At 41.0% G+C, this 144,179-nt stretch overlaps 1 protein-coding gene across 1 annotated transcript; it reads left to right on the top strand.

Annotated features, from left to right (window-relative positions):
• The first annotated feature begins 40,585 nt into the window (after positions 1 to 40,585).
• On the top strand, positions 40,586 to 112,100 carry cdh22 (cadherin 22). Its single transcript, XM_084034979.1, has 12 exons — positions 40,586 to 40,851; positions 49,555 to 49,849; positions 65,307 to 65,426; positions 68,212 to 68,379; positions 70,106 to 70,287; positions 73,717 to 73,973; positions 76,453 to 76,589; positions 86,380 to 86,501; positions 100,498 to 100,615; positions 103,906 to 104,055; positions 104,357 to 104,458; positions 110,356 to 112,100. The coding sequence occupies exons 1-12, from the start codon at positions 40,612 to 40,614 to the stop codon at positions 110,892 to 110,894; spliced, it is 2,430 nt and encodes an 809-aa protein (XP_083891105.1). The 5' UTR covers positions 40,586 to 40,611; the 3' UTR covers positions 110,895 to 112,100.
• The last annotated feature ends 32,079 nt before the right edge of the window (positions 112,101 to 144,179 follow it).

Here is a 144,179-nt window from a genome sequence, read left to right as displayed (position 1 = left end):
CAGTTTGCAGAGTTGGGAAATGTTGGTTTTTAAGGGACGAGGCAGAGATTGGAAGGGGGAGGGAGTTGGGAACTGGCTCCGGATCAGCCATTAGCAAAGCTCAATCAGTTGCAGCCGCTATGCATATTTGCAACACAATATGTTGGATTAAATACTTCGCACGGAAATGTCCAGACAAATAAATACTATGACTAAATACCCAGTGTACATTGGTTTTCAGCTGACAAAAAAATGAAAAAAATTGGGGGGTTGATTTACTCTAGTAAACATTCTCAATCAGCTCTCTATCGGATAAACCAATTTAACAGGATTGCACTTCAGTCTGGCTCCACACTCAGATAAGAATATTGCAGTATCGCAGAGCAGCTAAGAGAACCTTTTCCTTCCCTTGACCACGTTATCATAAAGGCATATTCTCTCACTTCCGCAGGAAGGCTGTCATGTTTCAGAGCCCATGTTTTATTTCGCTGCTCTGCACAGGAAAGCCTCGTGCCAACCGAAAAAAGGCAAGAAAAATTGCCCCCTCTCTGCCTCTGTCTGTTTGACTCACTGTAGAGCGCTCCTATTCCCTTTTCCAGTAGTAAATAATGCTTTTTCATTGCGTGCATACTTAAGCTCAACAGTGTGTTGAAAACATTTCATGAAAATCAGGAGTTGTTTGAAGTTAAAGCTTCTTTCCCCGTTCAATATCTTGGCCCTCTACACCAGCCCCTCCCCCTTTTCCCTCATTCTCTTTGATATGCAGGCAGTGTACACAGAGCTGATTGAATTTGGATTCATTTTTTTCCCTCAATCTTTTTTCTTCTTTGAGACCTAATTTCATCAAATGCATTGGTATTACTGAACTTCGTGTGGTTGATAGGCATCCCTGCAATCATTTATCCCTGATTTCTTTTGGTGAAGATTGCTAGATGAGAGAGATGAAGAAAAGGTGGCTGATTGACTTGGATGTTTTGTTTTTGCTTTTTTAAAACCCGCTATTTCAAATGGTATACACATGAGAGGGCGAATGCTTCTGAACCCTTGTGAGTCTCTCAAATCTAATGCGCTCTTCAAAATTCCACTTGCCCCAACCACACTCACTTGTGAACCCCTTCCCCTTCCATCACACTTAGCTCCTACTCACATTTTCTCACATAAACACACACAAAGTCACACACAGTGCTCTCTCATAGACATTTAATCCACAAACAAAATACCTCAGTAAAGATTCTGTCAGGCTTGTCAGATTTGACAGCCCGTCTGTCGTTAGCATAGTTTTGCCTAACAAATCAATACATCTCTGGCCTTTTGTGGCACTTGTTGTCGGCTATACTGTTTGAAAGGGGGAGTGAGCCCATTGCAACCATTCCTTGTCAAGAAGGCATTCCAGGCACATGGTCTGTGTATATTTAAATGTGGATAATACAAACAGTGCACACCGGGAAACAGACTGTCACACATGCCCTCTTTCTCCTACATATACACACACATGCACACACACGTACACACACTCACTGAGTCATAACTCAATGTGTTTTTAGCCATAGGGAAGTCCTTTATCCACATAACTAGATTAATTCACAGTGAGCGCTGATCAGCTTAATTTGAATACAGCCGTCTTACCCCTCACTGGTCTTCCTGTCAGTTTGTCTGCAGCTCATCTGTCATTCTGTCTACTTGAATGGCAAGATGTTTGCCTCTATGCATGTGTCACTTCATTTAACCATCTCTCTCTGTGTTTAGTCTTTCACTAGGATTACCACCAGCAAGTCCCCCCCCCCCCCCAAATCTGCCAACTCAGAGCACAGTTATTTTCTTGTGTCCTGAATAACAATATTCTTATAATGAAAAGATAAAATATAGCTTTTGTTTATTCTGAAATCCTTCTTTTTTTTTAACTCCATGTAATGAACTCATTCTGTCTGCATGTCTTGGCAGGGTAAATAAATGCAATATATTGACTGCAGTAGTCTCTCAGTGTCTTTGAATTGTAAAATCTCTAGGATGCCCACAGGGACCGGCTGACAATACAATAACAGAGAGCACGGCGGAAACCGTCAATTTTTCTGCATCCAAAACGTCAACATTTGTACAAACAGAAAATCTGATGTCACATCCTCTTCTGACAATTCACAGGGCGTGATGTTAGTTGTGTATTATTTTCTGACATCAATAATTTAGTTGTCTCTGAAAGATTCTTGTTGTAGTACACTGTTTCAGATTCAGTCACCCTTGATGTACAATGATGGCTCCATTCAAAGCAACTTTATCGCCCAAGTGAGAATGTCACCTCAGAGTGGACCTGGGTTTTACTCGGGATAGTTTTTGTTGCTTTTTGCAGCGCAAATTCCACCACTTCATATTCGGTGTGAACACAGTAAACATCACACGACGGAATCACATTATAAATCACTCATCAACCTAAATATATATTTACTCATCTCAATTTAATTTAACCACCTCAGCAACACAATTTGTTCTGATGTGTGTTCACTCAACTCATTAAATTTAATTTCCAAATAAACATGATCTGGTATGCGCATACTTCCCAGCATGCAATGTTTCAAGAGTTAAGACACAGTTTTGTAGTTCGAAGAAAACTATCAGTTTCTTTTACATGTTCGAAACTCATAAGACGAGACAAGTTAAATAGATGAATGCTACATTTGTTATTTATTACAATGCTTTAATTGTGTCACTGAACTAATGACATATTTATACTCAAGCTGGTGACATCTGTAATGTAGTGGACATCGTGAACTCATTTCCCTGATGATCAACTAGTCACTTAATTCTTGGTGGATGAGGAATCGTGAGAGCATGGCCATCTGGGACAGAAATTCTGTTAAACAAGTGGCCATGGCTCCTTACACTATGACTGCCAAAGATGGGCCGCACGCTTCATTCAATGCTGAAGTCTAGTGAAAGATGAGGCTCAAAGATGGAGAAAGGGATGGACACAAAAGGGGAGGGGAGCAGGGTAAGGAGGCGTAGAAAGGAGAATTATATGGAGGGCCAGAGGGAAGGAGGGGACAGATAGTAGGGCAGAAAGCATGCGATGCTGAGGAAAAGAAGGGGGATAAAAATAATGAGGGATGGAAGGAAAGTGGGGATAAGCGTAGAATGGAGGAAAAGGAGGGGGCAGCAAAGAGAGAGCTGAGTGGAGCTGAGGAGGCACTGGGCCTGGGGGATTGCTGTGCGTTTATCCTCCTCTGCAGCAGGCTTCTGAAGCACTACCTAAGGAAAAGACTTTAAAGTAGGGTGGCTGCTGCTCTGCACTGATCTGTTAATACCCACAGATACACGAGGCTCCGCCATAGTACTCTGGGGGTGGAGTGGAGCAGGGCAGTGTGTATAAGTCTACATGTGAGTTTGTGTGTGTGTGTGTTTTTATGTGTTCAAGAATCATATCATATCTCAGCAGACGATATCCTATCCCCACCCCTAGCTTGCCCCAACCGGAGACATGAAGTTACCGGAGCGATTAAAAGATTAGATTGGACTCTCATGCGGTTTGTGGGCATGGGTGTTATGACGACCCTTTTTTAGGATCCTGTATAAATAGATCCCTTCCTCCTGGGAATTGGTGTAAAACTCCCTCGGAGCCACAGTATGCAGCAAAAAAAGTACCGGGAGGTGGAGAGGCATCATGGGATTTGTGCTCGCTGCTTCACAGAGGACCATGTCATGTACTCTCAAGGGGGGGCTTGCATGATTAATTCAACGAAAGTATAAGAAGCAAGGGGGTGGGTAACGATGATGTGAAGGATCACTTTCTTTGTGTTCGGGCACTCCCATTTTATTAGCAAGCTTTTATCGATTCATGTGAAATAACAATCCTCACATAACCAAGTTTTTGAAATTCTATTCATGTGAATAACGAAAGATGCCACATTCGGAAAAGTGAAGGGCAGATTTTTTTTTAGATGTGTAAAACTACAATCAAAACTACGTCTTAAGAATCAATTTGTGGGGTTTTTCTCACTTGCCCAATTTTTGTTTTTAACACACAATCCCCTCAGAACAGAGTACTTTCTTATTTTCCAAATGTATTTGGGGAAAGACTGCGACAATTAACTGTAACATTTCTGCACAAAATGCTGTCCCTTTTAACTCCTCTTTAAATGTATTTTAGTAAAGAACAAGATGTAGCTGACAATGATTTACTGTAATTTAATGTCACAAGGTTCTCCCACCTGACTTGTCCCTTGGGTATTTCTTAATATCTTTTAGCAATTTTTGTTTTCCAGTTCCACTCAACTAGCAGCAGAAGATAAGAAACTAGACAAGAAAACATAATACTGCTTTTCACAGAAACAACATACCAATCGGAAACATCTTATTCTATTTGTATTATATCACATAACATATATTCTATCATTAGGGATGGGATTCTAGAATTTTATCAGGATAAAAAATGGGGATCATTTTAAATATGCTCATGAGTGATTTGAAAAAGGTGTCTTATGTCAGAGAAGTGAAAATTGGAGTCTGAGTTAAAAGGATATAAATACATATTCTTTTAAAAATGTATTCATCCTTTATTCATGCAGTGATGAGATCTTTTAACTTATGATGATCTTACTTCAGATTATTTGATCGTTTTTCATCAGAAATATGCTATTTAAGAGTGTTTAGCATATTTTTATGAGTGCTAATATTGTGAATCGCAATGATAGTGACATGAAATGTTCATATCGTACCTGCCTTGTCCTCACAAATGACAAAGAAGAGTTTAATTTACTGAATTAATTGTCCTTAAAAAATACGATTTTTTTTAAATTCCATTACATTTTAATTAAAATAAAAACGATGAATAAAAGACAAAAATCCCCACCAGTATGAAATAATATTAAAACTATCACATTTACATAGTGACTGCTGTGCTATTTGTTTGAATGTGTGGCCAAAATGATTGCAAATTGCCACTGTGGGGACACAGGAATCAGACGTTGAAATGAGATGAGACGATGAAAGGCCTCAGCATCACAGCAACAAGCAAAAAGCGATGAGAGAAAATAAAAGATTGCGGGGAAAGAGGAAAAAAAACTAAACAATGAAATCATTGCAGGCCCAGTGAGGAATCCACACCATGTTGCTGTTTGATCAAGATAAGCTCAGAGCTTCAGCACTTCCTCAAGGCCCTGTGCATCCGTTCAGCAATAATCCCCAGAAGCTTCCTTTTGTTTTCCACTACAAACAGTTTGACTTTTCATCACGCTTAAATGACTAAACGCGCTGCCCTACGCACGCCCTGCTCACACGTTTAAACATGTCATGCATCAGTTCATTTTTTAGATTGTGAGCCAAGATGAAAAAACAAAACCAATCTACTCCTATGAGACATCATTTTCATTTGTAAATTAATTTCCCAACAGATGTTAAAAGTGACAGGATCTTACAATTTGTATCATCTACAATTTAGTCATTGCAGTTCTTTTTAAAAGTGTTGCAGTCTTTAATGGACAACCAAATACAGAAGTAAATCCATTCTCTATTTGGTATGGTGTCTTTTCACAAATAACTTGATAATGTCATTGTAAGTGGTCTGTATCACTCTGTGTAAGTTAAATGTTGTCTGTTGGTGGTTGAAAGCAGTTTCTTATTGACGAAGGCCTATCCACTTGATCAACAACACCCGTGCTCTTAGAAAACATGACAGGCTATTAGAAGGACGGGGTTAACCAGGCGTGCAATGCTGCCTGCAGTGGTCTTTAATGATGGTGTAAACAGCAGTGGTACTGAGGGGTACATGCACTGAATCACTGTTTGTATATAAGTGTATTTTTGCTCCTCACAACTGTATATGATCTGATAAGTGAAATAACCTCACACACAAAACCCCCAAAAACACAGATTAGAAACAACATATCTCTGACATAGCCTCAATACAAATATTGCAATATAATATTATTATTGTGAGACTTATCATATTAGGCAAGTCTGAGCTTCAGTAGATTTTACTAGCGTACGTTATAATACGTTAGCCTTATGTGATTAAACAAAGATTCAAGTTCCCTTGTGCATACAAATGTTGACAACAATTTTGACGAATTTCAGAAACCTCACAGCACACTTCAACTTTAATGGATTGTTTAATGACTAGACAAAAACATTGGGAACTAGAAGGGCACTCGTAGAGTGCAGACCTCCGCCAAGGCCGTTTCCGTAAGTGAAAAATAATGTGTGTACCCACCCCGTGATGTGGAATTGCTCCAAAATGTAGCGGGTTCTTCCTTGGCCCATGCTACACCCTTCCGACAACTTTCATGAAAATCGGGCCAGTCGTATATCTGTAATCCTGCTGACAAAGAGGCAAAAAAAAAAAAGCAAACATTCATTGAAGTCTACATCGACACATGTTACAGCTGCAACATTGAGAGCACAGAATGGATGTCTGTGCCTTGGAGAGGTGTCAAAAATTATGTTTGCTTGCATTTTATTCAGCCAAACATCTACCCGTTTCGAATGACCTCCATTGCAGCCAGTCGAGAGAGATTGTAAATAATGTTCCAGTGAATTAAGAGGCCTAAATCCTGGAGCTTCATCTTGCTGACAGAGCCGGTAGCTTGTAATCTGGATGCACGGTTACATGGCAACTGGGTTCCAGGAGATAGCTTTTTTGTAATGCCACCGTCAGGACAAAGTTTGCATGATTAGACTCAAGCTAGACTTTAATTAACATAGTTAAATAGCTGCAGTGCCGTCTCCATGGACCTCTGCATGTTCCACTCGTGGTCGGGGAAGAGGAGGGCAGTGGGAGAGGAGGTGGATGGGCGATGTAAAGCAGGTAATTAAATGAAGATTGTAGGCTATTGAATGATCTCTTGGGCAAATAAAGTGCCTCCTCTTCTCCCTCCCTCCTCTCCCTCCCTCTCCCAATACTCCCTCTCCAGCCTTGCACCTGAGATAAAGATGACAGTTAATGATGGTGTTTTTTAGAACCACTTTACCTCCTGCCCTATAGCTCACTCTCGCTCTCTCCAGACAGACCCAGGATATTTATTTTTTGCCTCTTTTTTCTTCCATTACTAAGACAGATCCACACCATTTTTCCTATGTTCCATTAGCAAATTGCCTCCCCCCCTCTTTCTCTCCCCGCCCGCCCCCCTAACCCTCCTATTAGAAATCTAACTGGGGAATGTATTCATTTAATTTGGGGTGAAAAAACAATGAAGTTCACTCCAGGGTCTGTTTCTTTTTTTTCTTTTTTTTTTAGAAGTCGGAGCAGGGCCACAGAGGTGGAGAGACTAATGTGGGATGGCATGGTAAAGACAACCTGAAGGACCTGAAAGCCATCATTCGCACAGAGTGGCAGCAAGGTCATCTGGCTAAAGGATGGTGAGTCTGTTATTTGCATATGCCGTGGGCTACAAGGTAATAAGGTCTGCTTAGCTTCTCCATTAGAATCATTTAAAATAGTGCTAAGACAGCAATTAGTAAACTGACCGGCAGATTTTTTTTTTTTTTATGTACCTTGCTATTATCTACTTTCATGCATAGCCTGGATAAAATAATCCTACACTTTCTGTATAAAAAGGGACAAAAGCTATATCATTTTCTTTTTCAACCTGCTTGATTAATGCTCTTAACAGTCATAAGCTTAGTCATAACTTTTATTCTAATATTTAACACAATAAATGGTGGGGATGTTGTAAAATGGTAGGTCTGGACTGAGAAAGTTCGGCCCAATAAAGAAAATAATTCCTGTGTAAGGCACAGAAGATGTGCACTATTAACACCATGGGCACGTCTGAGTAGCATATAATCACAATAAAATCTCTCGCTGAATAAATACATAAATGTAATCCATTATTACTAATCAATCTATTATATCCACAACAAATCTGTATGCACAACGCAACAGCTGCATTCCATTTGGGGTAATCACCACTTAATTACCATAATAAAATAAGTCAGTTAGTTAATGCAGAGTCGATTTAATAGAGAGGGAGATAGGGAGATTTACAGTGTTTCCAATCCATGTGTGATTCGCTCAATATTCTGTCCTCATTTGTGTTTCACCACGGTATGTGTATTCCCAACGCTCCGGATTAGCCCACATCGGAAAACTGCTGAGTCAGTCATCTTGGAGCCCTCGCAGCCCGCTCCTTGTCTTAATATGTCTAGTCCTGTGTCAGGTCTTTGGATATCGGGGTTAATATCTAACCGAAGGATCCAATCTTTGAGATTATGTGTTTGATTTTGTTTACACCATCTGCCATGAGATGTAATTGAATGTACTGCATGGCATAATCTGATACATCCAGGGTTGATGCTGTTGTGCAATGTGTGTGTGTGTGTGTGTGTGTGGGTAGTGTCCAATAGCCCATAGATGCCCCACAGAATCCAAAATAGCCTTTAGATGTCCTGCGGGATTTACTCCCAGCTTTATGGGCAAATCATGCTCTCACAGCTAAAGTCTTAACTCATTAGGGTAGTATCCTCTGCATTTGATTAAAGTGTTGAGAGACGCAACACATCGTAATGCAAGTACTTTCTGTTGGTATTCATCAGTGTATGCAAGATAGGTGACAACATGACCAAAATCCCAGAGCACTGATTTTAGAATGGATTATCTTTATGCTTCTTAATGAGTATAGTTCCATTGGTAATCACTCTATTTGACCTAACTATATATTTCTTTATGTGTTTATTATATATGTCTTATGTTCAATGCAGGGCCTCTTAAGGTCGCAATAGGTTATCGCTGGGACCATTTAACACCACGGTCCTCATTTACCACAACCTGAAGCATTTGATACTTACACTTGACATTCACATTAACATTTTAGACTGATGCTGCCATGGGGAGTGATGAGTGAGCAGGTGCAGTTGGGGTTCAGTGTCAGGCTCAAGGACACTTTGACAGGGCACAAGGCTGCTGCTGGGACACATCGACACTAGAGGTGATTAAATTGTCCCTATTTCAAACCAGTGGCCCCATGCGGCTGCTATAGAACGAGAAGGTAGTATCAAGTGTTTTAGTGGCTGCATTTAAACTACAGGAAACGATTTACACAATTAAACACGAGTAAGGTGCTCTTAATATACTCTTAAAAGGAGCAGTTCTAGATTTTTGGAGAATGTGTGTAATCGCAAAGAGACAAAACAAATGAGATACAGAGATTTACATTCTAAACATTGATGTTCTCAATCACTAGTTTCAAGGCTTGTTCAATACAGCATGAGGTTAATTTAGTAAAATATGGTCCCATTTAGAGTAAAATAGACAATAAAACAGAGTACCTCGCTACCTTGCAACAGGTCCCTGCGATTGTATTGTCCAATCTGGGTGTTGTCATGTTTTCAACCGACAAATGTTAGTTTATTGTAACCTTTGTGGTCACCTTAAAATGTCTTATTCTTATTTGTCTTAGCATTCTGTTGTACTACTCTATCCTAACAAAAAAAGCCAACATGATAACGACCAACATGCCAAGTTTACCAACCAGTGGGTGACATCACAGTGTCTATGTCCACCTCTTATATAAAGTCTATGCAGGAAAACAACAGTTACAGTCGACATCAAAGCTGTATCCCCCCCAAAAAATACAAAAAAGAGGATGTTTCATGTGATGTTTCTTTTCCACCCCACAGAGGGATGTGCAGTTCAAAGAGCTAGACTAGTGAAAAGTATGTCACTGGTAGCAAGCCAGGATAAGGTATTACACGCTTTAAATCCGTCAGCACTGATCAAAACAAGACTTACTGCACACACACACGCACACACACACGCACACACACACACACACACACACACACACACACACACACACACACACACACACAGACACACACAGACACACACACACACACACACAGACAAATATAAATGCTTTGACAATAACTAGAACAAAAGCACCAACAACTGTGACCTTTATGATCCGGTTCACAGGCCAGATACCAGTCAGTAGTAGATCATACCATGTGGCCGGGGATGCTGTTGTACTGTAGTCGTTCTCTTTTATCACACAGTGTAACACACTATGTTTATTGTTTGTCTATTTTTAACAACTGCAGTATAATAAATAATGCATCAACAAACAAGGCCAAAGCATTGCCCCAGCTCTATTGTTCTTACAGATAGGGTTTTTATACTGTACTTGTGAATGACTTGGACCATTTGGACTACTGTAACATGATGTGTTGTTTTTCATTGTGCCCTTCTTTTTAATTTAAATCACTTACTGTTGAGTAATACCCTAATATTCAAATTTAACACGTAATGAAGTATTTTGCTTTGGGGAACAGGAATGATGGGAGATGGATAATACTCTTTAGAGTATGCTCCAGCCCCAGAGGTTTAACAAGCAAAGATTTGGATTAACTTCTTCAAATGAAAATATGACTGTTAAGTCTGCGTGTCTGAGTTGGAGGGTTTTTAGAGGCTTTTCCAAATCTCAAATTCTCACAGTTTAGTCCAGTAAAAAAAAAAAAAATTGTAACGTGCAAGCTTTTAAACTCCTGTGTGAATAGTTACAGTGCGCCTGCATGTGAGTGTGTCCGTCCATATTGGTTTCCTCCACCAGTGTGTTTACCCTGCATATGCTGTATCTGTAATTGACTGTGTTAGACTTGCTGAGTTCGTTTGCTCATGCTCGCGTACTCACATGCCTCCATATGTCCCATAATCCAGGAGACTGGCACACATCATAGCGGTGGGAGCCTGGGAATTCAGAGCCGTTCTGCCACATTCATCAGTCAAAAGAAACAGACAGCGAGAACTTATGTGGCAGTGTTTAGCATATTACACAAAATAAAGAAAGATTCTGACTGTGTGCACGGAACAGCTGCCTCAATAAATACGGAATCTGCTGTGGAGAAGATTCAAAGGGAGCAATTTTACACTAGCTTATGAGCACGGGAGTGAATAGAGGGACGCACACTGCCTTGAGACCGCCAGATATTACTCAAGGGAATCCATCTACAGCAAGACTGACCAAGGGTGCAATGATTCTAAATTGGCTCTGAAAAATTGGGTCCTCACCATACAAACAGATGAAGGGAATATTCAGGGAACAGAGTGTCTCTTGAAAAAAAAATGGTTGCCAGTTTAATTCTGTCCTTTCAAAAGCTCTATCTTCCTCTTGTTATCCATCCATCGCCTACCGCTTATCCTGTGTTCCGGGTCACGGGGGGGATGGAGCCGATGCCAGCTGATATTGGACGAAGGCAGGGTACACCCTGGACAGGTCGCCAGTCCATCAAAGAGCCGACATGTAGAGACAGACAACCATTCACTCTCACATTCACACCGCAATTTAGGGTCGTCAATTAACCTATCCCATCCTGCATGTCTTTGGACTGTGGGAGGAAGCCAGAAAACGCTCACACGGGGAGAACATGCAAACTCCACACAGAAGGAACACGAAACCTACCCGGTAATCGAAGCTGGGACCCTCTCGCTGTGAGGCGACAGTGCTACCCACTTCACCACCGTGTAGCCATGCCTCTTGTTAGTTAAAATGATATCTGAGGGTTTTCATCACATTTGTCGGGACGTAAAACCCACCCAATTGTCAAGGAGTGACTATTGTGGATCCCAATTCAGAAGGATTTTTTAATATTGTAATATTTGTTTGCTATTTTTCCCGTCAAGTGCTGCACTTCAAAATAATTTCGAGATGTTCTCTTTATTAAAATAATAAGGCAGGTATAAGATTGCAGACACTTGGGCTCTTTCTAGTTTAGTGACTATACCATTCAGGTGTCTTGAGTGTCTATTTCAAGCAGAGAACTGGATTAGTTGGTCTCTTCAACCATGTTTAACCAAAGACGTAACATTCTCCAAATATCACATACAGCACTAAAACATATATAATATGAAGGTCACACGTTAAAGCATGTGCAGGTAAATACCATGTCCCATCTGTCTTTTGTAAAGGCTGGCTGGCCGTTTTCAAAGCGTGGTTGAAATTAAACACAGATTAAGTTACGGAGATATAGACAAAAAAGCAGAACCGTCGACGTAACATGGTTACTACCGTAGATATCAATGGTGAAACATTTTTGTTGCTCCCATTGTGCACAAAAACGAGATGAATTCATACTGTAATTCAAACAGCTACTGCCTCAGATGACTAATCCGATAAACACAATAAAAACACACCCAGTATAAGACTGCTGTTTGTTCAAACCCTGTTATCCTTCCCTTAGAGATGCTTTCATTTCATGGCAGATGGGGAGAGGTGCGAGGCAACATCATAGTGCACACTTATCATTACATTGGGCTGTGTGTGTGTGTGTTTGCGCGTTTGTGTGTTTCCTCCAGATTGAAGCAACCTACTGGTCTAATCATTCAGTGTGTTAGCTATGGCAGGTGGCTGGCAGTCAGGCATGTTGAATCCAGCTCCTGTTGTGTTCATTGATCTCTTATCTTTTAAGAAGTAACAGACAGGGCGTCTGCAAGCGGCGACGGCAGTTGTAGGTTGTGGAGTCGATTCATTGTGACTGATTGCGGCGCTGTGCGTATATGGCAGAGATATGAAAAAGTTGCCCTTCAAACTACAAACGTTTCTTCTTCAACCGTCCATATAAAAGCGATTGGTCCAGACTGCTCCCATAAACAGCACTTCTTCTGAGTTTGCCTCGCAGTGCATGTTGTCTCCTCTCTTATTACTGTATTATTGTAATTATGCGCTTCTATGCGATAAACAGCCACGCTACTGTGATTCCTACATTCAAATTAATAAGTTCCCATAAGTCATTTCTTTCTGTCTCAAAAGGTTTTCCTCACATTCTGCATGCTTTCAGTCCTTCCTTGACTTCCTCCTCTATCTTGCACCAGCTGAAAAAAAGAAGATATGAAAAAAAAGAGAAATGCCACAGACATGAAACCGGAATGGAAATTCTCCCAGGCACTGCAACCTCCTTAGATGCAATACTGAACTATGCAAGGGGGATCTTTGAGGAAGCAAAGGGACTCTTAATGAACAGACCCTTTATTGATCTGTAGACAAAACAGTCATTAATTATGTGCACGTGGGCATATAATTGAGGGAGTGAAACAAGGTTCCTGTCTGCTAAACTAATGCGTGGTCAAGAATGAGGAGGATTTGATTGAGTCCCGTGCCATTGGGGTAGGATGAGACACAAGCGATCACTTAGCCAAAGCCTCTGGACCTTCCTTCCTCCCTGTTTTTTCCCTTTTGTCTCTTTCCTCCTCTCCCTCCTTTGTCACTCAGTAACTGACACCTGCCATGTTAGTCCCGCTCACTTTGTTTCTGAATCTGGAAGCAATGACTCCTCTGTGGGACCTCTGTGCTCTTTTGTCTCCTCTTCAGTCCAGTCTGCCTCGGGCAGCTTTGATTTTCTGACTTCTGTAAATGGCAGCGGTGAAGAAGTGTCTGGAGCAATAGAGAATCTCGAAAATGAGCATGGACTCACTAGGCTGTCTCTCTGTGTGCGTGTGTGTGTGTGTGTGTGTGTGTGTGTGTGTGTGTGTGTGTGTGTGTGTGCAGTGGTTAGTGCAGTCTTGGGTATATCTTTGTAGTTGTCAGTCATCATCAGGGAACCAACAGTGTTATGACTTTGCTCAGGGAGTCTTATTATGTGAAAGCACAAGTCTCTTATCGCTGTTGACTGTCTGTTATACTGTCTCTGTGAACCCCTTTGAAACTCATGGTCATTTAGTAGGTTCTCGGCAGTAGTTTTAGTCAATGATTCTGCTGTGTCAAACGTTATCATGTCCTCTCCCAAGAGTTGAGAAATGAAGCAAAAGAGACGGATGAGTAAGAGATGACAGAAACAATAGCTTACAACAAATACACGAGTCTAAGAGTGAAGATATGACTTTAAGTTTTGAGATAAAGGCATAATCATTTTTGGATCACACACATTTATGACCTAAAAATAGCAATACAACACAGTATATAAGTCTGTTTGGGTAGCATGCATCGGGCAGGCCGACCCGGCTCATCAGTCAGTGTGTAACGTTAGCAACAATGCTACCGCTGTCACTCACATCACAGGCACATCTGGAGACGAATGGCAGCGTTTAACTAAAGAGCCAAACAAGGTGTAATCCCTACAGGGGATGAGTTGCGAGGCATGAGTGTATAAGCTCAGCGTGAGTTAGATTCTCATTAAAAGAGGCTTATTTATCTCAACACCTCCTAAAGAATCAAGGCTGGCGTCTTCAAGTCTTTTGGCTGGCAGCAATTACCATACCTATCAAGTAGCTTTTAGAACGCCTGTTCTGTGTCATGAGCAATATGTGCCAAGCCATTACTCAAGCTGCCGGCACTTTCCACAAGGTGTAAGCGCTGAATACGCTTTTAAAATGGATTTATGTAAAGGGATCAGTTTCTGTGCGTGCAAAAAAAAAAAAAAACCAACAAAACAAAAAAACATCCATTTTAGAAGTTAAAAATATAGCTATGTCATCTTTGCCTGTCTGGAGAAAAAAGGAGCAGTGACTCATTTAAATCTCGTACTAAACAACAAGCAGTTGCTTTACATGATACAGTTACATAACACAGATTACAGAAAATAATAACACTAATTGTGTTACTCATTTAATATAATTTGTATTCATCTTTTGTTATAACCAAATCAATCAAGTTATTTACTGCAGCTGTGAAATGAGAAAAATAGACAATAAGAAAATGAACAATAAGAAGTAATTTTCAAATGAAGTGAACAATCTAACATTACTGTAGTGAAACAGATAATCAGGAACATTTAACATGTCAGCAGTTTGACTTCTGATGCCATGTTCAAATCCTGTGGATGTAAAGTTCCTTTTATTACACATAAATAATGCACTATTGTATTATATTGTGTATAAAAAAGATAAATGAGTGTACAGTAGATACTTTGACTTGCATCGACTCGGTACAACCAAACCCCAATTTAGTGCAAGTTAAACCAAACGCTGCTAGGTGTCAAACTATTCTAATTGTGATGTCGTTTGAACTTTTTTAGTCCATGCTGAAAGTATTTGTAAGAGGCGTCATCGATAGTACAGTCATACTGGTATTTCTGTGTCTAGTTTAAATTTCAGTGCAGTTTCCTGGAGAAATAAAAACCAGCTCTGATCTCCCATATGATGAAACACAAAGCAACTTCTTGCACTCAAGGTATCCAATGTAAATTCAGCATATGAAAGGATAAACCCATTCATAAGGCCAGGTTGAGCGATACTTTTTTAATAATGCAAACATCCCTCCAAATGTTCGCCAAGTGTCGGGCTCTGGTTGTAGAAAATTCCTCTGTTGATAGTTTTGTGTGACTAGCCATAATATCCTACTGCTGCTCGGAGGGCTATTACTGTCATAGGAACCCAATGGGGTGTCATTATATGGCTAGCAGCTGGGATTATTTGTTTATTTCCTATGGTAGCACCGCCTCACAACTGTGTATGTGTCTTTGTATGAGCACGGACAGGAAGGTGTACATGCCTGTGTGTGTGTGTGTGTGTGTGTGTGTGTGTGTGTGTGTGTGTGTGTGTGTGTGTGTGTGTAATCTAAAATTCTCTTTTCTCCCAGAGTCAATGACCTCCCGTTGCTCTATGATAAATGTGTGGTACTGTTGTGCATGTGTGGCCTTAAAATGAAACGGGCAGCTTGCTACTGTGTTCAGACACATCATTACCCCTATGGATATATTGATTGTTTGTTGGTGTTTTTTTTCCCCCCACATGTTTGTTGTTGTTCTTTTTTTCCATTTTAATTAGTTCCACTTTCACACACATTTAACACACACACACACACACATGCTCAATGATTTGCCTGGCCGGAGTACAGTTTGACACAGGGTCTTTATAGGTCATTAGAGACCACTCACTGGAAAAGCAATAGCGGTGATCAACTCAAATGCTAACAGAATCAGCTTTACATTTTTCTAACAGGCAGCCTGTGTAGATGTGTAAAGACTGTTACTATATATCATAGTTCTGAAAAAGTATTGAGAATGAGGTTCAGCTGAATGAATGGACATACAAAGTGCCTGACTTGCCAATGCATTTTTAATTCATCTAAACTTGATGACACCTTAATCGTAGAAACAGCAACAGCAACATTTCCTTCGGCATAGATTAGCAAACGACCTATTTTGTTCAGGTATGAGGAACTTTATGTGGCTATGGATCCCATTTCTTCCTATTCCACCTTTGTGTCTTCTATTCACACTTTCTCTGTTCCCTCTGTCACATAGTTAATTCGGTTATAGTACATTTTTTTCTCATTAGAAGCAAACACACTTTATTTAAGTTTGGCTGCATGCATACAGTATACATGCCATTTAATAGATGCAGTAAGCACTACTCATAAAGCTGTTGTGATGTGAAAATAGCCAGGAGGTGGTGACATGACATATTTTAAGCTATGTTGGTTATAATGATGTCTTTTTATTTATTTATTTTTGCTGTTATATTATCAGGAAAGAAATTGCTTTGGCCATAGGTGAAAATGTGCCCTTGAAGGACAAGCATTAGTTTGCACTAATGGTGTGTAATGGATTTTACCTGAGTGGTCATCAATTACCGTTTCTCATAATCAACATGAATTGATCACAGAAATTATGTCCGCTTTAAATCATTAGTGTGACATGAATGTGTTTGTGTGTGATGTGTGCAAGTGATTAAGCCACATCCATTTACTTTACTCGTCTCTCTGTGATTCATCATTAGATAGAGTGTGGCCTGTATATTACTTGTGGTCAGATGCAGCCTCGTGCAGGAAGGTGAAACCGAACTAGACGAATATTTTGACTGAACTTTGACGACATCACAGCTGGACACTGTTTGGAACCGATGAATAAATTCATTTGTCTCCATCAATTATTTTGCAAAACACACCTTTTTTCTCCTTATAGCATGGATATGAACGTTTGGCAATTTCTTTCATTGCAATGAAAATACAGGACTAATTTCTCTTTGATGCAAAACCAATCCATCTGCACCAAATTCAGTCACACACTCCCTCCCTCTCTCCATCCCGTGAAAAACTCCTGAAACCTGTCCAGAGATTTTCAATTTCCAGCAGCGATCTCCGCTAACAACCCTGGCCTAGCCGGATCTATAAGGCCATTACCATTCATAGGAACAACAAGAAACAAGGCAGAGCACATGTCCCCATAAGAATAACAGCAAATGCACGGTCTCGTCTCCTCGTATCAAATCAACATCACGCCCCCGTTTAAAAATGTGTTGTCTTAAAGCTTTGCTCCCACTGCTTGTATCTGTGGAATGTGTTTTCTCTGAAGTAGGATCAGACGAGCCCTAATGCTTTATTTTGGCAAGGCGGCACGGCAAACTTAGAGGACACTGATTGCTTGTGTCCTCCACTCTAATGCTCCCGTTAATTCTCCAATAAAGCTGATTGCCACATTCAGATGTGCGGAAGGGGTTAGAGAGGAAAACTGTAAGCGGTGCAGCGACGAGGTCCTGCGGCAGCCTGCCATCAATTCAGCCGCCGAGTTGTTTCACCTCGGCTCTCCCTCTAGCTCGCACCCCCCTCGCCCTGTCTCTCTCCCTTATTTCTGTCCCTCAACCGCTTCACACAACGCTCTAGGAATTAAATTAGAGCTCGCAAAATCTTCAGACATGCTTATTACCGGGCTGGCATTGTTGTAATGTGTCTGACCTTGACCTGTTAGGGATTAATCCGAGCAGACAGCGCTGAGCAGGCACCCTGGCTGATTCCCATGCAGAGCACAGACACCAGTTGTGTTTACCAATCTGAGATAGAGGAGGAGAACAAACAACAAGCACCAGCTTCTCACTCAGGGAGAGCAGTTTGGACCGGACTCACTGTGTCACATCAGGTGGCAGAACGGGAGAGATGTGACAGTGTGTGCATGTGTGTGTGTGTGTGTGTGTGTGTGTGTGTGTTCTCACACATCAGTGTGTTTATCTACAATGGTTAAAACTGAGAGAACACCAAGCCAAGATGTCCAGGGTAGGGCAATCAATATGGGCTCCATGTGGTCTGCCAGGGTGGAAGTGGAGTTGGAATCAAAGTGGGTGCCACATAAGCAACAATCCTCAATGTTGTGGCCCAAGGCACTCCACCAAAAGACTGTATGGAAATGATTGTATTATTTTTTCATTCTTTTTATTTCATGCCTAGCCGATCCCTCTCATTATTTAAACATAGTAAGCAAACATTGACTGCATTCACTGAAGAAGTTTTCTTGCTGAACTACTCATTGGTAGTACTGATCCACCATTTGTCAAATAAAACAAGCTTAGAACAATGCAAACATCAGCTTTAGAAAAGGGCAATATCTGTTACGGCATAGGCATTGAAAGAAAGAGATAATTGGAAGAATCTGTATAATATAAAAGCATATTCAAGGCAATGCAATTGTTGTTTTTTTATATTCAGACAAAACCACTAGAATAAAGCAAGAAAGAGAAATAGTCAAGAAAACAGTGATGCTCAAACCCACAGATTTTCCCCCTCCAAGAGTAATAATTCATGCTGGTATATCTTCGCACACAATCTGCACGCTGCTTCACCGTGATCAGAATCATATTTAGAAACAAGCTTGACCCGGGAAGTGAAGTAGGCTGATAACGTCAAATGCCAAAAACAGATTTTAGGTCCTTAAAACATAAAAACAGGCTGGATCCAGTGCAGAGGGACACTTTGTTCCCGTAAAGAAACAGTACATAATGTTTGAATTGTTATATTGCACATTGTAATATATGATTCCATAGTGAGGGAGGTTTGGGTGTCTATGGTATCAGTTTGTCAAACCGAACAAAAAAAGAAAAACATGCAAAGTGAATTCTTAAGTTGAAGGGTTATGCTTTTCCAAAATAGGACAATATACTCTGCTTGTATGTAGGTCATTAGTTCTCAAAATCCTCTTCTCTCCACATTGCTAATCGGTTACCTAAATTTAGTAATCCTGTTGGCACTGAGATTCTCGGAGTTTGGCTTCTCCCACACTTCTGAGGAGCCTGCAGGAATGTTGTCTCGCTAGTTACGTCTGCAAACGAACAGCTCAATGGGTTATGTGATTATTTTTGCTGTTTTGTTGTCAATGAGCCATAATTGAAAACTCTTTCACAATACAAATTGTGGTTTAATGCATTGTCATGTTTGGGAAGCATTTTAGAAGATATGTTAGTTCACGAGGGTGAAAAAAACAATACGTGAAACACCTAACACTATCATGCTAAAACACTGGTGCTGGATTCAATTAGACTGTACTCGCCAATGTGCTGAAGTTTGTGGGTTTAAATGTCACTTATCAACATGAGGCACTCCATTACAGCTTTACAACGGAACATTTGTTTTAACAGCTAACAGCTATTTTTTGTGTGTGCTTTAATTGTATTCATATTTTCCAAACATTCAAACAGTATACATCTGTGTTGTCTTAGGTTACTCGCATGCATATTTAACATAGAAGAGAATATTCGTAAATTGTAGCCTCACTATTTAGCATCCCTTCACATGTGTGTACATCTTCTCAAACATCTTCAAACAATATCTCACGTGAATGAAGTGACATGTTGTTTTCCAAAAACTAGGAGGTAATACCCATCATGTCTGCGGTTAATGCGACCCATGGCCACATGGTCTCAGGCTGCAATGAGAATATTCCATGCATTTATAGCACGATTAGTCTTATCTCCCACAGAAATATGGAAAAGGTATGAAGTAATCTCCCTTCTTAGTGATTTCCATAGCAGCAAACCTGAGACCCTGACCCCTCGCTTGACCGTATAGTCCCTATTAGCCATTAAATATCTCACTCTTCTCTGCATCTCTTCTTCTCTATCCATTTTGAATCTTTTTATAACTGTAACTGCAGTGATTTATCCCTTTCTGTCTCACTGTTTCTCCGGTATTTTGAACACGTTTTTAGCGTCCCTATGTCTCCCTCTCTCTCTCCCACTTTCCGTTTATCTTCCTCTCTCCCTGTCTTTGTCTCTATTCCCCCTTTTTCTCCCTCAGCAATGTTTTGTGATTGGCAGTTGAAGCTTGACTGCGGTAGAGTTAATAGAGAATAGAGAGGAATACCTAGAGGATTTACAGCTGAGTGGAGACGCACAAATAAGATAATGACTTGGGAATAACAATTTCGCCGCACCGTTTGGGAAGGCAGTGGAGAGAGAGAAAGATACCGCGGGAGGAAGGAGAGAGAGGCGACAGACAAAGAAAGCCTTAAAGACAGTGAGGGAGAGGCGGCGAAAGAGAGGCAGACGTAAGTGAACAGATTCCAGGGGCGGCTGACTTAACACCATTCTTCTAAATTGGAGAAAATAGTCTGAATCCCCGTGGGTTTTTCCGGAAAGATAAAGCTTTATATTTTTAGACAAGTTGCACTGATGAACTAAAACAGTTATTTTCCTTCCTGATGCATTTGTTTTGATATGAGTCCAGATGATTGCTGACCATATCTGTTGTTTCCTGATGGGATACAAAGAGAAATATACGCCATTCGGAGCATTAAAGAAGCAGCAAAAATGATTTGCTATCTGAAGATAAAAGGGGAGCAGAGTCCACTTGAGCCCTGAATGAAGTCGCTCTGCCTCTGAGTGTTTTTTTCATCAAAGCTTCTCATTGTTTTGTTGACGTAGCCGCGCATGCTTTCAGTGCACGTTAAGGTATGTGAGGGCGACCCACTGGCTAGCACCTACCTATTAGCGTTGTTAGCAAGGTTAGCTATGAACCGCTGCCTCATGTTGAGAGCCAATCAAAATTCTCTCAATTTCATATCTTGCACCTTTTTTAATAAAGGTGTATTCAAAAGTGATCACTTATGTGTGTGTGTGTGTGTGTGTGTGTGTGTAATATCTTGCTTGTTTGCGCATCCCTCATCTGAAACAATGGCTAAGCACCAATATATAAACGTTTTCCCGCCCGACGTCAGAGGCTGCCTGGTGAGGGGAGATAACCCGCTCAAATTCATAATGCTCAAGCATTCCTTTAAACTTGGGTCACCCATCAAAACCATAATCTACAGTCATTTGGTTGTCAGAGTTGTTGGTTGAGTTATAGAGGCTGGCACTCAGAAGGCCTTCTTAAGGGACCTAATCTCCGACTAAAGACAAGGGCTCTTGGTGATATTGTTTCCCTCCCCTCGCTCCAGTGCTCCGTCCCTCCATCATCGCCTTGACATCACTCACTGCTCAACAAAGTAGCTAATGAAGCAGAAGAAGAGAGAATATTTGCCCAGTAATTAAGAAAAATGAAAGGAAGTGGAGTTTGAAAGCTGACACGGGTGCACACTGTAATTGTCTTCTCCTTGACGTAGTGTGGCGCAGGCTATACTTTTCCAGTACACTCTTCTCGATTCTTGTCTCATCTGCTTCTCACTTTGCGGCCCTAAAATGTATCTGTCTGTCTATCTGTCTGTCTGTCTGTCTGTCTCACAGTTCCTTCTTTACTCCGGGTTCACCTCCCCAATCAAATTATCAAGTTATCTATTACATTTGCCGAGATATTTAGTCTCTGACATTTAAAAACGAATGCAGCTAATGCGTCAGTGCTGTTGAATGTGTTTATTTCAGAGAGTCACACACGTTCTAATCAGTGCACAACAGACCTAATTGTGTCTTAAAGGTCATTGTTTCAGATTTCTCTATAAATCCTTAATAGTACTAAACAGGGAGCAGAGTGCAAAGCATTCTCTTTAAATCTCCTAAATCATGCTCTCGAAAATCCACATATCCAGAAACTCTGCATATGCTTGCTAATGATCTGAGGTCAGTGTGCTCAGCTGCTTGTACATAGTAGAGGAAATGTCACGCTTGTCGAGAACACAGCTGGAAGTCTTGAAAATTCAGAAACGTAGCATTACTAAGCCGTCCACAGGTACCAATTTGTCACAGTGTTCCCTGACAATTTTGGATGCATTTTATATGTGAAGTGAAGTGATCCATTAGAAATCAGAGGCTTTTCAAAAGGTGCAATATGTAAGATGTGGCCAGAATTTAAAATAGTAACATAAAGACAGAAGACGGTTGATTATATAACATGTGAAGATGTCTATTGTAAACTGCGGCACACGTGATTGTAAGAGAGTTATTTTAGAGCGTCTCTGGTTTCAGCAGTTTGGTTGAATTGGACTATTCTGGCACTTCTGTGGATTGATTGGACCCGGTAACAGAATTTAGATAGTATGGACCTAGTAGTAGGGTCAATAGCACTTTAATTATTATTCATCATGCTCCATCAAGCTCAAACAGACTTCTAAACATTTATCCATTTTGTAGTTATTACTTGTTAAAATTTAAATTGTTGCCTCTCATGTTCGTTGTTCTTCATACATACTGTCAACATTTACCAGTTAACGGGAATCCTTGTTCTGGGATTTAGATGGGATGTTACAGAGAAATAGCTATCATTGGTGGTTGGGTAATCATAGACATTAAAAGTTAAGTAAAATCCTAAGCACATTATTATATCCCAAAGGGAAACATTGGTAAGCTCCATTTAAAGGAGGTTTTAAATGGATGACTAATTCAGTGCCAAGTGTAGAATTTGACCTTTTAGTTTTTACATTGATTTACAATATTTTCACATCTTATTTAAGTAACATTTTGCTCATTTCATGGTATTATTGTGCAAACGTGCATGCTTATTATTTAATACATTTCTATTATTTTAAAATTATTTATTCAGCAACCATGCATCAATTCGTTATGTCTGTTCATGTTGCAACTTTTACTGCAGTCTGGTATTTCATAAAACATTAACTGTATACCAAAACTCTGTATGACTGGTTGTCCAGATATCTCAAGGGTGCAGACTAAAATGTGCACATTTCAAGCAATCCTTTTTTTTTTTACAGCTACTTTAAATTATAAAGAAAACAGAATTGCCCCCTCTGCAATCTATGGAGCAATGTTCCGTCTGCATCATATTGCACACACAAGCAACATGAGGTATTTTTACGTTACAGAGAGCAGGAAGTCAAGCTAACCTATCTAAATTTAACCCCACCCCCTTTACCAAATGAGCCACTGTCTTCCTGCCGGTCCACTACTGGCCACATGCCGTGACTCTGATTGTCTTCTTATGGACATTATTATCTTTATGGTGGCAGTAATAACTTGAATACAGGCCTAATGATAGTGATCATGTGAACTCGCTCTCCCAATAGCTGGTTGATAGCCGCGCGGCAGCCTCAGTGGGGGGTTTATGTGAGATGACTTCAAAGGTGTGATTTACCTCACAGTGGAGTGTGGGGCATTGCAGTGCCCGTGGGCGGGTGTCATTTTCTTGTTGAACTTCTTTTTTTTGATCCTGTAGTTCAATTTCAGGTATTCACTGGCCAGGTACTTGAGGACTGAGAGAAAGGCACTGAAGGTCTAAAGTGATTTTCTCTCTTTGTTTATAAGAGCCCATACTTTCAGCTCCACGTATATATAGTTCATCCATTTTTTAATATCACCATTATTCCGATCTTGGCCATGCAGCGTAGTGCCAGTTTGGATTAGACGGGCAAAAGGAAAGTTACACGGAGCTCATCTTGACATTAATATTGATCAGTTCGCCAGTAAACGCCACTTCTTTGCTCCGCCGCAAATTGAACCCGAACAATCATCCACTCCCCTCGCCTCTCCTCGGAATCCTTCCTGCACAGGCCAGGTCATTTTCATGCAAAAGATTGCCTTTTCTGCCTCGAGGAGAATGCAATGAATAGATTGATTAGGCAATATCGTAATGGGGATAGGGTAATGAGCCTGTCAGTCATACATCGGACAGTGTCTGACAGAGAAAATACGCCCAGGCAGTAGAATGACTTTCGTAGATGGGGCGGCACAAAACTGGTTTTAGGATGAGTCAAAGAAAACTGCTGAAATCAAATCTCTCGGGGCAAAAGATGGACTTTTCTCTTTTTCCAACAGAAGAGAGACTAACTATCTACAGAGTGGAAGCCACATATGGCAGTTGAGGGTTTTATTCTTTTCATCTGTTATTTGTTGATGATGTACAAAAGTAATGCTCAATTTTCTCAGAACCTACATAACTATATGCCTATATAACACCAACACATATGGCATGCAACACTTAGTGGAAATATGACAACTTGTCTGGATATGTCATGTTTTGCAGTGTTTACCACGCCTGTTATGAATCACAGTAAGTAATATCTTAAGACATTGTTTTTGATTTTTGATTTGTTATGATAAGTCGTGTCATAGTCATGATCATTTGAAAGATTGTTTTGTTCTCAAACACATCTTGATGTTTCTCATGTCAGAGTTCTTTTCGTTGGAGCGAGACTGGTTTAACTGTCAGGAGTCATTGTTTCTTTTTTTCCCCCTGAAACACAATGTGTTATTATTAATAAATCTGTTTGAAGCCGATACACATACATACTGTTAAATTGTCTTCACCTATAGCCTACTGTTCATACTGTTAACATTGAAAGTGGATTTATTTTTTATTATTAAAATAGGACATTGTCAGCCATTTTTTAAATAAAAAGAACAAGATTAAATATTAAATATTGCACCATTATCTTACCTTTGAATCACCCATGTTATCTGCCAAGTGACTTGTTACTTGAAAGGCACAAAGCAACAATCATTAAAAATTTGAAGTTCAAATACCGAATATACCAAATAAATCCTGGTATTGAGAAATGAGTTTCTCTCTGTAACATTATATTTTAAAATTACATTTATCCCTGCACCTGGAGTGCCAATCTTCCCCTATTAACATTTCTACAATGAGTGTAATATACTACGAGATGTTGAGTTTGTGTGTATATTTACACACACCCAAACTGCACATGAAAGCATGAAGTTGGTGAAGTTGTACTAAAATCAGGAACTCTTCAATCTTCTTGTCAAAAGAAAAGGCCTCCAGGTGTGAACAGTTTCCTCTTTATTAACTGGCAATAAACTAACAAGTAGCGGAATCAGAATGAGTTCACTTCTCAACCTGTATGTTCCTCTGTTCTTTTATGTCTGGGATGTGAACTTATCCAGAGGGTCAAGGGTCAATGCCAATGGTAGCATATCATGAAATGTGAAATGTCATAATATGAATGCCATTCGCAGAGTCATTTCCAGTGTGAACGAGGGCATTATACACCTCACAGGAAAGAAACCTTCTCCTTGCCATCTGATTTGTTTCGCTGCTGGGCACGGAGAGCGAATTTGCTTGTATCCGAAGCAGAGGCAATTTGTTTTATTTGACTTCTTGCCCCATAAACTGTCAACCCTGGTTCCCCCCGAACCCAGAAGAGGCTTGCCACAGAAAACAAATGGGCGCCATAATGACCCTCTCCAACAGAGTTCAGTGTTGGGGTATGAACTATGTATTTATCCGAGAACGCTCGCTTTGTTTATCTACAACTTGCGAGTTTTCTCCCTGTGCGCCTCAATGCTTTTCCTTATATCTTTTCATGGATCTCGTCATGTCCTCAGAGGGCTGTTAGAAATTGGAGAACATCTTAAAATATTTATAGGGTTTCAGAAAAGCTGTTATTAAATTCAGGACGCTTTTAAAGATGTGTTTTTCCACAAACACACCTTTAACACACCTTCGAGCCTAGTATTGGTGCCTATGTTTGTCTCTTTGTGTATACTTTGTGTCTGCAGAGAGACCAAACAGAGAGAGAGACAGGTTTGTGTTCATGTGTGTGAAACCATGAAGAAGTGGATGTTCAGCCAACTATTGATTTTGGAAGAGGCTCTAACTGAGATGATGAGGAGGTGTGTCCTGCAAAGTGGCTCTTATGTGAAATCAGTTGCCTGATTTTCTCTGCTCTATATTCATTGCTTCCAGTTCTCTAAAACGGCCGGAGCTGCATCTGTTTAGGATGCAGGCCGTTGCATTCAAATCCTCTGGTTTAAAGACCACAAAAGTGCCTAAACCTGGTTCTCCATGTGCATCTACGGAGATTGTTTCAGCCACAAGCAGAACTTAATTAATTGTCATGTTTTTTTTTGTTTTTTTTTTGCTGCAAGATTTCAAGTGAGATTTGTGTGGGAATCTACGAAATCACTAATACTAATTAATTCAAATGTCAAATTATTTAAAGAAAGCTGTTGAAATGTTTACTATTAACCGCTTTGATAAGTGGCAGGAAGCTTTTTCTGTCTCTGAATATGATCCTGGATATAGGATTCCAGGGTTTAATACACAAGCTTGTAGTTGATTTAATAACAACATAATAACCAGTGTTGGAAATTACTCCTCTCAGTAACAGTCTCAGCTACAGCATTATATCTTGATTTCGTTCTAATGCTTGGCAGATATGATGGGCGCCAGTTATACACACACGGGGAGAAATATGACTTTCTCCAATGCTCACAAAGAAGCTTGAATAAGCAAGGATATATGAAGACGTGTCACTTTAAGTTTAGAGTAGTGTATTGGAAATCACCTGTCCACAGCAGCAAACGTAACAAAGCAGCCACATGAAACTGATGGCACAAGAACCTCATTTTTTTACAGATACCGGCGAGAGTGATTCAACCTCTGCCAAGCTGGAATACATTTCCTACAAGGTAAATGCAGAGATGTGAAGTGGAGGAAATGCTGCTCAATACAGTCTTTCAGAGACGTACTGAACACGATAAGTAAGGCAGGTACCGATGTGGCTTTTTAGGAAGCGAATAATGTGACGAACCTTCCTCGACGCTCGCATTTACACGTAGAACATTGATGATGAGGATGATGCAGTCAGTTTGCGACCCGGCTGCTGACATTTGACATGACGTTCCCTTCCATGTCTGAGCCGCTACATAATAATTATTGTAGTTATACAACCTGTCCTCGGGCTTGGAGGCTTGACCTTTCTGCAAATAACATGTTCTTTTCCCCTAATGTAAAACAAGGATGTCATTTCCTATTGTGTACTCTGAACTCAGCAGGGATGTCATCTTGCATGAACTGTGATCTTTTGTGAGTGTGTGTGTTTTTGTCGTTTTTAAATTTTTAATGGGAGGAGGAAACTGTAACTGGATACAGTTACAGAAATAACGGCATCGTATTCACCGTCGCATGCCCACATTTTTTCACTGCTGGGTTGATTTATTCTTTTCTAACTCAAACTCTAATGATCATCCATGCTTGGCACACACACACACACACACACACACACACACACACACACACACACACACACACACACACACACAGAGTTGTGGATGGTGAGAAGAAACACACAGTCAGCTTTGGTCCTTTCTAACCACAATCTGGCCTAATGGGAATCTTATGGCTGAGTGCACCTCACAGCACAGAGTCAGGATGTATTGCCACCTAGTGAAAACATTCCAGCAGGAGGAATGAACTACGGTGTGAAGAAAAGTAGGGCCATATAATCTCATGACGGGAGGACAGAAAGATGGGGGGGGGTGATAAAGTCAATAATGTGTCTCCTCTTTGAGACACAAGCGTTTGGGGTCTCTGATTGACTTTTTAGACATATTTTTTAATATATGTGAAGAATTATGGCTGGAGTCGACTGGCATATGCACATACTTAGTTTTAGTCACACTGGAAGAATATGCCTCAGTACACAACTGCAGGGAGCTGTGTACACTGTTGGCATCACTTCTGTTGTTGTTTATTTTCTTCTTTTTACCGTCTAGTTACATATTTGCTTCTTGCTTTGAGGTTTGAGATCGGCTACCCTGGATACGGGGTATTGCTTTTCTGGATTCACACAGTGATACAGAGGGAAGTAAAAAAAAAAAGAAAAAGACTGTGTGTGAAGCCCTCTTAGAATGTTTATCCCTCTGAAAATATTAAAGGATTAGAGATTGCATGTTACATGATTATGAACAAAGCAGCTGAAGTGTGATCGAAGTGAGGGATGGTGGTACACACACACACACACACACACACACACACACACACAGAGTGGAAAAGGTGAGGGATAAATAGAAAGGATGAACCAGATAAAGAGATTACTCCAGAACGTAAAAACAAAACATTAGTGAAAGAAAAACAAAGTCTGGAAAAACATATGAGAGCTCTGATTTATAAATATATATTGGGCTTTCACTGATATTGTTTTCCTCTTGCAGGTTCAGTACACAGTGCAAGCAATCATTTACGTGTCAAAACATGATATGTCTGGCAAGCCATAATTAAGTGTCATTTCTTCTCCAGAATGTTTTCTTCTCGACATGAATTCATGGTTTATTTACGGCTGTGTAAGAGATACAGATGAGGTTCAAATGCCGAGGCAACGTAGAGACATTTGCTGAGCCAAAAAATGGCCAGAATGATATACGGATGACCTGGGCTCAGCATTTGTAAAAAATAAAATCGCTTTTTTGTTATATAAAACATAATTGCTATTCAGTCAAGAGTAGACGAGATACACTTAAAGCGATTTGGACAAAGAGATTTCAATGTGCATTTCCTGTGCTGTAATCTTTGAGCTACATTCACTCTGCCGGTTTTTCTGCTTACTGCTTGCTTTTGCATTAATTAGATAAAATACATAATCCTGCAGTTCAAGTAAAGTCTATTCTCTCTGTTTGTTGCCAAAGGGCTCAAGTGCATTCAAGTTTAAAGCGGTATAATTTCCTCTGTGAGTGGTGTAATATTACAGATTAAGTCTGTTCAGCTTGGTTGATCGCCAGCACCACAAATTACCATTCTTTTTTTTTTTTTTTCTCCACTGATCCAGCCAACATAACACCAGTTACAAGAGAGGGGTGTTGTCAGGTAGCAGGACAGCAGGGAGGAGGGTGAAGCTCTAGGAACTAGACAATCACTGTAGTCACTGGATGACTCCCTTCATAGTCAAGTGCTTTGATCTATTTACCAATGGTAGGGTGCTTTTCATCAACCTTAACGTAAAGAGATTGGTTCTCTAAAGGCCTTCTTCCAAATCAGACTCCATGTCAGTCATTGAAAAAAAAAAAAGTAACAACATCCCTAAAGCCCTCATCCTCTCCCCGGTTCGCCTGCTCCGAGCCCATTGGTGAATATATCATGTGCAGGTGACAAACGTGGTGAATCATGATATTGCTTAGAGAGGGGATGAGGGATGACAAACTGGGGAAAACGAGCAAATTGGATGACACGATGTGCAACGCTGAATTTGCCCTCTATACCTACATGTCTATTTTTATGTTTTTAAATGAGGAACAAATATAGTTAAAAATACTTGCTGAGAAAATTGCCTCTCCATGTTGTTGCAGAGTCTTTTCCTGTATTAACAGCTTTACACGCCAGAAAACAGGTTGCATGGGAAACCGATGCCCATGGCACAGTACACCCATTCATTTGAAGATGTTATCAGGACTCCATGCCAAGTGAACCTAAGGCTAGTGTGCAGTCGTGTAGGATTCTATTGCTCTAAAATGCTCACTGTATGAAGTGTATTCCTCCTCATCCAGACGAGTCCACCGATCCGCGATGCATCAAGCCTCCTTTCATAGAAAGAGCAAAGAAAACCTGTCACGCTCGCGCTGTAAACTTGTTGGCATCGTCCAACCTGCTCGTTTTTTGGGGGGGTTTTTTCCACATTTGAATCGGCCGGAGGCGGCTCTGACCGGCACCGGTGGTCTCCACTTGTCCTGAGGGGGTCCCGAGTACAGTCGGCCCCCGAAGGGAAGGGCCGAGTCGGGGCCGTGTGTTGACAGACACCAGCGCTCGTCTACCATCCAGAGCCCATGTGCACTGACAGCTGTCAGCTGCCTTGGCCGTCACCTGTCTTTCACCGTGACACACACACACACACACACACACAAGCCTACTGTACATGGATGCATGAACGCACACACACCGACACGCAGAATGTTTCCTTTGCACACATGCGTGCACACAGGCATAAGTAGAAACACACACGGAGTCACAGAGGAGCAAGCCTTTGACTCGGGCTCTTAGTCCAGTCTACCCCTCCAGATCCCACTGCCCTTTCCGTTGTTTGTTTCATTCATCTCTCTCTGTCTCTCTCTCTCTCTCTCTCTCTCTCTCACACACACACACACACACACACTCTCTCCCCCTCTCTTTTCCAGCCAAATCTGGGGATACAGAGCGCCAGCCACCCGTGAGATGAGCGATTTAGTAATTGTGCAGCTGGCAGCCCCGGCATGGGGGCCTGTGCAGCAGTAGTGGACCCTAGCTTGTATGGTCACAAGGCTATTCCAGTGGGGCCAGGAAAGAGAAAGACAGGCAGAGAGACAGACAGGCGGATAGGATTGATAACTGGGGTAGTTTGTGTAAAATAAAAAATGTAAAGAGAAAGCGAGAGAGTGGGTGCAGGCTCATCTTGGTATGTGGGTGGAAGCTTTTGAGTTTTGAATAGTAGCAGCAGTATTGGCATGGGAGATAGGGAGCGAGGGAACAAGGGTGGATGAGAGAGAGAGAGGGAGCTGGATGGAGGGTGGGGGGTTGAAGAGAAAGGGAGGGACGGGGGTGGAAAAGCAGCAATTAGTGTAATTAGGAGACCAGCTTTAGCAAGGCACTGACAATATGTCACCTCTCATTATAACCCATAAGCAAACACAGCAGCCTAATGCAAGGCAGCACCCATTCTCTAGACAGGTCCCTGTGTCGATGCAGATTTTGTTCTCCCCAGTCACGCTCGGCTGCATATCATTGACTTGCCAATACGACATGGGCTTTTGGATTCAGAATATAGAGTCCGGTTGGGGAGAGAGAGAGACCCGAACAATAGCCATGTCCAACTAGCATGCTGCCGGAGTACGGGATGTTTGGCAGCCAAACAGAAAGGAAGCCTGGATCCTTGTTAAACTACATAGGGACTGATTAATTCAGATGGATGAAATGTGTTAGATGTTTGTGCAGAGGTGGTTTGAGTGTAGGATTTGATGTTGCGGCCTGTTTGGCATTGATGTTTGGACATTTATGGCACGAGAACCTGAATTGTGCTTTGAAGCTGTGGGCTGATTTTATAGACTTTGAACATAATATTGCTTTATCTATGTTTTTAAAAACAAGTACTGACATTTTGTGCAGTATATAGATACAACAGCTAACTTTGAAGTTGCATTTAAGTTGGAGATATGTTTTTTTCCCACTATTATTATTATTATTATTATTATTATTGAATATTGCAAGTACACCTGTTTGCATGGCAACCCTTCTCCACTCCAAAGCAAACTTATTATCTATTTTTGTTCTGTCAGTCTCACGGCAACCAACCCATTAAAGCTTTACCATTGCTAGATAAACACGACATAGACAGATATGTTTTCTGTTGTGCCTGATTTTTTTTTTTTTTCACTCCTCTGTGACATGGCACACAGGGCTGCTGAGCCAAGTGACTGTGACAAATTGGGATTGGAAATGACAAAATAGGCTATTTAATAAGCACGGCAGAGGGGATTGGACTCTGGTGTCGGGTTCACTCGAATAAGCAGACTGTCTGAACTCCTCCTGGGCCCGGCTTTGATGGCAGCTTTCATCCATCTGATGTGGAGACTCTGGCAAGGGAAGATGGAGCCGGGTCTCTCTCACTATCCACACTCTGCATGTGTGTGTGTGTGTGTGTGTGTGTGTTTGTGTGTGTGTTAAGCTTTAGATGCTTGTGTGTACGTACAGGGAAGTTTTTAAGTACAGGCAAACTCGGTGCACACATCAATCCGAGGCGGAGATACACTCACTGGTGGGCTTCGGAGGGGGATATGGCCATGTGTTAACCTCAGGCTGTTAACTTCCAAATATAAACTGTCAGTCAGATAGTTATCACTGCAGTATTTGTCTCTTTCTTTTTTTTTTATTCCCGCGGGATGAGAAATTATTATTAGGGAGAGATGCGGCGCTATTCCCTAATGATACCAACTGAGTTGCCACATATGTTTGGGCATGTGATGATGTGGAGAGACAGTGTATCCATATACAGTGCTATGCATAAGTTTAGGCACCCCATGCTAAAGTTGAGTAAAAAGAGGAATAAAAATCATCTTTTGGGAATTGATCTTAATACCTTTATTAAACAAATGAGGAAAAAATCCTACCTTTTAGGACACCAATTTTCTTTGTGAATGAATAATGTATCATAAAGAAATAAATGTTATTAATGTCATAATGTCATAATAATGTCATTAAAATACAGATACAGAAAAATACAGAAAATCATGGAGCTTTTCAGTTAGCCTATAAGCTGGTTTGATTTGCATTGAGAAATCATTAGGCTAACTAGCATGCTATAGGCTATCTGAAAAGCACCATGCCAGTCTCTAGGTATGTGAAGGGTATGTGAGGATTTTTATTTGATTTTAACTCCAAAGGCCAAGGTGACTTTATCAGAATGCATAGCATCCTGGATCCATATAATAACTGGCCTTTAAAAATGAAAATCTGCCTGTATCTATGGGAGTTTAACATAGGGGTGCCCATAATCATGCACCCTGTATTTTAATAAGGAAGGAAACATCATACAGAAGTGACCAGAGATAATGTGTTTTAACGTAATACAGGGTGAAAAAAAACCCAACAACAACTAGGAATGCATTTCTAACGTCATTTAGAAAAAACAGGACAAACATATAGACCTGCAGATGGAGTCTACCTGAGGTAACCTGCTGAGACTGTTAAACAGACGACGGGCAAAAAAAAAAAAAAGGGCAATAAAAGAACAAATAAAAATGGCAGCGGAGGGCGAAGGAGAAATGAGTGAGAACGATGTATGGATGGGCACACAGCATAGGGGATGATAGAAAGGTTTAAGGGCAGGGTGACATGGGGAGAAGATGGAGCAGAAACAAAAACAAACTACCAAACAAAGTGACACAGTGAAAGATTTGAAGGCTGAACAGCAATAGGTTTGAGAACTTGTTGACAATGAGTTTGACACAGCGGCAAAGACGCAGAAGGCGAAGAGCTGCATGGAATATAGAATAAAAGAATTGTCTGTGAATGTTTGTGTGGGGGGAAAAATGTTTGTGCATGTGTTTGTGTGTGTGTCTGCATGTATTTAGTTTCTGGATTCTATCGGTCTCCCAGAGAGGAAAGAAAAAAGAGAAATTTCAGCTCAGCAGGAAAACACTGCATTTTTGGCCCGCTCCAACACACCAACGTCTGTGAAAACATGAATTATAAATTAAAGCATGACATTTTCTGCTAATGCATGATTCAATCCTGTGAGGAATTTAATATTTCCCTGCCTTAAAATGTGGATCTCACTGCTGCAGTGCACCTCTTGGATATGTCGAGCTAAACGGTAAGCAACTATCACGTTTGAGACCTGTAGCTTCTAATGGGGAGAGCTGACAATAGATTATAGCTTTTATTGCAGTCATTTTGGAATTGTTCAGTAGAGACCATGAATCACACTGTGCCTACAGTAGGTTAGCTATGTTTTCCTCAGTGACTATAGCATAGGTTGGACATGATGATGCTAGTATGCTGATACTCTCGACTCATCTGTGTGCCAGTAAATGACTGGATCTGAGGATGTGTTGTCAGCTACCTTGCTTTGCCAGCTTTTGTCACATCCATGGAGTGTTTGTTATTTGTCAGTACCTAAGAAATGAGCCAGCTTGATTTGATTTACTTTGAAAATCACTAACAAACGGTCAAAATCGTTGCAAAGACCGATTCATCATTTTCAAGTCAAACAGTGTTTCAGTAACTCGCAGTACTCAAACACAAGTCCCGGGAAGTGGCGTCTGATCTGATTGGTCAGGGACACAATGGAGAGGGGGGCGTGCAAATGGCAGGCAAAGATAACAAGCTTGTCGCAGTTTGGGGGACAAAAAGTAAGAATACAAACTTGTTTTGGAGACTAACTCAAATAAGCCACTGACCAATCGGCTGGTGTGTGAGTATAAAGATAAAGTAACAACTTAGTTGAGATCATGTGTCATCAAAGACATCATGGAGTGCCATTCATGTCTTTTTGATTTATTTAACAAATTATTGTTTACTTAATTTCTTTTTTTTTTGGTCACAGCCAAAAGTCAAAGAGGGCAAAAAAAATACAACTATGTTCAGTTTTACTTTGCATGTCCCTGGTCAAATGCATTGTAACTACACACACACACACACACACACACACACACACACACACACACACACACACATTATGAGAGATTGTGTCAGAGAGACAGAGAGGGCTGTCTGCCGGCCATTGGCTCCATGCCTACCAGTTTGCAGTGATCAGTCTTGCCTGGCTGTCGTCTGTCCACTGCCAGCTGTCAAAGGCTGCGCTCTGGGCATGCCCACTGATGAGACGCCGCAGCCATGCTCTAGAATCAATCCAGCACTCTAATAGGTCACGTATGGCTGCACAGCACTTGCCAATAGCCTTTGGATCGGAGTATGAGCAGAGGAGGTGGAAAAGACATAGAGGAAAGAAAGAGAGATGCACTCGGAGAGACAGTTATGTCAGCCATATTTTCATCATCAACAACAAGTTTTGCTGGCCGCTGTGGAAAACGAAAGGGCAGTAATTGACACCGCTAATTTGCAAAAGAAGGCGCCTGACTCCTCGGTTGCGATGGTCAAGTTTTGAGTGAACACGCCGATATGAATCTCTTTTTCTCCGTCTCCTCCCCCCTGACTCATTAGAGATGCCGACGTTTAGACGTACATGTAATTATGGGTAAATGTGTACACGCTCAACGCAATTTCCCAAGTGTGGAAAGTAGAGCAGACGGAGAAGCAGATCCATTGGAGGAGGGTGGATTTTGTTTTTATACCGAACAGTTGGTGCTCAGCAAATGTTTCAGTTTGCAAGGCAACTTCTGGGAGGTTGGCGCACGCAGAAAAATACATTTGATACAAATGCTCTCTAATTAAACATATTCAAACTGCCTGCCGCACTGTTAAGTCATCTACTGTAAGGGAACAGGGAAAGTGTAGATAGGCAAAAACAAATTAATTTTTATCCTTCCAATGCTGTTTGCCTTTGAGGCACAGAGGAATAAACATGCTTTTTTTCTTTTTTCTTTGAAGTTATCACTTCACAGCTCAAAAATATCTAATTGGAAACTCGAAAAAGAAATATTTTGATCAATTTAAGTCAAGCAAGGGACTTAAGATGCGTTTTCTTTTTGATTGACTATCATTCAAAGTTCACCAAGAGATTTGTTCCTTTTTTATCTCAGTAACGGTATACGTGAGGACTTTTTTAGATCACTCCTTGTGTTGTGGATGACTCCTACTGGATGTGAAAGTTATGGTTCCTTCAGGACTGCCAATTCTGATTCATTGTTTTCAAAATGGGTGCAATATTGTACTAGCTTACTTGTTTATTATTAAGGTGCAGTCCTGGAATAGCATTGTCTTAATAACCCGTGTGAAGCTGCATTTGTGTGCCGTTGTTGCTTCAGATATTGGCAACATGAAATGAAATGCAATGAGATCCAGGAAGTCCACTTTCCAGAATTCCTGTCAAAACAGTGTGAGGCAAGATCTTACATCTCTCGAAAGTAACCGTGGCAACGGTAGTTTTACTAATCCATCTCGATGCAAGGGGAACCGTAGAATCAGCATGATGTTATATTGTTCACACATAGTGCATGATAGGGCTTCTAACTCTCGAAGCTGAAATAGCATTTCAAGAGCGTGCAGGAGTGCTACCATCAGTAGCCTTCCGGCCAAAAAAGATGGTGCTGGAGTCATTTGTGCAAGAGATTAGTGACACTGGGGTTCTCTTCAGGGGCAAGTGGTGGATCTCAGAGATGGACATCAGTGCAGTTACAGGAGCCCGATCACGTTTGTTTCCGCCGCTGTGAAAGCAAAACTGAAGAGTGGAGAAAATAGCACTATCGGTGGCAACAAGCACACTCCTACTGTTAGTGGACGCAGGCAGCGGCATGTTCAGCGTGAAGGCCCTTCTGCTGTTGGTGGACCATGCCAAGCAGTCTAGAGCACAGTGGGGATAGTGTGTTTGTGTGCAGAGACAAGGTTGTCCATGACCACAGCCTCTCTGGAGTTAAGTGTTTGTCATGTGTATTTTACTTTTTATGAAAATGCGAGACAAAAGGCAATGCACTAATAGAAAAACAAGCGAGAGCAAGGTGAAGTTGTATATGAGTGTGCAAGCATGTGTGTGTGTGTGTGTGTGTGTGTGTGTGTGTTCTGAACAATCGCAGTTCCAGTCTATTGAGCCAGCATGCACAATACCACCTAAATGGAACAAGGCCATGCATAATTCATATTATTAGATTCATCTGTGTGTTACCCTGCATTGACGTGTCAAAAAGGCTGCAGTGAATCGGAGGGGGCTCGATTGCTTAAAAACAGCTCACTGAAAACATCTCGCCACCAGGACTTGTCATTGGTGATAGCCAAAGTGTGAGGACGTGTTGGGCCAATGATGGATCTCATCACTTGTGCAGTTTGGGTCTGGTGTCATTGTCAAATATATGCAGGAGCCATTTATTCCTGCGATAAGGGTTTTGGCAGTAGGCAAGTCTTTGGTCACCGTCTTGTTAAGTCTTGCAGGGTCAGGAACCCAGTGATGCGAGCCTCTTTCCCACAGTAGGAACTGCCGTTGGTGCTTTAGGCCTTCCTTTGTCTCCTCTCTGAAGATGTTGTTATTCAAGACAGCTTTGCTGCTTGCACTAAGTCAGCTGTAGAGATTGTAGTAGACTACCCTCAGATCAGATCCCCCAAATTTCCATTCACAATTCATTTTATTCAACACTGAAACTCACACCAATAGTTTTTGGGATAATTTCTGCACTATTTGTGAATGGTGTAAAATTGTGAATGACAGCAAAACCAATGTTGGCAATATCAAAGGAAAATAACCCACTTACACACTTCATACACTACATCCACACCATCAAATTCTGGTCTCAAATGTAAAACTTTTAGGTCCCTTTAAATATTCAGCATCTACTTTTCCAAATATTTATTAGTCACTTTGCAAAATCCACATGAATGACTCTTCACATCGGCATCGGTTAGATCCACCGCACAGCACATATTTAGAAAGAAAATATGTCACTTTTAGTGCTGGGTGTTGACTGGTTGTTGAGAAAATAAAACGCTGTTTTTTTCTCTCTCCAAACAGTCTGATGTAGTGCTCCTTCCACATAAAATGCACCACGGCTACTACATTACATCACTTTCAGCAAACTTTACAGAGAACGACGGGGGCAAAATCACAATCACTGATCTGTTTAAACTGAATATTCTCTGCAGGTTAGAGTGTCATTCATTGCTGAGCCTGTTTGTACACTGTGCTGACGTTATCTTCACTTCAGCTGTCTGTCCTCTGTTTTGCTGTGTGTGTGTGTGTGGAGAAGCTGCCCTGTACAGCAGAGGGTATTAATGCTTGCATGACATTTTAGCATTGGCCTCACACATATAGGGGAAATACTGGCCATACTTTAGATCACATTGTTTTTCTTCAGATTTTGCCTTCTCATGTTTTCTCACTCTCAGACAATGGCCCAATTGTGCTCCTGTAAAGCACCAGCAAGTTCTTTGATACCAGGTACGACCGTCATCAGTGAAAAGTTAATGGTGATCAAGTGTGGCATTAAGGTGGTTATAGGTGCCGTTAATAGTTGGCGTGGAACAATACCCAAATTCGTATAGAATCCTTCCGTACAGGACGTTTGGTTCGTTAGGCGACATATCTGGTGTTCGGGTCCACTGGACCCAGGGGCAAAAAATGTAGGTGTTGTGTACCTTATACTCTGTCCTGCACCCTATCTGGGTCAGTGTGTGTCTGTGAGTGTGTGTGTGTGTGTGTGTGTGTGTGTGTGTGTGTGTGTGTGTGTGTGTGTGTGTTTGTATGGCCAGGAGGTCAGGAGTGTGTGTGTAGGTGGTTGGGCATGGGTGAATGAGTGTGTGTGTTTCTGCAGGAGTATGTGCAGGTGTGTGTGTGTGTAATAAAAGCTTTACATGTATGGCTCCTTATCACAATCGATCAAGATGGCCAAAAGAATATATCCACAAAGGCCGTTGGAAATTGTTTTAGAAGAGAGAGAAGATTGGGAAGATAGTGAAGAGTGCTATTCATTTAGATTTTTCATAATTTCAGTATCACATTTCTCACTATTCAGAGAGTGAAAACAAAACAAACCCGTCAGCAGGTAGCCACAGTACGACAGGATGACATAGTACATGCATCAAATGCAACACACACAGTAAAACTCTGCCCCTCATGTGTTGTATAACCTGGCATATGTTCAATGGGACTGCATGAAATATATTCAATCTGTTAATCTGTACACTACATTTGTTCACTAAACATCAGTAGTGATGAAAAACCTTGTTTCATTTATATTTGTTCAAGATAAACATAGTTTATTTCAAAAAACGATTGGCACTTTTATTCATAAATGTGATATAACGGGTAAATGTCAAATATAGCTATATTGGTTGTAAATGAGATAAAGTTATCTTTTAAAAGTTAAGTTAAAGTTAAAGTATTTTTACTTATTTTTTCATGGCTGTATTGATTTTAAGAGCTACTACAGTGGGTCCACCAGACCCGTGAACATTGGCTGTGTATATATATATATATATATATATATATATATATATATATATATATATATATATATTTCTTTGTTTTTCCTATTGTACCAAAATGTATTGAACCATGACCAAAAAAAGTTGAGGTACCGAGTATACATTACACAACTTGTAAATAGGTCACAGATGTTATTATCACATTCAACTTATGATCATATTGCAAATAATGCCACAGATGTATACATTTTTGTTTGGTTTTGGGGAGTCCTACAAAGCCTGTGAAAAGCAATTCTATAATGTATTTACAGCAAAACGCATGCTAGTTAAGTCATCAAGGTTTAGGATCATTTTTCCCAATCGTTCCTCCAACACCAACTGTACGAAGTCTAAGCTGTTACATTGCTCATGAACTGTTTGCTCTGGAGATTGGACACCCCCAGAGCAGTTGGTTTCCAATACCACGGACATTGCCTTGGCCAACAGTCTGAGAAGGAATTATTTCCAGAAGCTCCAAGCACGCCACTGGGCAGGAGGAGAGTGAGATTAGAAGTCCTCTTCCTGCCAGCAGAAATACAATAGGTTAAACCACCTACTGGCCCGAGGAGGATTTCTTCAACTGGGTGTTGCAATCTTTCTTTCTTGCGGTCGTAGGGCCACAGACATGCTAAATGTTATTGTTTCTCCTTTTCCCTGTCATCTTCCTTTTGTTCTGAATGTTTCAAAGACACCATTAATCACAGCCACCCACAGCACAGTCTGCCTCATTCTCTCTTTTAATCTTTCATTCATTATTCAATTTTTCAGTTCTCTTTCATTCTCCTCGTGTCTTGCATGTTTTCATTTACCCTCCCTCTCCCTCTCTCTCCCTCCCTCTGCTCCATCAGCTCCGTCTAACCTCTGTGCATGTTTCACAACAGCCGAGGACCGTGTCTGCTCCACCCCACCACTCTCAAATGTTTGTCTGAAGTATTAGGCGGTTGTTGCCTTATTGGATGGAATTAATTGATTAATACTTTTATCCAATTAGTGCTCCCTCATGCAATTAATCAGCTGGCTGATGTTCGGGCTGCTCATTCAGTCGAACGAAAGGCAGGCAGATGCTTTGGGTCCGGTGTGTGATGAAGAACGTCCTCTCTCTCTTGTCCTCTCTGTCTCTCTCTCTCTCTCCTATTTTACACACACCTGGTGTCCTGTGCTGGTTCCAATGTTCTGCCATCGTTCTTCACAAGACTTGCTGGTGGAAAACAGTTTCCTTCCGGAAATGCTAATGACAAATATTATGGGTTTTATGGCTCAGAACAGAGGGGAAAAAAACAAACTTAATTCATAGAATCTAAATTGCAACACATGTTGTGCCAATCATTCTATAGGTAATAAAAAACCAACAACATGTCGTTCTATACCCTGACTATTTTTTGAGGCTCTGAAGAAAGCTGCAATAATAACACCAATTTTCTTTTCTGTATTGCAGGTTTTCTATCCTTGCCTTTTATCACTATTGGAGTTGTCATGATGGCCAAAGAAATACTGTAGGACCTTTTCGAAGAATGGACTTTCCAAACCATTGGGTTGTTCTGCAAAAGCCATCGAAGATCAAACAAAATCACAGACAGTAAAATTAGTTGGCCTTTTCTCGGTTGAAGGATTTTGTTTCGGGATGCAAAAATATTCATGAGTCAAGGAACTGGACTACAGAAGACTTTGAACAAGAACTTCCATATAGTCTTTTTTAGATAGCCTGAAAAAAGCACCAACCATTGGAAGCGACATGGCTAGAAGTGAAATGGGCTGCACTGAAGCAGCAACAATGACAAATTCAAGACTGGCTGGACACCATCACTCTTCAGGGGCATGTTCCTCACTGCCTTTGTGTCCCTGTTCCCCACTAGTTTCCTGAATGCCCAGTGAAACGATCCATTCAAATCTGTTTTGTTCTGCGTCAAAAGAAATCAGCTTGAAAGAGGAAAATCTGTTTCTTTCATTACTTTAGGTCATCATTTGAAAAAAGTCTTATAAAAGGTGAGGCAGATACGTGAAAAGAGTGAGAACGACAGACCATGTTACAACACAAACAGGTGCTCTGCAGGTGTTAGGAATCCAATATGCTCCATGAAATGCCCTATATTCAGCAGATAACCTCAGATTTATTTGTGATCTCATGGATTAACAATCAAGTTCTTACACAAAGACCTTTTTAACTTTGCCTTTGTGGAGTTTCATTTGGCATAATACCACAAGACTGAGAAAACTTCCTCGTCTACATATATATATTATATTACATGTAGACCCAGGCTGAATTTCTTTCTTTTTTCTATTTTTATTTTTCCTCAAAATGACTCATTCTTGGACGGTGGGAGCTTGGACACTTTTGACAGCATTGTGCTTTCTAAGCTGCTGTAGTTTTGTTTGGGCTGAGGCCTCAAGGATTAGTGAATCGACCTCAGGAGGGAGTAGACAGGGACCGAGCAGCCAAGGACCCTCGTCATTGGAACGAGTGAAGAGAGGATGGGTGTGGAACCAGTTTTTTGTGGTGGAGGAGTACACAGGAACGGAGCCGCTGTATGTCGGAAAGGTAAGAACATGATATCATGAAAATATTGTGATAACAACTTTGTGAATACTTTTTTTTTAACGATGCAGATGTCGACTTTAGTCTCACTAATCGCGGACATCCCTCTGTTCAATTACTCTTCAATAAAAAACAAACAAATTGACAAAATTTTAATAAACAAAATAAATACCTTGTTCATCCAACCCAGAACACACACACACCACCATTGCAATGCCACAATCTAATTTTGATTTCGTAAAAAAAATACACACGTTAGTGGTGTTAACTTTGAAAAGGTCAACTGTGCGCGTAATCTACTCATTTCCATAAACGCCGCTAAGTGCATTTGTGTTGTTGTCAAGACACAGTTGCAAATTGTTGCCAAAACAGACCGCATGACATCAAGGTAGGTATAACCATGAATGCAGCTGAACCACTCAACCATCCTCAGCAGGAAAAGGCTCATCAGGAGCCATTAGATTAGTGCTACGAACAGACACTAGCACACAACGTGCATCAGTCATTGGTTTATAACAAGAGGGGATAAAGAACAAGTCCCAGGGGTTTTTACACAAAAACTCTAAAAGTGTAAGTAAAACTTTGTGCAACTTCAAAGTCATTCACCATTAAGAATCTAGAGCTCCGACCACACATCATCAATAATGTCCCTTTTTTTCTACCTGTTTTTGGTTTACCAGCCCTGGCATGCCACAACTGCAACGTCATGTAATTGAAGAGAAGCAGACAACTTTTTGAAGAGCGTCTACCTTCAGCTGTCATTTGTTGTGTCGCTGCTGTGCAATGGAGACGTTGACGCGTTTTTGAGTTTTGTTTCACTCCTACGTTGTTCTTCTCGTTGTTATCCACCGATAGGAACCTCATTGTTCTCTGATCCACTCCGCTTTGTTGCGCTTGTCGAATCTCTGCAAGCTGTAAAAAGTCCGCCGTCTTCTCGTAATGCAAACTGACGGCCTCCTGTCGATGCTTCATGTGAAAAGCTTTCCGAGGGTGGAACGGTTTCCTGTGAAGCAACTACGCTACATTTTAACTTTCAGATGATCCATACTTCAAAAGGAAATTATGCGCACAGCCTGAATACTATCATCTATAATATATATTTGGACATCGTTTGGAATCAGCAAACATACATGAAGACAAATGAATGGAGGAAAAAAGAGAGGTGATAATCACTTAACGTGAACATTAAACCTTTGTCTTGTCACCAATGTACCGTTTCCATTACACATGGGAAACAATAGCAGTGGGCCTAATCACAAGTCCTAATCATTAAAAAAAACACACACAATTTAACTAATTTACCTCCAGAGCTGTACCTACCTTTCCACCAGAGGAGTCAGAGGCTAGATTAAGATCCTTTGCCCTCTTCAAGCAGGTACCTTCTGGCTAAGACCTGCAGATTTCACAGTTCACTGATCAAGCACGATGTACGACTTCATTCACACAGTAAGCAACACGAGAGTGAACAAGGCAAACCAGACACTTGCTTATTGTTCCACTGCGGTTGCTTGCTAATGCAGATATATAACGCACCATGAACATTCAACATGCAGATCATAGCATTGGAGTGTCTGATCGCATCTGATCATTATATTCAAGGCATCTCGTTTTGTTGAAAACTGTCATTTTTTTAAAACATTCCATCATTAGACTAATCTGTCCAATCTTCACAAAAGCAGTTCCTTTGTTTCTGCAACTACTTTATTTGGTCAAACAGCGGCATTGCTCAGCGATGACAGCCTCAGCGATGCCCTTCTCTTTGATGTTGAGGATAATGTCTTGGCACCAGGAATGTGATTATTGAGCGTGATTATTCTAATGTAATCAGAGAGAATGAGCAGAAGTCAAATCAAATATGTTTGCTTTCATCTTGGTCGCCATGTGTACATTTGGGAATCTTTTTTTTTTTCCCCCTTTCTTTTCTCCCCCTCTTCCCGTTCACTTCCCATTCATCAGCTGCTCCTCAAATGAACCCCAGCGAGTCGATGAGAGTGGACGGCGTGTACGGTTCGATTGCCTCGCGTAGGACATGATACGGAGAGACGGGATATTAATGCAGACAGCACGAGACTCGGCCATGAGTCACATGCATCAATCATGCCATCCCCTTGTTTCTAATCATCCAGACATGGCAATTGAATAGCTAATATTGCATCTGCATATATTGATCTCACCGTCCCTTACAAGTGAATGGGGATGTTTTTACCCGCAGCGGGGTCACACGTTGCAGAATAATTATCCTTTGGCCATTATCTGTCTGTGGATTTACTGCAAGAGCAACAACAAGGCCAACGAGCACATCTGTCTTCTGGGGGGGGGGGGACGAACAAAGAAGCTCTACAAGAGGAAAGTAACGAGGGAAGAGGGGAGGGTGCAAGGAAGAGACTTCATACGCTGACTTGTGATTCATTAAAGGACGTGGCGCCAGGCGAGGCAGCGAAGTGATATAAAAGGCTGAGGAGAGCTCGAGGGAGTGACACAGCAGGAGGCGAAGTGAGATGATTTTATTAATAAAATTATCTGAAGTTATTGGACTTCATGCGACTCGGGCATCGGCTAGTGCTAGCGATATTAATGGTTTGTGTGAGTGTGTAACTCTTGCGCACGCACAGATGGACTCCTCTGGATTTTTGGTATCAACACTTTAATTTGAGCAGTAGAGGATCAAAGGCAAGGAGTGTGACTGTACTGGATAATTACAACAAGTTTTCCCCCCCGTTTTCTTTTTTATTATTTCATATTAGTTCACCCCAACTCAGCAAACTTGCCAAGCTTCACTCTGCCTCGCACTTTGGCTGCCACAACTCTGCTAATGAAATCAGATTTACCAATAAAATGTTCACTCACTTGGCATTAAACCGGCAGCTTTTGGCAGCATGTTTAGATAATTAATCAAGTGTATTTTGTAGTGGGGCTTTCCTCGAACCGAAGGAGTTCTTAGTCAGCTAACACCCAGTATGATTGTGCTGATAAATCGATTACTTTTAAGATCTGTAAAACTGAGTCTCTCCCCAAGCAGGGGCACCAAATCTTGCCAAAGATGCGCTCATAAATTTCTTGGAAATAAGTTATTCCAGGTTAAACAAAATGACTCAACTAAAGAACTATTTGAGGTGAAGGAAGGAAGCGTGTAGAGAGGGAGTGGGGGACACAGAGGAAGTGCACTTTTATAAGAGTTGTTGTCGAGCCCAGATAATCCTAAATGACTGTTGTAAAAGGAAGTAAAGGAGGAAAAAAACACACATTTTCTTCTCCTCTGTCATGATTCGCTCTCACCTACTTTGGGAAAAAGCTGTCAGAAATAAATATTTTGAGGTTGAGAGAGGGAGGGTGGGAGAGAGAGATAGTTTGAGTATGCCTGTATGTCTTTTCAACATCAACAATAGGATAGTTCAAGGGTTTTGTGTACAGGTTCAATGAGGTTGTTTTTGTACCCACCCAAGCCTCTGATCTGAATGGCTGTATCTGGCATTCATTTCTTTATCCTGTCTCAGAATTAACAGATCAAATACAATGTTCTTGTCAATGTCCAATGTGCTCCTTTGTACCTCTTTTTTTTTTTTTTTTTTTATTGTACTCTCGGCATTCAACTTGAAGCTAAATTAAGCAGAAGGCCTCAACCTGTTTTGATCCCCAATCATCTACATTCTTTTGAAGAAACTCGGTTAGATTCGTGCATATCATATCATGTGGGTCTGGTTCGGGCTACAGACTCTGTGTACTTGGATAAAGAGGCACCGATGCTGACATTGAATAGCTGGATCCAGTATTGGCCAGCCTATCATTTTTTCACAAATAACCATCTGTCTCGCAATGGTTATATTGCAGAATTTAGGAAAGCAACATTTAAGTCAAGCCTGATGTTGCCTTCACTTCCACACAGTAAATCACACAGCTGATCCATTAAACACTGATACTTGGTATCGTGATATATATTTGGTATAACCAAAGCCCAGATATCGCCATCGGGACTGAGACAGTCGGATCCCTAGTTTGGGATATGAATTGTAGCTTAATATTCAACATATGCCTCTTGTATGTTGTTTTCTAGTTGCTGTTCTGCTTCCTTAACTGTGACAGCTGGTTGTCAGATGAAATAAGTGATGAGAAAGTGGTTGTATATTGTACATCTGTTTTGATATATTTCTCATCCGATACAGAATGTGTTTGTGATTCCAGAGTAGTTTTGGCTGGCATCATTTGACTGTGTGTTTTAGAGGGGAGGGGGGAAATGTTTACCCATGGATAAAGTCAGACAGGAGAAGGCATGCACTCGCCATAATAGCCAAGCTATAATTAGTCAAATCTAGGTCCAGATTTCACAAGACTGTCGTCAGAGAGGAACAAAACAGTCTAAGGGAGGAATAAAAAAATAAAAAAATACACAAACAATTATTCTCATCATCTTGGGAAATTATTTTTTGAATATAGTTTTAAATATAGTTACTATCATATCATGTGGCTCTTTCCCCCCTATTCCCCGGCTTCCAAAGACTCCCATTACACTTCGTCGCAGTAACACCCCCCTCATTTTAATTCCTCTTCGCCCTCTGACTTTCTTCTCTTTCTTTCTGCCTCTCCACTATGCTACCATTTACTCTCCCCTCTCATATCTGGCTCCGTCTCCCATGGTCTGTACCCTTCCCCTGCCTCCACCTACGCTGTCTCTGATACAGTCACCTTGTTAACACTTTGAAGCTGTTAAGATCAGAGAGCTTGACAAGCTGCAGTGAAATGTGGCAGGCCTACTCCTGATTACACAGACTTAAATATAAGACAGCCAATTTGATCCCGCTTTGAAACCCTCAATAAACCCAAGATTCACTGCGGCCCACGTCCTGATATCTCCTGCGGAAGTGTAAAATCGCACTCCACTAATGTCTCACCATGCTTTTCTATTCTTTCCTTCTGCCACGGGGTTTTGTTATAGAAACTGTACTTGTGCTCAGAAGCCTGTACACGTAATTTACCAGCTTGTCAATAGAACATGTGCACTTTGTAGTTCCTGCAGATGTTTTAAGTTTCCAAAATAAAAGGTATTTTAAAAACCAAAGCATCATTAACAACTGTCTCGGCATGGGGCGATATGAACATTTCATGTCACAATTATCCTGGCCAAAATTGTGATTCACAATATGATCCAGCTGATCATCAAAATGTGCTTAAAATGGCACAAAGCCATACTGGAATCGCTTTACATGAATATCAATCAAATAAATAGATGTGATAAAGTATTTTTGCATCTTGTATTTTTTTTAAATCAGGTTCTACTTATCACTTCTCCTTTTTTTCACCATGATCAACTTCCTGTGTGAACTCAAACATTGATCGGTCCCATGCCACTGTCATAGTATGTGCCATTCTTTTGTACAAACTCAAAAGCGCTGACACCCCAATAAGAAGGAAACTTTCTATCCCTGTATGTGAGTCATATGTCACTCCCTTCAGCAGGTTAGCCTACAGTGACAGCTAGACGCATTGTTATGACCCAGAGGTGAACCTGACAGAGCATCAACAACCTCATTCTCCCCTGAGTCACCCCACAGCCCTCCACCGGAAGGCTTAAGGCGTTGTTAACTATTACTCGCATTCAGTTTAACTTAAAGCCAGATGCTTAATCATATAATTATGAGAAAAATGTCTTCAAAGCCTAAAGCAAGTCCAGTCACCTATGATGAAGCTTTCACAAATATTCTTGTTATATGTATTGTATTATTTAATGATTCATGAATAATTGTGTTAATGTACACATTATGTGTATGAGTAATGTCTCCATTATTTGTAAACCACCAAAAAAATATTAAACATTCAGATTCAGTCAGTTTTTGTGGGTCAAAACTTTTTTCAGTATTTATTTCTTTAAAGCTGTATAAATGCTGCATTAGTACAGTATTAGCTCCTGTTTTTCTGTTATGGATTAAATCACTTTAATTTATTAATGTTAACTACTCAGATTATGTCCCTTTCAACCAAACCCTGCAACAATTTCCACCATAATTAACCCAAGAGGTTAGCAGACCCAAAACATCCTTCTCAGTTCAACTCTTCATAGAATTGAAGTAACCACAGTGATAACATTATAGTATGCAACTAATAAAGCAATTTCATATATTTCGCAAAATGAAAAAAACACCCTCTACTGATCAATTCTGAATGCATACTTTGCGTATTTGTAAAAAAATATTCATGGTCCTGCCTTGAAATGTAATTAAGTCCGCAGGTGTGACAAAAAAAAACTCTTCGTGTTACTTTGAAATGTGGTTATGAATGTCTGTAATTTCCAGAAGTGGTCAGCTTGACTTCAGCCTGTAAAAATGGATTTTGGTCGCAACCCATTTTCACTTAATAATAAAAAAATAAAAAAAACTACTGTAATGCCCATAAAGAATATTCAGACGGTGAACTCTAAATGTCCTGCAGCATAATCCATTTTTCTGATGTGCGTTCCTGTGGTCAATGTGTCAAACACTCATAGCTGCATTAGTTGTGTCCTTACTGACTGTTTGATCCCCAAAAGCACATAAGCAACGACCCATAAGCACATAACCACAATTACAAGCACACAGACAATTTAGTACCTCCATGACATAACCACTACTCCAGATACTCATGTGGTGACAACATTTTGAACACAAGAGCTCAGAAAGATGCAAAGATTTGACCAATGAAGCAGTTATGATTCAGTTTAGTAAGGAGGCGATTTGCACTCCTAGTTATTATTATTATTTATTTTATTTGTTTTTGCTCAAAGAGTGGCGTCCTTAATTTGACCTTTAGTTTGCTTAGAACAACTTAGCTAAGCGTAGTGTGTGTGTGTGTGTGTGTGTGTGTGTGTGTGTGTGTGTGTGTGTGTGTGTGTGTGTGTGTGTGCGTTTTCCAAGCTGCCAACTTGAATCAATCCAGTGAGGATAGACTGACAGACGGATGGGTATATCCAGCCTGAGGGGAGAGAAATAGCATCATCCCAGCAAAATGATGAACTCACGCTGTATTTATGTGTGTGCGTGTGTGTGTGTTTCTGCGTATGTGAGCACGCAGTAGGTAAGTATGCGTATCTGGCTGGGTGAGCACATGTACAGTAGGACCTTAGACAACCCTGCACCAGCACTTGTGCAATTGAATTAGCAGACGATGACAACATTTCACACACATTCTTGTCTCCGGAATCTAATTTAGCAATACAGAGAGACGGTAACAGAGAGTGTCTTGGGGAAACATATCCAGTGGCGCACGACGACGCACACTTTTATTGGATAACTCTCTGAGTTTGGACCAATGAAACTCTTTTTTATTATAAACTGAAATATTGATACTGCCAAAGTATCTCAGCAGTATATATCCTTTTGACTGCTTTGTCTTCGGTATGATTCAAAATGGTGAGAAAAAAGGCAAAAAAAAAATGGATGGACAAAAATAGGGAGGAGAAAATGGATGAGGGAAGCAATATCAAGGCGCAGGCTTGCATTATTCCGCAGTTTTACGACAAATACTTAATGAAAACCCCCGCGAGGGTGATAGAGGCCTGTATTTAATTAAACCTTTATAAAATATTAACCAGGGAGGCCAGGGCAATTCCCCCTCTCCTGGTCTGCTCACTAGATTGAACCACAGTTACACTGCTCTGAATTATAATTTCAGATGGAAGGTGTGTGAGGGAGAAAGAGCGGTCTAGTGCTCGCTAAAGAGCCAACGGGGAGGTTGGGATGGGGGGCCAATGCTGCTCCTATTGCTGCCTGGAATGTCTTCTAATCACATTAGGGGGGAACTATAGCTCTGATTTATAAGGGCTCTTTTAAGTTCACTTTTGCGCCCTGGCACCTATATGTCTCTACCTTTAACAATCTTTGAAATGACTTTGATCTCCTAATTTGGGCGTCACATCCTGTGAAGGGCACGGTGAGCAGAAAAGAGGTAAATCATCACTAGAACTATGGTGTCGTTTCGTTTTCCCCCCACAATGATGATGCCGAGTCTATAGGGAGCCATAAGAAGGCCTTAAGCTCCAAAACGCTGTTGGGGAATACGATATGGAAACGGGTGGAAGGAATGGACTCATTTCTCTTGGTCACGGCTGAGGACCAAATGTCATTTTCTGACTATCAATTACGCCAACCATCAGTATTCACAGCGGTTGAAACAAAATAGTAAAATTCCATTGAAAATGACGTAATGACCTCAACTCAATGGTCCACATACCATTTTTTATTAGCGGAAGATCGTGTCCCCCGATCGCTCCCCGGCCGTCGACTGGCTCCTGGTTGATGACTTTGACCCCAGTCGATGTTTTATCAGTCGTGGTTTTGAATTGACAGACGGTTTTATGCTGTCTGCTTCAAATTGTTCACACAATCCAATACAGTTTGAAAATCTCATCTTTTTGGTCATACTTCTTAGCCTTCAAATGTACTCCCACTGTATGCACTTGAACGCACTTTAATCAAAAAATTAATTCCAGTAGCTATCAGGGCTTTCATGACTGCTGAGATATTGTTAAAAGTCATGAACTGCTCATGACCTGCAGGATCTGTGACCTATATCTCAATAATGCAATTGGACAAATATGACTTTCACCAACAACTGCCTGCAGCACCTCCAGCTGCATTCCTATGATAGCTGTGCTGTATCTTGCATTACTGTATATTTCTAATAGAATGCATTTTCTGTTGCTGAGTAGTATAGTAACGTGATTTTTATATCACGTTACAGATCCACACAGACTCCGACGAAGGCGAGGGCAACATCAAGTACACTATCTCTGGAGAAGGGGCGGGGACCATCTTCATCATCGATGAGCTGACCGGAGACATCCACGCCACAGAGAGACTGGATCGCGAAGAGAAGGCTTTCTACACACTTAGGGCCCGGGCCCGGGACCTGCTTTCCAGTGACCTTCTGGAACCAGAGTCCGAGTTTGTCATCAAGGTCCAGGACATCAACGACAGTGAGCCCAAGTTCCTGGAGGGTCCCTACATCGGCAGCGTGGCAGAGCTGTCACCCATAGGTGAGTGCGAGAAACACTGCAGTCGGGCTAGGGACCATCTGGATAGCTGATTCAAGTCTTGAGCTTAGGATGGCCCAGAGGTGTTCATACTGTGCAGAATTACCCGTTTACAGCTATTTTCATGATGCATAAGTAAGGCCTGTGACATAATGCTTTGTCCACCTTGGCTCAGGGAAAGCTAGAAAATGCCAAAAAAAACAGTCTGCTGAAATTCGCCCATTGTGAAGATGGTGAGAAAAGAGCAGACAGGAGACGTTAGATGAAAATAGATTTGGAGTCAGTGAATTCAGTTTGGTTGAGAAGGAAGTAGAATGGGGACATTGGCATTTGAGGAGGATCCTCACATGGACTGTGTCAGAGCTATGCCCCGTAGCTAGGAATAATGTGGAAAATGACGGAGACGGCTCGTGCGTAGAAGGAAAGGGGGGGAGGCGAATTGCATTACTCCCAGATGAGCTTTGTGCCTGTGTTCTCTGACAGACTGTTATGAGGAAAATCATGACGGGGGGAATAGGGAGGCAAGAGGAAGCAGCGCTCCACAAGAGGAGATAACAGCGGAAGTGCACCTTTTTTTTTTTCCGTCATAGAGGCTTTTGACATTGAAACCACAATGCTTTTAATCTCGACAAACACGTTTTTCATTGTGAGCAATGGTATAAGCCGCTCCCCCTGTAGCTGCTTAAAGTTCTCGGCGAAATGGATAAGACAGGTGAACGAGGGTGTCGGGGGCTTCATTAGCATGGTATTAATGTCACAAACAGTGTTGATGTTTAATAAACAGCATTCTGTTTGGCCGCCGAGGGATTTCACAGTACCGCGTGTGCTCAGAAGGTTTTGTGTGAATGTGTGCAATTGTGTGCATCTGCGTGTTTGTGTGTGTGTGATCATGCATATGCAGTAGACGCGGGGGGTGCTTCTTGGGTGAGTGACTCCAGGAGTGGTGCAGAATAGAATGGCTCTTCCCTGCTCAAGCCTGATTGGAATTAATTCCTGCTTCCTCAGCATGATCCAAACCATGGGCATTTCTGCCTACAGTGCTCTCTAAAACTGAATAGGTTGTGTATATGTGTGTGTGTGTGTGTGTGTGTGTGTGTGTGTGTGTGTGTGTGTGTGTGTGTGTGTGAGTCAGAGAGAGTGAGGGACAGAGCAACTGAAGGGTGGCACAAAATAGCAGCGAGATAAACAGGATTGAAATAACGCCGAGTTTAAGGAGAAGATGCAAAAAGCTTGGGAAGCGAGAGAGCCATTATCTCCTCTAGAAGGAGATAAATGGAGTCACGGAGGCCACGCTTAGTTAATGTTAGTTAATGTAATCTTAATGATCACGACCCCTCCACTTTGGCTGCTCCCCCCTTGTTCGACCCTGTCGCACCTCAGTCAAATTACGCACTAAATGAGTGTGCGGTTCATGTTTTAAACATCGTTGTGGAGCACTAGCCCTAATGAGGTAACAGCTCCTGCTTAGTCAGGCGTTCTCCTGCCCCTGTCCCCGTTTCCTTTCTTCCTGCTGCTCCCCTGTTGCACATCAGCTAAGGACAGCAGTATTTTTGTTGACATTTCAGTGATAGGGCTACAAGAAAAAAAATGGCAATAAATCAAGGAATAAAAAGAATGTAAAGATTATAAAAAGCCAGACCAGACTGCCACATGTCACTCACCAGCTCATGGGCAGGTGCTGCACATTGTCCTCCTACCGCCGTGTTTGAAGCATAGATCCGATAGGTGGAGAAGGAGATTGTCAACAAATCCGAATCAGCGAGGCCACCTTACTAACAAGTATTGCCTCTGTCTGATAAAGCGTTATTTGTCTTTGCTGTAGATGTCTAGTGTCGTCCCCAAACTAATACATCAGAGAGCCATGCTGTTACCCTGGGTGGTTCCGATGAGCATGGGCACTGCAGTTTATTTTAAATCAATTCCAACACACACAAGCACACACACGCACACACACTGAGTGAAGACTCTCAGCACCAAATGTGTATAACCCACAGGTAAAATGAATCCCCAACATATGCACTGTTTAAAAAGTTTGCTTAAAACCTTAGCGTCCAGCTGTTTGAGGAAAGAATTTAGCCTTTTTTGAAAATCAAACCATATTTTGTAACCTCATTTTTGAAAGATTTACATAATTACAAAAATGTTTGGGGACTGCAAAAGAGGAGCTAAGTCTAAATGCATTTTTGATTTTAGTCTTTTGATTATGTATTAAGACATAATCAAGCCATTTATTTGCATTTGCAAAATGTCCTTTTTTTTTCCAATGAATTTTCATAATAATGATGATGTGGCCCAGTAATGCTGAGCCACATCATCTTTAATAGTGTGGAGTTGATTTGTCCTTTTTCCTGTGTGAATGCACTACATACTCAAAAACCTGGTTAGAATCCATGCTTTTATGCAATTTGGACACAGCTCCTGTGATCTGAGGCAGGATTACTTTTTTATGCCGTAATGGAAGCAGGTTGCAAGCATCAGCCGCACCAGCGATATGCTCGCTGTGCGGTTTTACGGCCAACCATACAGCAAACTGCTGTGGAAAACGTGAGGCCATAATAGTAGGAAAAGTAATCAGTAGTCAGCTGCTTGAGGCATATTCATTTTTACTTATCACTCCTGTCATGTCTCCCAGTGCACATCTTTGTCATAGCTTTACCGCCTCCACCCCTCCCTCTTTTTACAAAGGCTTCCTGTCTGTCCGTCCGTCTGTCTGCGTGCTTGCTCAGCATCGAGCAGCGACCTAAAATAATACTCGTGCACACTGTCTGTTGTTAAGGGTGATCTCTGCAAAGGAAACCGGGAGGGCAAATAGAATAGGAGCAGCAAAGACGTTGATGAAATGCGATGGCCCGAGCTCCGTGTTGTCCTTTGGAAGATTTGCGGCTAATGAAATTGCAGTCTTAAATCAAATTTGTAGCGCATGGGTGATTGAATGTTGCTTTGAGGACCGTGTATGTCTTTATGCTGGGACAGAAGAGGGAACATGGATGGAGTCGCTCTGCAGAACGCTAGCTGTGTCCTCTGACTCACGATGATAAAGACTGTGAGAAATTGATTTAATACAGTGTCTCGGTAGAGGGCATCCTGGACTGAACACAGCCACAAAGAAACCAGACTAAAAGATGGGGCTCGTGTTAATTACAGTTCAAATAAATATCTTATATCTTGTACAGATTCAAAATATGCAATATATAGTTTAGTTGGAGTAGCTGGAGTTGCAGTGGCTGTTTGCTAACTCATTTATCCCCACCAATAGCAGGATGTATTTTTAAAAAGGTATGAAACACATGGATGACATGAGGAAATCATGAATTAGCAAACCAACCTGCTATAGGACAAAGTCTCGGTGTAAAGCACGATCGCAGGACCTGCTGGGCCTTATACCAAATATTCTCTGCAGTGTACGTATTCCCCCAGTAGCCATTTTGTGATCGCCTAGCTACAAGCTCAGGGTGTTTCCCAGATTGAGGGAAAAACAGATATGGCTGCCGTCTGGTCAAAGAAACACATTCACCCATGATGAAAAGATGCATTTATGTTTTGGAGCACAGAATCTCTGCCTTTTTGCTTTCCACCCTTTGCAAGGGCGTAGGTGTGGTTTCACCGTTGGCGTGGATGCATATTAACCAGGAGGTTTAGGGTCCTCCACCAGATTTTGAAAGTCAAATTTTTAATGTCCTGCATTCTGGCAATGTTTTTATAGGCAGTTTATAGTAAAAATGTCTTTAATAAAGGAAAACAAAATTCAGCCTGCCAAAAATTGTAAATATAATGGTGTATGATGAAGTAAGGCACTCAAACATTCTGTATTGCTCTCAGATATTTATTCTACTGTAGATTCCATTTTCTGATTCAATATTACCTCTGCTGAGTAAACACACATGTAGGCATGATTTACTCTTTATTCCTCTTTTGTGTGTTTTGTTTAATGAAGTGACTAACTATATATTTACCTGTATAATATTTCCGTTCATTTTAATTAAATTATAAACCCCTGGAGTTCAATAGTTCATGTTTTTTCAGCATGATTTCTGTTCTTCACATATAAAACACTTCCCACATATCTGTGTTTTCAAGAATGATGGTGCAATTGAATAAAAATAAAGTTATGATATTTTAAGAAAAAAAATCAGACAAAGATCTCAGCATAGACTTTTTTTATTACCCATGCAAACGTTAAATCCATCACCTCTGTTAAAGTGCAGGCGAGATCATAAACGCTCATACCGGCAGTATTATTTGTGCTTGCGCTAGTGGGCCATATCTGTTCCATAAGCACCTTTCCAATTGTAAAAGATATGAGCCAACTCAACTCTGGAATGAAATTCTGCTCTATATTTCATCAGTGCTGTCTCACCATCACCACGGACTGTATGCTGCTGACACTTGTGGTCAACTGTGAAGCGTGGCACAGCTGATGAAATGATCAGTTGTTATCAAATGTCGAAATCAAATATTAATTAAGAATGACAGAGAGCACCATAATTAGTATTCAATAATGTCTTCTCACACACACAAAGCCTCCATTTATAATGTATTGCAATGCATTAACCAGCTAGGATCTAGTTACAATGTAAGTTACCTCAGAATCTATGAGTGAAGGAGTGGCCCTCATTATTGGGTTCACCCCTTCAGTTATGCGCAGTTCTGAAGATTTTTTTTCCATGTGCAATATAGCTGTTTTAACTGGTTTATGGGCAAAGCTGATGAAGTGCCGATTGGACACCAAGGTCCACAAACAGACAACATACACCAGTTCACTATATGCAGGTGCCACGTGTAATAAAACAGGGAGGCCCCGACTGCGACATGGTTAAAACCATATCAGCCCTGCGTGGAGAAAAAAAAACCCCAAACATTTACATTCTCCTCACACAGCACTGCAGAAGACAAAGCGTTCACTGGGTAGTGTCACTTCTTCTGCCTCATTCTGATGAGGCTCAAGGGAGAGAAAAAAAAAACCTTCCAGATAAATGATTCTCGACCAAAAGGAGTTTATTAAGACATTAGATGTTAATGAGGGATTTGTCTAGGACATTGCTGCTCTGCCATCCTCTCTAATGAGAAGGCAGGGCGGTGAGACCGACAGCACGAGAACACTCTTTGCTGATGTCAGGGCTGGGAGGAACACTGTCCTGGTAAATACCATCTTGAGAGAAAGTTGGGCTATTGGCTCAAAAGCCGGATAAGAGTGTGCAGCACCAGCGGTAAATCCCACTGTGGTGCTTGAGGTTGCCGTCAGAGTTCCGTTATCTGACAACCTTCAAAATAGGTGGGCGAAAAACAATCACTCTCCATAGCCTCCGTGGCAGGACAGAATGGTGGACTTGTTATCCACCAAAGTTTGAAAGTATGTAACACGGAGGCATGGGACATGACTTGAGATCTGATTCTCTCTCCACACCGTTGCTGAAAAGCGGACCATCTACCCATGGATCACGCTGTAGCAGAAAGAACTCTAGCACCCTCAATAATGCACACCACTGCAGGGGGTTGCCCTACTAAATCCAGGTGCTCCCGTTCAGTGGCCAAAATATCTCTGGGCGGTAAAGGATTATTGCACCATCCAGCTGTGTCATTGCATCTTTGTACCTTCGGAGCTGCAACCGTTTCCTTCACGGTCTGCAACCATGATGCATTTGTACATTCTGGTACCACCAGAATGACTGTGAGAATATCCTGCTGATTGCAGCTAAAAAGCGAGCGATCAAAAGAAATGGGGGACATAAGTAATGGAGAGCTCTGGGACATGGTCGGTGAGAGAACAAGGGTTGTCCCGTGTGGCCATAGAGAACCACAGTGTGTATTGTTCATTCTCTAGTGAGGTAAACAGATCCATCTTCAATTCCCAAACCATCTGTGTCGAGCGTGGGACGGACCCCCGTGAGTCTGTCTTGTGGAGTGTGACTGCGGGATGTACACCACTCTGATGGAGAGTAGGTGCTTGGTGGTCCACAGTAAGAAGGTTCCTGATGGTCAATATATGCTGCCGTCATGTTGTCTGTTCTCATTATGACGTGTCATTAGCAAAGTGTCTGAAACACTTTGCTAATTGCCCTTTCAGTTTTTGTTAAGGGATGGGGGATTCATGTTCTACCTAGACTGGAACATCACACGCCATCCAGAGAGGGATGTCTCCGTCTACACTGATATGTGTGATGTTGCTCTTCCGAGGGGAACCAACCCCAGAGTACTGGGATTTTTCCAGTATGCCAGGTCTGACTGCACAGATGGTCAGCATTTGCCATTTGTGCTGAACTGGATTTGACCTGGGGGGACCACTATTTGGCTTGCGGACATCGTAACTAATAGACACATACCTGACAGGGCCGTCGCCGCTCTGTGGGGCAAGAAATTCCACAACAGATATTTCAACACAAGTCTGGCTGAAGATGAATTTGCTCTCATGGTGGCTGAATTCATAACCACGCCCGGCAAGTTAACAACTGGGTGGGGAACGGAGAGCCCGTCTGCCAGTTTATGGCTAGATCTGCTGCTGTTTTTTTATGATGCCTGACAGGTCCTGAAAAAGTGCCTTAGAAACAGTTAAATGATGCAGAGGAGGAGAAAGAAGCTGCTGCGGACTTCCGGCCATGGTGGGGATTCATAGCCCCAAAAGTGGGGCTTTGAATCCCTGATCCTTCAATAAACCGTGAAGTGTTACCAGGGAAACTGGCTTACGCATCTCATTGTATTAGAATGCACAACTGTATGTGATGGTATATGACAATGGCCATGGTATGAGTGGGATAATGCCCTTCTAAGGAGTTCATGATCATGAATTAATGGTCTCTGCAGAGGCAGCTGTCAGATGCATAAATTCCTGATAATAGATATCTTGTAGGGCATTAGCCTATCCTTCGCATATAGGCAATATATATATATATATATATATATATATATATATATATATATATATATATATATATATATATTTATTTATTTTTTATGGGAAGTTGCAATCTTTGGCCATTTCTTTCTTTCAGTGACTTCTTGGGGAATTCCTGGCGTCACTCATTACATTTCAGAATGGGCAAAGTGGTATTTGATATGAGTTATTTAATGGCATCTTCTTATAACAATGAAAGGTTTTGTAAAAAAAAAAGCAATATATAAATAAATGCTCATTTTATGTTGAAGGCTGTGGTGTGGTTAACTTCTATGTCCGTATTACTTCCCTCGGTATAAGGGAATGGTAAATACATAAAATCAGGGTCCATGAGTGATCGTCAGCAGGATTGTGGCGATATTGATAATATTGACATATTGACATGACGTCAAGGAATGTTTGTGGAGTTCTGTTTCAATTTGAAAGTTGTTCTGTCAAAAAGTAGAGCTGTATAAGACAAGAAATGTTTGTCAAGGGGAGCCACAAGGTCCTGGTGATAGTAAGCTAAGTATTGAGTGCAGTCTAGAATGTGGTGCTTTTAGTGATTTGGGTATATTGGCTTGTTCTTCCGAGAGAGGTATCAGACGAATATAGCTAAGTCTTTGGAGATGGTGTGGATTTTGCTGCAGAATGTCTATTTCTATTATTGTAATTGATTATTTTTTTCATTTAAGTTGATTTTCCATTTATGTTTTCAGATTTGTTATTGTTAGGAATTTGTTTCTAATTGCTTTTAGTTGAAGTGTGTTAATTTGTTTCTTCGTGAATTTTTAGAATTATTTATAATATATACCAAATCAGCTCTCTTGTTTATCAAGTATGGGATTACTTTTCCTTTAACTACTTAGCTTTTCCCCCAAAGGGATATTGAACTTAACTTATTTGCTTGCAGCAAAACTTACAGATGCTTGAGAAGTGATTGGGAGATTTTCGATTTGTCTTTAAAATCCGCTCTCAACACTGCAAAATCCACTTAGCTGAAAATATCATATCTGTATAATGCTAATTATGATACAATGTATTATGAGCTTTTTTTTTTACCTCAGTCCTCGGTTTACCTCGGTCATAGCTTGGCAGCTCCACAGTAGGATGCAGCAAAAAGATTCAGGCACAGAGAGAGTAGAGAGTCCACGGCAGGATGAAGCGTGTCTTAGGCTGCATTCATTCAAAATCCGGCACCTTCCCACAGTTTGTGGGCAGGTGTTTATTTGTGCTTGAGGTTGTAACCGCTGACAACAAGAGAATAAGTTATTCTTGTGATTGGTTTCTTCTCACTAAGACCAGTCCCTGTCCTCATTTGATCTCTAGCTCACTTGATTACTGCTGCTCCCTCTCTCTCCTGCTTGCCCTCTCTCACTAAGCTGGAGAGGAGAATTTTTAATGCTTTGTTTCCAAACAGCAACCGACAATGTGACTACATCTTATGCCTTGAAGCATTGAATAGATTGGGTTTTAAGACACATGGCTTTGGTAACATACAGCCCAGATGTTATTGGCAGTGACAGCCCGAGCTAATGCTTATGCTTCAAATGCCCAGCTATTGAAGTCATAAAAAGCCGGCCTTTTCCAATTTGAAAGTGATATTACACCCTGTTCCAACATGCATGAGGCATTAGTCGCTCTGTTTTTTTTTTTTTTTTTTCAGTCTTTATGTGAGCTGACTGACATATCGGCACAGTTTGTTGAGTTTGAAGCCATTTAGTCACCGAGGCAGACGTCTTTTCCGACCACTCCTAGGTCGGGTGACAGCGAGGGATTCTGGTGGAAATGTGGCTCAGAGGGGGCAGCTTTTCATGGAGAATCACAACAGGGTGAAACACTTCCACAGACCTAATTCTTTGATTGATGTGGTTCCATTAGAGAGGACCCGAGGACCTCTGAGTGGCCAAGATGCGGCGTGACACCACATCCGTTCTGTAGCCTCTAACCTCAGGTAATACTGACTGACAAGTCACAGTGTCCAGAGAACGGGCAGGCAAATAGCAGTATCCTCAGCTATTATCTAATCATGATACAAGCTGATGTAGTGTAGAACTAGCAAAGACAAAGAACAAAAGACACACCGACAGCCTTGGACTGACATTTATCCTTTAATTTTACACAGCTAATATATAAACCCAGGTTGGAGAACTTGGCAAATAGCAAAGACCGTTAAACAACAGAGATATGTTTTAAGACGATGCCCTGCACTTTTATCTATTACAAAAAAGCACCCCAGGCTTTCTTGAATTCCTCCATACCTCAAGAGCTGTTATCTCCGGAAAGACCCCGTGCAATCCTTAGGATCATTGTAATTTGCTTTCTTTGTTGCCAAATGTTTATTTCAACAATAAATACTATGGTTTAAAGTATCAAGCACACTTGAGGACATCATGAGCAAGGTTTCTATAATATAATTAAATATTCTGCAGTATCTCTATAGAATGAAATGCTACTGGAAAATACGTGTACTTATTGACTGGCGTTTCATAAAATAAATACGTAAAAAGAGTTCAACAAGACTAAAATCCCCCGCGACCCTGAATACAGGATAAGCGGTAGACAATGGATTGGTGGAAGACTAAAATCCAAGAGAGCAGCATCCTTGTTGAATGTATGTTTTACTTGTCTATATGAAGGCCATTGCCCCATCTATCACTTTTGAAAAGTATATAAAATACACACAACAACTCACAATTGAAGGATGTTTGTTGTGACTGACACAGAGAATAGAACTAGGCAGAATAAAGTTGTGAAAAGAAAGCTGTGGGAGTAATGGTTTGACAAGTAGCCAATATTTTACCATCTTTTTGTGATACCCCATATTACTATTCCCAGTATTGTTTTGGTAAGTGACCTGTACACATGCAGGAAAAAATTGCTGCAAAACAAGAACTAAGAGGCCTTCGCATGTAGCGTTACCTATGTGAACAAGCAATATCTTGTATTCCTTTGATTTCTCTTTTCCTGTTCCTTTGACATTAATATCTCTATCTATCGCTCTCACTCCAACCCGGAGCATAGTCAGCATGACAGATAAGTCCCCCCACTCCTTTTGTATGTAATGTGAGTACACTGCAAGGGGATTAAAGTAATGATCACCCTTCCTGTTGCTGTGGTCCAGAGACGTTGCCCTGGAGGCTGCAAATTGCTGCAGTCTACAGCCGGGGCCTGTCATGCTAACAGAAGATGAGACATTTGGAGCAGCAGAATCACAGGAGAGAGCAATGCGACAAGGCAGGAGCAACTTACAATCAATATTCTCTGCCAACCTGCTTTATGTATATGACCAGTAACATCCACCATGTTCTCAACCACTGTGCTTGACATAATTGATTTGGTCTGGTGTGTGTGTGTGTGTGTGTGCTCATGTGTATGCAGCAGTGTGTCGTGGCAGAGGGAGGGATGGAGAGAGATTCAGCGGGCGAGGAGTCATAGAGGACGTACACGACAAAAGCAGCACGATGGATTGGCAATTGTGAAATAGATTAAGGCTATCACTTTTTCATGTAGTCGTGGTTTTACTTATTGTTCATAATACATTTTGACATTGTGCGTGCAATAACCTGTGTCTAAAACAATAATACCTGACCTGCAGATACAGGGTGGTTGAAAGGTCTCTGGAACTCAATGCCTGCGCTCCTTTTTGTCATTGTCTGGAGACAAATGCTTAAAACTTGACGTGCCACGCTGGAACCACAATGTTGTCTGCGCAACAACTTACGGTTCAATCTATTAAAAGACACATGTTCAAAGGCTAACAAAGAATAGATTTACAACGTCTGTCAGGAGAGATGAAAAATATCCCCAAATCCTTGTAGAGATATGGAAGAGGATCAATGTAAGCAGGCCATTGGCTTTTATGACATGGCAGATTTTTCTCCCCTTTATACTTCATTCCCTCGCACCCTCCTTGTCCCCCCACTTCTCTCCCTCTCTCCCCCCCCTCTCTTGAGGCATTTATGTGGATGAGAGAGGAATGAATTACAGTGGAAGTAGTGAAGAAATAACTTTTCATGTGAAAACACCTCAGCTTTTATGGCTTTACTAAATGATCCATAATGCGGGCGGGGAGCACTCAGTCCTGCAGATTAAGGCGGGTCGTAGCGGGAAAGAGGCTCAGTGCTGCAGCCGTTAGACCCCTCCACTGATGCTCGCACCAGTACAGCACCAGCTGAGATGGGCACAAATCTCTTTTACGAGGCTGCCTCTTAAATAGCTGTCAGTCTAGTGTCTCACACGTGGCGCACTCCTCCAGCTCCCCTCACAGTAATTGAACCGTCTCTCCCAGAGTGCCGGAATGGTGTGGGAAGCCATTCCGACAGCCTGTGTTTATACCATTAAACCAAACTTGTGCATAAATCTAACGATATAGCCATCGTCACCCGCCATCCGTGGAATGCTCCACGCCCCAAAAACAACCCTACTCCTTACTCCATTTCACCAGATATGCCCCCAGTGTTAGTTTGCATCTGAATATTATACATTTATTATGGTTGGAGGGATCCTGTACACTGTTTAGATATCATTTGCAACACACAATGCACGTTATTACTTTGGAATGACTGTTGCTTCTTCCACGTTTTTCCCACCATGACCAAGTTATAGTGTTGTCACAGGTATTGTGGGTACCAGTAAGAAACTTTTAATTCTTTGGTTATTTATGTTACTTAATTAGCTGTTAATGTTGCATACCTGGTGGGATTGTTAGTGTGTTAAAGAGGAGTCATATTATAACACAAGTGTTATAGAAATATAAACAATTAAGTGGTAAATAATATTAAATAAACAGTTGGCATTCAACCCCAATTATGTCTGAGGCACTTTGCTCTGCTAGAGGGTTAAATGAATAACAAAGCCGTATCCTCGTTAAAGTTGCACAGTTATGGAAAAACTTGATAAACAGTGTTGCTCTCGTGAACGCTTTGGTGAGTGCTAAGGAAACGGAAACATTGAAATTCCCTGTTATATCAGCTAATTATCATACTGAAATAGACTTGTGTTACATTTGAAAATTTGCATTTGAAAATTAGCACGTTCCTGATTTTCCTATTTTAATATTGTTTTTTATGTAAATATCTGCAGGCTCTGAAAATGTGAGTAAGTGAGATGACTAAATATGAATTTGTTCAGCAAATGTCATAAGTTGGTTCGGATTTATGGTTGCATATGTTTAAAGTTCTACATAACACCAAGTTATAAAGTATTGTTTCACTGACCTCTTCTGGTTGACTGTTGCACTATTAACCTCCCCTGATGGCTGAGGAGGTCACCAAACAGTCAGTTTATGTTGTACTATAGTAAACACACAGGAGTGGTAACACAATTTAAAGTGTAAAGCTTCTGTTTGAATGAAGAAAAAAAAAAGCTGACGCAATAACGCAATGTATAATTGAGTTGGCGGTTTCATGGATTTGTTGAGCATAAGAAAGTTTTGTTGAAGAACCAAAACAAGCAAACTCAGCCCAAACAAATGTCCCCATCAGGGGGAATAAATAGAAACAAACCTGTATATTTTGGTAATTAAAATTTTTATTGCTACACTGCATGCTGTCTCATCTGAGAGCAATTTGTGATTGAAGTTTTACATGTGAGAAAATAACTCTTTAGCTAATGAATATCTTGAGTTTCTCTCTATGAGACATACTTCTCCTATTGCAATATGCAATACATTTGAATCTGAGAGTCAATCATTTGTATTGAATTCCCTCAAGTCCATCAACAGTAGAATATGCTTAAGTGAGACGCCAACCACGCTAACAGATAGTACAACTAATGACTTCTCCCACTGAAAACACAGATGCAAGCCAGAGCTTTAATAAGAACCCGAGTGCCAAACTCACTGCCTCACTTCTCTTTTTAATATAAACACAATAAAGAAGCATTTGCATTTATATGGTTCTTCCAAGCCATCTGACGTTGCTGCGAGCCAATAGACAGAAACAGCTGAGCATCAAACTGATTGTTACCTGGGGAAAATTAAGATAAGAGTGTAATCCCATGGATGGAAATGACTTTGTTGGACCCACAGCAGTCGGGCCAACCAGGTAGGCAGAATTAGTACCCGCCTGCTGCCAGTAATGAAAATAACTTTACAGCCTCGTGTTTTGAATACGATGAGAATGATATATCGCTCAAATCTGGATATTCTAAGGAGGGCAGTGTGCACTCTGGTCCCTTTGGGTGGGGGGAAATGACTGATATGACTCAGAGTATTAATTAAAATATCATTCCAACCTATATGCGCCGCTTTGAATCGACTGGGAGCCGCAATATGTCTGGATTTACCAGTAACCGAGACCCACACAAGGCTGTTGACGGAGTCAGAAGACGTGATTCTTTGGCATTGCACATGCTGGAGGAACACCCATCCATCCATCCATCCATCCATCCATCCATCCATCCATCCATCCATCCATCCATCTTGTGTCCTAGTTCTGTGCAATTTTACCTTTGGAGCTCATTTGTCACATTGCCACATAGCTCAGAATATCTGCAAAATACCACACCCTCGATTGTTTTATTGGTATCATAGGCGAGGTAGTGTGCTGCATCACGTGCTAGCTATATGCAAACCGATCAGTTCCTATATACATACAGGGAGAACAAAAGAGTATATCCATGATAGCAACGGGATAGTGATCCGAGCTGTCTCATTGAATGGCCAGCGGACTTTAATAGTAATCCACTGGCATCTCCCTCCCTCCTTGACTCTTTAAGAGCTCATCTGGATGACAGGAAACAAACAGGGCTCTGACACCTCCTGCTAATTAGCATCATTAGCATACGGCCATTATGTGGCTGGACAGTAGCATGACAGGGCTCCGAGAAAGGCTACAGCCGTGACCTTTGGTGGACAACACCAGCTGTCAGTAATTACCCATAGCACCAGCCAGAGGATTGAAGACAAAGACCTACTTCTTGTCCTTGAGGACTTATGGCACCCAGTAATGTCTCCCCTTTCTCTTTTTTCTTTTTTTTCCTTGTAAGTGAAATTATTTATAGAAAGGAAATAAACTGCTAACTCGATAAAAGGGTTGTTTCTCAACCTAGAAATTAAGTTTTATAGGCTTTAGGCCAAGCTTTAATATATTAATATATTTATGCAAACTGTTTACAAATAAACTGTGCTGTAATAATGACTTTAACACTTTTGCTCCACAAATCCAAATTTTGAGGATTCATGTGGAAATGACACTGTTCTCCGAGGACGTGCTGTAATCAGAAGTAATTGTTTGGTCTATTGAAGATGTTAATGTTGACTTTATGACTCCATCCTTTCATATCTGAGTGCATCTTCTATGCCAATAAGAGACAAACAACTGATCATTGTAGTGAAAACGGTAATTTGATACATCAGAAAAAATCTGTGTAGAAATGGAGATGCAATAGCTACCTGGTGCAGTGCTAACCAATCTGCCTCTCCCAAGTCTAATCACAGTATGCATGAACGCACACAAAGGTGTGTGCACAAACTCACACTGCATTACTGTTGTTATGCCTGTGAGTTCATAGTTCATAGTGATATGCAGCATTTCCCAGCCCTCAACCTAGATTATCGCAACTGTGTTATTGACCCCCAACCCTTACCCATACACTACCTCTCTTGACCTTGACCTCAACCACAATTTGATTTGAACCTTAAAAACAAGGTGCAGCCCAAACCACTGTTAGAAAGAGCAAGGGCAGGCAATACTGTGCACTAATGTCCCCACTCCCAAGGTCTAAAAAAACATGGTCCCCACAAATATATGTGTGCTGCCCTCGTTATATGTGCGGAGGATACAACTTGGCAGTCAGGTAAACTCTTTCTCCACATCAAGACTCTGAAGACATCCTTCCTTGGTCCACAGGTTTATTGACCTACAGAAAGGTGAAACTAAACATACTAGAAATATGACTGTGTATTAATATCAACTAAAATACACAGTGAGCCATGGAAATATGCATTAAAATCATACGTTTTCAGTGTTCCTATTTTAACGTATTTATAACATTCAAATGAGTTGCATCAAATATTTTCAAATATAAAATGAATTATTTAAGTACTTATTTACTTGTATTTATACTTATATTTATCACATATAACCTGAGACAGTCCCCGAACAGTTTAAATTAACGACACACAAAATATCTAGCGTCAAACTCCATAAACGCAAGAATCACACCCAAATAAACAACAGAGAATGCAGAGTGCATTAAATTAATCGTACATACCGAAGATGCAACCAAAAGGCTAAGGATGTATGCAGATGGAGCTGGATTCATTTAGCATCTATCAGGTCTGAAACACATGTCTTTCTAATCACGGTCGCTTCAGATTCAGACACTTCCTGGATCTCTTAAAGGGGCAACGTAAATAGAAATACATTTTGTTACATTAACTGTAACAAAACAATATGAGTACCAGAAACTCACAGACACAGGCGAAGAAAAACCCACATTCCCACATCAGCCCTTCCGTTTACAGTGTGCAATTGTAGCACTTGTGTAAAGGTTCCCCAGTGGCCTCTTGGGGCCACTGGTTCAGAAGCTTTTATTCTCTTGTTTTTTTGTTTTTTGTTTTGACATAGCGTTGTCTCTTTTCAACAGGAACATCCGTTATGAAGGTTACCGCATCCGATGCCGACGACCCGACGTACGGCAGCAGTGCCAGAGTGGTGTACAGCGTCCTGGATGGAGAAAAGATTTTCACTGTTGACAGACACACAGGTAAGAATGATAACCGCAACACTTTCAGCCCTCAACCCACTTTCTTTCTTGTGCTCCTTCGTTTTTTTGTTTTTGTTTTTTTTGTTACAAAACCTTAAGCAATTTGAAGCTTAGAAACTGCAATTCCCAGATCCATCAAAATGTGTGGCCAAAAACCTAAAATCAATTGGCCAAAAGCAAGCAACTTATAGAGTTTTAGCCAATCACTTCTGGATCCTTTCAGCAAACACTCAAAACACCATATGGCATAAATTACTCAAAATGGCTCCACACACTGTTTAGTGCAACCGTCGAGGTTTAAACTTAATAGGTAAGCATAAACATTGCAGGTATTACCTGTGTGGACCAACTGTGCTGTCTGTTCAACTCAGTAAAAGTGTTCATTTTTTGCCCCATTAATGCATAGGATGAAATACTTTATTTGTCTACCATTATATAAAAATTGTGGGTTGTATTTTCATATCGAGCCATGGGGGATTCCAGGGTCCCCCTACTGGCCTGGGACTCGTTTTAATGATTTCCTTTTTGGGTCTCTACCACGTTGATTCGGTCAGCCTTGGCGTGTGGATGATAAATGGCTGCACCTTAGTGGGACTAGTCAGGAGACGGGATGGTTCATTCTAGCTTCTGTCTCAGGAACCCCCCCTCTCCTTCCACCCTTTCCCCCCATTTGTGTCGGCAGACGGGCCGGCCTAATAGCGGCGAGTCAGTGAGGTCAAAATGAGACAAAACAGCTGTGAAATCTGCCTCATTCCTATCACTCTCTTACAAAGGTACAATAAACGGAAAAGCAAGTCATTGTTTTCTGTGGCATGCTGGAGTATTTGAGTCAAAGGGGCGATTTTACAAGAGCACATACATATAAGAACATATTGTTACACAGAAAACTAGAAAAAAGAAAACTATTCTGAAAGGAAGTACCTTTGAAACCACATTTAAATAGATTTCCACTCTGCTTTTGCTGATCTATTAATTTCTTCTATTGCTGTTATAATTTAACAATAGATAAAAAAAAAAGACACCTGCATCTGTTATGCAGGAATACAATATATTTCTTCTCAATCCTTATAGTAGCCAAGGCCCAAACAGCAGAACAAGTGCTTTTGCAGATACAGAGTAGAATTAGATTCCCATCGCGCAGCGAGATGAAAACAGAAATGCAATTGATGCGAGTAAAAACATATTGGAACATCATAATTTATTTCATATTAATGTAATGCATTACCATACTGAGGCCGCTCACTTTCACAGTCGGTGTGCACGGACCTATTACTCAGTTAAATTGGTTAATGTTAAGGCTGCGTGATATGCATTGCAATGTGGGCCGCATAGACTAGACTGCTCCACTGCAGTTCGGGCAGTCTCATCTCCACATCTCTGCCGTGATGTGGGAGCAACACCGCCGTGCACTAGCTTGCGGATTGTGGCTGTGCTTGTGACAGCCCTAATTTAGATGCATCCCCCTCTGGCCTTCGGCGGATGAAAGAGGAGCATGTCATCTGTCTCCCTCCTTAACTCCAGTGCTGCATGTACTGTATTTTGGCGACTCATAGAACGTGGCCCTGGGCTAAATGTGAATCAGTGAGTTGTGTACCCAACACAATGCAAACCTTTGGGAGTGAGACAGCGCACCAAGCCCAGGAAATGCATCAATAGATTCTGATGTGGAAAATCCCAAAGGGGTAAAGTGGAATTATATTACTACTGCACAGTAAAGGAGCCGGCTACTGATGCTGCTGCTGCTACCTCTGCTGCTGGGCCAACAAGGAAAATGTCTCTTTTAAACCGAGAAGGACTGTGTGTTAGTTTGTGAGACAGATATAGAAGAAAAATTGAGACCATATGACTGGCCCCTTGTGTGACTACATTTTTTTTTAAGGAAACTTCACAAAGCAATGTACAAATCCTCTCACTTTAGCAACGTCAAGACATTCCACAGTCACATCTGACATATAATCTCAGAACCCAACGTACAGTCTGACAAAGCCTTGGTGAGCAAACATATCCACATAACGGATATACGGACCAAGACTTGCTCTTTCCTGCCGCAGTCTTTGCCTACAATCCGATCTCGAGAAGGAGAATGCAGTTGTAGTCGAGAGACGATGTTCAAGTAGCCAGTTAACAAGCTGATTTCAAGCCAATAAAAAGCTATATCATTCCCCTTTAGCATTATGGCTTAGTCCTTTGCGCAGTGGCCGGGGTTCGATTCCAGCCCAGGGCCCTTTGCTGCATGTCTTCCCTCCTCTCTTTCCTGTCTGTTTCTCTCACTGTCAAATAAAGCCGATATGCAAACTATAGTCCTGGTTGAACTATAGCCAATCCGTTCTGAGATCGGCTGAGATTGTCTCTTTTGCTCTTCACATGGAGTGCTCACTTGCATGCAACCAAATCTGTGACTGGTCAATACTTAACACATCAAACATACTAGAAACCAAAATGCTTCCAGTACCAACATCGTGTATAGGTGCCAACAAATTCTGCATCCATTTGCAGATATCTGTAGAGAATTCACCTAACATTTAAGTAGCATTGGTCAGGCTGTCAGCGTAGTTAGCTGATCAGATTTGTCAGTTCAGAATCAGAAAGGAGTTCAAGTAGGTTTCAACATACAAGGAATTTGTCTTGGTGTTCAGCGTGCAGTTCTTTCTGTTCCGTTAATGTTTGGTTGAATGTGGTGTGTTGCACTTTTATCTCACCCTCTCTCTCTCTCTCTCTCTCTCTCTCTCTCTCTCTCTCTCTCTCTCTCTCTCCTTCAATCTCATCTACTTTCCTCAATCACCAGGGATCATCATGACAGCCGTGGCAGATTTGGACCGTGAGACGCAGGATCGGTACGAGCTGGTCGTCAAGGCAACAGACATGGCAGGACAAATGGGCGGTCTCTCCGGCTCCACCACGGTGACCATAGTGATCACAGACGTTAATGACAACCCGCCGCGCTTCCCACAGAGTGAGTGTCTCCAGCACATGATCGCACTCTAGGCAAAGAGAGAGAGAGAGGTGGAGAGGCATGGGGAGGGAATGGACAGAGAGAGACTATAGTCCTACATTTCTGAGAGTGATAGAAGTGAGAGTTAAGAGATGGGAGGAGGGGGGGGTAATGAGCAAAGTGAAAGAGAAGATAATAAAAAGACACACAATACAGTTGCAGGCCGCTGACATCAGCGAGTGATGCTGAACGGCCTGCAAATCTAACCAACTTAAATTCATGGACCAATCAAATCCGCAGCCCATAACAAAGCAGTCTATGAAATGTGGAGCACTGTTACGACCCAGCGCACATTTGATCAGTCCTTCTAAGTGGGGCTCAAGAGAGGAGGGAATCAATACAGTTGTTTGTTCCCCCTCGTTGTAACGTCATGGGTTGATGATGGTGAGGCTGCTTTTGAAAATGAATGGCTTTCATCTTTCAGTGCACACACACACACACACACACATGCGCAATAGGTACGAGTTAAAACATGCAGCTCGCCACACAAAGACGCCATTCAGTTCACAGAAAGCTTTCGTGCGAGAAAGCAGCTCAAAGAATACCAAATGTACATGCAGAATAAAAAAGTAAGTCGCGTGATCACATGCTACTCCTGGCTGAATGATCATTAGTATTAATATTAGTATTAATAGCCTACAATAGAAGGCTACTCTCCCCTTCTTGCTTTCAGTCCAACACCTTCTTCAGACCTTCTTTTTTGTTTGTTTGAGTTAAACCAGAACACTATTACTTTTGTTGCAGCTGGGGGAACAGCATCTGACAGTCAGGTTGATTGTATTTGATACGTCTCCCCACACCTTTTCTTATTTCTGTGTGAATCCTGTTTTTCATCTCAGTAAATCATATTTACCCAGTCAGAGGGATAAACCCTGCAGGATTATAGTATCTTCACGGTGCGGTGCGGGGAATAGAGAGAGTTTGGATAGCAGCTTCATAAATAAGATGCAAAGGAAGGTGACGTGCCGTATATGTTTCGACTTTGATGATTTCCCTCTCGGGGACACTAATGTTTTATATCCTCACTCTTATATTTTCTTCTTCGCAATAAATTCTGACAGATAATATACATTTCCTTATGTCTGCTCCGTAATGTTAAATAGAACCTCAGATTTGGGATAGACGATGAGTCAGAACAAAATACAAGTCATCTTCTACTTGATGATACAGATCGCTTGCTAAATATATCATTTTTATCATTGTTGTTTTCTCAAAAAAACGAATAATATTCTGTACACTACTTTTAGCGTGAATGCAATAACCTCACTGACAGCAGCCACCTGAAGTCCACCTGTTGCTGTTGTTTCATTATAATATCATCACAGCTTCATTTTTTTCATGACCTGTCGCTTCCTCTCTTTAGATTCTTCATCTTGGTTACTCTCCCATCTCTTCCTCCTCCTGCTTTGCCATGTTTGCTCCCGATCCATCTCAACTACCAGTGTCTTCACCCCCCCATCAACAGCCGTGCATCTATCCTTCCTCATCTTCCCTCCACTGGTGTTGTTTTTCCTATACTTCTCAGTGTTACTTTTGTCTCTCATCCTTCTTCTCTCGTTACTTTCTTACACCCACACTTTTTTTTTTTGTCGCATCATCCCTCCGTTGCATTGCTAAACCTCACTCTCCTTTTCTTTTGTATCCTTCAATGCGATTTCCACCTCCGGCCACCTCCTCCATGTACCAGAGATGTACCAGTTCTCTGTATCGGAGGGGGCTGCCGTGGGGACGGCGGTGGGACGAGTCATTGCCACAGATGCGGACATGGGAGAGAACACGGACATGAGCTATCTGATCAAAGAGGAAGGGGAGCTCTTCAAGGTCACGACAGATCTAGAGACACAGGAAGCTGTTGTCTCCATCAAGAAGGTACAGTTTTCTTAAAAGGAAATGTTGCACTGCTGTTATTATCTGTCCAGTCATTATTGATTTTTGCCAGAAGAAAGGCAAAAAACCCCCAAACAAATACTCTAACCTTTCATTGTGCACACAATGCTCGGTGATTTAGTCTCTTTCCTCCACAGCATGGGAAGACTGTGGCCAAACCTCCCGTCCACATGCTGAATGCCTTGGGCAAGACACTGATGGCTGTGCCATCGGTGTGAGAATGATTGGATTAGAATCTGATGTGCAGGTGGCACCTTGTATCGTAGCGTCTGCTGTCAGTGTGTTTGTTTACCATGATATCAACTGCCAGCTAAGAGCTATTTTCTCCTTCTGCTACACATGTATGTACACAATTCTGTGTCCACTCTTATTCTAAACCACAAACAAGAGATGGTTTTATTTCTGCTGGAAAAAGGGGGGCTCAAAAGTCATTAGCAGGTTGTGATAATGGGAAATGGAATATACGGGCCTTTCTAGTCCTCCGACCACTCAACATGCTTTACACTACACCTCAGCATTTACCTCACACACACACACACACACACACACACACACCCACACACCCACACAAGCACCACAGCATCCGTGCACACTCACACACGCCAATGGCATAGCCTCCGGGAGCAATCTGGGGTTCAGTGTTCTATTCTACATGGATGACTCCCCATTCTATCTCTAAACTAATCTGCCCTATGATATAGTTTGTGTTTGTTTTACTAACTTAAACTTTTAAATACTATCTCAAGCTTCCTCGTCACACAGCAGTCCTTACCGTCTCTGGCATAATCTAATGAAAGTGATCTGGATTATTTTGACTACAAATCCACAAGTGACTGGGCCTCTGCTGGTTCGCATTCGACAAAAAAACGATTAAGTGTTCTTTTGCTCAGCTAAATCTATGTAGTCAATACGCTGAACAGCTCTTATTCCCTGTTCAGACAGAAAAAAAAAACTCAATGGGCATCTGAGGAGATGGAAAAAGAGAAATGATTGGTCTTTGAGGATTGATGATCATTGGTTTCACACTGGGGCTTGACAGGTACTGTCATAGCCGAGTTTCTTCACAAGTTGAACTGTTTTTAACTTCTTCTTTTTTTCACCCTGAAATAATAAATGCAGAATGCTAGCAGTGTTATCCTTTCATTGAAATACACAGAGGACAAAAGTGACACAGCTCTGTTTTGAATGGAGCCTAATGGCAGAATGAACACTCAATGAACTGTCGACGATGTCTTATCATTCTAGCTACCACAGACACAACGGTAGCTTAAAAGAAACCATAAACTCATGCAGTAAGGGATACATGTACGCTGAGGCATTGTCTGGGTGGAATCAATATTTCAAGTCATTGGTACACTGTTAGAAATTTTCCTGTAAAAAAACAGTAAAGAACTGGCAGCTGGGTTGCCATTATGTTACTGTAAAATTAACATATTTTTGCTGTCACTGAAAATTACAGCTTTAAACTGTAAATAAAAAAAACCAGTGTGAACTGTAAAAAAACAGTAATGAACTGGCAGCTGGGTTGCCATTATGTTTCTGTAAAATCTACATATTTTTACTGTTACTCAATTTACAGTTTTGTCTTGTAAATGAAAAACACAGTGTAAACTGATATTTAAAATTACTTTCACTGTGTTTTACAATTAAATGACTAGTTAGTTTGTATTATTTATACATTTCAATACTCTATTAAAAAAATATGATTGCACACAGTTAAAGGCACTTTTGTTAAGAAAAACATGTTACATGTGACTGACTTTAGGTTTCACTAAATCTCTGTTTGAACCTGGCCACAAGCACGGAAGGCAAACCATAATAAATTAACCTACTGATATTTCAATCCTGTGATTAAAATGTAAGAGAAAAAGCAGCTTCTTATTGCACTTTACTTTTATTTGAATGTAAAGATTACATGTAAAAACTTCACATGCTGAACAAATTGCATGTTTAACAGTATTACATGTTAAAATGACATGTTAAAAACAGTGTTACGAACATTTATATCTTAACAGTATTACAAACATATACAGTACTGTTAGTGTGGAAGTCCAAGAACATCGGCAGGAGAGTTACGGCTCACTCGAAGACACCAGGTTTCTCAATCCAGCCTGCAAGTAGCCGTGTGTGTGTGTGCGTGTGTGTGTGTGTGTGTGTGTGTGAGAGAGAGAGGGGGGGGGGGGGGGAGAGAGATCAGCTCTAAAATAACTTATATTCGCAACAACTTACACTTATATTGCATACAAAATTAACATTTCTGCCCCTCATTCCCCCCATCCTGATAAAAAAAATGTCCCAAGCCATGAACTAACACCTCAGCAAACCATAACATTCCAACCTTAAACATCCTCCTGGTACCTTTAATAGAACCTTTTGTTGCTTGCATATGCAGTGGTGTAAACATACCAAGTAGTATCAGACGAGGAGTTTCAGGTATGTTGATGGTCCTCTCAATGTCAGCTGTAGTGGCAGATCCCTAGGACATAGAAAGTGAATTACAAACTGTGTTGTTATAAGATGAGTCATTGTATGACATAGTATATGTACCGGTATATATAAAAAGAAAACGTACATCTGCAAGTAGGATCAGATCTGTAATGTTCTCGGAAAAGTGAGCCATCAGAAGCTGGAGGACACAATATGACAGCTCAACATCTTCACAGAGAGAGAACTTCCTCATTACAAATTACAAGAGGTCCCCAGGTAATACTTATCTCGTGCGAATAGAGTAAATTACATAGACGGTAAAATGTTTACACAAACTATCATAAAGTTTCATTATTTCACTGACAAAATGCAGCGGTCAACAAACGTTAACTTTGTAGAAATTAAAATGTGCTCCTTGTGATGTTTGACTATCAGCTTTGAAAATTTAGCTAGCTGCTAACCAAACTCATTCTAGCATGTGCATATGCTGTAATCATCAATGCTAACAAAACCAAATCAAAACTAATCAAATCAAACAATAATATAATATGTAATATAAAACAATCAAATAAAGTTGGTACTCACCAAATAATTAGTAAGATGGAGATGGATCAGGAATGGCAGGTAACTAGCTTCACATGTGCAGCTCAGGCAATGCTCTTCCCAGAATGCCAAAAATAATGCATGATACTGTTATCTAATACACTTTAACGGTAAAGTATTGTATAATAGGAATACATTAGAGTTCCGTTAAAAAAACAGTAAATGAGCTGTAATTTCACTAATTTTCTGTAATATTAACAGTAAAGCACTGTTTATTAAAAACACCTTACTACTGTTGAAATTCCGCCGTAATTTTTCAGAAATTATTTACAGTGTACAGTTGCAATACAGCATCTGGCCATCAGTGTCAGTACTACACACTCTTAAAGGCTTATGTGGAATGAAACGGGTCTTGAATGAGAATTTTGGTTTTCCTTTCAGCCGCTGGACTTCGAGAGCAAACGCACACACAATGTCGTGGTGGAGGCAGTGAATAAGCACGTGGACCCTCGCTTCGTGGACCTGGGCTCCTTCCGAGACCAGACCATCGTCCGCGTCAGCGTGTCGGACATCGACGAGCCACCCATCTTTCAACCGGCTGAGGGAACTATCATTGAGGTGCAGGAGGATGCCAAAGTGGGATCACTGGTTGGCGTTATCACTGCCAGGGATCCAGACGTGAAGAATAAACCTGTCAGGTATGTCAAAATGCAGTATACTGTTAAAATGGTAGAATATGTATCAGAGTTGAGAATCTCTAAAGTATTTGGCTAACTTTTCTTAATGTGTGTTACAAGTTAACACAATCATAATGACCTACTAAAACTCAAAATATAACACACAGAGAAGGCTGGAGCTTTAAAAAGGAGAGAATTGTTTCTGACCCAATATTACCAAGGTTGCACAGGTGTAGATGTGAGATTTTATTTGGTAATAATATTACATTTTGCTTTTAATGAAAACCATTTGGCCGTGAAAGAATGAAAACTAGCAGCAGTAGTTAGCCTGATAAAGTATATCAACCAAAACATTGGCAATTAACTGTTGCTGTGGAAAGATGACTGCGAAGAGAATAACAAAAGTTTAGCATGACAGTGAACGCCATTTGACGTGGATGGGACACTGCAGCACATCCCGCATGGAGATTTCTCCAGTCCATACTGATCAAACAAAATCTGTCCTATGAAAAAAGTAACTTTAAAACAATTATAAGACTTGTATTATGGAATAAGCTGCACTGTACGTCTATTTCTTTGCTCTCAGATCACTGTGCGTGATAAAAAACAATATCGTCCGGTAATCTCTTGTACCAAGGTCTGTGGTTTCGCATTTCCTCAGATGAACAATTGCAGTGTGAGAGGGGAATGTAGATAAGGCCTGAGACAGTTTCACTGACAGAGTATACACTGACACACGCAGCGCCTCTGCAAATTACCTCGATTAAAAATGCATGAGGCTCAGACTTCCAGGTGTAATAAAGTACAACACAATGGCAGAGCTGTCGTTCACCAGTGTCTCGGCAGCCTGGAGCTGAAGTTGTGCGTGCGATACGTGTGCAAGCATATATGAGCGCGTGTGTGTGTGTTCATGTGATTGAGTGAGGGAGTGGATGACTGAGGAGGCGGGAAGGAGAGAGGTTTGCTTGGAGCCACCTACGGCTTAGATGCACCTGTCAAAAGGAGGTCTTTGATACAAAACAAACGAGATGAAGCAATTACTCTCTAGTTTAACTCTCCTTATCCAAGCAATGTCTGAATAAGCCTAGTTTCTTATTTGTGATGGAGGAAGCTCGCGTTGGTTGAGAAAGAGTTTTATCCCGGCGGCGCGAGGCTCGGTGTTTGCATGCAAATTGCTTGGTTAGAGAGTAAAAACATGACGATGAAGTCCCTCAACCCCGTCATGTGCTGGAAACCAAGGAAATGTTTTGTTTAGTTGACTCTGAGTAACGGTGATGGCGTACATGTGGGGAAACGAGGACGGCCAAAATCAATTAAAAGTTGTTTTTTAGAGGGTTGAAAGAAAAACAAAGATAAAAGGCGTCGTGCACCACAACTCGGTAAAAGGAGAGAGAAAATCTAATGTCATTGTTTATGGAGACAAGTGTCAATGGCAGAACGTATTCCAGCCTCATTAAATCGCCGCCCTAACGTGGTAATTCCAGGTGTAACGGGGCTGAACAGACGGACAGCATGCATATATGCGCAAATACGTTGGCTGTTAGTCTGCGTGGAAGTGCCCTCTGTTCAGTAACAATGAGCACATGCAAGAGGTAATTTACATGTAAACATCTCACATAAGTGATGTTGAGGTCATGATATGCAACGCTAGTTACCAAGTAATAGTGAAAGAAATACTTGCGCTCCCGGAGTTAATAATTGTAAATGTAATTCTACGACCACGCTCACTTTTGAATAAATGCGTGATCGGGAAACAGTTTGATCCATTTGCTGTTCTCTGTACGACATCGGGTTTAGCATATGGTTGTCTTGTTTTATACACAAAGTAAACACGACGTGTGACCATCGTTCTCATGAGAACAGGAGAATGCTGACTGGCACATTTGTCAGAGGAGCCTTTAGGCCTTATAATGCTGCCCGTGGTACTTAATTATGGTTTATATGGGCGTGTGTATGCCAACCAGCTGTGTGTGTGTTGTGTGTGTGTGTGTGTGTGTGTGTGTGTGTGTGTGTGTGTGCGTGCTCGTGGTGGGTAGAACTAAGAACAAAGAAACCTTTCAGCAGATTTTTTTAGACTCACTGATCTTTACCGAGGTTCAAGTACCCCACGAAGGAAAGCTGCATTTCTGTTGTTTTTTTTAAAGTGCACACTGAAAATTTAATGATTATTTTCTTACTCTGGACGGGCAAAGATGGCGTTGTATCTGCTCGCAGAGACACATTGCTAGTATTGGGGTCACAGAATTGGTGACAAGTCCCCAGTAAATGCCTCTAAAATATAATTACTTTAACCCCTGGTCGCTTCTGTATGAGCTGTTATTATTTAGTGCAGCCCAGAGTCAACTCTCCAAGTCCTTGATAAGCTCTTCAGGAAATGGAAAAAACTTGAATAACTTCATTAAATTACACAGAAATGGAGATTTTTCTAAAATGATGCACTCTCTCCTTCCTCTAACTTCCCGCTTCTCTTTCTCAACTTCTCGTGTGTTTGTTGTTGCAGGTTCTCCATTGATCGGACCACGGACCAGGAGATGATCTTCCATATTGATCCTGATTCGGGTGCCATCACACTGGGAAAGATTTTGGACCGAGAGACCGCAGGCTGGCACAATATCACTGTGAGGGCTGTGGAAGCAGGTACATTGCTTCTCATTTCAAACGATTTTACATCTCTGTGCTGCTGGGAAGAGTGCGATATTATTTATCATCTAGTGACATTTTTACCTTGCCAAAAAGCCTCTGAAAGTTGGTGAAACTATCTGTTGAAATCCAGTACAACAAGAATGTATAATTATCTCCACTAAGTAGATTCCACGCTAAAACAAATTGTTTTAGTCTTGACATTTCCGTGGGGAGACTTGCGGATGTTAACATTTCCAAACAAAGCTTTGAAGAAATTGAGATAACGGCAGCATTGAAATTAACAAATTTCAGAAAGGATAATCTAATAAAGAACACAAGTCATGGCCCAGTTATTAAAACAAGAATGTTAGAATTGCTTAAATTGGCACGCTTCGCCTCCACACGGTGCTTGCTAGTGATGAAGAATGTGCAAGTTAAATTAGCTCTTCCAACATTTGCGACTCCCACCAAGGTGATAAGAGGTGACAGACATCCTCAATCTGCTGTGATCATTAGCAACCGAAGCTGTTGGCCCCTTTTATAGCAGAAGAATGTTGTGCCTTTTGGCTTTAAAGGTGAAAGGGAATGGAAACGTAATGCAGAAGTAGAACAGCAGGCGTAAATATTTTGTTGAAATCTAAATTAATCATTGGAGAAAAAACATAGTACGTGTCATAAGGCCAACAAGCATTAATTGCGCATTGAATGCCAACATCATTAACTCTGCATTTAATGGAATTTGTGTGTGTAAGATGCAGTTTTACAATCGATAACGTCCTTGTCAATGTACCGTAGGCAAACACAATCATTGGAACATATGAACTTTTTAAATTTCCAATTAATATGTATTTTTGGATCACAATGTAATAACTGTAACTGTGCGTCATGTAGTTATCAACACATATTAGAAGGTAACCATGACATAACAGTTTTGTGCATAATGTAATGATTTATTTCATAATAATGTAATGAGTCATTACATTATGGGGAAATCATTACATTAATAACTCATTATTTGTCTGATATTTGCATGAAATGTTCTCCAAATGGCACCCGACACCACAAACACAGCGTTGAGATCAAGTGCACTTGAATTAGCGGAGGTGACACCTAGCCGACGGCATCAACATGTCCCTCAAAGCGGTCGTGCCCCCTAATTATATATCATTTAATGCTGTAATATAATTAAAACGGGTGAGTTTTATAACAATTCACCTCGGTATAGTTGTCATTAACGGGGATATTATGGCTTAAACTGGCGACCTGTCCAGGGTGAACCCTGCCTTCGCCCAATGACAGCTGGGATCGGCTCCAGCCCCCCCCCCAAGACCCTGAATACAGGATAAGCGGTAGACGATGGATGGATAGGGGGAGGGGAGGAGAGGCAGTCGGGGGCCCAGGTGAACTCTGAACAAGTGAGTCTTGAGTCTCTTGCGGAGGCTGGGAGCTCGTTCCACCATTGCGGTGCCAAAACAGATACATTTTAACGTGGGACTCGTTTGAAAAACCTGCATTTGTTGGCACATCGGCGTTGCTGCCTGATTTGTAATCATCGAAAGGATAGAAGTCATCTAGTGGCCAACGTTAGAGACAGTTTTGTAGATTGTTATCTCATAAGATTTGCTGCTTGGATCAGCTAACATTTAAAAGAAGTGGGAATAATTATGTATGGGACATTATTTCACAGGCTAATGCGAATCACCCAGTATATTAAATTCTGCATCAGCTCTAGGTCACATGGAGTCCCGAGCTTTTTCACACATGCAAAGGCTTCATCATTTTGGTACGGATTGATAAAGAATCCAGTTGCTTTAAATTAAGAATTCCGCTTGTGCCATATCAAAATAGAAGGGAGAGTACTGTTCTTTTTATATGTTTTTTAATGATTACAATTGGCACTAAATATGTTGCTCTTATATAATTCAACATTTATTTTGTTGGTAAAGTTATCATTTTTCTCAGAATTAAAGATATGGTATATTATATTATATTGTTAAGCACAAAACTGGTTCTGTGTTCATGGTTTTCTTACATGTGGTGATTATTATATTATGTTATTGTATTGCATTGGGATTATTACAGTATGCACAGGTATACCAGGTATACCATATACATATACAGAAAAACAATATTGATGGCTACCAGTGAGGGTTATTGCCTCACTGGTAGCCATCAATATTGTTTTTCTGATACCATGGAAACAACAGTCATCATGTGTTGCTCGTGTTAGAGCTGACAAACACTGAAAATGCAGTTAATGCTTACATTTTGTTCATCTCATCGAGTCCTTTTGTCACAGCAAAAAAAATAATAAAAATAAATAAAAAATCAGAATGTAATAACTTGAGGGAGAAGGGAAGATATTACTATACTATTAGAAGTAAACTTGCGGGAAAGGCAGAGGCTTGGTATTCTGCACTTTTTCCAATCTCATCCAGATGAAGTTATTTTGGGATTGTAGTGAACACAGAGGCGATTGCATTCAGCATTTAACTGGTATTCACTACCTCACACAACAGGGGAAAAACAATGCACATAAACAAAGCTCATATTAAAATAGAGCTTCAGATTGTGATTACTCCAATAATCAATACAGCCTAAACTGAAGCGTAAGCAGTCCCACCCAATACAAACATGAAGACAAAATTAGACTTTGGGAGTCCTTTTTTTTTTTTTTTTTTTGTATGCACTGTAATCCCCAGAGCAATTTAAACACTTTTGTCCTCTGCTTCTTTGTGCTTATCAATATGTCATAGGCACAATTTAATGTTAATTGAACGTTTAATGGCCCTAACCCTTCCAATATCAGACACAAACACATGGCTGCTACTTGATAGATAAAGCCTCTCATATTGCCTTCCAAGGAAACATCCTGACAGGCGGAGTCAGTGGTCAATGGCATCAGAATTCCCATCCAGAATGTCTCTTTATCTCCAGTTAGCTTATGGAGTCCTGCGAGCTGTAGACGCACTAACAGGAGACAGAGAAGAAGAAGAAGAAAAAAGGAGGGACGTAGAAAGCCACAAGAGAGACGGGCATAGAGGGGGGGGGGGGGGGGGGGGTCTTGTGAAGCAGCTAGCGAGTATTTTAAGGAAAAAGACTTCATTTTCTCTATAATGATTTTGTTCTCTTTTTTTTTTTGGTTCCCTCTGCTCATTAAGGCCGGAGAGCCACAAGGTCAACTCGTCTGAGGGCATTGTTAAAACTAAAGTTTCATGGCACAACCCTTAATTATTCCCCCAGTCCATTACTGACCTTTGAACTGTTGCACTGCCGCTGTATCGGTATCGGACAAGTGACAACAGCTAGGAGTCTAATGTCCTAGGATAGACTTCGGCTACAAAAACTGCAAGAAAGGCACTAAATGTGTTGTTCCTGTCAATTAGAGCACAAGTAAAGGTGTTCCAGTTCAACTGCACTGTGATGACATCAAACACAAATATACACACTCAGCATGTCTCCAAATTTGCCCCAATTAAATATAGCATCTCTTTGAAGACATTGTCACTATAAAAGAGGAAACAACCTCTCATCTGGGTAGTACTTGTCTCCCGCTGAACACAGAACCCCCTGAGTACAGGAGGAGCATTTAAATGTTACTAGCTGGGGTACTCACACCCCCTGACAGTCTTCTCCATAGAAACATATCAAGTTAAGTTTGAGTGACATATAATTTTCGAGAACCGATAGCAAGTATGATATCACCTTGCAAAACTGTTTTTTTTTTTTTACCCAGGCAGGTAGGTGGAGAAAAAAAGAGTATCAGCCTGAGGGTAAAAAGATACCGAGCTGGAAAGTCTTTATCTCTTACGCTGTTGCAGGGAAGAGACAGTTTCTATGGCATAACTTTTCTCACCGAGTGTCTGGCAAACAAATGCCCGACATTTGATTGTTTTTTTTAAACCGTTTAAACATTCTCTCAAACTGCAAATGAATCACGCACTTGTTGCACCGTTATAAAGGGAGATAAGTGACTCTTTTCAATCACAGTTGGAAAATGCAAAAGAAAATGGATCTAAAGAGGGAGGATGACAAAAAAAAAAGGAAATTCTATTTGAGGAGTCAAAAACATGGTTCACATTGAACTGGGAGTCAAAATGAGATGAAATATTACAAAACAGAAGATTTATTTTTTTCACAATTTATGCACAACGGAGTGTTTAGAGTGCCCTGCTTGGATGAATATATCAGTTGCTATTGGAATGCAGAGCGCATCCGTCAACAAGGGTGGGGAGAAAAAAAATGTGTAATCAGAGGCTGGAGGCTGTGACCCTGGTTGATGTGTTCTGTTAGTCTGTCCTGTTATATAATTACTTACATGTCCTTACTGTCAGTGGCGCTTAGGAGGAGATCCTGCAAGCAGTCGTATGATGCGTTTTGCTTTCTTACAAGTGGGTTGACAACATGTATGTGTTAGTGGCCATGCATAGTGTATACCGAGTGCTTGTGGGGACGTTCTTGCATCCAAGGTCACAGAGTTGCTCATTCGCACCACTTTCGTCTCAGAATATTGTAAAGATGAATGGCTACATAGACGCGACAGTCATCAGGGTTATGAAAATGTTGCCGTTTGCTGTGTAACACCGTGCTTTATAGAGTAGCGGGGAGCTTTCACTGGGATGAATATAACGTGAACTTGGTTTTGGTTGCTTTATCGGATGATTCAAACTCCATTCGGGAAAATTCTTATGAGACTTGATGCATCCACCCGCTGGATGCTGCAGCGTGTTAATAAATCACGTCATTGCACCAATTACTTTTCCACACTTATTTGTCTCTTTTGAAAACAGCATGTGATTCTGGGGGGATATGAAATATCTTCACATTGAAGATTTTTACAAGTTTTAATGCTAAGACTAAAAAAAAGATTAGTATCTCTGTTTTGAGACATACACAGTATATAGAAGATGTTCCTTTCAGGAAAGGGCAACTCCGATAGCTTTGCCCACCTGTGTGAGTGATATTGACAGAACCTTTTTGTATTACATCATGAGATTTCTCTTGACATCAGTGAACTAAAAGGCACCTCACTCATGACTTATTGACACTGTGTGGTTACTTCAGAAGGAGAGCAAATAGATCCTGAGTGTTGCTGCCAAAAATGCACCGTAGCTGTCCTTGTAATAAGCTCATTCATGAGGTCATCGTTTTGGGAATGTTTTGATGACTTTTAAGTCCAGCATTGACCCAAAATGTAACCACGTCTTATTGTTTGAACACAGCAAAGCCCCGCAATCTCAACGCGATTTTATATCCTTTATAAATGTTTTTCTCATGAAAATGAAGTGTGTATAATATTTTTCACATAGCGTTAACAGTGAGCATGTCTCTGTTTAGATGGAAAGCCCAATTGGGAATTTATGTATTAGTTTGGTGCTGTAGGTTTAGCGAGATTATTGTTTACATTCATTGTGTCCATGAGGGGGGTTTTGTTATGGAAATGAATGAAAAGCAGCCGGCGCCGAGAAACGCTTTGCATTAGAAGCGTGTTTTGATTCTCCTTGGTGTATCAGACACGAATGTATTCTGTCTTAATCTTGATAGCGGTGGAAATGATGTTCCCTGTTTGTTGGCTGAATATTGTAATGGAAATGAGTGGCTTTCACCAGAACCAGCTTTTGTGTGGTTTATTGATCATTTTAGTGAATAATTCCTATTGTACAATATGTTCAGGGGGTCCTGAAATGTTCTGAATCGTTAACTTATTTACAGCGATTAGTTCTTAAATTCACAAAAACTCAAACTGTTGTTAAAAAGATTTTGTTTTGGTCTAATATTGAAACGAAATAACCATAATATGTGGTAGCCTCTGTGCCTCCATGGCCCTCTGGCTCAGTAAAAACAGCAGAAGCAGACGTTTTGGAGTACATTTGCATTCTGAATTCCCCCTCCTGACAAAAGTGACATTTTTAACCAAAGTGTTTCCTCCAGCAAAGAAGATGAGCCATTTGGTCACAAGGAGCATGCGACTGACACACACCCACACACACATGCAAGCATGCACATGTATGCAAACACACACACACACATCCTCCATCTGTCTTCCCTGAAGTTATGTCAGTGTCACGCGGTGCCTGAGAGATCTACCATACAGTCGTCCTGAAAGATTCGCAACAGCTGTGGAGTGCCGCACAGACGCAGAGCATGCCAATAATCTGTTGAAATCCTTTTATTCTTCTTCTGTATTTGAAGACAGATTTAGAACGGCACCACTTGGTCCAGATGAATGAACCTGTCTCACTGAATAACGCCTTTTTTTTCCTCTTCTTTCTCCGTGGAGGGAGGGCGAGCTGGGGGGAGGCGGGGCCGTCTCATATTGTTTCATCTGTTTTCAATTCTGGGAATTGAAATGTAAAAATGAGTAACATCTGATGATTGCCGTTTTTTTTCTCTCTTTTTTTTTTTTATTCTGGCACAGCCGGGACAAGCGGCATAATGTGAAGACGGAATTAGAAGAAGAGGATGAACAGAGGCAGATATCTAGCGCTGGTGGAGCTCTCCGTGCATTTATGTTCTTGCTGCTCTGGCAAAAATGCAGTCAATTAAAAACCCGCATTGATGTGAGGATTATGCTATTAGTTGGGACTCGCATTCTCATTCGCTGCTGCGCCCGCTGTCGGACAGAGCTGAGTGGTGAGATAGAGAGCTTGAATTTGTCCTGAAAAGTCTTTTGATTATCAGTCTGTCTGGCTGTTCTAGTGTCCTGTCTTCTTCTTCTTTCTGACCCGTGGCCCACTTATATGTTAGCTGTTGCCATTCATGCTATCTGTCCTGCTCATGGAGGTAAGAAAAGCATAGGCTCGCTGCTTTCAGAGGTTTCTGTTTTTGAAGTATTGCCCTTGACATCATCTTGTGACAAGTTGGCGGAGCAAGAAAATCCAACTGTGGGCAACAGAGGAAAGTGGGCGGAGCCGAGTCGAGGCAAGAAAACAGTGATTATCACGACTGAGTGCCGAGGCGATTTATCAATTAAAAGCCTGCAAACATGTCACCCTGTGAGCTTTAGTATCTTATTTATGGAACACTAATTTTAGAAAATTGCCGTTAGACACAAATTAGAGGAGTGATTATTGAAACCCAAACGATTGAGAGACTGAGAGAAGTTGATGGTCTTTCCAAGGACATCAGTCCGGTCGCCACGGGCAGTTATCGGGACGAACTGCATTAATCATGAGTAAAATTTGCTGTCTTAACAAGTGACCTTGCAGTGACCAAGCAGCGATGCGAAACAATACATGACATTTTTGGAGTGTTGGTTGCTTATTGAAATGATATGGTGATTGTGATCAAGAAACACTCAATATACCTTTTTCGTATGTGAGAACTCGTAGCATTTTGGTTGGATATTTATCTTAGTCTTGAAGGTTTAAATGTTAGCAGAAAATGCACACGGGGGATAGGTTTGCCTAGTTTCTTATTTTATCACTGAGCAATTTAGATTTGTAAATTGAATTACTGGATTCCATTGAATAAAAACTTAAATCTCCTCCAACATGGGCCTCTGTGGCACTTACATCCAATTTGATAACTTCAACTATTTCCATCCTAAATAACTCTTATCAGTTTAAATCTGCAAGGCCTGAGCCCCAGCTGTTGAAAACTGATGAAAACCACCTAAAGAATGTATCGTTCCCATTCAGGAAAGAGTTTAACTTCAACCACGCAGCATTGTGTCCGATTACTTGTTCCCTCAATCCCAAACTGATGCTGGCTATCTCTCAAACACGGAAGGGGTTGGTATATTATGTAGTGACCTCTTTGTAAAAGGCGTATTTTTTATTTGAAACCCTGCAGAAAGATAACACCATTTTTTTTTTTTTTTACGGTAGTTTACATTTACATTTACATTTAGGTCATTTAGTAGACGCTTTTGTCCAAAGCGACTTACAATAAGTACATTTGTCAAAAGAAGGAAACAAAGAAACCACAACGTATCATTGCCGATAAAGTAAGAGCTAAAAATAGAACAAGTGTTAGGTCCTCATCTGAGTAAAGTAGTACTTCAAGAGCAACAGTGCTACGATCAGAGTGCTATAGGTAAGGTTTTTTTTTTTTTTTTTTTTTTTGGGGGGGGGGAACGTTTTCCATCCTTATGACGGATGCAAATGCAATAGGTGCTAAAAACATACCTTATTGTGCAAAGTCAGAAAATGCATTCACACATGTAAATCTAATGTGTGATAATTTAATAGATTTAAGTCATTGCCAACTCACAATAATTTGTCTAACTTGTTTTTTCACCACATTTATCTTATGGTAATAGTTAGTTACTACTAATAACTGTAATAACCGTTAAAATAGCACTTTAAGCTTTCACAAGAACATGCATCAGTCGTTTGACTCATTCTTAAGAGTTCACTTAATTGCACTAAACCATCTGCGATATTAACATAATTACAACAATTTAAAGTGTATTCACCGGAGCTTTCTTGGCTGCGAGGATTTATGAATGTTCATCCATTATTGGATAAAAGTCGGTAGCTGCATGTCATTACATGTTCTGTAGGGTGCATGAACTGGGTGCTGATAGTCGTGTGTACGAATGTGTTTATAGGCTCTGTGCTATTATTAACCAGGATCTCCAGACCAACACCTAAAGTGACCACACACACACAGACATCATGTTTCCCTCCCTCTCACATTCATGCACACATGCTGGGGGCCTCGGGCTCCCTTATGTACTCTACACAGTGTTTTATGAGTAAAACTCCATCAGATATTATCATATGATTACGAACGGGAATTAAGATTCAGCGAGAAGTCAAGATAATTAGAAGCTGGGTTTTGCTTGTACTAATTATATAAATCTTCTCCACCCCCACATTTACATGCTGGCACATTAAGAAAAGTGTCTTGAGGATGCATTCTTGAGTTATTCCTTGTGTTTTATCTTTTCGGGAATGTCATGAGAAATAAAAAATTACAGCGCCACATTTATTTGTCGTTATCGTCACGCTGAGGTGGGCCCCCTGCACTCAGACTATTAAACAGCTGTATACTGTAGTGTCATTATCAGATAGTGAGGACTCGGAGACAAAAATGGAATCGGCGGTGCCATTTTCATGCCACTTGTCTGTGCCAGAAAAAGTGTTATTCAGGTAATGGCCGCAATCGGAGGAGGCATTAGATGAAAAAACCCTTCAGCACTTAGCCGCAGTGCCTAACTAACTGTCCGATTTCTTTTTGGGAAATTGCATCAATCTGATTCTTGCCTCACTTATACTGACGGCAGACAAGAAGAGCATTAAGGGTCTTGCCCGCAGGCTCTTACAACCTACGCTAGGCCTCTAATGTCAAAATCAGAACGCCAGCGGCGTGTTGTGAGCAGCTGCCGTCCTCTGTCAATCTAAAATGGATCTTTTATTTTATTTTTTTTGTGCCAAAAGGACTGCTCATGTGGCCAGTTGCACTTTGGCAGTGCTCTCGACCCGATACGCCAAGCCTGTCGTTAAGCATGGAAGGCAGAGGAGAGAAAATGTGCATGAAGAACAACTGAAACGTGGGTTATTATGCAGCCTGTGTAGCTTTATTGATTCAAGCAAAATAATTTGTGTCATTGGATGCGGAGAAGATGGACAACGCCTCAGGTATAGACAGCCTGTTTCCTGAGAAACACGTTAACCAGGATCAGAACCTCAGGCGCTGGTGTGGTGTGGTGGTCTTACCTGTACTTTATCAACTGCTATACTCTATACTGTTGCAAATGCAGCTAGAATGTCGTGGAAAGACACATCTGCCACAGCACTATCAGCTAAAATGTTTTTTGTCAGATGTCATTGATTCCTTTTATTTCTGTCTCCTGTAGACAACCACACCATGGCGTCCCACTCGGCAGTGAGTATTAGGATCCTGGATGTAAATGACAATCCTCCGGAACTGGCCACGCCGTACGAAGCCTCAATATGTGAAGACGCCAAACCAGGCCAGGTAATTTTTTTTCCCATTCCACATTAAAATCACCGGTCCTATTCTGTTGCAGCGAACTTGCATAATGTCGATGACCAGAGGACCTTTCGTGGTTGCTGTGACTCAAACTTTCTCAAAACAACTTTCACTGCCTGTTTTATACTGCAATTGACTGCCTGTTGACTCCTCACTCACGACTCTTAAATCGCCCACCAACCAGTAGGGGCCACTAGCGATAACACAGCTGTTGACATCGTCGACCCCCACTTTGAAGCTAGTCAAACTGCCTTCCTCACATTTTTACATTGGTGTCTAGTGTGGGGGAGCCAACAGTGGAGAGGAGCTTAAGATTTGTTTTCATAAGACATACTTTTTAACTTGCTCTCATTCCTACAATTTTCCCTCTTCATACATGATTTATTTTAATGTAATGTCAGCCATCAGACACTCATTGTGTCACCTCTTCAAAATAAAAGCATAAAGAATAACTATTTTATTCATGTTTTTTAATAATAATAACAAAAAACTGTCACAACATGTTCATATTAATGGACAATGTAACTAGGGATGGACCCATTTGGCTTAAAATGTTCCACATCCTTTATACACTCTTTGTATCATGGTATCACTTTTCAATGAAAACTTGTACTTATTAAACCCATTCAACTACTTCTACTGCTTTTCTAGTTAAGATTATTATAGATCAATAATGGGAGAAAGGTATACACTGGCTAACACAACAAACTGACGGAGGCAAACTGACCTTGATGGCTTTCAGTGAGCAAAGACATATATTTTTATTGGCTAACACAACTCATCCAATAGCATTGGTACCAAAGACTAATTACAGTCCTTCATGTATGTATGCAAGACATATGATATCCCTCTTTGTTAGAATCTGACTGAATGGTAAACATGGTAGACTTTTTATAGAACTACCTGCACACACACCACACACACACACACACACACACACACACACACACACACACACACACACACACACACACACACACACACACCGTTAAATGGACAGACAGCCTGATGAGTTCTTTGTCAAGAACGTATGACGTCTCTTATACAACGGCTTAATGACACAGGCCTTCGGTGTTGAGAGAGACGGAGGGTCAGCTAACAGTGAGATCCGCACTCTACTGAATGCACCCTTTGTAGTTTTGTATGTATTATCTCAGAAATAATTGAATCTGTATGTTTATGGGCTCTAAATGAGATGGGTAAAGATGAATGTTGTGCTGATCAGGTTGCGGTAGCCTTACAGATGGACCATCCACTTCATTACTGTTGATGGTAATGAAGGAAGGAGTTAGGGCACTTAAAAAAACGGTGCACTAATGAATTGCCTGTTTGAAAGGCAGAACCAAAAAAACAATACACAGCCTACACAATACTGAGGACACCACAATTTGTTAGTGTACAAAACTCAAAGCTAGTTATTGATTTGAAGAGAGCTGTAATGTACACAGCCACAGCTAGAATATTAGAACATCAGGGATTGATTTCAGTTGTGTAATACACATTAATCACAATAGTACTGTAGGAAGAAGCAACTCGCAAAATGAACATACAAATATGTAAGTTACATAGCTGCATTCAAATCAATTCAAACCCAAACATCATGGAGACAAAAATTATACTTAATTTTCACCGGTCTGTTTTCCAAAAAGCTATTTTGTTAATGCTGAGTTGAGCGAGTCAGCCAGGAAGAACAAAAAGTGAAGACAATGTCCTCAATTCGGACCTCCAATCTTCGCTGAAAATATTAATAGACGGAACAGAACAATGAAGGTGTCTGGTACCGAGAGCCAGTATGCTTTGTTCTTGGAACTCATTTGATTTAGATTAAATTGGTGAGTCACAGATAGCAGCGTGGTCACATGCTTGTCTTTATATTGCTTGCATTTTCAGCTTCGCACATAGCTAGTATGGTTTTTATCAATAACAGAGGGACGTAGAATGTGAAAGCGCCTTCCTTTCATCTGCATTAGTCTCGATTTAGACATCAGGCATCAAGTTTCCCCAGTTACAGCCATTCTATTATGTGCAATGATGTATTGCAATAGACTCATCTTCAATAATAGATAGCATGTGGAAGGAAATATTAAACACTGAATAGTAAAATGGAAGTTTTCAACAATGTGTGACAAACGAAACAATGAAATTGAGTCGGAGTCTATTTTACACGCTAATAAATACATGTTTACTGTCGTTAACATGCAGAAATCCATAAAGGGAAGTATAGATCTGTACATCAGTATCACAAGTTAACATTGTGATATCTGTGCCATTGTATGCATTCTACAAATCCAAAGAACAAATCATGATGTATGAGTGTGTCTTGAGAGTGATAGAATATTCTAAATTAAAGATTTCCACCATAAAGATTTCCACCATAACCGCAGGCGTCTCGGCATTCAGAGGCATCTCAGGTATCATGTGATAAGTTTGGTCAAGGCCAAGCAGTGAACCTTGAGTTGGATATTGTGGATATGTTGACGACTCACACTTTCTCTTTTCTTTTCACAACCGCCTATTTTTTTCATACTTTTGGTTTGTATCATTTTCCATTGCACAATAGGATCTATCTGACACGCAATACTGAAGGCAATTTACAACGCAGCTTTAGGGCAAAGGCACAATTCACCAATGCATGTCAGAAAGAGAGCCAGAAACAAACGGCTTTGCAAAGATTACTTTTATTTTCTCTGATGTTTTTATTTTATTTATGCTGGACAAAGATTAAAAATTCAGTAGGTTTGAGTTGTCAGAAGAATTGAAAGGCACCTTATAAATGCAGGTTAATTTAGTATTATTAGTTCACCTTGGATGTCAGCACTGTGGTTGTTGAAACTAAAAAGAATGAACTTTGAATGAATACAGCGTTTCTGAAAAAACAACATTATTTCCTTTTCTTATTTCCTACAAAAGTTAAACAACCCCCTAAATGGCAAACCGGTGACCAAATTAAATATTGCACCATTACCCAGCACCGATCAATCAATGGGAGTCTGTTTGGAAATAAGACAAAAAACAGGTAATGCCATGGTTGTTTCCAATCCGACGTCGGCATTAAAAATGGACAGAGTCATTAGGATGTTTTATTCTCCTTACACAGTCAACAGGCCTTGGGCTGAGTTAAACCCAATTATCATGTGCAGAGCAAAGGAATAATTAAAAAAAGCAAGGCTTTAAAGTGGGGCCTCCATGCTGGAAGCTACATTTACATGTGTAATGAGACTCAGGCCTCCCCTCCTCCTGATCCACACACCCTTAACCACTTATAGCCCTCCTGTGCCACCGCAACGCCGCCCGCCTTCCTCCAACATCGTCTGGCCCGGTCTATCTCACTCCCGACTCACTCTCACACCGGCGAGAGCCCGCATTAACCTTCAGCTCCTAATCACACAGAGATGATTAGTCTTCCAGCAAAAAAAGATCATTGCTGGCTCCCAGCAATGTAAAATAAAAGGTGTTTAAAGCTCTCATTAGAGAGAAATGCAGGGAAATACTTCACACTGTAATTACAAACCAAATAAAGGGATTCCAAAGACATACAGGAGAAAATTGCATTCTGTCTGTCTGCCTTAGTTTGTTCTGTATTTATGACTGTCTATCTAACGGGTCATCAAATGACAGGAGCATCACTCAATTTTCATTCATCCATTTTTCGATCCCGGTTTGTTTTGTCCTTTCTCTGTAGAGTTTCTTTTTCTATGTTATTGTGGAGAGCCGGGATTGAATGGAAATGTGTTGGCATTTGGTCAAAGGCTTTCTAATGCAGATTTTTTTCCTTTTTTTTTTGCCCTCAGGGGTAACTACTGGGGGGGTAGGGAAAAACATTTTTCTCCTTCGTGTTATTTTCAGAATAATATATATGAAAAAAATACCCATAGTTGTCAGTCACTGCATCTTTACCTTGAAAAAAATGCAGTGAGTGTCATGAAGAAAAATGTTTTGGGTCAGCGGTTAAGTTGCGTCTTCGCTGGTGCAGAGAACCGGCGTGTGTGGCATTTCTTCTCTGATCAATGGAAAAGGAGAGAGCTTTTACTCAGAGAGGAAAATAAATGAGCAAATCGCTTGAACAAATGGGTCATCTATATATATTTATATATATAGATAGATAGATATACACACATACTTTCATTGAAGCGAGACCAATAAAATGACAGTACTGAACTGAAAGATTGCCTTGCAAACAGAAGTCAGTTTAATGCTACGGAAGGTGTCCGTGTCAATAAGTGATATTTCACAGTACTCGAAGAAAACCCACGGTGCTGGCACTCTTCCCCCGTCTAAAAAACCCCTTTGATCTCGAGAAGTAAATCCAGTTGTTTGGCAACTGTCCGATCGGAGCAATTTGGCCACATCCGATATCCAAGCTTGCACAGGTCTGGGTGATTTGGAGCAAACACGATGATGTCACACAGCCTTTATGGAACTCTCTCATTGATAAATCGATGCCTGCTTCCCATTCCACATTCTGCCTCTGACAGAGTGGAGCGATGTGCCACTTTCTGAAAAATCAGCCACACACACACTCTCACGCACACACACACAGTGACAGCACTGTATAAGGTTATTAGCGATTGTATGATATAACACAATTATGAGGACTTTCTGTGTCTTTATAACTGGCTAAATTTTGGTAGTTTTGTAACCCAGAATTCTTCTTTCAAACACTTGGGCATGGACGTATAAAGCGCTATGAATGCTGAACTTATAATACATTATGTCCACCACTTATAATACTTAATATACCTTGTTATAAGGTGTCATGCATGATTATAAACATGTATAACAACTTTTAAAAAGCCTTATAAACACATTATAATATGTTATAAATGTGCTTATGATGCATTATATACATGACTTTCATAGAAAGTGTTACCTTCTTTAAAGTTCTTTTAAATGGTAATAGTGAAGAAATGGTTTGCTTTGATATCCATTCATTGTCCTGCAGTGGGTGTACAGAATCACATATAGGAACAGATCTGGGGGTTATGACAAGTTGTCGATTGTGGAACCTTGTATTATTGTAGATATTTATGACTGCTTATTGGGAAATAACTCAATATAACTATGAAATCATTTCAATTCATTTTGAGGTAAATATTGGGGTCATTTGTGATATGGAAATTTTGTACTTCTTGATGAGAGATATCTGAACTGAAGACTTACACATGAGAAGGTTTGGTGTGAATGTAAATGTGTCCTGTGACCTGTGACCTGTGGCCTGTGGCCATTTGTGTGTGTTTTGCAACCCATGTGTGCCTTGCGACATAGTTGTGGTTTATGACCCAGGTGGGGTTTGTGACCCATGCAAGGTTTAGTTAAACATTTGAGTTTACGACTTCCATCCCTGTGAACTGAGTGAAAACACACCCACAGAAGATGGATAAATACCATGTTTGTCTCAAAGCACGATGAGTCTTCACCTTGTAACAGACCAGCATGTTGCTCTGTGAATTCTCCTCTTGATCAAGATTAAATCCCTGTTTGGACCTTGAGCTGACTCTGATCTCCTTCCTCCAGTTCAAAACCATCGGGTAATTATTTTAACAATTTGGCGGTAATGTCACAGAAATTAGATGTGCGTAGATGTAAAACACCAAAGTTCTTCTTACCTTTCAACAGTAAAGTCAAATCGCAGGCTTCCAGTGAAGAAAAGAGTGGTTGCCTGATATGTTGAAACACTTTGATATATCCTGCTTCCCAGGATGCACTTATTTATTCAGCAAAATAAGCCGCCAAAGAGGGAGACCAGGGATACGAGCATCAGCCAACGCAGTTTGCTTGTAAAATGAGCTTCAATTTTGTTTCAACTCCCCAGAATATTGTTAATCAATTTAAAAAAATTTGACGGAGCAACAGCTCTTGGAAATAAGGATAATTGAGAGCATTTTTCTTTCTCTGGAACAGATGTCATACACTGGCGAGCTGACTGATGTTTCTGCCTCTGGACCCAGAGCCCTTTTGCTCGCTTCATCTGGCCTCTGTGAAGAGGGAGTCTGAAGTTAGTTTGGGTTATTGTTGCTTTGTTCGGTGTCTAGCCTGTTTCACATTCCTCATAGGTCTGCTACACCGTCAGAATAAACACAGCACCTGTTATTTTTCAGCTGAATCACCTGTCAAACTGCTCGGCTTCAGATTTTACATTGCATTTACATTGCAAATTAGCTAAAACCCACTCACGGGGGCACTATGATTGAAAGCAGGACTTGATTGTCGCTAATTATAAGTAAACAGTCATTTATATTATACCTAAATCCATCAATCAAACCGTCGGTGGAACAAGTGTCTTTTCCTTTTTTCGTTTTTATTTACCTGTGACACATCTGTCAAAACACAACAAGTTGTGTATGTTCTCTTTGTGTTCCTGTGTGTATATGGTGTTGCTGTTTTCACAGTGACGTTAAGGGGACTCGCCTCCCATCTGGGGATCTCTCCCCACGTAACACATCCATCTTCTTTGTCTTGTTTCCTGTCAGCCTTTCCATCCACGTCAGCAAAAACTGCTTGTTCTTTTATGTTTTTCCCACAAATTAAATCACAAACACAATCATACACGCCTGTCCCTACACAGACGCATGGCACAAGGAAATAAATTCATGCATGCATATACCCACACACGTGCTCGTCTCCACTGCCACACTCTTAATACGTCAGATCAACCCCCCGGTTTACCGAGCTAATGAGGAGCGCTCCATTGTCTCCGGGTTGCGTGCCTTGTTATCGCCCAGTCTTGTTCACGGAGTGTCAGCTCCTTGGCTCAGGTCGGGCTTTCGGTGGAACCACAGAGAAAATCAGATTAACCTAAGCCATTTAACTGCGGTTGGATTTGATCCCATTTGAGAGTTGGCAACACAACCTATTTTATTTGTGTTTAGAAGCAGAATGCATGTGGAGGGAGGAGGGAAGGTTGGCAGGGGAGTGAATAAAAAAAAAAATGGGTGACACAGGCAAAGCAGCTTTTGCTTGGGGACACAGTTCAAGTCAGGGCCATGACACAGAGTGTTAAGTAGCTTCTCACCTTTTATTGAGTCTTCAGGTCATGTTCAAAGATGGAAAGGAACACGTAGAAGTGACTTTACAGTAAGAGAATTAGGGGGAGATAGATGCAGGAAAAAGGTGCAGGGTAAATACAGATTGGGTCTTATCATAGTGTCACCTAGAACACGTCCACAACGTACCAACAATACATTCCTAATCAATTTCTAGAGTAAAAGGTTACAGGTTCAGCTGCACAGTAAACACATTTCTATCATCCTCTTTTTACGTGGTGGACTTGCTCGAAATTCAAAATAAAGGCAAAATGGTTCCAATATCTTTAGATTGTTGTAATTTACCTTGTAAAAAAGACCGTGTCTCATTCACGATGACTGCAAAGGCTGAAGAAGCAGCCTTCAGTTATTTTGCCTTGGAGCTTCAAAAAATCTCTCAAAGCCCTGTTTGTAACACACACACACACACACACACACACACACACAAACACACACATGTACAGACACACACAGTAACATTTGAAGTGCTGTGTGCTCATTGACGTAACATATTCCTTCGGCGATTACCTTAACTCTCACAGCCAACCCAGCTCTTCCCCTAACCTTTCATTAACCAGAAGAAAGAATTCTACTGGCCCCAAAGCCAAAGTGTTAATCCTCAGACAACCCTTTTAGAAAGTGAGGATTGACCACGTCACGGTCCAGACGTCTTCTCACTTTGAAGCTCTCAGAAGATAAATTGGGATGAATCACAATGAGCATTGCAAGTTTAAACGTTTTAGGACCACATCGAGTGTGCTCTTCATGACGTAGGCCTACAATTATTCCTTCAAACGTATGTTTAACTGTTTTGAAGCTTTGAAGAAAACAAATGTACCATATCCTGTTACTCTGGTTAACAATGCGGTGTAACTCCATAAAATGCAAATATAAATGTTTGTTATTACAAGTTAATCTACATAAAATGAAGCCAAGATTGAAGCAATTTGGTGCCGTACAGCTTGCTCGGCTCAAAACACCCAATTTCGAAATTAGTGTTTTTAAAATGTGATGCAGTTACGGTTAGTGGATCAGCCAAAAAATAATTAAAAAAACAACTAAATATAGTTATCAAGACTTAGTCCCACCTGGATTTGTCAATTTTCTCAATCTCCCACACCTTACTGAATGACACATGAGCACAATATTCACCTCCCGTCCCACCCCGCGCCCACCTCGTGGTATTTAACTGACTGAATGCAGACCGACAGATATCATATAGTGTCATGTGTGCAGAAAAAAAGGCTGGGTGCAAAGCTAAATACTAAGTAGGGCCTGGGGTATGAGAGTCCTGTCAGCTCCGCTGAGCCGTCTCACGGCTGGCTGACTGGGTCGCTACCGCAGATCACCTCAGTTTGGCCACGTCACCGCAAACCTCCATCCCCTGGGAGAGTGGGTTGGAAATAGCTAAATGTTAAGCCTGTCTGAGGGACACACACATGGGCACACTTACTCTCTGCATGCGCATGCAGAGAGGATACTAAAACAAATAGCGACGAGAAAAAACGCCAGACAGTATTTTATAGGACGCTGAGTGAGTCATCTGTTCTACTCACCAAAATGCCTCTTCCTCATATCTCTCAAATGTTAATGTTGAATCAGACGAACCAGAGAGACTGAAATATTCACCGTTTCCTGCAATATCTGTACAGATTTACCCCGTTCTGTCGATGTAAAGGGCAAATAGGTATATAGGTGCATTACTTGGATCTTTTGACGTGTGCCATTTGTTGCAGCCCCTTTGCTGTTCCAGTGGTTCTCTGCAGGTGGAAATTCTTCAAGTCTAAATGATGTTTGTCAGTGTAATCCAAAAGGTTACACAGCGAGATTTTCTGGATCAGAAAACAAATTGGGAAAAACAACTCTTTGCCTGTACCGGCAGACTGTTTCCTTAATATGATGTCTTTTTTTCTGGTGAGTCACTGTCACCACAAAAAGTATGTATCTATCCATCTCACTGGCTAGACATTACCTCTTGCATATGCTATTGATGAAACAATTGCATGTATGTATATATATATATACATACAATAACATTCTTTCATCCTGAAATTGAATCAAGTTCAGAACAATGCATTCAGATAATGGACTTGACCACTGGAAACCATGACGATGCTTTTTACCACTAAAAATAATGGATGTGTTTGAAAACACACCTCTGATGCGTTCCAGTCTACAGAGACTTCCTCTTAGCCCAAATGTCGTAGTAGTCTGCTTATGTATCTATTTATTTACCTCCCTGCTCCTCTTGTGAAATGATTGATTTCTGCTGCAAATGTGTAAGCCGCCTCCCTCTCACAACCTTGACCTTTAACACACCTCCAGTGCATATGATATGGGATGTAGTTTTGGGAAAGTCTTCCGTCTAGCTTTCCAGAGATGCGAGAGATTTAAGGGGGTCAGGAAAGGCGACTGTTAGATAGAAATCTAATTAGGTGATTGTGCTAGAGGGAGCTCCGCTAGCTGCTCGATAAACTCCCACACACTCGCTCTGCTCCTCTCTCTCTCTCTCTCTCTCTCTCTCTCTCTCCCCGGCCCCTGAAGGCACAGTCGCAGAACGCAAATCATGGCTCACTTACTATATTGTCACTATTTCTGTAAAGAAATGAGGAATCATCCCTCAGCTGATCATCATAATAATTATAATTATAATAATAATAAACTATTTAGGACACAATGAAAGGCCCATAGTACAGTAAAAAAAAATAGAACAATATATGCAAAAATATAGCAATTCATATAAAAAAAACCTTTTGCTTTAAAACTCTTCTCCTCTTCATTGTTTTCCCTGCCTTCAGATTAAAATAAACCGCAACAAGCTCCAAAGAATGATAAGATAACACCAGGCCTGCTTTGGTTAACACACCCGATTACTGTGGATTGACTGGATCCTACAAATGTGATTCATGTGAAAGTACTCACTTATCCCACTAGTCCGTTAGAACTGAGGCAAGTCTAAAATAAGTCCAATCCAGCCTCGTATGGAACTACTGTGCATTAACAGCTTGTGCTTGTGAGTCAAAGCAGGGAGTTGTGTTCGGTTCTTCTAACCCCTACCATGATGAGGAAAACAACAATAAATAGGAAAAAAATGTGCTGCTGCACCTCACAGGTGCTCCGTTAATGTGTCATAAGCATCTCGGTGTTTTGACACATACATTAACACACACACACACACACACAGCTGATGGGATATTGCTGGCTATCCAGTTGGGAAATATAAGTGGCCAGCATTTTCCACATAAATTCAACACGTTAATAACATTAGGACTGCCATGGGGATACATATATACCCTCTAAAGACAGGAGGTATTGCAATCTGGACCGTGTGTAGGATTTAAGATAACATGTCATTTTCTCTTATAATCACATTTGTAGGATTACAGGCAGACATTCCTGGTTCATTTCAAGTGTTAGTGTGTTTCTCGAATGCAGACTAGGGAGAAGAAAAAATAAAGCATGTGATTTACCCTGACATCATGCCGTAGCGTTTTTGTAATTGCAGAGTAAGCCATATTATCCCAATCAACCTCCCTGGGCTGTAGGTATGACTAAGCCTGTTCTGTGTCTGTGATGCAACGTACATGCCGAGGAGCCGCATTGTGGAGGCACAATCGCGGCCCGGAAGTGTGCTCGGCAGTAGCTTAGTCACAGTAATGCATAGCGACCACTCAGGCTCGTAATTCATAGTTGTGTGGGCTGCTATCAATGAGTGAGGCTGCCTTGCATAGGCAGGCGACACGAGTCTAAAACACTACACAATGAAGCTGATTGGCTTCATGTGCCGTTAGGGTTTGGTGTACGTCCTTCAGTATTGTTGTTGTTTGAATAGGCCTAATAAATGTGCGGGTGGAAAATTAATGAGGGACAGCTATCTGGTAACGGCAAGCATGAGAGGGAGATACTTTGGAAGAGATTGATTCAAAAGACAAGAAAAGACAAAATTGCAGTGATGAATCAAGTGAGCAGCCAGAAGAGGCAGAGAAGTGGAAAATATACAGAAGAATTCTGAGTGTTGCTAATGGTTTCATATATTCACCCTTGAACTTATCTGATGCCGTGAGGCTTTTGTGGGACCATAGAAACGAATCACAGCCATTAAATGTTTTAATCATTCTGAGAAATGCCTTGAACTTAATAGAGGTGTTGGGGATTGTTTGTCATGTGCATCTCTGTGGATCCATAACAGAGGTGTGTTTGTGTGTGTGTGTGTGTGTGTGTGTGTGTGTGTGTGTATTTCTTGGACTTCCAAGATGTATTTCAGGGTCTTTTAACAAGGTTATAAAAATATAATTACTGCTTAAGGGCGTTATGTCTCCGCCAACCAGTTATGTTGCAGCTGTCCAAAATGTCATCACCTCCTCATGTTATCCTATAGAGAGGCTAAGCCACGCCCCTCCATGGGACCTTGTGTCATAATAAATATATACAGTTCAGAAATATGTACGCTGCGGGACAAATCCATCGTTTTGTATACCCTTTGCATTGTACCATGAATCACACATGTGACTTTATCAATTTAAAAGATCATTTTGCCCTTTTTCAGGAGGGGAAATTTGTTCTTTGTGAAAACTACATCTCTTGTGTTGCTCAACATACTGTAGGTCGCCAACACACCACTCGTAATGTTGTAGACCTGATGGGTTTCATCCAGCGTCTCTCTTTTCTCAGACCCGCTTTGATGCGTTCCGATTCTTCTTCATGCAACACAACAACAGGGTATTGGTTATTTAAGTTAAATTGTTAACATTCAGAGGGACTCTTTTGTCAGGAGAACCATTTGTGCTGAATAAGAATCGGCAAGTGAGAAGTGAGTGGCTTTGTGTGCTGTAGATGCTTCCAGGCTGACTGTGGCAGTGGGAAGAACTGCTAAACAAATACCTGAGCTATCAAAATGTGTGAGATGGAAAATAAAGAAACTCAGCTTATTCAAAGTCAGTGGCATTACTCAGCTTTCATAAAAAACCATTAAAAAAAAAGTATTATTGACAAAATGACATTTGCCATCTGTGCTACGTGTCTGTTGCATTAAGTAACAGACAGGAGAATACGCTACATGAACACAGCTCATGTTTGAGATAAAAAGAGACAACACTGTGCAAACGTGTTAAAACTGTACTGAATTATAAAGTAGTTATGTGCTATACAATAATTGTAAACATTTTTCTTAAAAAAAATAGCTTGACATTTCGGAAAATATGTGCACACACTTTCTAGCAGAGGGTTATATGGGCAGATTGATGCCTCTCTAATACCACTTTCACACGTGTATTTTTCAATATAAGGCTGGAACAGTTCACTAATTGTTTAATTACAAAAAGTGAAGTGTGGAAATGAAACAAAGTCTTAGTTCTGCTGCTACAACGACTGAATTAAGAATGAGCTGCTATGTAATTTCTATAAAACACAAAATCTGTTTTTGTTACACTTCGGTTTTTGTATGGATTAAACAGATGTCATTATATGATGTTAATTAGCGAGTTTTAGAGGTGCTTGTAAGCGTTTCAAACTAGATTTTCTTCAAAATATGTTTTGCGATATTTGATGAATTCTCATCTCAAGAGAAGTGGATAAATCGAACGCTCCGAGTCATTATGTGTGGTTGTCGCAGGACTGGAATGAGTCCGTCCGGCTGAATGGTCGTGATTGGACAGCCTGCCTTCCTGTCTGACAACCTGTTTATCTGTGTGAACTCTGCACTCATTGCTTGTTAACCGGAGTCTTCCACAAGCTGCCATGTAGTTCCCGAAAGCTGTCATGGCTGACATATTTCATAAATAAGGAGCTCCAACCAAAAGAGGAACTGTTGGGTTTCTTTTGCAGCGGTTTCTTCATGAATACTTCCATAATTACAGGTATTATTACATCTTTAGGTGTACAAAATCAGCTCTTGCAACAGTAAGCTGTTCAAAAAGCAAGAAAAAGACATCATTCCCCGAAATGTGTTCTTAAAAAACAATCCATCCAGTATTTAAAAACAGGAAGAAAATATTCTCAGGAAAAATGTTGATATACGTTCCTCACCCAGAATAGAATCATTCTCAAGCATACTCTGACTTCAGCCTTGATGCTTTAGTTTATTCAGCTATGCTGAAGAGGAGACTTAAGTCTTTGTGTTTTAGTGAGAGTGTGCGGTAAACAAGAAAGGTGAGGAAAATCAAAATAATAAGGCATGTGTACTCAAACGTAGTGCTGCAGCAGAGAGAGGAAACGGCTCTGACTCATGCAACGTGAAGATATAATTTATCCGCTGTTGGTGCGATTCTGGCTACAGATGTAGAAGGTGAGAGGGAGGATGAATCGTCACCGAGAGGCCTGCGTTAAGGTGAAAGGATCTCCGGGGGATGTTTGATGTCTCATCAGCTCAGTGAATCAGATCTCATCTGAGTGTGTCTCCGCAAAGTTCTCTCAAAAGTGGATCACGGTTCACCTTTGAATGTAACTCATCCTTATTATGTAGCTCATCGTTTCCAGTTCTTACTGTACTATTGCACATTCGATTTTCATCTTTACTCTCTTGGAGCAAATAAAGCAGCCTCACCGAATATGTCGGCCCTCTCTTACATTTTTTTTCATTTTTAGCGGCTTTTTAGGATAGTTTAGTACTTCATTTATTTCTATTTTTTATATTGCTTTATCAACTTTTGAGGGAGAGAAGTTTTTTCTATCTCTTTGTGAATGTAGCCCCCTTTGAACTGCACTTTCACAGGAACCCTTCTAAGTCTGTTGCATCCGAGTACACTCGCTCCACCTCACTCCCTCCCTCATGAAAGAGGCATTTGAAATGTAAAGTGGTTTTCATATTCATTTTCTTGTTCCCACTGAGTGTATCTGAGCAGAAAATCTAATCTCCATTTCTTTTCTTTCTTGTCCTTTTTTATTTTGTCCCTCTGTTGATTCTTCTTCTTCTTCTTCTTCTTCTTCTTCTTCTTCTTCTTCTTCTTCTTCTTCTTCTTCAGCTCATTCACACCATCAGCGTGGTCGATCGAGACGAGCCACAATCCGGTCATCGCTTTTACTTCAACCTGGCCGCTGAAGCCTCCGGCAACCAACACTTCACCCTGTGGGACGTCAAAGGTGAGAGGTCGAAAAGGTCCTCCGTAGGGGTTATTGGCGAAGAAGCACATTTGGGTATCTTGGCTGATGGCATTGTCAGCATAATTCGATTTTTAAGATATAATGCTTCTATGCAAGTCTGAAAGAACGGTTGTAATATATCTTTTGCGAGTGGGTGTTTGCACATTTTTAATTTGCAGAGGTGCTGCAGAGCTATGCTTGACTGACAAATGTCCATGATGAAGCTCATACAGACGAGTTCAGATGATCTCATTATTTCCCTGACTGATTGGCAGTGTGAGAATTTGGTAAAATGCTCGAGGGCTTTCTGCAAATGAAGACCTTGAGGCAATAACGAGTTAGTTAAAAGGGTGCAGCTCCAAAAACATGATCGAGTACAGGTTCCAGATGGTTGATGTTTTTTAAAATAAGACAAAAAGAGAACACTATCAGAAGATTGACGTAAATAGTTTTTTTTTTTTTTTTTTTACTTAGAATTCACTTGATAATCAAGATATTTTGGATAAACAACACCTGTTCTGGTCCTCTTAGCTGAGTAATACCATTAGAAAGTATTACATGCCTTTGCATGTCTGACACTTTCTACCCCCACAGTAATACCATTTTAAATTAATGTAATTTTCTTTTTTAACACTGAATATTTACTTGTTTCCCCTTGAATCAACAACATCATTTCTCAAGTGTCATAATGCGAAATACATTTACACAAACTCTATCTGCATGCGAGGAAGCATTAAAGTCACCGTGCTCCCAAAGTGATGGCTTCGCTCTGTCAGAGGGAAGGGTTTTTTTTTCTGCTTGTCCGCGTCTTTTTTTTTTTTTTTTGCAAAGCTGCTTGCACATTCCTCGTTTAGAGACTTATACCTAAGTGAATGTGACAGCTGGTTAAATCAAGATTGATCTGACACCAGGAAAATGTCAGGGGAGCAGCCCTGGCAAGGGAAATGTCAGCGCGTGAGGCCGACTGCAGCCCCGTTACATGCATGTGGATGGATACAACCATTACATTGGCCTTGTGTAAAGTACACACACACACACACATGTTCCTATACACAACACAACTGCAGTTTATATATATATTTTGGTAAAAGACAAACAAAGCCCTCCATGGACTTATGATCCTCCAACCCCACTATGGTGTCTCTTTTCATTGACACATTTGTCAACATGTCACTTTCAATCTATCACTTCTTCTTTTTCCCATCACGGCCTCACATAGTGTTCCGTCTTTAGCTTGACACAAAGTGATCTTAAGGCTTTTTCCCCTCCAGGTTGCTAAATTATTTTTATGTGTTCGATGGCGGTTTGTCAGGCCAAAACTTTTATCTTTTACCAAATAAAATGTGCTGTTTCATGACAAACTGCCATCATGTTACCTGGAAAATGTCGTACTTCAAAAGAAATCTCATGATATGAAGCTAAAAGGGTTTGTTTTCACAAGATCACAGTGTGTCCTACAAAGCATTTGTGAAGGTTTTTGTAGTCCTTTTTTCCTGTGGGTTGGTCAAATTCCCAAACCTTTTTGCACATGTGCCACTGTGGTGTGAATGGCAACGCTAAAGGAATACAACGCCCGGGAGGAGTTGTACTTTGCAGTACAACAGCCGCACAACGTTAAGTAACCCTGTCCTCACGCTGTTCTCGACTCTTATATTTGCCTTTCACCTCTAATATGAATAAAGTCACTTGAGAGTTTCATATTAGGTTTAAAAGTTTGTCCACGAAAGCAAAACTTTTCCTGCTCAAAAGCCTTAATGGACCGTTGCTCCCGGGTGACCATGAGACCACTGTTTAAATTCAGTTTCCTTCCATTAGTCAGCATCGCTTCTCCTAACGACCACGCTCTTTCCCCGACCCACGTAGTTGTTAGCCATCGCAGCAGTATGGCTCTGGAGATGCCACTCTGTGTGACAGTCCATCTCTTTGGTTGAGATTGAAATAGCCCAACAGCTATGAGTCACTATTACCATAAACATGCAAATGTATATTCATGCTCCTCAGAGGCTGTATGCAAATTCATTTGTCACTGAATTTACATGTTTCAATATATTAGTTTGTGAATACGTGCTAAACAAATCATGTTCCCATCTGTAGTTTGTATTTAATGCTATGTTAAACTTAGATGGCGAGCATGGGAAAGCTCCCTAATAAAGTCATCAGATACGCTCCTGTGTGTCCTTCTGGAAAGGCAAAGGCAGAAAACACAGTCATTTGTTGTAGTTTGTTGTAGACTTGCTGTCAGGTTCATGTCACTACATCTGGAGTTCCAATCAGGGCAAATAACAATCACTTTAAGGTACCTTCAGATAAGATCGGATGTGGGAGGTTGTTGTGATCAAGCGGTAGCATGGGCACGTTTTTTTAGTTTATTGGATTTGATTCAAAGCCTCATAAGACGCCTCAGTTTTTATGTGTTTATAACGTATGTCTTGGAGCGAATATTCTTCTAAAATCAGACAGCCGTGGAAGAAAATGCTGCGTTAAAGTCAAAAGGACAAACTCAGGGGCGTAACGTTCCCGTACATGAACAGTAATATGAAGATTGTTCTACATGTGCCAGAGGAGCAGCAGGGCGACATGCATAACGGTGATATATGCTCCGGGAGATGGATTGCTTGGTATCCACAAGTCTACTCACAAAGCTCCTCTGACTCTATTTGTCAAAGCCTCCTCCTGTATTCTGTGTTACATTTATCTATGTCTCTGGGAAAGCGCTGATACACACACACACACACACACACACACACACACACGGGTGAAGTTTAATTTCAAACAGTGGCTCGCTCTCTCACTCATATTCTTTCTCCTGTTTATGTTTTTTTTTTTTTTTTTTTAAACACGTGATAAATGTTTATAGCAGAGAAGTGTTTCTCTTCCCTCGGTGAAATCACTCAAACCCGAGTTAAAGTTGACAATTCTGACACCTTTTTGTCTGAAGTCCTTGAACTGTGCAATATTGGAAATGATTCATTGTGACTACATATAACAAGGATGGCACTTTTCTGTCATTGTATTTTCACTTGGCTATTTCTTGAGGAAGCATTTTTCATGTTTTTTGGATTGTTGTTTTTTTTGTTGCTCAAATAGAAAACAGTTTTGCAAGTGTCAAATCTAAAAACAACGCTTTGTCCTGACATTTTAGTATTGTCAAATAAATCGGCGTGATCATCGCTCCTACACTCCTACACTTAGGAACAGACAAAGAGGTTTTGTTATTAAGTCGTTCATGTGTAATTCTCTGCTTTATCTTGTCTCTCTGAATCTCCCCTCTTCGCCACACACACCACAAGACAACACTGCTGGCATCCGGACCCAGCGGTCAGGCTTCAACCGCCACGAGCAGAATGTGTACTTCCTGCCCATCCTGGTGGTCGACAGCGGGCCTCCCTCCCTCAGCTCCACAGGCACCCTGACCATCCACGTCTGTGGCTGCGACACCGGTGAGACCACATTATGTGGAAAAAAGAGCTGCATCATTATCACCATCGTCATCACTGTCACCTTCATCATCATCAGCAGCGGTGCTAGAAAGGTCATTCACACGGTCAGCAAACAGTTAGCAGCTTATATTTATGGAGGGCAGAGGAAATGGGATTTCAGTGCAGTGAAATATAATATATGCATGATAAGAACTCTTTTTTTCCTCTCTTGATAAAACAGTGTTTAATCCATGTCCCCTGAAGTAACTGCTGTTGAATCTGTACTGTAAATCCCCCTTTTTTTCTCTCTTTTGCAACACAGAGGGAGCCATCCAGTCCTGCAATGCCACAGCCTACGTGATGAGCGCTGCTCTCAGCCCCGGGGCTCTCATAGCACTACTGGTCTGCATGCTCATCCTCATAGGTAAGCAGACAGTCACGCACACACACTCTCTTATGTACGGATGGATGAGGAGACACAGTACATGTGGAGGTGCATGATGGATGACTGGATAGATGGATAAGCGCAATTCATTAGTTTTTGCTTTTAGGGACATTGCTAAGCTCAGCCAGCTCCAGCAGGACCACCACAAGCTGTATTCTCGGTCTGTACTAGTGGAAAGACAGAGGGGCTGCACCTGAAGACACAACCCCATGTCTGCTCATACAAATCATGCAACCTAGCACAGGTTTTATAATTACGACGGCGTATTAGGGCCACTGTCGAAAAAAAAAAAAAAAAACGGAGCCGAGAGAGGTGGGCAATATTCTGAGATTAAGTCACAAATTTGCTAGTTTTAAAGTGGCAAATTTGTGACTTTAAAACTAGCAAATTTGCGAGTTTTAAAGTGGCAAATTTGCTAGTTTATTACGATGCTAACAACCGGCATTTATGCTAGCTAATTTCCCATGAATGTAGCTTTTATCTTTTTAATTAATCCATCCCGTGTGTCAATGCTTTGCTAAAGTCATTAGGGTGATGGCTCTTGATGGTTAGTGTTGGTTAATTTTATATGGGCCAAATTGTCATTTTACGGTATGTGTGTTTGTTGATCGGGTGGTTTGGCTAAGCTAGCGGTCATAGAGGAAGTAATCACGTAGCTTGACCTGGATGTTTGCCGCTATGACAACAAGTGAAAGCTACCGCAAATTTGCCACGTTAAAACTCGCAAATTTGTGACTTTTAATCTCAGAATATTGCCCACCTCTCTCGGCTCCTTTTTTTTTTTTGGACAGTGGCCCTAATACGCCGTCGTATATAATGGATTGACCACTTTCAGAACTTATCTATATTTCAAAGAAATTGCACATGCGTTTGCAGAAAGTGGAATGACATAAAAAAAAAAAAAAAAACATACATTTTTCATCTCTTCCACTTGGACATTTTGTCACGGCTTTTCTGAGAGGAAAGCTTTTGTTTAAACAGGACCACATGTGATGGCTGGGTTTATGAATGGTATCAGGCCACTTTTATCTTGGAGTGGGGGGGGGAGTTAGGTTGGAGACAGCAAACAAGCAAAAAAGCTGCTTCAGCACTTGTATACCTCTGGAACAGCAGGCTTTAAATAGACGAGGCTTTCTAGACATTGTGATTTTTACACACACACACACACACACTCAAGCCAACATACACATGCGTGCACACGCTCACCCTCTAAAAGCCCGAAAAAAGGGTTTAGTATTGTCATATCTGAAAATTTTATGAGTTAGCTTGGCTTTCTCCCCTCCCGCTGCACGTCTTAGCATCCCACTCCTCGGTGACAGAAACGACAACGCTGTCACAGTGTTTTGTCTTCCCCCGCTCACGCCTCTGTACGCGGTTTCCATCGAGTCAGGCGGCGAATGATGGATGATGCGACACCCGCCAGCTTTAACTGTGACTAACATTGCGATCTATTTCTTTTTAGAGCTTTGATAATGAGAGTTGTTAAAAACTCCGTCTCCATTAACCGAACGGAGTGAAAGAAGCAGAGCATTATTTATTCATCTTGGTTTTTAAAAGCCTCAACAAAAACAAATGTTGTGTACAAATCTGAGGCAACCTCTGACGGCTACAAAAAAAAAAGATGTGTTTACTGTGTGTCGTGGTTTTGGTGTTCTCGGCTCGATGACATCTCCTCAAAGGGCTTTTGGAGTTGAAAACAATTCTCTGGCCTTTAAAACTAGACAGCTAGACGCGGTGCGGGATAATTACCCAGCGCAAAGATTTATTTTCATTGCAGCCGTGGTGATCTGGATGGAATCATACATTCTGCAGGAGTAACACGCTTATTCTCCAGACCGGGGCGATTTCACTATTTCGGTAATTCACGATTTCTTGCCATTTTTCATTGCATCAATGCGATGATGCAACGCCGATTCCCGAAAAGCATCAGCCGCCTCTTATCAGCGCTAAGCCCGCCGTGCCACTTTGAGTGACTGATACTGATCGGGAGACAATGGACGCAAGACGCCTCGTCGAAGCACTGAAGGACAGGCTAAGTCGGAGTGCATGGCTTCTGCCAGTCATCGCGTGGACAGAACAGTCTCATGGCTGGAGGGTCTGTGATCGGGGGGGGCGGGGGGTTTCACAACTATAGGGTGGTGTGAATAACAGACACGAGCAAGACATGTGGCAGCAATCTCAGCGACTGCACATTGCCCAACACTTCCCCCCCGTTTTACCACACACACACACACACACACACACACAGGGAGTCTGCTCGTGCATTCACACACATCACGCCTCACCTATTAACTGCAATGCAATCCGTTCTCTCAATGTGCCATTACTGTGTGCTGGTCTTCTTGATCACTCACACACACACACACACACACACACACACACCCCGTATACCTAACCAGCCAGCATTGCTCTCTCTCTCCAGAGACTGGACCACCTCTATTACATCAATTGTTGGATGATGAGAAAAATGAAAACAAATTTCTGCCTAATTACCTTACAAACAAACAGTCCCTCCATCAGTTCATTTATAGGCCTGATGTGATGAATCCATTCCACTGCGTCGCAGCATCTGCACGCATCCATTCCAATTACCTCCCATCTGCTCGTGATGAACTCCTGGGTGGGGGCAAACCGGCGCAGCCCAAGGGTAAATTAACCGTCTTGTCAGGAACGCTTATCGCAACATCTGCACACGCGGGAGCCGGCCTGGTATGTATAGGAGGCGGCGATACACAGGTACACATGCTTCCCACGGAGGTAAATGTCTGTACGTGCTGTTGTGGGAATGTCGCCCGAGGCACGCTAATCTTCAAAAGAATAAATAGGTTTCCTATAGCTTACAGTTTAAGCAGTCTGTGTGCCTAATAGGCAGTGACACTCACAGACGCGGTTATCAGCGAGAGAAGGTTTTTCCGAAGTGAGATTATCTGATCGTCTCCGCTTCAGACTGAACTACCACTCCTTCAATAGTATTTACTGGATCTGATCTGTATGTGCGAGTGAGTTCATAACATCAAGTTTTCTGCCTCCTATTACTCTCCTCATTAGTCGGGGATTCAGAGTAATTGTCTTAGGGCTCGTTTAGTATGCGCGGCAGTGTGTGTGCCGCAATTTACCGCAAAACCCACGACTGTTTCCTCGACCCAGGGGCAATTAATTCACCCCATTCACGGGAGGAGGAGGAGAATAAACACAACGGTTACAGACAGCGCTTTCCCCCCAACGGAGCCCCAGCAAACAATGTAAGAGGAGAACGCTGCGTACATTATCAGTCAGAGATACTGCGTGAATCCCCCATCCAAGATCATCGAGGCTCCTTAAAGGAATACTTCACTATTTGCATAAAGCTTTGTGTCATTAGAAACCCGATTGTGTTTTTGAATGGATGTGCATCAGTCCCTCATTTTCCCCAGAGACGGGAGATTTCTATTCTGAAAATGAGCCTCCGATGACACAAATATTGTTATTTTGCATCATTGGAGGCTGCTTTGGTTAGAGGCAACACTAGTTCCTCATGTTTTCAGCCCGCCAACAGGGGGCGGCACCCACTGAAACTACAGACCTATTACAGACCAGTGGTGGGACCCACTGAGGCTACAGACCTATTACAGACCAGTGGTGGGACCCACTGAGACTACAGACCTATTACAGACCAATGGTGGGATCCACTGAGGCTACAGACCTTTAATCGATTAGTGGGTGGGACCTCACTTGCAGAAACTTAAAGCAACATCCGCCATCTGTGCATTGTGGGAGTTGTTGTCTTTCATCCACACACCAAAAAGCCACTCAGTCAAGAAGGCACCAAATTGAAAATGTATTTAATGTACTACATAGATGACCCACTTTCAATACAGATTCATGTTTCCGGTGAAGCATCCCTTTAAGGCTGGCACAGCTCCTTAGGCAAAGAACACACTGGGCGATTTCACTCCATAACTTCTAATCTTTCAGGCCATTTACACCAAATGAAGACAATTACCAGGAGCTGTGACAAGTCATTTGTACAGACGATATGTGTGAAACTGATGTTTTGGAGTAGTTTATTTCTCCTTTGCTCTGGAGGAGGAGGAAAAAAAGCACAAACTTGGTGTTTCTGTCACATCCCGACTTCCAAGGTCACTTTGAAAGATTGCGTTTGTCAGCGGGCTTTTTTACCCACGCATACTAATATGTGTTTTTCACGTGTGCGAATTTCCTTTACCCAGCACATACAGCCGTGACATTGATCTAGTTGGACTGTGAAGCGATGTGGGCATATCTCATTTTCACAACGTATGGATGGGTGTTCTGGCGGGTTCACAGCATCAAACAATCGGCGCTGTCCCAGACAGCACAGGCGCCATTATAATTGATAGTCTTTTTATCTCTGTGGGCTTGTAGGCATTTGTTTTAGGCAACAGGCTATCTGTTCCAGAAGATGCATGGTGCCCACTGGTTAATGATCCATCTAAATGTCCCTTCACTGGCATCCCGTTAGAGGAGCTGCTCATTGTCCCTGCTAAAATGGGGGGGGTTTGATCGTAGAACATTCTATAGCTGATTGGCCACAGGAAACACATTCTGCTACTAATGAAAGCTCAGTAATTGTCTATCACTTAACATGAGTAATACCCATTTTTTGTTTTTATTTAGCTAAAAGGCCACTCTCAGCTCAATCCAGATGATTAACATAGTTTATTTTTATTATTAATCGGTTATAGAAATGATCTACTATCCCCTTCTGTTAATGCATGGAATTTGGTTTAGCAGTTACTGTTTATTCAATAAATTCATTTCTGCATAATTTTAGTGACAAAATATTACAATGCAAGTAAGTTATGTGTCATTCACCACGTTTGGTCTGTCAATCTCTGTCCACGTCCTCTTTTAGTTCTGTTGATCAAAAAGAGGCTTGATTGCGGTATATTTATACTACTATTGTATTGTAAATGGAGTTGTTCGTTATCTTTCTCACACTCCCCAGCGTGCAGAATCCATTCGTAACAGCCGGTAATATGATTTTATCATCGCAGAAAATTACATTTTAGGTTGCTGCAAGTCCGGAAAAAAAAGAAAATGGTAAGGAACGGTGCAGCCCCGAGGAGGTGCTGGTGGAGTCAGGGGGCGGGTGTCTGAGCTAAGTGAGACTTGTCTAATCAGAAATGTAGGCAGTAATTAAAATAACTAAGCTGAAATTAAAGCCTCATTGATTTATCTCTGCATACAGCCTTTGTTTTCCTCTCGGCTCATTAGTCTATAACGTGATCAATCTCAATTGCTTTGCCTCCTTTAATGCAGACTTAATTTCACAAGGCATTTTCGTTCCCTTTATAGGTTTTTGCCTCCAGTTGAAGTAACGATGGAACCACAAGGTCCTACTTTCGCTTGATTTGGATGACTGTAGATTTACAGATTGGTCTCCATTAGGGTCTTTTTGAATCATATTTCTGGGCGAGGCAATCAGGATTGTGGAAAAAATCAATGGTCATGCATTTGAAATGTGAAGCTTGATAATATATTATTCTCCCCTGCAGTGCCTTTGCCCTAAGAGGTGAAATCAAAATTACAATGGCCATAGTTAGAAACTTTCCAGTGAAAAGTGCTCATCCATTATAGCCATCCATTACCATGTACTAATTCGGCGCATTTATTTTCCTCACGGTTCTGTACTGATTGCCCTGAATCTCGGTTAGGTACGCTATTATGCTTTAGATGGAAGAGGAATTACATTTTGTCATTCCTGCTTTTAAAACTTGACCAACAACTCTAAATCCATGGTTACTGTGCAGAAACAGAAACAGTGTTTAAGAACATGAAGGTTCTGTAACCTTGACATAATTGACCATTTGTGCAGAATCACAACCTTTGTCCGGTTATGTCTCCTTCTCCCTCAGTCCTCGTCCTGCTGATCCTGACCCTGAAACGCCACAGGAAGGGCCAGCGGATGGCGGAGGACGAGGAGGACATGAGGGATAACGTCATCAAGTACAACGACGAGGGCGGAGGCGAGCAGGACACTCAGGCGTACGACATGAGCGCCCTGAGGAACCTCTATGACTTCCCGGAAGCCAAGAGCTGTGACTCTGGCCCGGACATCCGCTCGTTACCGCGGTGGATACAGGCCAACCGGGCGGGCGGCGCCGCGGAGGGAGCTGCAGCGGCAGCGGCGGCGGCAGCAGATTTCTCACTGTTCAAAGGCTACATCCGAAAGAAAGTGGAGCAGGCCGACGCCGACCTGTCCGTCCCGCCGTATGACTCCTTCCAGACGTACGCCTTCGAGGGCACCAGTTCACCAGCGCTTTCACTAAGCTCCATCCACACGCTGTCCACCACCTCCGAGCAGGATTTCTCCTACCTCAGCGACTGGGGACCCCGTTTCAGGCAACTGGCGGGCTACTACGCTCCAGGAAACCCTGAGGAGGAAGGGTCCTAGCACAGCTTCTCCTCTGCAGAGAGACGTTTCAAACTCCTTCTTCTTCCCTTTTCCCTTCTATGCCTCCTCTTCTCACCCTCTGGCACTCACCACAGCCAGCACTGTGTACTCCGTAAAGACAGAGCACCACCTCTTAATCTCGACAAATCCCAGTGTCCAACTTTGAACTCAAGTTTGTTGTTGTTTTTTTTTCTAAATACACTTTGGTTTTTGTGAGAGGTTTCGGACTTCGGCATGAAAGCTCTGATGGTGATATGAGTAAAGAAAGGGATATCCAGTCACCATAATTGCCATTTATTCTGAACAAATGAGAACCTTTATTTTCAGCTGTGAGAGCGTTTTCAGAGTATCTACATCACCATGCCAAGGCAAACTGTCTGACAAACACCTATTTATTTCAGGAGATATTTATGTATTTATTTGTTTTTAAGTATTTATTTATTTATTTACTTACACCATGATCACTATGGTAACTGCAACAGTGAACTCTGCTTAAGTGCTTAAAAAAAACAAAGAAGTGAGGGGAGGAGGACATTATAATAGAAAATGAATGAGAGACGAAGACGGAAGAAAAGGAAGGAAGAAAGACGGACTGCAGTGGCAGATGACGACACAATGCTGGCAAAGAGGTGCCATCTGGGTCAAACAAAAATTGCATTCTGGAAAATATTTGTATTTATTTTCTATGACCACTTTTGTAAAATAATCAACTTCACATCGGTGAAAAAAAGTAGAAAGAGGGAACAGACGGAGTGAAAAGAACTGCAGAAGAAACGGCTCTGCCGGTTCAGACTGACACACTTTTGTTGTATTTTAGTGATTTATAAAAAATAAAAAAAAGGGATTTGGAAGTTAGAAATGGAGGACAATTGCGCGTTGACGATTTCTTTTCTTATCCTCTCCACAGCCAATTGTCTGGCAATAAGGCACAAACCGCGACAGTGATTTAACACTAAACAAAATGATGTTTCATGGAATTGGCTGGTTGCCAGCATTTTCCCACAGGAAGCCAATTTTCATTCCACATTTTGTGTGAGCGTGTGTACAATATGTTCAATTATTTTCTTTTCTTTAAAATCCTGAGACCTTTGAGTTTGCTTTTGATATTTTATTTCTTTTAGTGGAGGGGGGAGGTGCGGTGACAACAGGATTGTTGTGTTGAATTATGGAGGGATGTGGGTAACACATGATGAATAGACTGGTCACATCCACATGATATCCATAACCTGTTCAATGTTGACCTTAAACTTGCAAATGTATTGAAAATGAAAAAAAAAAAAAAGAATAAATAAATATTTAATTTTTTTGGTAAAAAAAAAAAACCTCCAACTTATTGTGTGCAATAAAAGTTATATTACTCTGTGAATTACTCAGAAAATGAGAAGTGATAAAGTAAATGGATGCTCCATTTGACTAATTATTGTTTTCCACTTTTTTGTTAAAAAAAATGTCTCCTGAATTATGAATTGCAGAGCTAGCTGGCATTTACACCAGGGGGAGATTCAGAGTTGTGGATGGAAACAAACAGACCCATGTATGACAGGCCACACAAAGCATCTCCTCTCAGCACGGCTCCCTCCCGGCCGCCTCCTGCCAAACTACTGTTATTGCCGTAGTCACCAGAGAACGCTGCGGCGCTACGAAAGTCGCTTTCATCTTTATGATCCGCTGCTAAAATGGCCAGTCAGAGAGTTGGGACTCACATTCACTTGCTTTCATAACTGGGATTTCAAAAGAAAAGTGTCGTTTTTTTTTTTTGTTATCATTAGTACATCTACTGTACCCGCTGATTGTGTGCCAAGAGCCGACTGGAGAGCTGAGCCACATTATCCATCACTGCGGAACAAAAGGAAGCTTTTAGGATTCTGTTATGTTGTGGAGCTGATGTGGCTGTAACTCAGAAAAATACGAAAGAATCGCAGCTGTCACACTCTTATGGTTGTCTATACAAGTACAGAAGTTTCATTCACCAAGGTCATGGATAAATGTATTCAAACTTGAGTAGATGTCACACATTTCTGAATCACATTCTACATCATCGCCATCATCGCTGGGCAGCAAACTCTATTACGCTGCCCTGACCCAATACTGCTTGTGTGTTTATTTCAGTTTCTTTGCCAAGTAATGATTCAGCCGTCCGTTATTAATCACGGCCTTCAGCCCGACAGTGTTTTCTAAGTGACAAATGTCATGGTCTGGACGGATATACACAAAAATGTAGGTCAGCGTTTGCTGTCTTCTTGGATGCTTACGGGTCACTCGACTAAACACCGATGTTAAAGACTCAAGTACATTATGTCGGGGGAAGAAAGCTCCCCTAGCTACTAGTCAAGTCAAGTCACTTTTATTGATATAGCACACTTTACAACAACAGCAGTTGACCCAAAGTGCTTCCCAGTATTAAATAATTTGGCGGAATACAAAAATACAAAGCCTCACAGTTAAGATCAATAGTAAAAATAGAATATTTGAATCCTATTTCCCCCGCAAATGAGACTTTCCGTTCATCTTCCATCATTGTCAGTAGAAATGTCACTCCTTAGTGACGGCCCCGCAACATGCGAACATATGAATGCGTCGTCATAAATCAGACACGGCTCCGAGGGCAACACGGGGCCCGTCATTAGTTATGCAGATAGATGTTTGGTGATGGACAGTTCTCTAGGGGGACAGCTGTGTGCTGTTAAATATCCTTTTCTCTGTACTTGGTCGGGTAATGACAATTGATTAAACATGGACGGGGGGGATATGAATGTGCACTGCAGAAAATATCAATCATATAGAGCCTAATAGCATTATTTAGTTGCAGACACGCTCAAAAACAGTAAGGCTTTCACCTTCACAAGGCAACAACACATCCATTTAGCTGAAATATCCTGCAAACCTGACACAACAAATGCAAATGCAGTACTCAGACGAGTTGAATTAATAAAGTGAGACTTTTATAGTTCAATGACTCTTTACACACAAAAAAATACTGCAATCCAGGTCGATAATTAGGTTAGTTTAATTCACACACTCAAACCTTTTTTCATGCTCGGATAAGCACTCAGTTCAAAGCGTGGATAATTATTACTTTTCATGTTTTTCTTCTTGTTTTTGTGGCAGTACATTATTTGGGTCAGTGAAGATCATTTAATTTATATTCAATTAAATAAAAAAAAAAGTATTTATTTGTACAGCAGCTTGAAAAAAATCAAATGAAAGAAGCCTTGTGAGATAAAACATGTGGGGGTGGGGGGGGGGGGGGGGGGGGATAAAAGGCATCAAATAATAACAACATGCATTTACTTTTTAAACCACTTAGCATGTTTAGGGTTGCAGTGTTTTTTTCCCCCAGCATGCACTGGGAGAGAGGCAGGCAACACATTGAACAGGTTGCCATTATTTTATCTGGACCTAAACCTGCTTGGCTTCGGACTGCAGGAGGAAACCGACACATCTGGACGGACCCGAGAAAAGACAAGTGCCTTCAGGGCTACAATGACCCCCATCAAATACTAATAAAAAAGCATCTATTTGAAGCCAGTGAATTATATTGATTCCATTATTTGTTCCAAATCCCAGTGGCCCTGATGGAAAAAGCCGGTTAACCATTCTTTTAATGCTAAAATGTTGGATCTGCCAAAAAGGGTCCCTGCCGCAGGATCAGAGGCTGCGCAGTGGTCTCTTTATTATACAGTGTTTTTAGTATAGCCAGGGGCCAGTCGTAACAAGGCTCTATAAAAGGTGATCAGTATAATGTTAAAGTAATGATTTTGCTTTTAGCCGGATGCTGACATGGATCCTTTTGATTTTTTTCTCCAATAAATAGAGTTGCAATCGTCTAAACAAGGATGGAAAGATCCTCAAACAGTTATTTTTTTTTTATCAACAGCTCAGGTTTAATCCATTATCATCTTTTGGTTTGTTGGATGTCCGTCTTACTCTCACAACTAGAGCAAGCTTCATTTGTTGTGTCACTTCAATTCACTTCACTGCTAACACAAAGACCTGAACCCTCTTTTAACTTTGCAGGGTTAGGGTGCATTCACACAATGTCCGTTGACGGATCTCATTTACTTTGCATGGGCTTGTGTCACATTATGCTGAAATTAATTGTGGGTCCTTTCCACTGTTTCGCTTGCTTCGCTTGCATGGAAAAAAAAAAAAAAATCCACTTTTCAGGCGCCGACGGATCCGTCAGCCAATCAGAACGCGTTATGCAACTCCCCCATGCGCTGGACACGCCTCCCCTCGTCCATCAACGGACATGTACAGTGTGAAAGTGTCCTTACTGAAAGTAGCCTGTGACGCTCTTTTCAACAGGTGGATCAGTGCTCCACCAGCTGTAGGCGATTTGGACTATACCAAGGTGAATCCATGTTATATATATATATATATATATATATATATATATATATATATAACCCTCCTTCCAATCCACGTAAAATAATCTTTAGTGTTAATGGAATGTTGAAGAGCCATGATTATGCCGTTAAAACTTAGTGAAAGAAAGTTACAAAGTCAAGCTCGTTCGTTTGTCATTCTTTGGACTGACCCGTGAATGTGTAGGTGGTTTGGTCCAGGGTGTATTTAAAGTTGCTTGGTCCTGCTGCTCTGATGGCTGAGAAAACTCCCCCCGTCTCTCTTTGTGTTTGTTTTTGTTTGAGGGATCATAGCTTTGCTCAGGGAAGCAAGCAGAGTGAAAAGCCATAATAGCTCTCAATCCACTTCCTTGATTGTTGCTCTTATTGTTGGTGCTCCGAGCCTTGCAGCTTTGCTGGCACAACAACGGCATAAAATGACTTTAAAATCCGTTCTTAACACCAAGGGTTTGGTGATTACAATGAAGCACTGTGTTGCGTAGCTGTGGCACTCAAGCTTTCAAATCGCCAAAACACAAACACAAACTCCTTTAAACATTTGTTCATGTAAAAAACATACTTTGCCATGATTTTGTTCGACATGGTTTTCCCAGAAAAAAGTTCTGGATATGGCCACATCCACTAGCTCATGCTAGTTTGATCAGAGTGCATCACAATGGCTGCACAGAGCTCTATTCGGCTCTGCACATGGGAGTTCAGTTTCCTTTCTACTTCTATGGAGATATGCACATGGCAGAAATATATTATTTTGAAGGAAGTGAAACTCTCAGTATTCTTATTATGTGGAAGATTTGCAGTGTAATATTACTAAAAAAGCTAATAATCATTTATTTTTTATGAGCCCTTTGTGACACCAAAACACATAAAGATACACATTGGAACCATTAACGTGGGCCCTGATGATGCACAGGATGACAAATGCCATAGCAGTCAATAACTTTCTACTGTTCTTGGTTCATTTGTAAACAAGTTGGTGTGAAGAGGAGCTGGACGAGAACTAACTCTATGTATACTACTTCTATGTAGCAGTATGTCATTATTTCTTTCCTTGGTCCGGACCAGAGGAAGCTTGCCACAGATTGGGACGCCCCCCTTAGAGGTCAGCGGTGGTGACTCCTCTGTAACTCACTGCACATTGGCAGCGTAGCAGACAATTGATTTGACACTGTCTCTGTTGCTGCGTTTCAGTCTGCCTGTACAGCATCTCTGTCACTTTAAATAAAGGAGGGCATCCCACTGAGTGAGAGTGCTACGTAGTCTCTTGACATGCAGCTTGTGTGGGTGCTGTGAAGTGCAATTTTTTCATAGAACCATGAGGGGTAAAATGTACTTCATATAAGGGCTTTTACACATTGCTAACATGCAAAAATATTCATTAGAAAACAACAGTAGTGTGATCCACACGGTACGACGAGGAGACAGACTGTCACAAACGTGATCTTCTTTTGACATTTGCTGATCTGCATTGTTTTTCATCTTATTTTAATCCTTTACGAACTATGAATAAGAATTCAAAGAAGAACCAGGTTGGTCACATACACTGGTTGTAGCTACGCCTACAATGCATTGTTATTTGTATATATGCCAAAAAAATCAATTTGCATGTAATCCACATAATCTTGAACTAAGAAATGTAAAGAGGGACAAACCATGTGCTGGGGGGAGGTCTAAAAATACCAGACATTGACCCAGGAGGCGGCCCTCTGTGTCCTGTGTGAAGCCAGACTTCGAGACTTAAGTAATGCCACTAACGTAGTCGTTTTAACCCAAAGAACTATTTATTCCTAAACCAAACTGGTTTTGTTGCTTCACCAAGTTGCTTTCTGGGAAGACAGAAAGTACGTTTTGTAATGTAATGCAAGGGGAAATCGACATGTTGCAGCACATTCATAGGAGATTGCACAAAAATGAGGAATTACTTTTTTGCAAAACATCATACAAACCATATGAGAATATGTTGACCAGATTTAGTCAGAGCTACTCTGCAGTACGTGCAGATGCCTCTGATGGCTCACCAGAAAGTAATTAGGAGAGTTTTGATGAAACTCTAACAGAAATACATATGTTGAATATCAGAATAACATTTCATGTTCAGAGAAGAATGAAACCTCCGCTTTAATACATTTTCATTTCTGGCAAACCAGGAAAAAAATAAATCCTTTTTGCTCGGCGATGAAAGTCAACCCATCTAACTAACATGTTTCCACAGTTGAAAGGTGGCATAATCCACTCTCATATCTCTCTTTGAAGATGCCCTTGAGACTATTTCTGTGGCTTTACACTCTCTCAGGCTCGGCCAGATCTGAGTGAGATGATACCTCCTACATCACTCCACCTGAGCTGACATCATCCGTCAACACATGGACCATGAATGTTTTTCAAGAAGAAAAAAATGCTTTTTTCACTTAACGGGATCACTCTTGACGCTCCGATCTTAAGACGTTAATAAAATGCCAGATTTCAAAAAGAATATATGTGGGATGCACCAAAGGCTACTTTTTTTTTTTTGTTTGCCCTTCAAGCCCCCCGTGCTGCGGAAACAAGTCTTCGGATTTTGATCCAGTGCACGAAACGCTGGGTGCATACTAATATGATCTAATCCGGCCATTTAACCAGCTCCTTGCAAAGACCTTATCCAAGGAGACATATAGGCCCGTACCTACATGTCAGAAGTTGTTTTATTGAACATGCAGCACTTCATCAGCGATGTTCACATTTAAAATTTATGGATGAATTAATGGCTGTCCAGGTACTTGATCTCTCTACTGGGAGGTGTTTCAAGCATAAGTCTCTTCCATGGGGATGTAGACCGAGCCTCTCATGCCTCGGGCCGTACTGTATTAGCCTCTATGTAATGGTTGGAAGACACAGATAGAACATATATCACTCCATGTAGAGATGTTCTCCCACTAGCTTCCACCATTTCTTGCCCCGGTTGGATCAATTGTCCTCTAAATGGATGTCATCATTGCCAAACTCATCAAGGGCAAGGGGAGCGTTGTCTTACCATGTTTCTCTTCTTCTTTTTTAGTCTTCTTCCATGTCTAGTCCAGTCACTCTGTGAATGATAATTTTGTTATTTTGGACTAAATGTCTAAGCTGTGATTATGTGTTTTTATGGGTTTATACAGTCTCGCCCTACTGAGTGAACATTCAGCTATAAAGAAACCCACAGACATGAGCAACCAAACAATTACCAATCACTTGAAATAACAATGCTATACACTGAGCGGGGATAACACGCTTGTTCTGCCAGTTTGACATGCTCGCCAGCACTTTGCTTTCACTTGTGCTTAAATTGGCCATAAAGCGGCATAAAGGAAAAGTAATGTTCAGGGTCTGTGTGTGTGTGTTCCACTTTTGGGTCTCACACGAACGAACATCGTGTTGTCAAATCTCTCGCCACGACTTTGGTAATAGAAATGTTATTAGTGCTGTTACGATTCATTGCTATTCATGAGCACAGGATGTTATAAGGTCATCTTCGTAATGTGGCTTCAGAGTCTCAAGGGGCTCCTTCAACAATGGACTTGAGAGAGCCCCGCTCTGCTTTAGCCTCACATGCTTGATTTGAAATCACATGTGCCTGCATTAATAAGAGACAACCTTACCTAGGGTTTGGTCATTCCAGTGGCTGAACAATGGACACGTACTATAATTAGAAAAGGAAGAGATCCTGTTTTGTTAAAATAAATAATATTACTAAAGGGCAGCAAAAGAGCTCAGTGGTCAGCGGAGGCATTTCTTTGTGGAGATGATGGCTAGGGTGACCAGATCCCAACAAACCAAATGTGGGACAAAGATAATGTTTGTGTGGGACAATGTGGGACACATTACCAATGCTGAGAGGGAGTCTAACATTTTGATATAATGTATATCTAACTTAAAAAATGAACATTTCTATTACATCCCTTAGCTCGTAGTACAGCCAAAAAAGAAAGGTACAGTACATTTCACCCAGTGATATACAGTTTCCCAGTCTTTGTTGTAGCTGCATCGCCTCTTTTTTGTTGTAGTTTCCATCATTTTCCGCCAAAATCCATGCCTGTTTGTGCTCCGATCAAGTAGTGAGTCGAGACTGTTTTCAGCATAGCAACGTTGCGCGTGCGTAGCAACAACACGTTACTCCACTTGACCCAACGTGTGCCCAGTTTGATTGACAGCATCAGCATCAAACAAACAGCCCCGTAATGACGGTAATGACAGCCTTCTCTGTTTTCTACGCAGCTATTGGATAAAAGCCAGACGTAAATAAAAAAACTACAGCTGCCAATCAAATTGCGGGACATCATCTCAATATGCGGGACGCGGAAAATGTGATGAAAATGCTGTGCAGTCCCGCACAAAGCAGGACATCTGGTCACCCTAATGATGGCCATAGCACCTCCAAAGAAATGTTGTCTTAATTTGAAGTTTCTAACTTAGAATGTATTCAAATAAGCCTGTAAATGAGAGTCAAAGTGTTTGTGCATGTGAGTTTCTGGTGTGTCAGGGGGAAAAAAGTCCCAGAGCTCATACAAAAATCCACAGTTCCAAGAGGACATTGGATAACGCCTACTATAGTGCTGCATATATGTGATGCAGTCTTTCACTTTGTGATACAAGCATCAAATTTGGAATAAATGTTCTTCTGGACCTACTTTTTCCAAAAAGCCCGGTAGCCATGCCAAAAAAAATGAAACGTTTGCTATTGTATGCGTCATGACAAAATACATACATGTTTTATCATTAAAATATGTCCAGCAATTCTACACTGAAAAAAACTTTTTTTTAATGTAACACAATGACCTCCTCGGAATTTCAGATGGCTACAGGATTTTCTGAATAAGTAGATCCTAGGTATTATGCATGTCAAATTTGGTGCTTGTATCACAAAGTGAAAGATTCTTTTGGAATATTGACTTAATCTGCAGCACTAACAGATGAGTATCTGCAATAATCACTAAAAATCAGCTGGAGGAGACACATAGAAATGGCTCTTTATCTCTGAAGACCTGGGTCACAAACACCAATCTGATTATTCTTGGAAGTTGGGACTCCAAAAGGTTGAGAGCCACTGCATTATGCTCATTCATAAAACATCTAAACGTCTACTATGGATTTATTACTTGCTGCTTGTATGCGAACCCTGTCATTCAGATAATCATGTTAAACATTATATTTGAGTGTGTAGGGCTTCTGAACCTGACATATTTATCCCTTGAAAGGTAGGAACTAGAAGGTGCAGCTCTCACATACTGCTCTAATGTTTGCTAACAGGCTGCAACCCTCTATCTGCTGACCCCGTGTCTACAAGACAGAGGTGAAGCATTTACTTAGGCTTCAAGTCTATGTCTGTGATGCACTCAGCAGTGAGTGTGGTGATCGTTTGGTTAGCTGATAGTCCAACACACCGTCTAAAACAATGAACAAACTGTTTTCCCCATGTTTTCACTGAGTGGCAGAGAAGCGACGATCCACACTGTGAGATAACTTGTGACCCCTACCGGCCAGGGGACACTTAAGAGTAGTGAGTGAGGAGCATGTTTGCCAACATTGACACCTCAAAGATAGGGAGGATTTTGTCACCGATGAACCCTTAGGCCAGAAAGAGTCTCATAGACTGTGTTTCCTGCATTCTGGTGACTTTTGAATGTTGAAAATAGCAAAAATAACTACACTCCAAGAGCATGTTAATGTTAAATACTTTTGATTTTCAGAAAAGAATGCAGACAAATGTCACTTTTGATGTGCAGTTTAGAGAATATCCTTTGAGAATAAACTTATATCCATTAATTAATTAATAACCTTTGATTGAGTATTTCTCTCCATTTCCACTGACTGAGGGCTCTTTCAGACACAACGGCACCGCTGTGCTCTGAAACCCATTATTTTCGATGGCTCGCGCGACACTACGGCGGCTTTTAGTTGCTTCGCATGCAGCGTACGCTCTGATGTCAGCTGAACCCAGCAAGTTCAGGTCAAAGCGCAGTGTGCGTGAGCTCGGATGGAGAACAGCTCTCTACTACCAGGAAACCAAAATTAGTGAAGCTATGATGATGAATGAGTGGAAACGTTAGAGCTTTTACATGCTGCCAGAAAGAGATTGTGATCATGAAAAGGGGGGACAAAATAGTCATAAATCAGGAGAGGGATATGAAAAATGTGAGTCTCCAATTGTCCCAAATTCGTTAAGGGTTGGCAAGTGTGGCAAGTCAAACAATGGCGGTATTAAACAGGACATAAAAGTTGCTTTGGAAAAGTGTGAGTCACTGCAATTATGATTTGGTCCTTGAGCATTTAGCGACAAATGAGCACTCAAAGTTTGACCGTTAAGAGCAGCAGTAGGAGGCATTAGCTTCCACAATGCTTCTTAAACATAAAGAAACAAGACAGACTTCAGAATAAAAGAAAGGAGACAAAACATAATTCAATTAATAGATTTGGATCAAAAGGGAGTACAATAAACCCAACTGGTCTCGAGAACATCTGAGCAAACGTGATCATACAGCCTTGTTTTATCCTAATCCATGCTCTTAATTCTTTGAGTCTTTTATTCAAGGGCAGTCCTTTGGTTACACCTTCTAAAAATCGGTTTTGCAAATTGACACCAACATTTCCAGCATTCTGAGTGAGATCTTGCTGAGTCCGGTCATTGCATGAAACTTACGGTGTCAGCATTCTTTACTTAAATGCCACCTCATGTATAAGCAGCTGTGTATTTTCCCAAAGAAGGAAGCAGCAGAACCAGAAAACAGGCTGTGGAGGCGAGTGTGAAAGTGGTTGTTCTCTATTGAGTTAGCCCGGCTGTAGACTGGTGACTTGTCTCTCAGAAGGTCAAGTAGAACTGAAACCTTCTTCTTTTTTTAAATCCAGAAACTTAATACAATTGGGAAATGAGGTCATGAGACAAAGTCCTCCCAACAGCAGCAATTTTGATCACACATCAAAAATAAGGTCTTTCTTTATTTGTCTTCTTGCCAAGAGTTAGATGAAAAGATGGATATCACGCTGTCCGTACAAGAAATATGAAACCACCGCCAGCAGCCGTTCTAATCCTTGGAGTCTTGGGCTGACTGAACCCAATTCACCGATCCCAACAATTGGAGGTGAAATCCGGTCCAGTCCTGATGTTTGGCCCAGATTATCTGTTTATGTCAGTAGATCCACTTTTTAAGCTCCCAAAGTGTTCACAGACTCACCCGCCAAAATAATGTGATATCTCACTTGTTAAATCTACACAAAAGCCCACAAGTTATGCAATTTCTTGGCCTGCCATGACTTCATGGAGCCTTGTCGTCACAATGTGGTTGCCAGGCAACCAGCAGAGCTAGCTACAGTTAACTGTCTGCTGACAGTTGCTATATATTTTCATGTAGAGAATGATATAAGTGGTACTCATCTTCTCATCAAACGTTCTCTCCCACAAAGCAAATCAGCATATCTCCTTAAATGTCAAACCATTGGTTCATATTATATGGATTTGTAATATTCAGCTAATCAGAATATAATCGTCTAATTATTCAATTATATGTTGGTCTGAATGCTTTCTCAACACCTTCTCCATTCTGCAAGGTCTAGAATTCTTAGAGTACATAATGTATTTATTAATGCATTGCCCTAAAAGTAGTTACATTTAAATATGCCGAGTTTAAAAACACTGTAATCAGCCTATAAAATAACCACCATGTGCAACATTCACTCGCTGCTAAAACGCTGACATCCCCAGAAAATATGGGAGACAAGACGCCTCGGTCCTCAATTACAGCTATGATCATATAGGCTGGAGCAGTGTCTGTTTCATGCTCCTAATCATTTCTTAAAAGTAAAGATCATGAAATATTGTGTATTCTGAAATGCACTGAATGAATGAGGACTCGATACTGGCATTCCCTTCAAGTGATGATATTTAAGGATTGTGTATTGCTGAGAGAGAGAGGTTTTAGGAAATTCCTCCTGTGGATTCCAGCTTTTAGACTGCCGGGTCCCACTGGAACTATTGAAAATAAAAGTGGAAAAAAAATGTAATTGGATAGGAAATGGCGTAGGCCCTGAGAACCTATTACTATGAGTAATGGGAGTCCTACATGAACACACTATTTCCTGCCAAAGTTAGAAATTTTTTGTTATTTCACATCATTTTCAATGTATTTTTTGTTTCTCTATGTTCCTCTTTCTGCTTTTGAAATTGGTAAGACTCAAGAAGATGTCACAGCACACGAATTAGCATTTAGGAAGATTTGAGTCGGAATGTAATGCAGTCCTGTCTCCTATAAATTATCTTCCTAGTCCGCATTCTCAATCATGTTTTGAGGGAAACATATTTTCTCTCTAAATGCAAAGCATACTTTTCATGCTATTATGTTAAGTCAATGCAAAGACGTGATTCGACAAGTTTGTACAGAGAAATGAATGTGAATGTGTATAAACAGCAAGATTGCTGCCATATTTTTGCTTAGAAGACGTTGAATATAAGTGGTGCTACATTGTTAGCATAGGCTACATCAGATCGATCCAAACTTCATTCAGAAAATAAGCTTTTTAAAAGTTGTTTGATAACCATCTGGCAGACAGATCAAACAAACCAAGACCTAGGACTCTTTACAAATCGTCACCATAATGTAATCCTTTCGGCACCCTTTTTTTTATCAGTTTACTGCAAATGATTTGCAACAAAATTGTTTATTTGGTTTCATAACGCTGCAATAAACCAGCTGATATGTAGCCAATGAAATGAACTGAGACAGGCCGCCGTTCAGCTGCCCGGCGTGTCTGAGACTTCCACAACATGAACAAAGCAACAATTGTGTTTTTTTCAGCAGTGATTGATGAAGTATGTCGGTGTCTACATGGAGGTAAGAAGCTTGCATTGACATTTCAAATGGAGTTCTATGCTACCAGGAACTTTCTTTGTTCACATCTCCTTTCTACCCACCTCTGACATTTCAGGAATGAAGAGAGGAAGCAGACATGAAAACTTAGCCTTCATACATAATTAAATGCATGGCAGCAGAGAGGAGGAGAGGCCCCCGATGGAGAGAAATTGCAGCAGGTCTCTAGATATCGATGCTCTGGGATGTTTTCATGTCTTCTATTTCAGTTGACTTGGAGAGAATTCCTCTGTTGAGAAACAAAAATGGTTTGCTATGATTAGTGTATCACCAATGAACAAAGGTTCATTTATTTTACAAGAATACATCTGCAAACAAAGCAGTATAAAGCCTGTTTTGGGCTTTGCAACTTAGTTTACATCAACACGAATTCAATTTACAAATGGGACAGTTACTCGCGTCCCCTTTTCCCTTATCTCTCGTCATATCTATGTCAACATTTGGGCGATCTCAGCCCCACAGGTATCGGAAACAAAAGCAGTCCCACGGTCCCCAGAACGGAGATATAACAAATGGCAGAATAATTAGATCAGATACTTTTGTTGACGGTTGAATTAACATGATAATGGAAAATGTAATTAGTAATAACAGCTAGAAAGTGGAGGCTGTCACTTGGGTTAGCGACGTTCTAATTTCCTTTTTTTAAATTATTTTTTTAAAAACACCAGCATTTAGCCCATTTGTGGTGTTGAAAGTCCTGCCGCAGCTTTGAATGAGTCTTTATGGCTTTGTCGGATGAAATAATGTGAACGGCCTATCTGGGTATTTTTGTACGTGCTGGAATTACGGCTTTATTGAAGCTGTATAATTGCATTTTATTGTTTTCTTTCTTTCACCTCTCCCTTCCTCTTGTGGCTCATAGCCCACCCGCCCTCAGAGGAAAGTCCCTTTTTATTTCTATTTTACTTCTGTACAGTAAATTTGATCTCCTTTCATTATGCAAATCTTTTTAATTGCGGCTAAAAAACCTGGAGAGAAAGCGAGTGAGAGAGGCCCGGCGAGAGAGAGAGAGAGAGAGAGAGAGGAAGATGAATTAGAAAAAGATGAAAAGGAAATACAACAAAATGCATTTGGAATGAAGCATTAGATTCTCCCCGGATCTAATTTCAATAGATTAAACCTTCCATTTTGTTTCCCGTTCGGCCTTTTTATCCATCCGCCGCGCCAACTTGATTTAGGTTGACACCTGTTTTGCCCTAAAACAATTGCACTCCTCGTCCAATGTCGGAGGGTGAGAGACAGATGGAGCTTAAGGATAAACTGTCTCAGTGATTACCCTCTCTGTCTTGTACAGTAAGTCAACATTATAAATCTCAGAGCAGACAGTGGAGCGGTATCAGCCAACTCTAAAAGCCAATTACTTTCCCAACGACCTGGCTCATGTAATATTTACAGCGATATAGTGGGTTCTACTTACTTAAAGTCTATGAATATTGGGATGTGGAAATAATAAAATTACTATCTGACATTTCCAATATTGCAAAATAGGGTTGCTGTGTGACTGTGTGAAAATGTTAATACGGCACAACAATGCAACCAATTTTATTTTTTTCCAATTTATTTTCAATGTTTTTTTTTTCATTTGGGAAATTATTTTTCTCTGCTTTTGATGTTCATTTAATGCAGACCGCACATGCTCAGTCTGACGTGTTTGCTGCTGATGTTAATTCTTAAATCGCTGCTTTGTTCCTCCTACACCCTTGACAAATTTAATTACGACTACCAAAGACTTTACAATCAAGCAGTTTGCTAAGTGATGTGAAGGCGGGAGGCCCGGGACCCCCTGGTGAGAAGGTTGCAGCGCCTCTCCACATGGAGCCATCTGAGGAGTGTGCGGGCTCTCGTCTGCAGCGGGGGAGGGGTGTGTTATGTGTCTGCATGGATCCGGACGGACGCTGGGATGGGATGTGCGTCTCAGCTGGACGTTCCCGCCCACACCAACAAAGTGCAAACACACGTGCACGCGTACGTACGCACAATGAATGCCATTGGCAAGGTTATTAGTCCAATGTACCCTTGCGTATCCTCCTCCCTCCTCTTTTTTTGATCTATTCTCTTTTTTTTTGCCGTGAGAAATAATGAGGATGTCATTGCAGATGCATCAAAGAGGTCCAACGCCATCTTCATGAGCGTGAGAGGGGATTGCATTATAGCTCATTAAAAAAAAAAAATCTGACATTTGGCATTCATCTATTAATTCATTCAGTTGTCAGTTGCTGTGAATTTCCTCCTTCGGGATCAATACAGTGTATCTCATCTTTCGTTTGAGGCATCTCAATCAAACACCAAATACTAATACCAAAATGAGTATTAAATATGATCAACCCACAACAACTTAATACTGAATATTATTGGAACAGACTTGATCAAATGTGTGTGCACAGCAACTGTACAAGATTGCATAAAGTGCTTCCTGTATTTTTTTCCCCGGAGAGTTACCTAATGCTGATTAAAACTGATATTTTGACCTATAAAATGCCAAGTGGTGTGTTGCTGGGACATGAAGTGTGTTTATGGTATTCTTAGCCTCTGTTTTAGCCAAGAACAAGTGCTGCCAAATCCTGTTTTCTTGGCTTCCACTTGGCTTCCACTTGACGAGCTTCTCTGCTCTGGGATTTTAAGTCATATTTTCACAAGTTGTTGTGCCTCCCGACATGAGTGGCGATCTAGTCAAATGTGGACTGTGTCATCTTTAGATATCATTGTGATCTTGTTTGACTTACTGTTCATATACAGCCTGACAAAGCTTCAGAGTCAGCTGTGGTCTGATAAACAAAGAGCAGAAAACAATATTTGTTCATACAGTGAGCCGTGGAAAAACCTCTGTGCGAGCTGATCTGGAGAGATCAAGCAGGACTAGATGTCCTGCTTTACACTAGAGCGGGGTGTCCTTTTTGTAATTACAAGGTTGGTGGTTGAATCCCCGGCTGCTCCTGTCCCAACACATTCTCACATCAGTGTGTCAAATAATGCACAGTAGCCTAAACTTGACTCTTCTTAGGCAACAAAACCAATGACTTAGGTTTAGGAAAAGAGCATGGTTGACGTTAACTCGACTCGACTCTCAAACAAACGTGACAAATGGGTCACGTGACTAGTGACTCACATGAGTGGGTCGACTATTGACACAAACGATGCACGTGACGTTAAAACATGACCTAGTTCCATTCCATCGCTCTTTACACGATGCTCGCTTACCTCCATGTACACACCGACAATGTTTCACCAATCATGGCTGAAATAACCACCATCGCTCCTTTGTGAATGTTGTGGAAATCCCAGATACACCTGTTAATCAAAGGCAAGTCCCCCCCCCCCCCCAAAAAAAAAAAAAAATGTGTGGTGATTGAATTGCAATAAACCTATAAAAAGAATGCCAAAATAACTTCATAATGATGACAATTTGTAAAAAGTCAAAAGTCATGGTTTCCTGCAAAATGATTGGCAAATAACTTTTAAAATGCATATTTTCTGGATGGAACTCAACTTGACCGGAGCTAGGCTATGCTAACACCGTAGCTGCTACATCAACACTTAAAATAAGGTAATCTAGACATAAATTGAGCAGTGGCCTTGTTGTTTGTACCACAGACAGTATCTGGTTTATACACATAGTTGGGTTGGTTTCTCTACTTGTCCTAGTTCTATTGTAGAGTTCTGGGACCACAGACCACTATGATATGTAAGTAGCATATTCGATGCTATTGATGGAGCTTACAGTGTCAGTATAATTTCAATGAATCTATCTAAGTCCATCAAAGAATGTGATCCCCAACCAGCAGACATACTGTATATCATAGCGTTAATCTGTAGACGAATGATAGCATTTTATTTGACCTGCCCTGTCAACCAATCCCAAGATTAAGTGAAGACAGGAATAAAACATTATGTCATCCATAACAACAGGGTCAAACACAGCAGGACTGGTGGAGCCAGATCGACAATGTATCATAAAAATACCTTCATAAATCTCAGACATTTATTTTAACAAATAAATATCAGACCCCTTCACCTTTTTGGTAAACAAAACATGTCTACTCTTATTCTCAAGTAAGCTCCAGATTCACAATGGACTTTTTATTTGATTAATCATGAAAACAGCTCATAATGTACAAAACAAAACAAAGTTGCCCACTCAGGAGGGCTCGGTGAAGAATGATTTTCCTTCTGTTTTGTACCAACAGTCCTCGACCACATCTGCATAATGCCTCAACGGCATGCTGATGTCAAGGAAATGATACAGACGGCGGCTGTGAAAACGAGGACAGTTTCAACAGCCTACTTCATCCAGCTGGCTGCGGCTGACCCGACGGGAAGTCATCTTCATCTCAACGTGGAGGTGGAGACGTCTGCTTGAAGCTCTTCACTGCTGCAGCAATTACAGTCTTCACAAGAGCAGCATGCTGTTAATGGATAACTACAGTATTAAAATACTTAAGACCCTCCATACACCATCGCCTCTCAACATGAATATCTGACATGAGGAAGGTGGGTGATCGCTGAAATTTAAACTGATTTTAAATGCTCGTCTGAATGAACCCATTTGCGCCGAAAGTCAGTATTGAACAAGTTATGATGTTTAATAGGAGACATGCTTCCTGAAAGTGCATTGACACCCATTAAAATCAATGGAGAATTGGCTCCTCAACTGCAAATGTTTTCACCTGCTGGAGTTATAATAGATCTGTGCAACTTGTATGGATATGGAATATATATAAAAAAGGAGCCAATTTATTTCTTGTTCTCTGGGATGTTCTACCCATTTAAAAAAAAAAAAACGGTATGCCCATCTGCCAAAAGACTAAATATTAAATTGTTTAAATATTAAAGTCTGCGCTTACACAAGTCCAGAGAACATTTTCACATTTCAGTCTATTCTGTTCACATCCAAAAACAGAAAACAAATGAGTGTGAACGAGTGACTGAATGTTATAAAGACTTTCAAATATTTTAATCAGCCAAAATGTTGTCGCTAGATTGAATAGTGCTGCAACTTTCATTGGAAAGAGTTTGCAACCCTGGACTGTTTTTTTCAGTTGAAGGATTTTTGAAAATCTAGCTTACTGGTTGCTTTCTCATTTGTTTTTCCTACCCAAGCTTTAATGAATTTAACTGATTAATAAATACATGGATGGAAATTTCAAATATTTCAACTGCCTTCCTTTCTTTTTCTTTTATTTTATTGAGACAAGAACTCCAGTCGTTGCTGATCGAGTCCTTTCAACATCGGCCTGCACTCAACACTGGAGCCTGGTTGTGGCTGAATATCCCTGAGACGTGTGCCTGTCGTTCCCATCAATCTCTTTGGGATGATGGAGGACTGGTAGCACCATGAAAATGGTGTTTTACTGAAAAAGGTAAATGCCCAATCGGATGCCGCTGTCTGGAAAATGGCAGCAGCGTTTCCTCTGCAGCCCTCAAACAAGATGATGCTCTGCTCTCAGCGGCCTAGTCAGCAAGTGCTGATGGGTCCTGCAGAGCTTGCTGCACTCAGCACTTGAGATTTGGCAAGTGGTGACGAGGATGTAAGAGCCACATCCTCACCACTCATTATTTTCTGTTGTGCAGAGAGACCATGAAGGTATGGGCAGACATTTTGTTGAGCTAAGTCAATTTCTGTTTTTATGTAGCCATGTCAATTGTATTTATATAACCTTAAATCTCCTCAAGGGGCTTTAGTCGAGGTTATGGCTCATTCACACATGCAGATTAAACAGTAGCAGGCTGTCCCATGCGTCTGCAGCTTAGAACCATGTTCAACACTGAGTATCCCGTTTACATAATCGCCTTCGATTGAGTTGTGTTAGGGTTATGGTTGGTATTCCCAGTGTTGTCACTATATGGGGCATGCAATAAAGTAGTGATCTGTATCGGTTCACTGTTTCTTGTCCTGAAGCAGTAACCTGATTGAGTCTCTGCTGTTTCCAGTCTTTATGCTAAGCTAACGTGTCTTGATTTTTCTTTAATGACATGAGAGAGCGTTGATTGTCTCATCGAACAAGTAAGTATATTTACCAAAATGTTGAACCGCTGCTTTGAAGCCTCAAAGTTGAAAACAAATCTACGCTGCCGTTTCCAGTGGGAATCAAAATGAAGACTATTGGCGCTAACCTTTGCACTAAAGGTGAAACATTCTACGGGCGGCACAATGGTAAAGAACTGTTGCCTCACAGCAATGCAGCATTTCAGATGTCCTGGGATAAGCGAGTACAGATAAATGTACCGATGAGTACATGAGTATGACATTTGTCATAAGACATGTCATTCCAGTGACTCCTGTAATTCCAGAAAGGTTTTTCTTGGGTTGTTGCTCTTTAGACACTGAGGGAATGTTTTTTTTGTTGCTGTCGCAACCCAGCACACCATAGTCCTTCTCTATGATTTATTATTTGGCAGAGATAACAAATTCCGTTCCTCTCGTCGGTAAAACAAAGATAATGCACATCAGCCTTTTATATTAGATAAAATGCAATCCAATTATGAGAACGATACACAGATATATTCTGGAAATTCATTAGGAGACCCTATTAAAACACCTGCCACTCACCAGTGGATCCTGCCCCAGCCGCAGTGTGAGACCATATGAGTCACTATTATTTTTTATGTTCATTTATATCAGTTATAAATGTGGACTACTCCGGTGCACCTTCTTTTGTGCCAGATCAAAACCAACTTTGCTCATGTAGCCTCAACTCTTCAATCCAGTCTAAATCCAACAAGGAATTTTAATTATGCACACAATATACATATATTCATATACAGTATTTGCCCTTTGCTGAGTAAGCTGCTAGTGCAGGAAAGCAGATATGCCACACAATTAATTATCACTGTTTGTACATCATTAATTTTTATTAGAGCCAGCTGCAAGTGTGAGTGAGATGATTCTTCCCCGCGTTGATGAAATAGATAACAGATCATTAGGCCTGCCGTTTTTTTTCCAGAGAGAGGAAAAATAAAGAAAAAGAAAAGCGATCGCTCGCAAAAAGGTTAAAATAAAAGTAATGAACAATCAATGTTTTGTATTGCAAAGACATCACCTGAATAACTCAGAGTTGAGACATGACGTCTGGAGTAACAGATCCTGAATCTGAGTGGGCCGCGGGCAATCAATAAATATGCTTGTCAAAGCAGAAGGGTTGGCTGAATTATGGACAAGTACTAATCATTACCATAAACTGTGTGGTTCATTTGTGGCCAGTATCCTCCATATCATTTCATTAATTTAAAATGCCCCTATTAGTACACGGTGAGGCACTTACATCTCGCAGGAGAGACTTACAACCCTCTCTCTCTCTCTCTCTCTCTCTCTGTCTGTCTGAACATTATAAAGTCTGCTATCTACGATTCGCAGTCCGAAACAGCTTTGAGCTTTGCACATATTACTTCTATAATTACGGCCTATGTAGGTGACTAACCATGTATACACTGACAATACATCACCAGTTTACTACTGTTCTCATAAACTGTGGGAGAAGCTGTTGCTTTATAATGTAAATGGATTTCTTTATGGCACGCTGATGGATCATCTGCTGCAGAGCTGGAATTCATTGCAGTCTGACATCCAAGGTATAGCCAAGATTAAATTCTTTTGAATAATTGCATTACAACCGCTGGTATATGAAATACTGCCAAATCCATCTTTTTACCACAACAGCAGAGCAGAGAAATGTACCTCTGGCATTCAGTATCAGCATTGTTGCATTTGTATTCACATGGGCCTGTAATTGCCATGATAAGTGCAAATAAGAGCAATTAACAAAGCATGGTAATTGCCTCCTATGTCTGTGTGTGTGTGTGTGTGTGTGTCTCTCTCTCTCTCTCCACCTTACCTAATGTTCCTCTCATTTCGGTGGACAGATCTGCTGCAGATTAGAATCTGGGACCAGGACGACGTCAGAAATAAATAATGGTCATTACAACATGTTCGTCCAACAAAGCACCCGGGAAGTAACTTGCTAATTTCCTACCTACATGAAACCTCCATGGCTCCATTTTTTTTTTCTTCTCTCAATGAGATTTATAGATGAGTAAAATAGGGTTGTGAATCTGATTTATCACAACAAAGCTCCTTGGCTGGATCACTTTGCTGTGGTGCCCGTGGCCCTCTGAGGAGAGCTTCACCTGGCGTTCAGCCATCACCCACTCCATCTCTCCCTCTCTGTGTTTTTATGGTTCTGTGGCACAGAGCTAATTTCAGTCAATTTCTGAAAAGCACTCTGTTGTATTGTGAAATGGCTCTCCATAGGCATCATAAGGGAGGACGTTTCTGACCGATAGGATGTTGTTCTCTATTAAAGCAATTTTTGAGATTTACTGTGTTTGGCAACAAATATTCTAACCTTCAATATTTATAATGTCAACAAACTACAACAAATTCACATTTTGCTGCATCCCACGTGCATTGGTAAAGTCATTAAAGGTGCATAATATGAGGTCGGGGGCATTTTGGTTGCTCTAGATGTGGCAAAAATAAAAAACTGTCAGCTCGTAGCTAACGGTGCTAAAACTACTGCAAACGTAGTGACAGTGTTAAAATCGTTGACCTGAGGGGGAGTCGGAGGGCGGGCGCTCCACTTCCATGACAAAGTTGTCAGTCGGAACAGCATTAAGAGCTGTAACCGAGGCTGTGGGCAAACACTCACTAAAAGCATGGCTACAAAGCAGAAAGAAGCTCAGATATAAACGGCTATAGAAACCTATGATGGACCCAAAGTGTCAGAGAAGGATTTGGGAGTATTGAGGTGTCAACAACACAAGTGTCAGAAAAGATGGTACCCAGCATCATTACTTGTATATGTGGAAAATGACCATGACCAATGATGCTGTTGATGAGCAAAACACTCATCTCAATAGGCTACTATGACATACAAAATGGTTTAAACTGAGTCAGTCAGAGCCGCCATGCCTATGAGGAGCATTTTTAACAATCATTGCTTTAAAATGACTTCATGCACCACGTATTTGGAACAAACTTGCAGGTCTGCTGCAAATGTCAGCTCTTTTAAATCAAGACTGAAGACTTTTCTCTAGAACAATGCAATGTATTATTGCCTATGCTGCACTGTAACATCTATTGCTTTGATATTCTTTTTTTATTTGATTGTTCTTATAATTTTATCTGAATGTCATTTTATATCTAAATGTAATTTTTTTTCTTTCCAGTGCTTTTAATGTCTTATGTATAGCAACAATTACCTTGTTGTTCAAAGGTGCGATACAAATAAGATCACCTTGCCTTGTGATATATTTGTAGCAGAGACTGCGTCAACAATACAACCAATTGACTTCAGAGCCGTGTGGCTCACTTCCCTTCATGAACCTCGCAGCCATTGGCACATTCACACAAGCATAATTAAAACATGTGTGCAGGCCTGCTGAGTGTATCTCAGAAATGTGAAATATCGCTCTTTGTGGACGTGCCAACTGCACACACAGCTGATTTTTGGTGACTGATTGCCAGCGAGAGCTTTACTCGGTCCCTGTTCCAAAAAAAAATCATCACTACCCAAAGGAAACTACACAACAAACCACTGTGAATGTCGAGGTTTGCGGTAGCTGTAAAAATATTTTCATGTCACTCGAATGTCAAATTTCATATTCAAATCAACTGTGTACATATGATTGTTTTTTGCAACTTCCAACATTTCATCAGAGGATCTTTAAATCAAAAATATCCATAAATCTAGATCTTGCACAGGCATCTGCAGAGTAGATGTGTCAGCCCGTTCTAATTGTTTTCTCCCTTGTTTAACAGCGAAGAATACACTTGTTGGAGGTGATTTTCCCAAAGGTTTTTTTTTTTTTTTTCCCACTTATTACACTATCTGTCATTGCATGAAAATGTGAAAGCTTGGAGCGGAACAGGAAGAACAAGCGGCGAAGACGCCAGCCCTTTTCTTGATTTATGTCAGGGGAAAAAAACAAAACAAACAAACATCCAGTTGACAGTAAAATATCCTGGCCTGTAAAATGTAGAGTGGAAGCCAGCAAACACCAATCTCATAATTAATAGTTTTTGTTTTTCAAGGGTAATTAAAGAAAAGTTGTTTCAATGTGACAATGATTTAATACATGCAGTAGCATTGATATAAACACCCTCCTTTTGTATTTATTTATTTTATTAACTCTTTTCTTGACACACTTTTTCACGTTTAGCTCTAAACACCATTTGTTGTGTGAGTAATTGTCGGGCTAATTTGGGACTTGAAAAGTACAAACTGTATGTCACTGCACAACAAGCCATGTGCACGGCACTCTAGTCACATACTGACCCGAGAGAGCAGAGCAAGGATGAATGACTGTGATAATACAACCGGTCTCCCGGCAACAAGGAGGCAGTTCCTTTTGACTAGATAGAAGCCAGAGGATGAAAACGTTAAGTGAATTAATTGAAAAGACCCCCCCGAAACAAAGAGAATTGAGAGAGATATGTATGTAGGCATCTCCTGTGGGGCGATGCATCGCGAAAACAAGAGAGAGGAAAAACTAATTTTCTCTCAATTATGTATCAGTCTATTGTTCCAAGGACAGTCTCATATAACATTGGAAGCTTGGGACTCACTTATACGTGAAATCTTTTCAAATCTTACTTTGTTTTCTGACAATATTATTTTGCTTCTCCATTGCAGTTATACTTCTGAGGCACTATTTGAATGACAATTAATAACTATCAAGGGAAAAACGCACTACGCTCCATCAGTTTGAGTTCCTTCTCTTCCAACAACATTGAGCCGATTGCCTGCATTTATTGTGACTTGATGTTGAGTTAAATGCAATGTGTTTTACGATGCCTTACAGGCCATCGGTGTCTAGACGGGGCTTGAGCCACTTGTGGGTTGCATTCATTCAATCACACAATACAGCGGTGGTTGTGGCAGACACAGCTAGCAGAGATCTGCACTCTGAGTGCACCTTAATAGTTTTAGTTATGTGATCTGAAGTAAGTTATCCTGCTGGAAGTTTTGTGTGTGTTTGAGGAACACAGACTGGCATCCCATTATGATGCAAGTTTTGACTATTCCAATTCATTTGATAGTCCTATATTACAAGTTACAGTAAACAAGTTATTGTCAATCTGCAATTAATCATATGTTTAATGTACCAGCATGAATTGTTATACCTTGTTAAGTGCAATAAAACACGATGGTCCATTATCTTTATACTGTTTCCATTATTCCAGCAACATTAAGCTATAAAAGATTGCCGCTGCTTATTTGGCATTGCAAACCTTACACAATAATGCATGTAATGCAATTATTCTGATATTAGGGAGACGTGGGCTATGTGCATGCCTCTATTCCCTGTACACTTGAAATTGGTTTATCAATAATTAAGATAATGATTTGTGGCATGCTGAGTATTAGCTGTGGGCAAATGGCCAACAATGGACCTGGCCAGTGAATCGGGTTGTACCCAGGCGGCCACCTCCACCTCCAAGTGTAACCAATGAAAGTGTTTTTTCTCTCTCTCCTCTGTTAGTAAAAAAAGAGTCCAATTGCATGGAAGTCTATGAAGTCTAAGTCATTCCATGTATTACCTCAACATTGTAAACATGAGTTTAAGGTTAAAGTCTCCTTCCATACAGAATGATTTCCATTTTCAAATTGTTTACTACTTCAGGGTCAGTTGGCAACACATTTTCCCGCCTCAAGGTAAGAAAACATGCATTGTGTTTTTCTTTAAATAATTGATTTCATGGTGGCTATTTTCTCCCATTAAAAGGATGGCCTTTTCTTTTGGACTGGCAGAGTTGTGACTGCATTCACAGATAAAACTTCACTTTCTAGACATCAATCCTTATCCTTGGAGCCTTTGCATCACTGTAGTTGTAAGGCCACTGGTGCTCAGTGGATTCTAGTGTTGCAAACTTTCTTTTGAAAGAAAGTTAAAAAAAAAAACAAGCGTACTTTTGCAGACATTTTTCGTTGTCTTTAGCGCAGATAAAAAGCCCCCCTGTAGTGCTTGACACAGACATAATAATTCCAATTGTCTCTTCAATATTCCCTTAATCACCATAACATATTGTCAGGGCTTCTCCTGCATCGTCTTTGTTTATTAGTCGCTGGCATATTCCTGTAACACTCCATACTTTCTCATTTTCTCTCTTGAAGCCATCTGACATGAATCTCATTAAAGCAGAGGCAGCGCATGGACAGAGAGGCTGAAATATCAGCAGTGAGCTCTATTATTATAATTTCTCAATCTCTGTGAAGATTGATATGTGGGTGGAGAGAGCGATGTCTTCCTTCCCCTCCAGGTCTGATTGACTCCTTGGGCCCATGAAGAGGCTGGGTGGCCCCTCATTAAGCACATTTTGGATTACAGCTCTTGGCCAGGGCTATTTCCAACAACATGCTAGTGCATTGTAATGAGCCTCTCTGTGTGCTGCGCAAACACACTCAATCTCCCACTTTAATCACCGAGGAGAAGATAGGCTTCTCCTCCAGCCCCCTCGACGGGGGCAGACAAAGGAAAAGGGGGATTTGCAAGTCCCTCCATCCTGTGATGACATATAATCTCCTTGGGAGATGAGTGTTCTGTTGCAGAGCTCTGATTGACATGTCTAGCATTATGATGGAGCGAGTTTGAAGCAGAAGCCGGGAGGAAAGAGGAGGCTGGAATGGTTCACGGCGGTGAACGGTGATCCTTCAGCTCGTCTGGTCACTCTGCCGGCCGTGTAGCTGCAAGATCAAGGGGGAGATTCAGGACATGGTGAGCTAGTTCGTAGAGCGGATCATCTTCTGCCCATATCGCTTGATTATATTCACGGCATTACATTCACGGCATTACATTCAGAGCATATTGTAGAATGTATCTCTACATTCATGATCTTCAGCATTAATGTTCTTTTGATCGTATTAACAATTACAGTGTAAAACTGTCAGAGTGAATCCACCTCCACTATCAAACGTATGTGAAATACCAAAGTACGGACGAATTAAAAACAAATAAAAAAAAAGCCTGCAGGCACAATATCTGAAGGCTTTCACGAGCATTGAGCGCTTTCTGGTTCCTGAACAAATTTCTGAACAATTCTTGTATTCAATAACCGAGATAAGACGAATGTTCAGTATACGGGTCAGGTGTCAACGCGAAGCGTCATCAGCATAGTGCAGCCGAGTTAGTAGATATGGTTGCTATGTAAAATGAGCTGTATCTCAGTCTTCCACGCGGGCATTTCTATGGAGAATGCAATTTTGTTATTTGTGATTTAATCATTATGGAACAAACTGCCTGAATAGCATTTAAAAATAGAAAGAAAGAAAGAAAGGGCGAACAAGAGAAACAAAGGTCTTTATTACACCTTTTCATGCACATATTCAATGTCAGCCTTTAAACAGTTGAAGGTGAAATACATGACACACTATATCAAAAATATGACTTTTTCAAATGTACCTTGACAATATTGATTTACTGCCATTTATTTTATACAACACTAAAACACTATACAACAGTAAAATACTCCTATACAACTCTAGAGTACTGCTATACAACACTAAAGTACTGTACTATACAAAACTAAAGTGCAGTTATGCAACAATATGATACTGCTACTGCAACTGCTACAACTGTAAGCTGTTGTGTATAAGTACTTGAGTGTAGTATGTAGTACTCTAAAGTACAGCTATACAACAACTTTCTTTCACATTGATTTTATTTCAGGACCGACACATGCTTTCAAACACATTTACCTCCACACAAAATACACAAAATAAGAAAGTGCCATCATTAAGTCCCAAATATTAGTCAAAGTGGGGGCCTGTGTTTCATGTACAATCCTTCCCACCATGGCAGACGATACACACCATATTGATCTTTTGTATTAAAAGAGTTTACTAGTTATTAAGAGTTGGGTATGGCAGCAATTCTTATGATTTTCAAAAGGGTGAGGGGAAAATCAAATTCTGCTTGGGGCCTCAATAGCTCTCGGAGTCCCTCATGGGTATTTTCTCAAAAATATATTTCTTCTATACAGAAGAATTTCCAGGAGGCAACTAGTGTGAAAACACATGTCATACAATATCAATAGGTAGCTCCCATTTGTATGCACTTTGGTCTAATGTCTGGCATTTTTTGACAGTTATCAGAAAAATGGTTATTCTTCTTGACTTGACTTAAACGGACCACGCAAATAGACAGTTGACTTTTGAAAAGAGCCATGGTGAAACCACCTTCTATAGGCATTTATTGTGATGGAGGACCTGTTGCTGTCTCTGGGAGGCTGAGGAAGGGGAGCGCCACAGCGGTGACTGATGCCTGAGTCTACTGTAGTATGTACAGCAATAAGCAGAAACATCTTCCTGCTCTCTCGGCTCTGTACTGTAAGCCCCTCTGACAGTTCAGCAGCGAGACGCGCTGCGTGGTGATCTTTTATCACGTCGATACATCTGTGGTGATGTGCGATGATGTCGCCCATAACTCTAAGCCTTACTGGCACAATGTTTGGTGGAATAATTCATGGTACCATAAATATGTGGCTGGTGGATATAGTGGAGGAAGAGTTATGGTAGTCTTATTAAAACAGTAAATCCAGCTCATGGTTGAAAAAATAAGGAGGAGGGGAGAAAAAAAATGAGTGGAAGAGAGAAGGGGAACACGCTCCTGTCCGCTGCCAGTTTGCTCTCCGGTTGATGGCGGCGTTTGAGTTCATTTACAGCTTGTTATGATACGGCTGAGAGGTGTGGGTTTTGTGTGTTGAGAGGAGGCCAATATAATCTGTCTTTCAAACAGGGAATGACAAGAGGAGGGGAGTGGAAGGAGAGCCAAGCAGGAGCCAGGTATGCAGCCTGCCTAACTGGTGGCTGTATTACATTCCACACAGGCGGCGCTGGTGATGGATTGACGCCAGCTGGAGAGAGGCAGTCCTGAATCAATTAAGGTGAGTTCATGAAATTGAACAGAGTTAAAAACCTGGGGGGGTGAGGTAGTCCGTTTTTTCTTTTTTTTTTCACAGGTAATTTGATCAAACCTGTGGTCGCTTTCAAACCCCGGGAACTAATGGCCGATAATGGATTGCAAGTACCTTACTTTTATGGTGACACCAAAAATATGCTTTTCCAAAGAATACCATTACTACTCATTATGAATTTCTAGTCCATTATTGAAAGGCACTAGACCCCAAAGAGACCCTGATACTTATAATCATTAAAAACAGGACTAGTGTAATATGTAGAAAGAAAGCAGGGGGGTGTAGCCGTCTGTGTTCCCCTCATTACTCTGCTCCACCTCCGTTCCCTTTGCCCTCTGATCAGACGATAACATTTTGATTGACATTTCCAAAGGTCATTGGTTAATTATCAGTAACTCTTCACCTTTAATTACGCATCAGCGACATTATGTACATGCTTATTTGCTCGAGACCCAGATCGGTTCGACAACATTTCCTATGCAAATTGGGGCCGATAATTATCTTTCCCCCCCATCAATGATGGAGAAAGCAGGACTTGTTTATTTCTAACGACATTGTTGTTGCGATATTGAGCGTGTCATTAAGTCCTTCCCTGCAAGGTTGCTGTCGGGATTAGCGCTCTTTCATCACCTCGGTGCCCTCCTGCCCTTTTTACGGAGACGGAACAACCACGGCCAAATCGACCGTGCCTACTTCAACCGACAGACGAGGGCATGTATTCATGGGTGCACGTGTAACTGTATGCCCGCGTGCACACACACACACACACACACACACACAGTCAAAGACACACCACCCTGAACATGGAGATATATATATATATATATATAGTAGGCTAATTGTTTACACATCTTTCCGAACAATTAGCGAGTACCATTCATTGTGTGGTTTCACAGTACTTTTCTAATGCACAAAATTTGACCTTATGTTCCGTTAGCATGATGACGATGACGCATACGATACATAAGTCTGCCGCCCAGAGGCTGTATTTGTATGTGGATGGCTAATTATAAAAGCCAGTGTGGAAGCCCACAGAGCTGGCCAAGTTTCCGAGGGTTCACTGAGCTCTCAGTCGAGCCAGAACGACTCACGTTCTGCTCTGAATATGAAATGTTAATTCATGCTGCAGGGAATCCAGAATTGGGAGAGAGAGCAGTAGTATAACCATCGTCTCTCTCCTTCATGGCTCTGTCTCTCTACGACCCTTTAACTGACTGCATGCACCCCTATCATGGCAGTGTGTGTGTGTGTGTGTGTGTGTGTGAATCCTCTTCTTGTCTGATATGTTTCCTGTTTACTCACAGCATGCCACAGTCCTGATCCACTCCCTCTCTTTGACCACGGGCCGGGCTGATGAACCAGAACCCTCAAGCCCTTCCATTTGCATTAACGAAAATCCATATGATTTACTGAATGCATCCATATACTGCAACGGTAAAGGCCAGATATCTTGGCAGAAAGAGAGAGAGAGAGAGAGAGAGGGAAGGAGATAGTCTCTGAGATTCAGGCAGTTGTTGTCAAATGGCATTAACATAAAATGGGAAACATATCCTAATTTGTAATAACGCTAAAAAAATAAATCATAAAAAAATACTGCTGTGGACTTTTCTCAGCCTTATTATCACTGTGTATCTCTCGCCTTGAGCATTGCCATGAGCCATTTAGCGCATTAGTGGTGTGAGTAGCTACATTATGTTTCTATTCACCAAGTCAACTGCACATTTTCTCATAATTCTAAAAAAATATTTCATGAATATATAATGTAATGTTTATATATATATATATATATATATATATATATATATATATATATATATATATATATATATATATTAAATATTAAATATGAATACAATAAATGGCAATTCAATTTTCAGCAATCATTTTTTTTTTGTGTAATTGTAATGGAGAAAATCTTGATAATTCATAACATTATCCACATTCTGCCATTGAACAGCAGGTGTTCCCACTTTAAATGTCACATATACAATGTCAAACATTTTCAACAAGCAAAAGGCACAAAACTGCAGAGATCCTAATCCACCCAAAGGATGGATTCAGGACATTAAAATAACAGTTCAAACAAGTTTCCGTTTTTTGGGGGTGTTGACAAAAATGAAAGTATTTCCTCAGTCAAATCTATAATTAATGACATTAACGTCCTGCAGATAAAGGGGTCTGACATACTTCCTATAACTTTGTCACGTCAATGTCTCTCTTTGAGACTCTTTGAGTCCGAAATACAAATATGGCAATTGATCTAAGGCACTTTGGGTATAAGACACCTGCTGTGACATCCATGCGTTCCTCCATTTAGCTTCAGCAACATGGGTGAGCAAACAGTTTTTGACCACAGACGAAATGTTAATTTGAATGGCTAAACACTAACAAACATGGAATGAGGAAGAATATTTTTGTTATTTTAATTAAATTTTTTAATTTGTTATTTTTGAAAATGATTACTTTCATCGTTTGTTGCCTTTTGGGCTTCATTCTGGAGTTAAGTTATTTACTGTGAGGAAGTTTTGAATGGTTGTGAAACAATCTAGTTTTAGAGAAATCCTAATTTCCCACCAATGTAAATCCAGTCCAAGTGAATATTCATTCAAATGCAGGTAAACATGGAATAAGATGAATGATTAGCCTATGTCGAATACTTACCACTACTTGGGAACTTAGGAGCATCAGCCAAAGCAAAGCAGAAGCCAAATGACAAGGTTCACCAAATATCTGGTAATGGAAAAATATCAAATGTTGGCTTTTGAAAAAGATGTCTAATATGCTGTCACTTAAAATGAAACAAATTCTCCTCACACGTCTCCAATCTCTACTTTTTCCTTTCTAGTAAAAACTTGTCAGAGGGGTGTAACAGAGCTAATCCACGTCCCTCTGGATAGAAAACGTGAGAGTAAGACTTTTCCGTAACCTTTAAAAGCCCATTTCTTTGCACACATTTTCAATAAACATTAACAGTGGAGCTTTTGAAATACATTTGGGGTCTAATGTTAGCGTGACTGGGGTGTTAGCAGCTTTAATAAAACGATTGCATCTCAATGGACCATCTCCAGCGTTGACTGATTTGGAAGTTTTAATTACCTTCACTGTGATGAGAGCTCTGGATGCCAAGTCCATCGGCACAAGGGACCAAATGGCGAAGTGGAACAGTCCTCGGCTGTCGGTGATTCCTTTACATTTTGAATAGAACATAATGGAACTTATCTCTCAAAATTGTAATAATTCTACAAGATTCAAATGTGTTTGAAAGAGGAATATAAAGGAATTGTGTAGTAGTGAATTAAACAATCTTCTTTCTCCCCCTTTTTTCAGTGCATTCCCCTAAACTATACAATCACATTTAGGTCACAGGAAAATTTGATGCGCTAAAAGTTGGCATCAGACAAAGTTGGGCAAAATTGTCAGTACTTGATTAATACTTGTAAACCGGGATTTCAAGAGAGCTCTTCCCGACCCCTCTCGTCTTCTTGTACACATAAACACACACACACACACACACACACACGCACACACACACACACACACACTTGTGCTGTATGTGACATGTGAATGTAAAGGATTCAACTCAATCCCTCTGGGGAAATTGGAACCCTCTAAACGTCAGTAAAAGTGAATTTCATGGTTAACTGTCTGCCAATCTCACACCTCTTCCTCCTTTCATGCAGCTTTCAAGAGTGATTGATCGGATTCAAGTCATCCATCCTGGGAGCACTTCTTTTTTTGAGCGTACATTAATCTTTTGTTGCAATTACCATGTACTGGCCAAGGTCATGTAAATGTAATCGGACATGCATGCAAACACCTAAAATACAACCTTACAGACTATAACAAGAACAAAAAATAAGTGTTGCAAAAAGCATGCGAGTACACACACATTGTATTTGTCGAACGCGTCGTGTCTGCAGTGTTGGGCTTGTAGGGAAAACAATCACGTGGCCGATCCGGTCGTAGTTTATATCACGACGCTATACCCAGAATACCCGACAGAGCTGCACTAACTGTGGAAGTGACAAAGTGCCGAGTCTGCAGTCTGTTGACAATGGTAATCAGGCCTCTGCTGCCGTGCAGGGCGGGAGAGTGAGGAAGTGGTTAAGCATCCTAAACATCTTGTATGACCACAGGGCAGGAATACAATAAGTGATCATCTCTTTGGCATTGTTCTCATTTGCCCGGGGCGTCCGAGCAGCTGATTCTTCTCCCCCCTTTACATCCTTCTTTTTACTCATCTTCTACTTGCATGTTGGTTTAATATCCTTTTCCCCCTTTTTTTGCTTTACTCCATCCACTTTCTTCCTTTACTCCCTCCCCTATTCCCTCTGTTAGTCTCACTCGAACTCCCTTTGTCCTCTGTTGTCAACCTTCCCCTGAGACAGTGTTGTCACTTCTCTTTAGTCTGGCTACTCACTGAGGCTGCGCAGCTGTAATAGTTTTTAGATTCCGGCGAAACCTTTGGCTAACTGCGTTGAGAGAAGGAGGGGGGTGAGAACGAGAGGGGACGAGTGGAGAAGGAGGGAGAAGTGTGCGTTTGAAAGCTGCAGTCATCCACATGGGCAATTAATGACTTTGAGGACAAACCTCTGTCTCCAGTCTCTGACCCTGGGTGATGCATTTCCTTCCTCGTCACCCCCTTTCAACTTATTTTCCTCCGCTTGTTTTGTATTTTAAGCAGTTCCTACAGGGACACGGATGCTTTTGTGGAGTTTTCTCTTTTTTTTTGTTCCTTTATCCTTTTTTTTTCTCCTTATCAAAGAAATGCATTCAGGGCACAATGGTATTTCCTGCCCTCTCCCTCTCTTCTCCCTTCACACAATATTTCCTGTGACAGTGTGGGCCCCTTACAGTGTTGCTTTTGGACATGCTGACTGATGAAACAGCCAAGTCTGAATCACTGGCTTTTGGGCTTCAGGCTGTGGGGTGCTGAGCTGTAAAAGGTTACCATGTCAGAAGCATTGCAATAAAAAAATAAATGAAATAAAATCATTTTAATATGAGTATCTAAACAATGCAAATCCATCAGGAAAATAGCTTTTGATTTTAAATGAATGAATTTCTTGGAGCAGTACTTTTCCACAGAATGTTGTTATGGGGAATCGGGGTGACGTTTGTGCACCGCTTCAAGTGGCCA

The sequence above is a fragment of the Eutrigla gurnardus genome, assembly GCF_963514095.1.
Source record: "Eutrigla gurnardus genome assembly, chromosome: 2".
Classification (NCBI taxonomy): Eukaryota; Metazoa; Chordata; class Actinopteri; order Perciformes; family Triglidae; genus Eutrigla; species Eutrigla gurnardus.
Note: the sequence above shows the minus strand (reverse complement) of the source record. Positions and strands in the feature narration are given on the sequence as shown.

What these genes read in the sequence shown, in the direction of transcription:
- cdh22 (XM_084034979.1), top strand. Translation starts at nt 40,612, where the DNA reads ATGACTCATTCTTGGACGGTGGGAGCTTGGACACTTTTGACAGCATTG. An exon ending in CTGTTGTCTCCATCAAGAAG is followed by an intron (nt 70,288 to 73,716) that starts GTACAGTTTTCT and finishes TTTTCCTTTCAG; the next exon opens with CCGCTGGACTTCGAGAGCAA. An exon ending in CGTCTGTGGCTGCGACACCG is followed by an intron (nt 104,056 to 104,356) that starts GTGAGACCACAT and finishes TTTGCAACACAG; the next exon opens with AGGGAGCCATCCAGTCCTGC.